This window comes from Pholcus phalangioides, unplaced genomic scaffold (genome assembly GCF_987345545.1).
Source record: "Pholcus phalangioides strain wild (caught in Gottingen) unplaced genomic scaffold, Ppha-v1.0 ptg000024l_1, whole genome shotgun sequence".
NCBI lineage: Eukaryota > Metazoa > Arthropoda > Arachnida > Araneae > Pholcidae > Pholcus > Pholcus phalangioides.
This window is the reverse complement of record NW_028301616.1, coordinates 19,658,592-19,766,167: the sequence shown is the minus strand read 5'-3', so window position 1 is coordinate 19,766,167 and position 107,576 is coordinate 19,658,592. Positions and strand designations below refer to the sequence as shown.

At 36.2% G+C, this 107,576-nt stretch overlaps 6 protein-coding genes across 8 annotated transcripts; 2 read left to right on the top strand and 4 right to left on the bottom strand.

Annotated features, from left to right (window-relative positions):
- Window positions 1-4,077: 4,077 nt before the first annotated feature.
- On the bottom strand, window positions 4,078-11,359 carry Cda9 (Chitin deacetylase-like 9). The gene is made up of 3 exons (XM_089250839.1): window positions 10,703-11,359; window positions 4,992-5,260; window positions 4,078-4,898 (listed from the first exon to the last, which is right to left on the bottom strand). The coding sequence occupies exons 1-3, from the start codon at window positions 11,119-11,121 to the stop codon at window positions 4,360-4,362; spliced, it is 1,227 nt and encodes a 408-aa protein (XP_089106965.1). The 5' UTR covers window positions 11,122-11,359; the 3' UTR covers window positions 4,078-4,359.
- A 2,204-nt stretch (window positions 11,360-13,563) lies between these two features.
- Window positions 13,564-35,941, bottom strand: LOC149068930 (uncharacterized). Of its 2 annotated transcripts, none has more exons than XM_089251176.1 (8): window positions 35,853-35,941; window positions 29,690-29,919; window positions 26,797-27,031; window positions 19,577-19,675; window positions 18,219-18,292; window positions 15,722-15,871; window positions 15,417-15,522; window positions 13,564-14,061 (listed from the first exon to the last, which is right to left on the bottom strand). In XM_089251176.1, exons 2-8 carry the CDS (start codon window positions 29,900-29,902, stop codon window positions 13,877-13,879), a joined length of 1,062 nt encoding a protein of 353 aa, XP_089107302.1. In that variant the 5' UTR covers window positions 29,903-29,919; window positions 35,853-35,941; the 3' UTR covers window positions 13,564-13,876. The 2 variants fall into 2 exon arrangements, with proteins under 2 accessions (XP_089107302.1, XP_089107303.1); XM_089251177.1 differs by having other exon boundaries at window positions 35,849-35,923.
- Window positions 35,942-42,022: 6,081 nt separating this feature from the next.
- Mulk (acylglycerol kinase-like protein Mulk) lies at window positions 42,023-60,322 on the bottom strand. Its single transcript, XM_089250914.1, has 15 exons — window positions 60,160-60,322; window positions 57,582-57,621; window positions 57,404-57,483; window positions 56,360-56,435; window positions 54,980-55,072; window positions 54,783-54,818; window positions 53,965-54,065; window positions 52,581-52,650; window positions 47,934-48,013; window positions 47,626-47,683; window positions 46,900-47,053; window positions 45,866-45,990; window positions 43,509-43,576; window positions 42,950-43,043; window positions 42,023-42,193 (listed from the first exon to the last, which is right to left on the bottom strand). Exons 1-15 carry the CDS (start codon window positions 60,267-60,269, stop codon window positions 42,098-42,100), a joined length of 1,281 nt encoding a protein of 426 aa, XP_089107040.1. The 5' UTR covers window positions 60,270-60,322; the 3' UTR covers window positions 42,023-42,097.
- Window positions 60,323-60,600: 278 nt separating this feature from the next.
- LOC149068928 (uncharacterized protein C16orf52 homolog A) lies at window positions 60,601-61,484 on the top strand. The gene has a single exon (XM_089251119.1). The coding sequence runs from the start codon at window positions 60,722-60,724 to the stop codon at window positions 61,223-61,225; it is 504 nt and encodes a 167-aa protein (XP_089107245.1). The 5' UTR covers window positions 60,601-60,721; the 3' UTR covers window positions 61,226-61,484.
- A 3,102-nt stretch (window positions 61,485-64,586) lies between these two features.
- On the bottom strand, window positions 64,587-76,757 carry Vps28 (vacuolar protein sorting 28). The gene is made up of 8 exons (XM_089251288.1): window positions 76,465-76,757; window positions 74,655-74,718; window positions 73,619-73,708; window positions 72,919-73,024; window positions 72,646-72,747; window positions 69,632-69,685; window positions 68,508-68,599; window positions 64,587-66,929 (listed from the first exon to the last, which is right to left on the bottom strand). The coding sequence occupies exons 1-8, from the start codon at window positions 76,475-76,477 to the stop codon at window positions 66,809-66,811; spliced, it is 642 nt and encodes a 213-aa protein (XP_089107414.1). The 5' UTR covers window positions 76,478-76,757; the 3' UTR covers window positions 64,587-66,808.
- A 50-nt stretch (window positions 76,758-76,807) lies between these two features.
- On the top strand, window positions 76,808-102,913 carry LOC149068926 (dystrobrevin beta-like). Of its 2 annotated transcripts, none has more exons than XM_089251286.1 (17): window positions 76,808-76,984; window positions 79,359-79,458; window positions 80,275-80,355; window positions 82,414-82,627; window positions 83,257-83,342; window positions 83,866-84,017; window positions 84,503-84,611; window positions 85,462-85,628; window positions 85,915-86,045; window positions 87,606-87,686; window positions 88,246-88,348; window positions 88,917-88,999; window positions 89,101-89,308; window positions 90,970-91,243; window positions 95,881-95,928; window positions 96,086-96,237; window positions 98,876-102,913. In XM_089251286.1, the coding sequence occupies exons 2-17, from the start codon at window positions 79,368-79,370 to the stop codon at window positions 98,990-98,992; spliced, it is 2,097 nt and encodes a 698-aa protein (XP_089107412.1). In that variant the 5' UTR covers window positions 76,808-76,984; window positions 79,359-79,367; the 3' UTR covers window positions 98,993-102,913. The 2 variants fall into 2 exon arrangements, with proteins under 2 accessions (XP_089107412.1, XP_089107413.1); XM_089251287.1 differs by lacking the exon at window positions 98,876-102,913 and adding an exon at window positions 98,714-98,769 and having other exon boundaries at window positions 76,900-76,984.
- The last annotated feature ends 4,663 nt before the right edge of the window (window positions 102,914-107,576 follow it).

Below are 107,576 nucleotides of genomic sequence, written 5' to 3'. Positions count from 1 at the left end.
TCCTCTCCCCCTTGGTGCGTCACGTGACCGTCCTCTTCATCACTTGTCCTAATGTTCTTGAGGGAAATTCCATAACATTATTAGCTGATCTTGCAAAGTTCAAGTACCAGCATTCCTTTGCATTTAAAAAGTCCGCGTGACCCCCCCCCCCCCCCCCAATAAACAGAAGTCCCTTGCTTCACTACTGAAACCTAACCGTCTGTTAAAATCAGAGGTGCCCTCATGGGGTGTTGTGCGACAGGCGCGGTCGCACCGTGCCCCGAGCTGTGTGAGGGCCCCGAATTCACCGTAAGTTATAATTTAGAACTAACTAAAGAAATAATTCCAGAATTGATTTTGGAATCAATTTTGAAACTAAAGCCTCCAATAATTATTGAAGGCTTTCGACAATTTTTAAATTATTTCCTGCAATAATTCTGAATTTTCATCAACTGCAAATTTATTAATTTCATTAACTCATAATATTCACCAATTATGGAGTTATTTCTTTCATTAATTTTGGAATTATTTCTTTAATCGATTCTAGAATTATTTCTTGCATTGGTTCTGAGTTTTCATTAGTGTTCTGGAATTACTTCTTCCATTAATTCTGGATCTTTATTAAGTCTAGAATTATTTTTTTAACGATTCTGGAATTATTTCTTTCATCAATTCGGAAAATTTTCATTAATCCTGGAAATATTTCTTTCAATTATTTTTATCGTCTAAAATTTTCATCACTTCTGGGAAAAGTGTTTCTCTCTTTAGTTTGAAATTACCTTCAGTGCTGCATTGACTTTTCATCGATTCTCGGGTAAGCTTACATTCAATTGTGTGTGCGACGCGCACTGTGTGAAGCAACAGAAGAGCTACAACGCAACAAATTGCGGCGCAATACAACTCGGGATGACCGCAAAGCATATCCATACGCTCTACATGAAAAAATGAATTGGTTTTAATAGCTCGCGACCAACAAGAGCTCCTTCGATTTTGCTGCAAAACCAAAACCGAAGAAAATGGCTTTTGTGGGCTAGAGAAAGCCGAAATTGGACACTAGATGAATGGAAGAAGGTTGTCTGCTCTGACTAGTCAAGATTTCTTCTCCATGACGTTTATGGCAGGATCAGTATGTGGGGCAAGCAGCACGAAGCCATGGATCTGGCATGCCTCATGACAACTGTTCAAACGAGTTCAGGAGGAATCACGGTCTGGGGAACATTTTCTTGGTATATATACTATACGCTTGGGCCCTTATTTAAATTGGAAACATGCTTCAATGCCAGCGCCTACCTCCACATCGTGTTCCTGACCACATGCACCCTTTATAGCCATAATGTTTCCTGATGATGATGGCTATTTCCAGCAAGACAATTCCTCCCACGGGGATGGGATTACATCAGATTGGTTTGAGGAACATGATTCAGAGAGAGTTTCGATTGCTTTAATGGCCTCTTTTAGTCACCCGATCTCAACCCCCCTTGAGCGTTTGTGGGACGAGGTTGAAAGGTCTGTTAAAAGCTCTGAAGCACCACCTTCTAATGTCTAATCTGAGGGAATGAAGAGCTGCCATTTCGTTAGCATGGGCCCCAATTCCTCCTCAACGGCTTCAGCAACTTGTAGAATCCAGGTCTAGAAGAATATCTGCTGTCATCAAAGCCACAGAGGAGATCCCACACGATATTAGTGGTGAGTAGCAAGATGTTCTTAATTTCTTGGCCACTAAGTGTACTTCTTTCATTAATTCTGAATTTTCATCAGTTTGTTCCGGAACTATTTCTTCCATTTATTCCAAAATTATTTCTATCATTCATACTAGATATATTTCTTCCATTTATTCTAGAGTTGTTTCGTTCATTAATTCCGAAACTCTATTTCCTTCATTATAATTCTAGAATAATAATTTTTCAATGTTTTCAATTATTTTGTGAAAATGTTCGACAGGCTACGACAAAAAGCTCCAAGGGCCAAATGTGGCCCCAAGACCCTGCCCTAAATACATGAAATTTGGTGCTGGCCTCCCCAAACTCAGTAATACCACTCTCCGAGTTCAATCCCGTTCTTGGAGGAATGACTACACACGCGCGAAAGGTAAATCCACGTATTTTTTTTTTGGAACGGAATCCGTCGGCGTATTGATCTGTTGAAGTTAAAAGAGTCACGAGAGAGAAGTTTCATGTGTTTTTACGCAATTATATAAGAATTACAGCTGTTTTTGTTGGAGATAAACCCTGATAAGATTGGAAGAACCATTTGGAATAATTCTAGAACGTTCTGTAAGAAGCCGTAAAAAAAAAAGAAAAGAAACCACTCGAGTGCATTGAACTTGCATAACATCGCGAAAGTTCGATTTCCATCTGTTTTTATTAGTCTATAAAAGATTTAATAACCTTGGTAAACAATATTGAGATCTGTTGATGAGGATTCGAGGATGTTATCTATTCTTCCAGGTCGGTATCCCCGGTTGGTTCGGGATCATCGGCTAATTTGTTGCAACAATTTCAGTAATGAGTTGAGCCGGTGAACGTTTCAGTAGCGTCAGCCTAAAAAGAAGAAGAGGGTTCACAGATGTGTCAGTCGATGCCTCATAAAAAAAAGTGTAATCGGGCGTTTGGGCATCACTTGACTTGTGAAAGAACACGTGTCACTCAATCCGGTCTGCCGAAGTTTGTTTTCAACTTCGAGTCGCAAAGTCTCGCCATACAGTTGAGCACCGAACCCACAACACATATATACTATACTATACATTCATATACACTCACATGGCAATATGAAAGACTGAAACACGCATATATCGCTACATACACAATGATGTGTAGTTACTCCAAAAATAATTCCGACAGAACGCATCTTTTCCGGTTGAAAATGCAGTAAATTACCTCAAAGACGATAGACCGGGATTGTGGATGGTTTGAAAGAAAGAAGAGTCGGTGCTACCGCCGCTGTGCAATCGTATGGTTACTGTCATGAGCTCTTATCGCTAGGATCAGGCTCGAAACCCCCCCCCCCCAACCTCCAGAAACGGCACAGTGTTGGTCGGCTAAAGTTACTGTAAAAGGCTTATATCCCGGGAGGGACAGAGCCTGGGTCGTGACTGGTCGGCTAAAGTTGGTTTTCTGCGGGCTGGATGGAGCCCCTTAGCCAAATGTGTTCTGGTTGAAAAGTATCAATACATATAATACGATAAATACCTAGGCTGACCGCATTTCCTTCATAAAAGTACGTAGAAACCGGGATCCATTCGGGATATTGCCAATGTCACGCCAGTTCATCGCTATGCGATAGCACTCAACTGTCCTCGCTGAATTGTCAGTGCTGAATCGTCGGCACTGAATTGTCGTAGATTCATATTCCCAATTACGACCCAAGAAAATGTCAAATACTAGTAAAGGTGCCAGTCATGAGCCAAAAATACTCAAAGGCAAGTAAAGTTGCCAATTGCAGTCGGGAAAAAGTGTCAGAGACAAGTAAAGTTTTCAACTATTGCTAAAATTACTGAAAAATCGTCAATCGCGCAAAAATGATGGGTACTGCTAATCTCAAAATGTAAATAGCCAAAAATACGTAAATGTTTGACAAAATATGTGAGATTAATATATTTATATGACTATAATTAATCATGATACGCCCATAATTATCAAAATATAATGTAAGTCATGTGAAAATAATCTTAATTCTTGATCTCAAAAATTCAACTAAACCTTACTGAAAATAGGGGGGAAAAAACGGGGCATTTTCTTTACAAAAAAGTTGGGGCATCCAAAATTACGAGAACGTCCCGTAAAAATAATGGGTCATATGGTCACTCTTTATATTCAGTTTTCTGACCCCGCTTGCCAAAAAGGTTGTGCACTCCTGGTATAATGTGAAGGGATCAAGTGCTGCCACCTATCTTGCACCCCGATAACAAGAAGCTAAATTATTATTTTATCCGTGATTTTTTTAAATGTGGGTCTGATTGCTTTTCTTTAAAGGGGGGGGGGGGTTCGTTTTTTGGAAGTGGCAGGCAGGCTGACAGAAATCAGACCTCCCCCGACCAGGGGGAGGTGGGGGGAAGAAATGCAATGGTTTGCTAGAAAGAAAAAGAAGAGAAAACACACATTTTTATATTGAACTATATTTATTCATTCACAAATGACAATATTCAAAACAAGTCTAATAATTTACAACAGTGGGTAGACCAACGGGGTCAGGAGCCCCGTCAAACATACACTACATATCATTGGATAAGTTTAGTCTAATTTTATTTTTTAATTTTTACTTTCATATCTTCTTTATTCTTTCTTCGATCAATATATTACCGCTGAAAGATATTTCTTAAATTAGTCTGAAAAATGGGCCCCAAAATTTTTTTTAAGAAGGCCCCGATCTTCCGTAACTCCTTTATACCTTTATCCCCAAAGGGTTCTCTAACCAAGGGTATCTCCTCGGGCAGTTTGCGCAACTTTTCATGTGACGGTTCCTCTTCGGGAAGTTGCAGTTTCTCGGCACCGAGCATTCCCCGGCCGACGGCCTGGACTGGTCGAAACAACCGGTCCTGTTCTTGTACTCTTCCAACGTGACCGGCTTCCTCATGTAGTCGAGGACCTCCTGGATAGTGACTAGGAAGACGTCGTCCCTCTGGAGGACGTCGTCGATGAAGGCAAGGTAACCTTCCAACCTCTTGTCGTCTTTCAGCCAGGCCTCGTGGAGGAATACCGGAAATGGTGCCTTGTTGGTGCCGTAATGCCTGTCGAAGTTGTCCATCAGGTACCGTTTCGTTTCGTCGGCGGTCAACGGGTACGGCGTACACGCGTCAGCCATCGAGCAGTGGAAAGTCGAGGTTTGCCCTTTCTCGTTGGTGACGACCCTTTTATACTGTACCATCGGGACGACCCAGACGCCTGGGAAGGATCCTTTTGGACACGGTCGGATCTGACAATCTGTGGGATGGACGACAAAAGATTAATTCTCGTTACTCATCGCGGCCAGTTAAAACGAATGGTATATGAATTCAATGGTATATATATACAAACCTTGAGAGTACCCGTGGTCCAAAGTGTAAGGCCATATTGGCGGCTTCATGTAATCCAGCGTTGGCATCGAGGCATCGTATAGGAAATCGTTCTGGGCGAGCATCCCGAAGGTGTTGTTCCCAGCCGTTTGAAGGAACGGGGCCCTGTGTCCTCTGACTGCCGATTTCGGGATCTGGCCGAAATGCTGTAGGATCTTCCTCATGCCGACCATCTCGTTCGTCCAACGGTCCATATTGCTGAATTTCCACATTTCGGTGTCGCTCTCGTGCCTGTTGCAAAAAATGGCGGGATCTGAGCACGTTGATCAACACTGAAATTCTTAAAAATATCTAAAGGGCACTTCGAGCAGGGTATTTTCCTTTTTGAAATGATATGATCTTGGAGCAGACTAACTACTAATACCCGGCGCTGCCCGCGGGTTTCCTTCAATTACTGGGAAGATTCAAAGAGTGTGACAAACCATTATAAAGGAATAAATTATTATATACATAATACTGGCAGCATTAAAGAAGTGACAAACAATTATAAAAGCATACTCATGTCTTAAACGCATTGGTAGGGAACCACGGTAACTAAAGTAAAGTGATTGCTGAGACCCAGGAACAGGGCCGCAACTTGCTTGGTCAGCCCGGGCCAGCCCGCATTTTGGCTCCCCCTCATAATGTTGAAGGAGAGGTTAAAGAGTGAAATTTGCGCCCCCTCTAGTCCGGGGCACCAGACCCGCCTGCACCCCCTAGTTGCGGCCCTGCCCAGGAACCATTGTTGAACAACAGTTTTTCACCCATTTCGGGCATTTCCCAGCTCTGACAAACTTATAAACTAGCCTGTCGTTCAAGTCGGGCCCCGTTTAGTATATCTATATGCAAAAATTAGCGACGACCAGTCTAAAATTTGTATAGAGAACATACACACACAGACAACACAGGCAGAAAATCAATTTTATATATGTTACTAGCCCGAAATTGGCAAATTCACGAAGTGGCCAGCCGCAGCCGGAACTATATATATATAGAGATCGGCGAAAGCCCGATTTTTTTGGACATTCGTCGGGTTAACTGAGCTGGCCACTTCGCGAAGAAGGCCAACTTTGGACTTTGGCAGTAACATATACATATAGATATACTCGTATTATCCTTCATACCTCCTCTAAGGATATGACTTGAAATTTCTGTATGGAATGATATGGCAAGGAAACATAGGCGTACGCAGAATTTTCTCAAGAAGGGGGGGGGGGGAGGGGGGGGGTGTCAGTTTTTTTTCTTCTCGGGGGGGGGGGAGGGATCCTATAAAATAACACTATAATCTCGGTTTGAGGGGGATTGGAATTGTAGTTTTTTGCATTGTTCCTATGTAAACCTATCTGGAGGATTAGAAAAGTGTTCGTTAAAACGAGATTTTTATTCACTATAACGGTGTTCGTTAAAACGGGATTCGACTGTAATTTATCTCAATTAAAACACAACCGCCATGTATGTAACGGAAATTTGATAAATCTGGTGATTATGCATAATCGCCGGCTATTATGTATGGTTACCAACCATTGTTGCAAGTTTAATAAATTTCGTTTCTCACATTTACCAGTGATTATGTACAATCCCCCCAGCTCCCGTATTGATAAATATGATAAATATTTAAATCGTCAATATAAATTATTTAAATTTACCGGAAATTTTGCACGAATTTCAATCTAGAATGATGGATTCGATCCGTGATGCTGCTTATATTCAGAAATGTTGATAAATGTGAAGAAAGCTAACAATGCTGATGATAATTTATAGATTTCTTTTATTCTCATAACCTTGACTTTTGACGACGGTGGGGGAGGGGGGGGATTCGAAGGTTGCTTACGTCATCAACCACCCTTTTTGAAGATATGAAATATTCTAAGCTGCTGACGAAATTTTGCTGACAAGGGGAGGGGGGGGGGGGGGTTCAAAAATGACTGAAAATCGGCTTACGTAATACTTGAATGGCCCCTAAGTGGTCAGTGCAATCTGTATTCATATAATTTTTTGAATCCTACTCCATTGTCAAAAAATTTTAAAAATGAAAAAATATCCTGAAAATGCCAAAAAAAAAAATGCCCCCAAAACTCAAAAAATGTCCAAACAGTGAAAAAGAAGCAGAAAATGCAAAAGAGGCAAAAAATTCAAATAACCATCAACATCCGGGCCCCTGTTCATAACATTTATTTTCATTTACCGTATTTTAATGCGTATAAGTAACCCATTTTGCCAAAAATTAGGTCCTAAAAATATTATGTTCCTTATATATATATATATATATTTACATGGATATATACTATTATATACGAACATATTTTTAAAACTTGTTTCCAAATTTTAGGCCAAAAATATTGGAGGTTCGTTATAAACACGTTGAAATACGGTAATTTAGTTTTCATGGCCAAATATGTGCGCTGCAACCATCACGTACGGGAGGAAACTGATAAGTGGTTGGATTTGAGATATTTTCGCATGATTTTTCTCCTGTATTTTATTTCTCCAGTATTTCTCCTTTATTTTATTTCTCCAGTATTTCTCCTTTATTTCTCCTGTATTTATTTTCTCCTGTATTCCATACTTACCAACTTACAATCAGGAGTTATGCATAATTACCGGCAAATGTGACAAATGTAGAAAAATGTATCAAACTTACCGAAACGATTGGTGGTTATGTATATAACTGAGCTTATTTATTGTTACCGTCCATTGGTTAATTTGTTTCCCGCTTCAGAATTCCAGACCAGGCGGAAAGGGCGAGTAGACCAAAAATCTTCACAATAGTCTTGAACTTGAAACGTCTCGACATTTTGACGTATATGTCTAGCACAGACATTATGAGTTGGAGAAAATGAGAAAAATAAAATAACGGTAAGTGTCCCATTTCTTTCACTGAATTGCGCCCACCTCCTAGTCAGTTTTATTACTTCGCCTGGAGCAAGGAGGGGTTTCCTTCTATACCCGCAGAAGTTTTATTTATTTATTTTGGGAGTGTTGGTGGTTTTTTTTTGCCAGAGGAATCAGTATTGAGTGTTTGCGTTCTATTTTCTTTATTTCTGAATGGAATAAATACCCCCCCCCCCTCCCCATTTCAGTACACGGAATCTGCTGTTAATGGTATTCTCAAAATGGATATCGCGGTTTTCTTCTTGTTCCAGAGCTGTTTTTCCCTACTGTCTTTTTCCTGTTATCTTGGGACAAGCTGGGCCATTATCAGCATAGCATTTATCCTGCTTGGATGCAACTTGGATTCGTCCGCGAATTTCGAGGCCGTTGCTCGAAGCGTGTAAAAATGTGTGAGAAAAAAAAACGCATACACGGCAAATACTCATGCCAATGAAGATATATAGTTATGTTCCAGTGTGAAAAAAAAGTTCCCTTGAAGAAAAACCAGGAAATCCGGAAATCTGAAAAGGAGGACGAAAGGACGAGTTTTCTAAAACGTCGGAGGACGCTTGAAATGACAAAAAGAAAGAGGACGTACCCTCCTGTAGGAGGATGGATGGTAACACTAGTCAAATCATACTGCGATGGATTCGAAATTGTTGCCTTCTCTGGCAAAGACATGACAAAAGTGAATAGTGGAGCTTAAAGCCATTTTCCCGGCCACAGACAAAGCAATTGATGCGCAATGCGCATGAACTATTCAGATGAACTATTCAAGCTGATGCAGCGTTTGAGGACTCTTCACTGTAAACACTGATCGCCAAATTAATGGTCCTCAAAGAAAGAAATAATGAAATAAAACCACTGTATGCCAAAATCTCTCTGTCAAAATCGCATCTAATGAACAGTCATATTCCTCATTTATTCAGACATAATAGAGATATGGATAAGAAACCGACATGTCAGTTTGGTGAGGGAAGCCGAGAAGAGAAATTTGTGAAGAGAGGGTCTTGAGTAGGGTTACCAACCGTCCTCCTTTTTGATGTCATTTCAAGAGTCCTCCTACGTTTCGAAAAATTCCTTTTTCGTGTTTCCGACATTATTTTTCATTTCTTCTGGGAAGTTTTTTTTTTTCTACATTTTGAAACACATATTTCTTCATTTCTATGAGTGATTTTGTAACACAATTTTTTCTGTTACTGCTTTTTTTAGCGTTTCTGTTTTAAGAGCTGGAAAAAATTATTGTTGTGGCTGGTTTTATATTGGTAGCAATAGCGGCGCCATCTATTGGGGAAATTTTGATAAGTGACGTCACGAAGGAATGGGCGGAGATGTGTGGGAGTGTGTCTCTTCCCCCCCCCCACCCCCAGTGTCAGAGGTGGAGTCGACTGATCTCAGTATTTATGTATATATTAATTGACGTCATCATCGTCTTCCAAGTCTATCACCGCCTATGCACGAAGGGTGAGTAATCTAATCTTGAGAAAAGAATCTGTGAAGAAAAAAGAAAGGGTTAAAGAGCAGCGTATAAATTATTTCCATCGTGGGTTAGATTGCGGGTGAATGATTGCTGAACTGAAAAGAGCAGGGTGATCAAAATTTTCATAACCACTGCCTCAACCGATAACATCAGATCGTGATGATTCATGCTGCTATCTGTTGGCAAAAAACGATAATTTCAGTTATGGATTCGTAAATTTTTATATCTCTTCGTTGAGACAGAACCGCGGGCCATGTTCTAGTTAGGAGGAGGATTCATAATTTCAGTATCATTATTGTTTTTCCTGGTGTTATTCTTATGATTACTCTGAATTTTACACAAATTTCGAAGAAAACATTCCAAAGTTCCACCCACCCCACGCCAGGGTGTGCGCGAGATATTTCAGCTAAAAATAAAATTATTCAGTGGAACATCCCATTAACGAACTCCTATGGAGCTCGTGGAACCGGGCTCTAATGCATTTCGCTGTATATCAAGTGACGGAGTTCTCCCATGTAGAGGACAAAAATTTCGGTCCCGTGGATGTTCGTTATCGAGAGGTTACACTGTATTGAACGTCTTGATAAAGCTGTTTCGCAGGGGGGGGGGGGGTTGAATGGTGTCTCGAAATCTTGTCTGTACAGACAATACTGTCTTAGAGCGTTCCAGGGCCTCAAGTCATTACCTCCTAGAGGTACTTCTAGGAGGTAATGCTCAAAGGCAGATATAGCAAGAGGCTGATTGAAATTTCCGAGAGTAAGCATGTCAGTCGGAAGGCAAGCACCAGGTAGGGGGGTCCTCCGAAAAATCCTTTTTCTCGGGAGCCCATGATGCTCTTGAAATGGCCTTGTGTATAGATTGTGTTAACTTACGTCAGAAGGTTCTTAACCTTTTTCAGCATGACGATCAGCTTGCGATCATCATCTCGGTCCATGCATAGCCCTCTAAACAATTGTGAATGTCTAGTCGGCCGTGGTCCATGGGACACTGGGTTTTTTGGAAATTAGTGAAGCCAGGGGCGCAATGAATCTATCTATAACCAGGGCCGTCTTAAGAACATCATAGGCCTCCAGGACAAGTGATGTTTCTGAGGTCCTACCTGGAAATTTCTCGTAAAATTCAACTATTTCTCGTTTTTCTGAGGTCCCCGGGTGTGCCCATACGTTAAGACGGTCCCTGTCTATAACACCATTGTAAGTGGATTCGTACGACTCATCTCGGAAGCCCCAACGAATCAAGTTCGGGTCGTGACCCATAGCTCAAGAGCCACTGGCTGTCAGTGGATTTATAAGACCCATCTCGGAAGCCCTTTCGACCCATAGGTTAAGAACGAAATGACTTACGTGATTGAATGAACCCCGATCTCGTTGCCTTTCTTGTACAGCTCGTTGGTGATCTGGTAGTCGTTGTACTCGTGGCAAACGAAGAAAGTCATGGTTATCGGACATCCATTCGCTTTGTTCTTCCTCTTGGCCAAGATCCGGCGATAGGTCACCGCGTTGACCACGTTGATGGCGTCGTCGAAGGTCAATATGACGAACTGCGGGATCTCTTTGGCGTTCAGGCCGTCCGGGGTCGACGTCGTGAAACAGGAGCAGTTCGGCCTGAGGCATCGATCCGAATCGCAAGACTTCAGTATCACGTTACCGCCATCTTCGTCGCTGTCGTAGTCGTCGAATTCGTCAGTCCGTCGGACTGCGGTGCTCGTTATTAGGACGACGCACGAAGCGAAAAGGATGACCAGACGGTTTAATCGATACATCGTTGTGGAAAGAGGGTGAGAGCCGTTTCCAAATATTTATATCGAAGGAGAAATCGTCGTTATCATCCGACATGTCGTTCCCATTGTCGAATTTCTTTATCAACATTCATTTATATACAAGATATAAAACTGACATGTAAATTTGACTATTTCGAAAGGTGATTGGTAAAGCGAAAATGTCGGATTTTTCCTTGTCCCGTTATCAAAGGATTTCTCCTCTGACTGACAATGAAAGACTGATAATAGCTGTCTTTGTGTTTCTTCTACACGTAACACATCTTCGATATCCTAGTATTGTTTGAAGTTTTTCTGAGAATCGCTAAGATTCTTCAGGAAAACTTCAGATGTATCGGCGTGTTCTAGACTAGAGGAATTGACGCAGACGTACTGTGATGGGTAGTCATAGTGATGAACTCGCATCGCGAGGACCCGGGTTCGAACCCCACCGGTGCCACAGTCGGAAAAAACAAAATGGATTGGTGGCGAACATTATTGGGAGGGAGGGGATGGGGTACGCTTTCTCGTACCGATAGTTTTTGTACGGAAGAGCATATAAAGCACATAAATATCAAATATTGTATGATCACCGGGACCTCTGCTGCTACCTGTTGGATAAAAACAAAGCAATCTGTTAGACTTCTCAAATTAAAATATTTGTTGGGTTTAAACCGATGTGTGAAGCATAAAAATGAATAAAATATGGTATGAAACTATTATAATTCTTTTTTTACGTTTATGCTGCAAACCAGTGTAAATTTTATGCGTCAAAATATCGGTTACTATGTATTTATATGTTTGTGTATGTGTTGTTTTTACTATATGTATGAATAGGCTGAACATATTGCTCGAGAAAAATACGTGAAATTGGACTTCGAATACGGGACATCGCCAATTATCGCCAAAAATGATGCTAAAAAGTAAGCAAAGTCGCCAACTCGTGCTAAAATCACAGAAAAGTCTCCAATAGAAGGAAATGAAGTGCCACTTCATATTGCAGTGAATTAAAAAAAAAATATGACAAATATTCTAATTCGTAGTCGTAATTACCGTAATGTAATTTCCGAATTGGGAAGAACATTTTAATCGTTAATTTGAAGAATGAAAGGATATTTATTCTATGTATTAAGTTGTTATAAACTTTAAAATGTAGTGGGGTGGATATTATGGCGCTTAGAATTTATACCGGTATGCAGCATAAAAAATGAAAAATTATAGTTTCACACCACATGTTAGTTGTTCATTTTCACGCAGCACATCAATTTAAAACCATTTGTTTTGAAATTATACCTTCAAAATACTTGGCTTAACTTGATGCCTTGAATATGTATGAAATAGTATCTTTTTCCTCTTTGAAACTGATTATTTCGGCAATGCCAAGTGATAGCGATTTCTGTGAAGCTTTTTTTTTTTTTTCGCGAAGAAGGTTTTCTTAAAAACACCTGAAGCTAAAGGTGCTCTTCCAAAGATTTTTTCGAGGCTTTTTTTCGCAAGCAGGCTTTGCATCCCCCCCCCCCTTCCCCCTTCTTTCTTCCAAACCGAACACGGCCAACACATAGCCCACTAAACAATTATTGAATGTCTAGTCGGCCGTGGCCAACACCCCCCCCCCCCCTATAGATAAGATCTGATATAGATCAGATAAGGGCGTAACATTTTACAGCAATTTACACTTACTTTTTCTCCAAGAAGTATTTGTAAACAATACGTAATTGGCAGTTTACAGGTAACAATTGGTAACATTTTTGGCGAGAAATTTCCCGTATTTATGATCCTAATTTTCCCCCCATTTTTCTCAGTAAAATGTAGTCACTATGAGGAGCAAATTGCTTCATTTTGTTCATTTTGTTGTATTTGATAGCATCTGATTATATTTTTCATACTTAATAGGTCTTGAAAACGTCAACCACGGCCAATATACCTACTCATGGTCATATGGTAACCCTACGTATTCATATAAAACACTTGTGGTTGTGTTTGCCTCCAAAATACTAATAATTTGTTTTAACACTCAGAATGCTCCCATCTCATCCTTGTAATCGATTAGAGAGCTCGATCATCCTGCGATGATGTGAATTTTATTTTATTTTCAACATGAAGTTCTTAAAACGACGTATAGATGGTGTACGCATAAATTCTCTAGTTTTTGTTATTATTATTTCCCTTCTTTTCCAACCCCCCTCCCTCTCTCTCACATACACACAAAAAGCATTAATCAGTGAAGGAACTAAAGACAGGTTTCCGTCTAATACAGTGTTCGTCTTAGATAGGTTTCACTATATTTGCAACGTATGAGTTTGAGAGTGCCATCTATCTTTCATAAAAGACAACTGAAAAAAAGAGGAAATATTTTTACTCTGCCGTTTTGAGAAGCAATTCTCCGACTATATCAGTAGCATAAGGCTTAAAGCTACTATTCCATGGCAAGAATCAAACATCGAAACGTAATAAACAAGCGAAACGAATCTACTTTATTTTCCATGATGATGAATGACACACAACAAAAATGAACATGAATTTACAATAAAACCTGTCTATAGCCTTGAGCACCTACGGATCCGTTAAAGTTCGTGAAAAACTAGAAATTTATCCAGTTTTCACAATATTGTGGACATCTAATGCAGAAATTAACTACACGGTTGTCCAAACACACTACGGCAATGTGTCCGGGACAATGAGGTCTCCAATTAGGCAGGTTTTAGTGTACAATATGTGATTGGGCTATATACAGGTAGATGACACACACATACAAGAGTCGCTATCTCGACGCCTGCTGGACGAACAGCGCACTTTGGTATACGTCCACGGACCTCGCAGCCACGGCCAAGTCCATCGAAGAAGTGCTGCTGCTGCTGCTGCTAGTTGACGCTGATCCTTCCCCGGATCCCGATAAGATTGCCCAAACGGCAAACAGCAGAAACACGAACCCTCCTATTATGGTCACTGCGGATTGAAAATAAAAGCGACATTCATGTTTCATTATGTTTGAAATAACACTGTATAAAGGGTAATCTCTTGAACTCTAAAAGACAAAATAAGATAAGGGTGCTCAGACATTGGATAGAGTTGGCGTCACGATCTGAGGTTTCCAACATTTTTTCCTTCCCGCACCTCCATAGCAATGTGACTTACCTTCCCTCACCCCCTCGGATAATACATTTTTATCTGTTAGAAAATTCGGGAATATTTGTGTAATTGATTACATTAACTATCTAATAATTAATTTCCATGAATTGTTTTACTTATTGTTTAATGATTGATATTAATTACAGCCAAAGAATAAATTAATTCTTCTTTGACACTTGACTGAGTAACTAAGTCTAGAATTCTGCGAAGATTTTAACAACTGGTTGATGCGAAGATAAGTTCAGGAAAGAAAATTCAACTGCCTCTATGGGGGGAATCGAACCAACGCCCTCTCATATGCCGAGTGAACGCGCTAGACTACTGCGCTATAGAAGCAACGGACTTTTTTTTTTAAACAGAGCACAACTCAGGTCTATCGCCATGGGCAATTTACTATCTAAGTGAGTTGTGCCGGAAATGTAAGTGTGTGTACCTAATAGTCTGAGTGCGTATCTAGTGTTGAGTTTGATTTTTCAGTGCTGCCATCATCAGAAGCGAAGTGAGTGAAGTGAAATGACTGAATACTTGTACTGTTTGCAGGCCTGTTGCTCTCTACGACGAGACTTTTTAATGAAGAGATAGGCTCGCATTTGAGCCTCGAAAAGTTGGGAACCACAGAAAATCAAATCACCACTTTGGTGACGGTGGGTTTCGAACGCGGGTCCCCCCGATGCGAGTCCGTCACTATGAGCACTCGACCACCACAGGGCTCCTTAGAGCTTGTATGCACCGAACGGGACCGTACATAGACAATCAGACCTAACTCAACCCCAACAGTTCACATACACTAATATTTGTCACCAGATGACAGCTTATCTGAAAATGTCACTCTCCACTATTCATACGAAGGTTTTAACAACTGTCTGATGCGAATTCAGGCGAAGCTGGAGAGTCAGTTAGTGAGCTGTTGCTGAGTGAGGTATGACTATATCCATGTGCGGTCCCGTTCAGTGCATACAAGCTCTAAGGAAAGAAGTTCGTTGCTTCTATAGCGTAGTGGTCTAGCGCGCTTACCTGGCATGCGAGAGCAGGTGGGTTCGATTTCCCGTAGAGGGAATTGGATTTTCTTTCTTGAATTCACCTTCGCATCTGCCGGTCATTAAAACTTTCGAATGAATAGCGGAGAGTCATCTTCAAATACAATTCTAGATAAAATGGAATTTTAAACGTACCGGCTTTGATTGATATCCGCTCTGCGACCATCCGGCCTCCGATAACAGCTATTAATGTACAGATGGCGTGGCCAACCACCGCACCGAATATTACCCCCGACATGTTCTGCAATTTCGAGAGAAAACATCAGTTTTAGAAAATGTCCAAACAAAATCACTGCAAACTTACAAGTTGTTGGTGGTTTTATAAGCACACGATTGGGGTGGAAGACCCACGGTTCAATCCGCTAAACGAGATGAATCAATCGCTTTTAAATGGATTTCGATTATCGATTATGATAATCGATTACTATTATTATTATTACCTCTCGAGCTGCAAGAACGATGGTCGTGATTTGCGACCTGTCACCCCATTCGGCAAGGAACGTCATGGCAAACGATTCGGCGAATATCCACAGCAATCCAACTTTGAGCAACTTTTTCTTATAACTGGCCTCGCCATCTTCTTCGTACACCTACAGAAAAGCCACAATCATCCATTCAGATCAAAAGATTCATATATCCGTAGATATTGAGTCTTAACGGGACCCGGGCCTAGTGCTTACAACCTGGGTCCCATTAAGACTTTTATTGGTTCTGAATTTCTCTCTAAACTCTGAAATTATTTCTTTCAATAATTCTGAGATTTCCCGTTAATTTTTAGCGAGATAAAATTTATCGAGGTGCTCATATTTTTGTGCAGGTTGTTTTCCCCATCATTCAAGCACATTCGGAAATTGCGTATGCATTTTTGGGGACTCCCCGCCCCCAAGTATATGAAATGAAAGCTGAAGAGGGCGGAGTGTTTATGTTGTGGAGTCCCCGAAAACATTAAGATTACCCCCCCCCCGTACATATAGTATACGAGTCATAGGGATCAACTTTGACGTAAGTGGGCCTGGGGAAAGCAGGAAACTATGGTCAAAGATGTTTTGTTAGCAAGTGACTATATGTTGTTCAAGTTTTTGGGCCCCTAAAAACCACGGGACCTTGAGAAAATTCTATCACTCTCCCATGCAGAAATCATGCTCTGCGTAAACACACACACACAAGGAACACATTAAATAACTTGGGTGTTAAAAAACGAAAACTATGTTATTTACATAACGGTACTTTCTTCCTTTCAAACCGAGCACAATCAGTGCCGTAACTATTGCCAACTTCAAGGCGCAAATGCGAACCGATCTCCCCGTTAAAAAGTGTCCCCCCAGAGAGTAACAGGCCTACAAAATGCTACACAAACCGTGCAAAATTAATTTTTATTACTATTTGCGTTGCATAAAAATTCCACATTTCACGTTGAGTAGTGCTCAATGAGCACTCTTTCATCCGCACATGTAGCCCGAGATAGAAAGGGTGCTCATATTGAGATGCGGTAGTTTTATGTAAGGGAAATCTTGATAAACATTAATTATGCACTGTTTGTGTCGCTGTTTAAGCGTTACGTCGAGTTTTTGGTGATGCAGTGTCATCTGTGAGTGAAAACAATCCCCTGCAAATCTATCATTATATTGAGATTGTCGTTATACGCCCTACTCTTTATAACGGACTTTAATGGCCGTATTCACCGACAGAAGTTAAACTACATACTATCGCAGGTTAAAGAATTAGAAATCGACACGGATTGTGGTTAAAATCCTGAATTTAACCAATCTGTTTCGATCTTCAATCCTTTCACCCGCGATTACGGTTTAAACTCCGTCGGTGAATACGGCCCTTACTGTAGTTATTTCTCACGTCGGGGAAAGGGGGTGATACAGGGAAAAATTAGTTCTAATTTTTATCGACAGAGAAGGCGTCATGAAAGTCTGACCAAAGTGATCGGACCCCCGAACCTTTCTTTAGCCTCTTCGTGTCCGAAATATTCGTAAAGCTTCAACCGGCCAATCGTGGCTGAGGTAAGACTTGGCCAGCATGCTTTATCAACCATTATCAACATCACAATGAAAACCTTATGTACGCCCCAAGAAGTGGAAAATTCAGTGAAATGAGCTGTTAATTGCAAACCCTGCATTTTTTTTTTCATAGAGTTGTGATTTGTATATTTCTATTGGTTTGCTTTCATGGGGGCCATCCATCGACAGGAATTTAAGAACTAAATTGATTTTTTATTAGTTTTCAAGATGTATCCAGCCAAGATATACAGAAAAGAGGCTGTTATCTAGAGATGATTTTTGGAAAAAAAATTCACTTCTACCTTTAGGGGCCATTCAAGTATTACGTAAGCAGATTTTCAGCCCTTTTTCACCCCCCACCCCCCCCCTTGTCAGCAAAACGCTGACGCCCCCCCCCCCTCTCCCGTCAGCGAAATTTCGTCAGCAGCTTAGAATATTTCATATCTTCAAAAAGGGGTGGGTGATGACGTAAGCAACCTTCAAACCCCCCCCCCCTTGTCATCAAAAGTCAGCAAATCCGAAACCCCCCCCCTCGATGCTGACGTAATACTTGAATGGCCCCTTATGGGCACACGAACCCACCCCCACACATGCCGAACGAATGCTCTACCACTACACTATAGAAGCAGATAGACTGTGCCTTCCTTGGAGAGATAATTTTTTTTTCTAAACAGACAGTTTTCTGTACATCTTGTATTAACAAGTGGGGAGGACATCTTTCTCTACATATGTGTCCAAGACGTTTCGCCCACCCTGTACTCTTATGTAGGTTGCTCTTCTGGCTCTCAAGTTACTTTTAGGCCGAAAGCGCTTCACTATATGTAGCGTGTATAGTGTATGTTCAGTGTTGTCAATATTATGCAAGCAGATAGGACGGCGTGTCATCGTAAAAACAAAATGACTCATCGACATTTTGAATCAATCTTACTTTCGAGTGTCTCGTTTCGATCGTTTTCTGGACGTCGTCGTATTCGCTGAGGTCGTTGTTGGCCATTGAGCAACCTGTAAACACGTTTTACATAATTAGCACCTGCTTATACTAGTTGAAATTCAATTCATCTCAGTGAAACCCCTCAGAGCCGCCCTTGAGAGTGAGTGATAGGTGAGGTCGCACAGGGCCCCGCACTCTAAGTAAATTATTGGAGGCTTCTCACCAATTATTAAATCATTTCTTTCAATAATTTAATTCTGAATTTTCATCAGTTCTGGAATTTTTTTGTAGCATTAATTCTGAATTTTCGTGAATTGCAGAATTTCATGAATATTAATTATCTTAATTGTACCTTAATTTTCAGTTCTGGAATTTTCATAAATTCTGGAATCATTTCTTTCATCGATTTCGGAATTATTTCTTTCATTGATTTTGGAATTATTTCTTTCATCGATTATAGATTAATTTCTTTCATCGATTCTCGAATTGCTTCTTTCAGCAATTCTGGAATTGCTTCTTTCCCATCGATTCTCGAATTGGTTTTTTTTTTCAACGATTCTGGAATTATTTCAATCATCGATTCTAGAATTATTTCCCCCATTGATTCTGGAATTGTTTCTTCCGCCGATTCTGGAATCATTTCTTTCATCGATTCTTGAATTGTTTCTTTCAGTGATTCTAGTATTATTTCTTTCATCGATTCTTGGATTGTTTCTTTCATCGATTCTAGTATTATTTCTTTCATCGATTCTTGGATTGTTTCTTTCATCGATTCTGGGATTGTTTCTTTTAGCGATTCTGAAATTATTTTTTTTCATTGCTCCTGAATTTTCACCACTTCTGGAATTATATATATATATATATATATATATTTATGTATTTAATTCACCAATTCTGGAATTATTTCTTACGTTAATTCCGAATTTTTATTAATTCTGGAAAAAAATTCATTTCGTTAATTCTGTGGTAACATTCCCTCTCTTATTTGTTTCACTAGAGTTCTGAATTTTCATCAACTCTGGAATTATTTTTTCATTCCGAATTTTTATTGATGCTGGAATAATTTCTTTCAATTATTTTTTTGATTCATTGTCTGAAATTTTCATTGGTTTTGGGAATCGTGTTTATGTAATTACTTTAAAATCACCTTCAGTGCTGAATTTTCATCAATTTCTGTGTTTGTTTACATCCAATCATCTGTTTAAAATTTTTTATTGTGGAATTTTCTCAATATTCCTCTATATTCTGAAGTGATTCCTTTCGCTACACAGAATATATAAAATTGTGGAGACGCAATTGGTAACGCGTCTGGCAAGGGCGGCCCTGAGTACCCTTCAATTGTACAGTAAACATACCGTCTTTGATCATCTTCAGGCCAAAGATGACGAATAATCCGATCGACACGTAATGGACGTATATCCTCGGGATCACGTTCGAGATCTGTCCGAGGCATGCTGCGGATAAAAAAAATCGATATCAATCTCTTACAATTCATATAATTCTCATTTCATCAAAAATAGGTGTTACTAGCTACATAATACCTGGCGCTTCCCGGGGTTTTCTTCCATTTGTGGGAGGATTGAAAAAGTTGCAAACCATTATAAAGGCATAAACTATACATAATAATGGCAGCATTAAATAAGTGAAAAACCATTGTAAAGGCATATACACGTCCCGAAACGCATTGCTGGGGAAACCACGATAACCAAAGTAAACATTCCGAAAGTGATTATTGAGGCTCAGGAACCATTGTTGCCCGACAGTTTTTTTGCCCATTTCGGGCATTTGCCAAGCTCTGACAAACTTTTAAAGTCTATCGTTCAAGAGTCGGGTCCCGTTTGGTATATATGCAAAATTTGACGACGATCGATCTAAAATTGTAGATTTCTCACAAAACCAATTTTACATACAGTCGATACCGCTTATAACGTTTTTCAAAAACCACAACTAAAAACGTTATAAGCAGTTTTTCACCGACCATAGCTTTTTTATGTCATTTTTAATTTATTAACAAACATTAAGGTACATATAGTGATTTAATAAGAAGCAATTATTTGTTATAACCAGTCACACTATAACAGTTTTCTTTTATAACAATCAAGTTTCCGTAAAAGATTGATGACATCACATGGCACATTTTCTTGCCTTTAAACTAAATATCAGGAAAGTTTCCGGCCCTTTAACTGCTTCTGCAAACGTTACAACTGGTGTCCACTGTGGTTATCATCTACAAATTTAAGTATTTATTTTTTCTTTTAAACTTAAGAGCTCTTTTTAACTTGCTCTGAAACACTTTGACTCGAACTGTGCTCGGCAAAATCTGACGCTTTTACTTCTTCATTTTCCGAAATTTAAAAGGTCACAAAGGCATAATATTGGCCGTTCTGTGAAGAATCGAATTCCAAGAAAGTAAAGTTGGGAAATCCGATTTTCCCTATCTGAAAAAAGCCGCTTTTAAATGACACTTGATGTTGGCGAAAATCTGTCAACTTATGTATGTTTTCTGTCACTAATTATGTATGTTTTGATATGTTATTGATTTGTATGTTATAATCACCATTTTCGTTTCTTTATATGAAAAAAATGTGAAAGAAAAGTACGCTGCTTTAAAGGAAGGAAAAACCCCGATGTGTTAATTTTCCGAACGTTGTAAGCGGGAATAGCAAAAAATTTAAACGTTGTATCCGGGAAAAGTTAACATTATCAATACAGGAAAAAATTTAAATTCACGAAAATAAGTCGCACTAAGCGAGAACGTTATAAGCGGGTTCGACTGTATATAGATTATTTACTGAAACTGAGGGAAGGTATGGGGCAAGGGTCTTCAACCTTTCAGACACGGCGGGCCAAATTGAAACTTCCCACGCGTAATTTAGTGACATCTTAATAGAAGGGGCCAATTAACCTACCGAGTAAAAATAATTATAAACTTTTATTTATTCTTAAATTACTTCTTTTATTAATTATCAATTTCCATTAGTTCTGAAATAATTTTTTTTTCACTTATTCTGTAAACGTTTTTGATTAATTACTGATTAAATTAATTCTGATTTTAATCTGAAATCACTTTAAATGATTCTTTAATCACTTATTTTGGCAATTCTGAAATCATTTTCTTTCTCAATGTATCTTGAAATCATTTCTTCCACTAATTATGCGATTATCCTTTTATTGATTGTGAAATAATTTCTATCAGGAATTACGGAATTATTTCCCATTGATTTATAAATTACATTTTTCATTAATTGTGAATTCTCATCAATATTTCGGAATTATTTTTTCCATTTTTATTCTGGAATTATTTCTTCCATTAATTTCGAAATGATTTCTTTCGTTAATTCAAGGATTAATTGTTTTTAAAAGTTTCCAACCATTTTCTGAAAATGATCTCCAGGCCACGACAAAAAGCTTCGAGAGCCAAATGTGGCCCGCGGGCATGCGTTGAAGATCCCTGGTATAGCGCAAGAGTAAGGGTGCTCAACCTTTATTTAGGTTGAGTGCGGGCTATTTCATTGGTTTAAGAAATCGTCGCGGGCCACTTAAGTGATTTATAAATGTGCCGTGAATCACTTGAATGATCATGATTGAATGATCTGAATGATTTTTCATGATTGAATGATATCTGAATGATCTTTCATGATTGAATGATATCTGAATGATCTTTCATGATTGAATGATATCCGAATGATCTTTCATGATTGAATGATTGAATGATTGAATGATATCTGAATGATCTTTCATGATTGAATGATTGAATGATCTTTCATGATTGAATGATTGAATGATCTTTCATGATTGAATGATCTTTCATGATTGAATGATCTTTCATGATTGAATGATATCTGAATGATCTTTCATGATTGAATGATTGAATGATCTTTCATGATTGAATGATTGAATGATCTTTCATGATTGAATGATATCTGAATGATCTTTCATGATTGAATGATATCTGAATGATCTTTCATGATTGAATGATATCTGAATGATCTTTCATGATTGAATGATATCTGAATGATCTTTCATGATTGAATGATATCTGAATGATCTTTCATGATTGAATGATATCTGAATGATATCTGAATGATCTTTCATGATTGAATGATATCTGAATGATCTTTCATGATTGAATGATATCTGAATGATCTTTCATGATTGAATGATATCTGAATGATATCTGAATGATTGAATGATATCTGAATGATCTTTCATGATTGAATGATATCTGAATGATCTTTCATGATTGAATGATTGAATGATCTTTCATGATTGAATGATATCTGAATGATCTTTCATGATTGAATGATATCTGAATGATCTTTCATGATTGAATGATTGAATGATCTTTCATGATTGAATGATATCTGAATAATCTTTCATGATTGAATGATCTTTCATGATTGAATGATATCTGAATGATCTTTCATGATTGAATGATATCTGAATGAAATTTCATGATTGAATGATATCTGAATGATCTTTCATGATTGAATGATATCTGAATGATCTTTCATGATTGAATGATATCTGAATGATCTTTCATGATTGAATGATATCTGAATGATCTTTCATGATTGAATGGTATCTGAATGATCTTTCATGATTGAATGATCTTTCATGATTGAATGATATCTGAATGATCTTTCATGATTGAATGATATCTGAATGATCTTTCATGATTGAATGATATCTGAATGATCTTTCATGATTGAATGATATCTGAATGATCTTTCATGATTGAATGATTGAATGATCTTTCATGATTGAATGATTGAATGATCTTTCATGATTGAATGATATCTGAATGATCTTTCATGATTGAATGATCTTTCATGATTGAATGATATCTGAATGATCTTTCATGATTGAATGATATCTGAATGATCTTTCATGATTGAATGATATCTGAATGATCTTTCATGATTGAATGATTGAATGATCTTTCATGATTGAATGATTGAATGATCTTTCATGATTGAATGATATCTGAATGATCTTTCATGATTGAATGATCTTTCATGATTGAATGATCTTTCATGATTGAATGATATCTGAATGATCTTTCATGATTGAATGATATCTGAATGATCTTTCATGATTGAATGATTGAATGATCTTTCATGATTGAATGATATCTGAATGATCTTTCATGATTGAATGATCTTTCATGATTGAATGATATCTGAATGATCTTTCATGATTGAATGATATCTGAATGATCTTTCATGATTGAATGATATCTGAATGATCTTTCATGATTGAATGATTGAATGATCTTTCATGATTGAATGATTGAATGATCTTTCATGATTGAATGATATCTGAATGATCTTTCATGATTGAATGATCTTTCATGATTGAATGATCTTTCATGATTGAATGATATCTGAATGATCTTTCATGATTGAATGATATCTGAATGATCTTTCATGATTGAATGATTGAATGATCTTTCATGATTGAATGATATCTGAATGATCTTTCATGATTGAATGATATCTGAATGATCTTTCATGATTGAATGATATCTGAATGATCTTTCATGATTGAATGGTATCTGAATGATCTTTCATGATTGAATGATCTTTCATGATTGAATGATATCTGAATGATCTTTCATGATTGAATGATATCTGAATGATCTTTCATGATTGAATGATTGAATGATCTTTCATGATTGAATGATTGAATGATCTTTCATGATTGAATGATATCTGAATGATCTTTCATGATTGAATGATTGAATGATCTTTCATGATTGAATGATTGAATGATCTTTCATGATTGAATGATCTTTCATGATTGAATGATATCTGAATGATCTTTCATGATTGAATGATTGAATGATCTTTCATGATTGAATGATTGAATGATCTTTCATGATTGAATGATATCTGAATGATCTTTCATGATTGAATGATATCTGAATGATCTTTCATGATTGAATGATATCTGAATGATCTTTCATGATTGAATGATATCTGAATGATCTTTCATGATTGAATGATATCTGAATGATCTTTCATGATTGAATGATATCTGAATGATATCTGAATGATCTTTCATGATTGAATGATATCTGAATGATCTTTCATGATTGAATGATATCTGAATGATCTTTCATGATTGAATGATATCTGAATGATATCTGAATGATTGAATGATATCTGAATGATCTTTCATGATTGAATGATATCTGAATGATCTTTCATGATTGAATGATTGAATGATCTTTCATGATTGAATGATATCTGAATGATCTTTCATGATTGAATGATATCTGAATGATCTTTCATGATTGAATGATTGAATGATCTTTCATGATTGAATGATATCTGAATAATCTTTCATGATTGAATGATCTTTCATGATTGAATGATATCTGAATGATCTTTCATGATTGAATGATATCTGAATGAAATTTCATGATTGAATGATATCTGAATGATCTTTCATGATTGAATGATATCTGAATGATCTTTCATGATTGAATGATATCTGAATGATCTTTCATGATTGAATGATATCTGAATGATCTTTCATGATTGAATGGTATCTGAATGATCTTTCATGATTGAATGATCTTTCATGATTGAATGATATCTGAATGATCTTTCATGATTGAATGATATCTGAATGATCTTTCATGATTGAATGATATCTGAATGATCTTTCATGATTGAATGATATCTGAATGATCTTTCATGATTGAATGATTGAATGATCTTTCATGATTGAATGATTGAATGATCTTTCATGATTGAATGATATCTGAATGATCTTTCATGATTGAATGATCTTTCATGATTGAATGATCTTTCATGATTGAATGATATCTGAATGATCTTTCATGATTGAATGATATCTGAATGATCTTTCATGATTGAATGATATCTGAATGATCTTTCATGATTGAATGATTGAATGATCTTTCATGATTGAATGATATCTGAATGATCTTTCATGATTGAATGATATCTGAATGATCTTTCATGATTGAATGATATCTGAATGATCTTTCATGATTGAATGGTATCTGAATGATCTTTCATGATTGAATGATCTTTCATGATTGAATGATATCTGAATGATCTTTCATGATTGAATGATATCTGAATGATCTTTCATGATTGAATGATTGAATGATCTTTCATGATTGAATGATTGAATGATCTTTCATGATTGAATGATATCTGAATGATCTTTCATGATTGAATGATTGAATGATCTTTCATGATTGAATGATATCTGAATGATCTTTCATGATTGAATGATATCTGAATGATCTTTCATGATTGAATGATATCTGAATGATCTTTCATGATTGAATGATATCTGAATGATCTTTCATGATTGAATGATATCTGAATGATCTTTCATGATTGAATGATCTTTCATGATTGAATGATCTTTCATGATTGAATGATATCTGAATGATCTTTCATGATTGAATGATATCTGAATGATCTTTCATGATTGAATGATCTTTCATGATTGAATGATCTTTCATGATTGAATGATCTTTCATGATTGAATGATCTTTCATGATTGAATGATATCTGAATGATCTTTCATGATTGAATGATATCTTAATGATCTTTCATGATTGAATGATATCTGAATGATCTTTCATGATTGAATGATATCTGAATGATCTTTCATGATTGAATGATATCTGAATGATCTTTCATGATTGAATGATATCTGAATGATCTTTCATGATTGAATGATCTTTCATGATTGAATGATCTTTCATGATTGAATGATCTTTCATGATTGAATGATCTTTCATGATTGAATGATTGAATGATATCTTAATGATCTTTCATGATTGAATGATATCTGAATGATCTTTCATGATTGAATGATATCTGAATGATCTTTCATGATTGAATGATATCTGAATGATCTTTCATGATTGAATGATATCTGAATGATCTTTCATGATTGAATGATATCTGAATGATCTTTCATGATTGAATGGTATCTGAACGATCTTTCATCTGCATAATCTTTTCGCGAGTCGCTGGAGTGATCTAGAACTGCGTCACAGGTATAGTCCTCCTACCACGAGATGAGATTTGGCTACGGCACGTCACGTCAAACGATTCTATTTTATCCTAGAAGGACATGCCAATCGTGAAAGCTCAGTCACCGATGAACTTTACTCGATGTGCAATCGTTTTACCAGAAGAAAATTGAATCATCCGACGTGACGTGACTTGACGCAGCGAAAATTCATCTCGTGGTCGGAGGACTATAACTTAAGTGATGTGAAACTACACTTCGGCCCGCTTTGATGCTCTGTAAATATACCGCATGTTACTTAAGTGATCTGTGAATGAGTCACATGTCACTTAAGTGATCTGTAAATGTGCCCCGGCTGCTTGAGTGATCTGGAACTGTGTCGCGGTTAAAGTAATCTATGAATATGTCGTGGATCCTTTTTAAGTCAGAGGTCTTCAGAGGCTTGAAGTACTTCGTACAACAGCGCAGGAAGCCCCCCCCCCCCCCCACTCATGTTAAAGCCGGGTGTAGATCCACTACGTCGTGTTTCGATTCAATCACAACCTACCTGAAAGAGCTGTCATGAGTACGAGGGCCGCCAAGGCCCCCGAGAAGACGGCCAGTCTCGAGTGCCTCATCGCCAGGACCACGGCTATGAAGAACGTCTTGTCACCAAGTTCTGAGACGAGTATGACGGACAGCGACGACACAGTGGCGTGGAAGAAGCCCTCCGCCGGAGACAAGTACGACGCCAGCATCTCGAGTTCTGTCAGTGGCGAGTTGTCGCTACCGTTCGTCGACAGCTGTTAAAGAGTCAGACAACGGGACACATTAACATCGTCTAGAATTATTCCTAGTATAGACGTAAACACTCTCTGAAGAACCCAAGTTCACAAAGCACCTCCTAGAGATAGAAGGCCTCTGCACTGTTTGCCACAAACGTCATTCAGACTACCTAGCAAGGTTGCCCCGGAGCAAGGAGCCAATTTGAAGCGTAGCATCCTATTTCGTTTCTTCTTATTTTGGCGTAGAATCTTCCTGGTTGGCTCACAAATACCGCATAGTGATTGGATGAGCAGAGAATTTTTTTCCCTGAATATTCTGAGGGAAAACGGACTACTTACTGACGTCACAAGCAAACTGCGGAGGTCTTCTATCTCTAGGAGGTGCTGGTTCACACCGGAAAGGGTTGTGGTAGTGAACTCTAATAATACAGTATATAAGTGTATGAAATCACTCTAATAGCGTTTCTCTGGATATCATTCCGAGGTGAACTTTTGGAAAAGTATCGTTTTCTCCACCGGGAATTGAATCCAGGACCTCTTGCATACCGGGCAAGCACACTGACCATTATATCACAGAGAGAGACAATCCTTTTGTCCCCCCTTGATACAGTAGCGTGACTTGCAGAGTGGAGACACACCCGTAGTGGAGAGAACGACACTTTTTTTTCCAGTTCACCTCGGCATAATATCCAGATAGCCTATTGATTTCAAGAACCTGGGCCGAGCAAAGATCATCACCCTTCTCTGCTGACGCCACCTGGAGGCCATTAACTGAAGTTAAGAGAGAGTCTGCAATGTTATCTCTCTACTCAGCAAGTCAACTTCTGTGCGTGTTTTAAGGAAAATAGGATCCCTCTCTCTACGGTATAATGGTTAATTCGTGACCAAGCAAGTGACTCTTCCGGTCAATTACGTGACCGGAGACATTCTTGGTCATTCTTTTTGCCGGTCGCTGACCTGGACCACACTCTCTTTAGGTCACGTTTTTGGTAATTCACTGCACATTATCTAGGTCATACTCATGCAGCACACACACACACACACTCTAGGTTACTCCTTTGGTTTCTCACTTTCTAAGTCACTTTTTTTAGTCACTCATATGCTTGCACACTGTTTTGGTCAGTAACATGCTTACAAACTATCTAACTCTTTTAATCGCGCATCGACTCGCTTGTTTAGATCACCTTTTTGGTCATTCAAAAATCTGATGACTTGGCATCTAGGCCATCAATCTTTTGATCGCTCACATGCTTAGACACTGTTATGGTCACTCACCGACCTGTTTTTTTGCTCTTAAGATCAGTCACATGCTTCCAAATTCACTAGATCACTCTTTTGGTCACACAACTGACCTGGTTCATCAAGGTGACTCATATGCTTGCAAACAATCTGGTCACTCTTTTGACGCTCACCGACTTGGTCCTAAGTTCTATAGGTCACTCACATGATTGGACATTGTTTTTGCTACTCACCGACGTAGTCCCATTGCTCCGTAGCTCACTCACATGCTTGCAAATCCTCTAGGTCACTCTCTTGGTGATACACTAACTTGGTCACTTGCTCTCTACGTCACTTCTTGTCACTCACATGCTTGCACATTGTTTTGGTCACTCACAGGCTTGACAACTATGTAGATTACTCGGTTGGCCACTCACATGCCTGTAAACTCTGTAGGTCACTCTTTCGTTTACCCACCGACCTTGTCCGTCGTTCTCTAGGCAGAGGCAGTGTTATGGTTTTACGAATTTCCCCACCCTTCTCCAATTTTGCTAATTTTCTCGTCACTCATTAATCGAATTAGCGCCACTCATCAACGTCAAACTTGCCACCCAGGACTATAGCCCCTCCCACTCAGCCATTTCTGTATTTACGCCTCTGGCCATGTCACATGGGTGCTCGTGAATCCAGGGCCGTCTTAAGAGCATCATGGGCTCCCGGGCCAAGTGATTTTCCTGAGGCCCTACCAGGCAAATTCTAGAAAATTTCAACCAAATCTCATTTTTGTGAGGCCCCTCTTCCCTTGAGGCCCCCGGGTCGTGCCCGGGTTGGCCCGTGCGTTAAGACGGCACTGCGTGAACCCTCGTATGTGAACGTATCGGTTCAGAGCAATTATAATACAACTAGCTATAATTCCCGGCGCTGCCCGGGTTTTCTTCAATAAGGCTGTTTGGATCACTTGATATCTCCCTCTTTCATTGAGGGACATGCAAACCGTGTCAACTTAGACACGGTTTGCATGTCCATCAGCGATGCTGATGATGATTATGACGTCTATTCAAAACGCCTCATTACTGGGAGTATTGAAAATGTGGCCAACCATTATAAAGGCATAAACTATTATACATATACATATGCTAACAGGATTAGAGAAATGACAAACCATTGTAAAGGCATAAAACACGTCTGAAACGCATTGCCAGAGAATCACGGCAACCAAAGTAAACGTTCGGAAAGTGATTGTTGAGGCCCAAAAACCATTGTTGTCCGACAGTTTTTTGCCCATTTGGGGCATTTGCTATGCTCTGACGAAATTTTAAAGTAGGCTATCGTTCAAGTCGGGTCCCATTTGGTATATATCAAAAATTTGATGACGATCGATCTAAAATTGTAGATTTGTATAGAGAACACACAGAAAATTAATTTTATATGTATAAGATGTGCGAAAAATGGTCTCACCTGCAGGATTTCTTCGTCTGTGCCATTCAGGAACACAAGTTCCGCGTCAGTTCCATTGTTGGCGGTAACCGATGTAAAAGATGACGATGACTGATGACCGATCTTCCAAGGCGATTTGCCGACTGGCAAAATGACGAACTCTTCCGAATGACCGAACAGATGAAACAATGCCAGAGCAGCGTAAAATGATAAAGAGAAATGTCGAGTCGTCATCGTGATTACGATGATGCCTGAAAAAGATGGAGATAAGATATCCTCTCTTAAAGCAATGAGTATTGTGAATAAATATCAGCACAGCACAATTATTCAGCTGGGGAGGGGGAAAGGTGCATGCAAAAGGCTCCCGCTGTCACTGATACACAGTTGCTGCAGTCAGCAGTCTAATCTGTTGTGAACCTGTGTCGTTTGTTCATGGAGATAAGCATGGTCGCCCGTCGATAAAGTTCATTTGCGGCACTGAATGTTGTTCACGTTTGACTTAGGTGAAAGTGCCAGTGAAGAACGTGAGGTGATACGTGTCTCCAGGTTCATGTAGACAGAGGACATGCCTACTTTTTAAATGGGTAGTAAATTCATCCATTTTTCTAGACCAATCGATAAGATGCTTGCATTGCCTACCCATAGAGTTCCAAAAAGGGCATATGTACCCCTTTAAAATACGTAGATCAAGGGTGTTCAACTTTTCGGAAAGTGCTCGCAATTTCACAGGTATTGAAAACGTTCCGCGGGACACTTAAGTGATCTGGAACAATCACGCCACTGGTCACTGAAATGGTCTGAAAATGTACCGCGATATACTCAAGTGATCTGGTAATGTGTTGCTTAGTTCATTTTTACGAAATTAGGTTTTGAGGCCACGGGTTAAGAATGTATGGCTTAGATGGCTTATGTATCTCTAGGAAGCATGTACCTTCTTGGAAGGAGTATCACTACAAATGCGTTAAGATAGAAGCGTTAAGATCTCCTAGGATTACGTACAAGTTGCGTAAGACGCATGCTCATACCTTTATACACAGACTTGACTTGAGCGCATAGGGCTCGTGTGTTATTAAAGAAATTCGTAGGGCGGTCGTATTGCGGGCACGTAGCGTTTCCATAGAAAACGTACGTATCTTGCCCCTTTCCCCAGAAATCGCAGAGGGCTTACGTATCTTCAGAAATGTGTGGAAAACCTGCACGCACCCCTCCCCTCTTAAAAGGCGTAAGGGAGAGGGAGCCTTTCGTATAGGGGGGGCCCTAGGAATACGGAAGAGGGTAAGTGCTACGTTTTCCTAGTGCAGACGTTATATGTTATGGGTACGAAGCGGACCTAATTCTCTCGAGCATAGCCTAAGAGTCTTGAATTACTAGGGAAATGCGTAAGATGATTGGATTTGGAAGACCGTAAAGTTGCATAGAAGGTGTGCATATTTCCAGAAGCATAGGTGGACAGCAAACGGGGGGGGGGTGTTAGAGGGCGATCGCCCCCTAACGTTCAGAGGGAAATTTTTTTATTACAGGCATTGGCAGAACAAAAAGTTTGGGAGACTATGCTCTAACCTCATGGTCTCCCAAACTTTTTGTTCCATCGCCCCCTCAGAAATTTTTTCCTCTCCTCGCCCCCAACTCAAGTAAACCCATAGGATCCTATGTTAAATCAGTAGGTCCTATCGCCCCCTTGGACCATTCCATAGCCCTGGTGGGCGATGGAATGGTCCATCGGTCCCAATGGTCCAGAATCTTTTTTTCTTTTTTTGCACACTCTTGAAATGTTTTTGGGGCGCTTTTTACGGGCATTGTAACTTCAACGATGTCGAACTCACAAACTCACCATTAGTCCTATTCCTGTAACGAGCTGAGTATAATTCTTCCTTTGTTCGTTGACATCAAACTAGTGAAAATGACCATGAGACCGTGAAATAAGCCTCGCAACAAGGAAAGAATCCGAAGGGCGATTCGATCTATTGGCTGTTATTTGAATGCTATGAGAAGGAGAGTTAACGATATTTGACACAGTATGTGACTGTTGACGAGGCCGTCTTGAACGACTTCAATCGGCGATCAAGCGTTTGTGTGAGATTCCTTCGCGACATGACGATTATTGTTGTTGGAATACCGCCAGCTTGGATTTATTTCAGCAATGACTCAATGGGAAATGTCCATCCGGTGTTGACCCGTTAACGTAGACGAAATCGTCGCACGCACGAGCATTAAACCAGGAAACCCGTGAGTAATGATGACTAACTTGAACCTTAGTCATTGAAGTCCTCTATCGATCCACCGAACATTGAAAGAAATAATGCATCATGGCACCATTCAATCCGATTCATTTATTCAGGTTAAATATACAGGGGTGACCATAGGATGCCTAACCTTTTGATGAGCACGGGCCATTTAAATTATTCTTTGCAACGGAAGAGGGCTGCTTGAGTGATTTGATAACTGATCGTTGGCTGTGATAAAATAGTGTATTCCGACACCCTTCTCCTCACGTATTTCTAGAAATGTGCAAGCCCCTCACACATTCCTAGGGAGAGGTATCACATGTTTCCTAAGCATTCTCACAAATACACACGTTCTGTTCATTTCTAGGAGTATGAACACCTCACATGCATGTCCGAAGAAAAGCAAACCTACACGCATTTTTAGAAATGTGTGTGTGTGTGTGTGTGTGAGCTTTTCTACCTTTCCCCTCTTCCGCATTTCTACAAATACACGCAATTCTTATGAATTTGATATGCGTACCTCACACATGCATTTCTAGAGATAAGCCTCCTAAGTATTTCTAAGCATACATTACACATGTCTCTTACGCATTCCTGCAAATACATACAAATCCTATGCATTCCATGTGGGGGGGGGGAGAGGCATGCACACCCCCCACATGCATGTCTAGAGATAAACTTGTCCCCACGCATTTCTAGAGATGATCCAGTTCCCCTCCCCAAGTATTTTTGGGATTACACGCACGTCTTACGACTCGCCTTCCTATAAACACACACAAGTCCTATGCATTACAAGAGATACGCACATATCACATGCATGCCTAGTGATAAGCAAGCCCTTTACGCCGTTTACGTATTACTAAGGATAAGGAAGCCCTCTAGGAATTCGTGCATGCGTGCATTCCTAGCCTACGCATTCATACAAATACACATATCTTCTACGCATTCCTCTGGGTACGCACATCCCACATGCATTTCTAGAGATAAGCAAGCCCCCTGCGCATTTCTAGAAATACACGTGCCTGTGCATTCTTAGGGCCCTTTCACACGGAGCGGATGCGGGTCCGGAAGAAGTTTTAACAATTGGAATATACTGCGCCTTTCAGACGAGCCGAAAAATCTCCGCACCTAGGAAATGTTCATGCGGGTCCGGACGTCGTCCGCATGTGTCAAAACCTAAGTGCGGGCTCCGCATCCGCACATAGAAGTTTTGACAATAGGTTTATTCGGAGCTATTCACACGATGCGGATGCGGAGCGAATTCGTCCGCATCTTTGGCTACTTTTTGAAGGTGATTTTTCACGGAATTTTTTTAATTATTTGCCATAAATACCCTTAAAAACACCATATGATGGTCCCTGCTCATTAATATAATGTACCTACATACGTGTATCCCTTCGTTTCCTTCTGAGATTGAGATATAGCAACTTTAACTGCCTTTTGTCCATATTTCACAATTTTATATAATAAAACCTGCCAACAACGGCCACTGACGGGACCAAAACTATAAGCCGTTCTGTTCATTACGAATATTTAATTGACTACATAATTTGATAACTTTTTAAATTTAATTTAAAAATTTTAATTTTTTTCTTTTTAAAATTTTAAAATTATTTAAAAATATGAATATCTGAAATATTATTTTAAATATTTGTTATTTTTTTAAATTTTTAATGTTAATTTTTTAAACTTTAAAAAAAATACTTTTATTAAACAACGTTATCCACGTACGGTGTTCACCCAGGGCCGGATTAAGTCGTTTGAAGACCCTAGCACTTGAATATTTTTGGGGGTTCCCCCGATACCTACAAGTTAATTTTACACGATATTCAGTCTATAAACTTGAAAAAATGAAATTTTATATTTCAGAAGTGAGACTAATGTAAAGATGGGATTTCACGCTAAAAGGTTTATGAAAGTTATTTTATAAAACTTGAAAAATGTAACCAATAAACACATCTGTTACATTCGAGAAAACTTAACTGATCCGCCTATTGGTTGCATTTTTCAAGTTTTATAAACGAACTTTTATAGTGTAATCCCGGCCTAAGACAGAATTGTGTTGTGAATATTTCTAAGCACAGGCATTTTGAAAGTCTCTACCCCTTCCCTTTTTTACTACTTGAAAATTCTTTGATATCTCCTGAATTTTTTTTTTCTTTTTTTTGGAACATCGAAAGTTTTGGATGTTTTTGGATTTGATTTTTCGAACATTGGATGTTTTTTTGTTTTCTTCCATATTTTTCCGAAAAGACGGATTTTTTTTTTCAAAATATTTTGAAAATATTTGAAGACATTTTCTCCCATCGACTACTTGTGAGGATCGGAATGAAGACATCTTTATTCCCATATTCTATACGGCTCTAGATTAAACCACCAAAGAATGCCTCTAGGCTGCCTATGGTCACTGAATCAGGGGTGAAGGAGAAAAATAATTACAAAAATTGCGAAAAAACAGTTTATATGCACGAATTTCGAACTAAAGATGCGGGCGATTCGTCCGCATCTTCAGCGCTCGTTTGAAAGGGTATGCGGACCCGCATCCGCATCCGCTCCGTGTGAAAGGGGCCTTAGAAATACACGCAACCGCTACGCATTCTTAGAAATACACACAACTGCTACGCATTGTTACAAATACGTACAACTAGGGTTACCAGATTCGAAAATCGAGAAAGGAGGAATCTTGCGCTCATCCTTCGTGGCACCGCTTTTCCCAATTTCCACAACAAATGGCGCCACTATATTGATAAAAAAAAACCGTCTCAACAATATATATTTTCCCCAACTATAAAACAGAACCTCTAAAAAATCAAAAAAAAAAGACCAAATAACGATTGATCTCTCCTTGCTTTTTAATGAACTGTTCACACAGTCTGGTCAGTTTTACTGCTTTGTCTGCAGCAAGGCGCGACAGGTTTTCTTTCTCTACCCTTAGAAGGGTTTTTTTTTTTACCATCAGAGGTGATTTCGCCACAGTAATCCGCATTAAGTGTTCTTTTCAGAAAATAGGATGAAAAGTTTTCTTTATTTCTGAATGGAAAAGGTAACAGCCCCCCCCCCCCCTCAATGGAACATACGGCATTAGCTGTTGGTGAGCGAGCAATGGTAATCTCGAAATGGATGCTGCGGCTTTGTTCTTCCAGAGCTTCATATTATCATATTATCCTGGAGCAAGCTGGGCAGTGATTAGAATAGCATCTGCCATGCTTGGAGACGTGTGTTCTGGGAATTTCGACGGCGATTGGTCAGAGTGTAAAGGTTTCGGGTGGGGAAACGACAAGGGATATGTTTAAGAGTTAACAAAAATTCCCCAGGAAAAAAAAGGAAAAATAATTTCGGAAACCTGAAAGGGGGGGGGGGGGTGGAAACAAAATGGCTAATTTTCTGAAACGTAGAGGACGCTTGAAATGACATCAAAAAGTAGAACGTCTGGTAACCCTACACACAACTTCTACACATTCTTACAAATACACACAACTGCTACGCACTCCAAGGGTACGCAAAACCCACATACGTGTCTAGAAACAAGCCAAGCTCAACACATTTTTAAAAGTGCAATAGCCTCCTGCTATTGCATTTGCTATGCATTGCGAGAAATACATTTTAACTCACTTGGTATGTGTAAATAGTAGTAAACCGGCTTCCTACGCATTTCTAGGAATACGCACACCTAACACGCACTTCCAGTGGTGTGTAACCCTTGCGTGCATGCCTCCAGCGCACTTCCAGGGCGTACTTAAAGCATGAATGTTTGGTGACCTCTACCACACTATAAATTAACTTTAGAAAGACTCGTGGAAAAACTCTGACCTGACTCCAAGATGTAGAGGGTCCTGGAGCCAAGTCAGGACCTGGTATCTTTTCTCATCGCATTTTGTTCGCATATTATAGTTGAAATTTCAAATAAGGACCCCGAATCAGAAGTCACTATATAGTAATTAATCAAGTCACTCACTCACTTTTGAATTGGATTGGGTCCCCTTAAAGATGAATTTCGCACCAAAATGTAGAACTTATTTTGGATCCAGGGATTTCTCCTCGGCATCGACGGAAACAAAAAATGACGAGCACGAGATCTAGAAACTGTTTTAAATACCGGAAAATGCATGAATGTAATCATGTGGGGAGCCCTTCTGGTAAGCTGATTATCTCACTTGACATAAAACTGATGTAACATGTGCGACCTGGAAGCATATCTAATTTTTGGGTCAGTCGAGTGTTTAATTAAATTGTGGAAGCCATTTTTGAAAGTTCTCAGTTTCATCTTCTTATCTCAGGAAATTTTGGATGCAACAAATATTGGTCAGCGGAGCGATTCGACGGCCAGATAAGAGCGTGTCGGACTCTCATTTCGGTCAAGTTCAGTGGGCCGCCATCGTGTTTACTGGTCTATAGTCCTTTTTATTCCTATATCTTAGGGGACGAAAAAAAAATTGTTTTATGGTAGGCTATATATATTAGGCTTTATTCATAAAGGTTAGGTTGGTTCAAAGAGAATGGTGCCAAATTTCAAGAAGTTCTAGGACAGGAAGCCTCCGGCGAATTTCTAGTAGTACGCAAGAGCAGAGCCGCGACGAGGAGGGGGCAGGCGGGTCTGGTGCCCCGGGTGCCGCAGCAGAGAGGGAACTAATTTCACCCTTCAACTGTTGAAGTGTAACCTCTCTTTCAACATTACCGGGCCGACAAAATTCGTGCTTACTTTGGCTGACCAAGCATCTAGTTACGGCCCTGTACACAAGGCCCCTAAGCCTTCCAAGGGGGGTGAGCATGCTTTCTTCTTACAGTTCTGGAAATATGCATGCCTCCTATGCAACTTCGTCCCCTAAAGGCTATTGTGAATGATAGTCACATGTATGCGTAAAACTTCTCTTGCGCATACACGCAACTTAAGTCTCGTGGTTGCTGGTTTACCGCGAACGAGCGGTTGAAGTTAAGAGATTTCCCAGACCCACCTCCTCGGGAACTCAATCGAAAGCATGGGATAATGAAAATGAAGATAGCGATTCAATATGAATAAAATGCCGACGTCAGAATTTTCAATCACGCGGCCTGAAACATTGATGGATGAGTAAGAATTCTGCTTGCTTTTCCGTTCCGATATTTTTTTTTATAGAAGGGAAATGGCGCACAGACATTACTCAAGATAACAGAAACTTTGCGCTGGGACTCCCTGTTGCTACCTATGAAATAAGAACAAAACTATTTGTTATAAATACTCCCAAGTAAAATTGACTGTTGGTTTTACAGCGGTACGCAGCTTGAAAATAAATAGTACATGGTATGATACCATACATTGTTTATTTCATGCTGCATACCGATGCAAATTTTATGCGCCGTACAACACTGGCTGCTATATTTTAATTAAATTAAGTTTTTAATTTGCCACAATTTAATTTATTTATGGAGCATAAAATGTACACCATATGTGGCTTGAAAATAAAAAATACATGGTATCCTACCCAAATGTACTGTTTATTTTCATGCTGCGCATACCGGTTTAAGACCAAAATTTTACTTGAAGAATTATAGCAATCAGTTTGTTTTTAATTTCATAGATGGCAGCAGATGTCCCAGCGTGTGTTGCTTTTTTTTTTTGCACGAAAGTATATAAACCGTTATTGTGACTCGTAAAATTTACACTGGTGTGCATCATGAAAATAAAAAAATATATGTTGCATACCATATACACTATTCATTTTCATACTGCACTACGGTTTAAAATCAACAACCAATTTTTCTTGAGAGATAATTACACCAGTTTTGTGTGTTGTGGTTGGCTCAGTTCAACGATGTTTCTCACGCGATAAAATATAATAAATTAGAAGGTTAAAAAGGGAATTTCCCGCCTAAGGTTAATTACACTGGCCTCTGCAGTGCTCTCATAAATTGGTCACATGGCGATCGAGGTCCCAAGGCAATTATCAACAGAGCACGTGATTCGTCGGTAAAAAGAATCGGTGCAGCCAAAATTGATCGAACGGCCATCAAGCAGCATCAAATGTAAATTATTGCGGCATAAAACATTAAAAATTTACTATAAATTAAAAAAACTCACCCATTGCACGCTATCTTCACGAAACAGCATACAAAACAGATATAAATTTGAATGGTTTGCGGTAGATCTCGTTGAATGTCCTTTAACGAATGTTTAACGGGCCTTGAAGTGGATTGCAATGATTAGTTCCGCGCCATTGGAAGGCTGAAGTTTATGTTTCTTTAATCGAACGGGAGGGCACACAATACCTTTTGATCCTATCAAACGTCGATAGCAGTGTTCACCAATATGCATCTAGATGCGTGATATAAACATGACTTAAGCATCACAATTCAATTTTCTTCCACCAAATTTCATTGAGGAGTGAAAATGCTCCTTCAAATTTTGAGTAATTTTTTTTAGTAGAGTTATTTCTTACTGATAAAAAAAACCCACCCCTTAAAATTTTGGAGGAGTGAGATTACTCTTAAAGATTATATTTTCTGATAACACTGGTCGATAGATGCCTCAAACCAAGGTCGCAACTATAACCAAAATTTACTCTTCGCCCGGAACTAGTAGGTATCCATTTTGGCACCTCCCCGCCATAATTTTGAACGAAAAAAGAGTAAACTCAGCAATCGGGGCGCTAGAACCACCCCCACCCTTCCCCAGTTGCGGTCTTGGATGAAATATGAAATTAGTCATGATGAAATTCTACCCGATGCAAAACCAGTACGGGCTCGATCGTGCGTTAATACATTACGCAAGTAACCTTGAGATTTATTTTAGGTGTTTTTGCCAAGTGGCACACCTTTGTCAAAGCATGTCCACGTTAGGGCCGAAATTACCCAAATTTTTCAGTTCGCTGCAACTAAGCCCATGGCTAGGCTGGGGAAACCGAGGCACTGCCCCAGGGTCTAAAGGGAGAAATGGGCCCCCCCCCCCTACAAAAATTTACACTTTTTTGCCTAATACTGTAATAACCTATCGAGAGGGGGCACCTCCAAGAAGGCACGCTACGGCCCTGGCTACAACCTTAATGGAATAAGGTTATATCGCAGCAATTTTTCTCTCCTCATCCAGGGCGTCTTAAAGCATAAGCATAATGGGAGCCTCAGGATACTGAGATCCCCCCCCCCAAAGCTAGACTTTTCACGGGCCCCCATATATAGTAAATTTATAGTGTTGAAAAGACAAAATGTCATCAGAATCGTCTCGGCCTGAAGCCCTCTCAGCTCCACCATTGTGGGGGGCATGTTGAGATATTTACTATTGTGTTTTCTAGAATGAATGTAAATTGCTGGGAAGGGCATCAAAATATCATTTTGATACTGTTGAGAAGAGTACTGGCCCCTATCTTGTGATATTTGGATGTTATTCCTAAAGAGCTGTGCTAGAAAAACAGCTCTGAAACTACTTTCAATAAAATTTTAGCTGGAAATATGGTGCACCCATTTTATAGCTGCGACGTAACTCGGAAGATGGAAAAACGGACTAGAATAGCGTTCTTCAATCTTTTATTACTTGCGGACCGGTGAAATTAGGTGAACAATTTAGCGGACCGACATTAATGGGAGAAATAATTTGCGAACCCAAAAAAAAAAGAACAGGAAGGAAATTTCCTAACCTTCTGACATGTACATTTGTAAAGGGTGTACATAATTAAAAGACACTATTTTAAAGTAGCCTTCAGGCGAAACCAGTCATCAGAAAATTGTGAAATTTTGTGGAGGACTTCATGAAGTGGGGGGATGGAAATTTGTTTCGGGGGGGAAATTAGTTGCACATGTCTTCCCCAGAGGGCGTTTTATTAAGAAATGACAAATTTAGGCAAACGTTTACAATTTAACGATTGTTAAACACTTTTACAATTGTTACTGCAACAAAACATGTTCCACATGATGGTCATTATTTTCAGATACCATATGAAATCGCAAGATGGCACGTTCCACAACTGACCGAAGTGTGTATGGGAAAATGTTCAGCACGTGGCATGAAATGCTGCCTTTAAGGTCAGGTAAAGTTCTTGGATTGCCACGACTTACCAGACGTTTGAAATGCCCCCAAAGCCAAAAATCACATGGATTAAGGTCTGGGGATCGGGGAGCCCATGGATTAAGAAAGTGCCCGCTGATGACACGTTCTTCTGTATCAAATGTGTTTTAAGAATATTCTTAACACACCCTGCAAAGTGTGGAGAAGCTCCGTCTTGCATAAAGATTGTGTCTGCAAGGCAGTGACGTGCTTGCAGAGCCGGAACAACTTCGTTCTGTAACAGCAATGCATATCGCTTCCCATTGATCGAACATGTCACTGGAACTGTAGAACGTAACTCATCGTAGAAGTAGGGGCTGAGAATAAATGATGCAGTAAATCCACACCACACCGTCACTTTTGGTGAATACAACGGGACCTCTAAGATAGCGTGCGGATTTTCTGGTTCCCTAATTCGGCAGTTATAAGTATTATATGACTGCACCATCCAAGTGAAAATGCGCTTCGTCTGTCCAGAGGATATTCCAAGGCCATTCAGAATCGACCTCAACGCGAGCTAGGAACTGCAGTAAGAACCGTAGTCGAGCGTCATGATAATGTGGAAACAACCGCTGTACAAGTGAAAGTTCGTACGGATAATATCGGAGGATATTCCGCATGATCTTATGGACAGTTGAACGTGGTCTATCCAACGCCTGTGCTACACAGCCTGACACTAGTGCTGCCACGAGAATTTGAAGTTCTGCCCTCTTCCATCTGTAGTGAAACCTCGTCTATAGAGAAAAGGGTTTTCTTCCTCTTCCAGGACGAACAGCCAACGATCCTGTGGTTTCAAATTTCGTTATCATATACTCCGAAGGTTTTTAACATTCATTGGACCTTTTCTCGAATCCTCTTCCAAGTCCGATATTTCCGTAGAGCAGTTACTGCGAAATTGCTGTTTTGGTAAAACAATTTGACCAAGAACGCGCGATCTCGTAAACTTATCGTCATTGTGAGCAGCAAACACATTGAGAAACAAGATCTCCGCGAATGTTTCTAGGTTTTATAACATTTGCTGCGTGACATTACATAAATTTACATGTTTACTACAGGTATTCAAAGTGAAACGCCCTCTGGTGGAGACATGTGCAACTAGTTTTTTCCGCTGAAACAAATTCTCATCACTTCATGGAGTCGTCCACAAAATTTCGCACTTTTCTGATGACTGGTTTCGCCTGTAGGCTACTTTAAAATAGGGTCTTTTAATTATGGACACCCTGTACATACTCTTCTCATACTGTGCATTCAAGAACCAAATTTGAGTTGAGAATTGTGCTTCTACCTACCGAATAAAAACAAGATTATCTGTTATAGTTCTAGAAGTGAAATCGGTCATTGATTCAAAATCGGAATGCATCATCAAAATATATAGTTTGATGGTAAATACTTTTTATTTTTATGCTGCATATTGGTGTAAATTTTATGTGCCATAATACCAGTTGGTATGTTATGTTTGCTGCAGAATCTCAGCTGTTATTTTATTGTTATATTCTGTATTATATATATTATTAAATTAAATAATTATTATAAACTTTTTGGTGTATCAAATACAAATATCTTTGAAGCGAATGAAAAGTAGGATATTTTGTGATGTATATATATTTTTTATGTCTCACAGATGTCATCAGCTGTGATGCCGGAGAGGCAAGGCACTCGTCTTCTACTATGAAGGTTATCATCATGTTCCACGGGTTCAAGTCTGGGTAAGAAAACATCAGAAACAAGTTCTTTACCTACCGAGTATGGGGCGACCACTGATAGATGGCGCCTTTGTTCTGCCCCCCAACTCCACTGGTTGGAAATTGCTGCATGGCGATATATTACTGGAGTTGGTATGTGGTAAAGTAGCAGCGGTTGAAGAGTAACAATAATATGATCTACTATTTTTAACCAAAGAAGAAGCATCAGACTTCTGCTGCCACCATCAAAATATAGGCAGGTTTATCGCTATAGGCAATATTGTTATACACAGGTTTTACTGTACATGAAAATAAAAATTATTACACATTTAAAAAAATCTATAACTAATTAAGTCATGTAGTTTGAGGGTTAAAATCATCCCATTGTACCCGAATCATACTAAGCAGTACCAAACATTTAAAATTGCACAAAAAATTTAAGTGATAAATTAAATGTATTTTTTTATTTACATTTTAGAGATATATATGTACAAGAGCACCACAGACATAATCAGGCATATACAGTCAAATGCTTTGGCATCAACTTCACGCATGTTTTCTGGACTTCGTGTTTCTCACCGTCAACATAACATGAATGGGATTTTGGCTGGAAGAATAACAAAATAAAGAAAATACATGCATTCATATGCAAAAAAAAAAAAAAAAACTAGATCTAATCAGATAAACTAGATTCTCAGTGACAACAGTTATGGCACTTTGTTGTGTTTTGAGATCAGGCATAGGTGAGAGATATTCAAAATTCAAATCTCATTGTCTTAAAGTTAATTTACTCACTGTACACAACCTCTGTGTTGTCATTGGGCGATTTAATACTTTAAAAAGGGGGGGGGGTGGCTGTGTATGAACTGTATTTTGGTGTAATCTAACTGTGCATGTAATGTGTCATACATGTAATGTCTTCATATGTTGCTGAGATTGTATCATTTCATGACTTTCATTTATTCATGACTTTATAATTAAATTGTATTTCATGAAATCAAAACATTAACAAACAAGAAATTAACATTTTATTTTACAACTTAAGAACACAATTGTGTGTCTGTGTAAGAACTACTGAATAATTATAAAACTTATTTAAAATGTATACATGAATATAGCAAGAAAACGAGAGAGTGAGATTCTATAGGACAACAACAATTTACACAGAGAAGGCACACAATCTGAAATTCATATTATGTCACCATGCTGCCAACTATCTGAAATGAAAAACTAGGCAAGTGTGGAATTAAGGAGCTGATTTAACATACAAAGAAAAGCTACCATTGTACAAAATAAATTCACATATGATCTGCAGGCAGTTTTCTTAGTAAACTTACAAAATATTGATAACAAAAATCCTTACTTCTAAAGTTTCATCAGGTTTTAAAATAATCTCTCGAGCAGGAAAGCCATCATCTAGCATTTTCTCAATCGGCTCCTTACCATGATATGCCAAGCTAAAGATTACAATATGAATAAGCATTATCAGTATCTGAAAAACCACTTTTTTCCCTTCTAATCACTTAATGAAAACTGCATTTGAATAGTATAAATTTTTGTGAATGTTACTCATTAAATGGTGACTTAACTAATTCAATAATAGTAATAATAAAGAAATTACAATAAAAGTAAATTGAATTAATTAGGGCAATTCAATTTACATTAACATTGTAAAATTTAAATGTACAGTCACTGATAAGAAGTTGAAGTTTTGTGTGACCATAAAACTCAGTATGGTAATGTTTGAAAAGTTACAGAATGATCAAAAAATTATTCATATGTTCATGAAATATTATGTAAGCATAATCGGCTGAATGCTAGTTACACTATGATGAGGGCTGTGTTATGGTTGTACGAATGGTGGAACTCTGAAATATGCATTCCAGAAGATGAGAAATTTAAAGGCCTTTAAAATTACTCACCCTGACTTCATGAACTCCTTTATTGGAATGTCATTGCGCTGCCAATTCAGCCATAAAGCTTTGGATGACTGCAAGTAAGGTATTAAATAGAAAAGTTAAGAAAAATATAGTTATAACATATTTAGAACATATATCTAAGACAGTGGTTTCCAAGCTTTTTAAACCTATGGCTTCCTTGACAACACCATGTTTATAAAAGCTCCGCCTAAATACAGTGGAATTCAGACTATCAGGTCTAATGTGGCAGAAGGGCAGGCCGGATAACATTAAAAAAAAGGCAGAGTTCTATAAATACTGACTTCTCTTTCCTATCCTCTACCATACCACCAAAACCACCATTTTAATACAGAAAACTGCACCTAATCATATTTTGTGAGCTCTTGGTACAGGTCAGTACTTTACACATAAACGTAATGTACTTTATACATAAATGTATACATAATGTGAATGTTTGTCATGTACTGTACATTTTAAAAATGTATTACAGAAAAAGGAAGTCCAAGAATATAAATGTTATGAAAATTATGTAAATAGTTCTTATTTATCACTTATCATGTGATCTTTTGCCTATAAATAACCATTATTTTATGTAAAAATGAAAATTAACACATTCCTCTGTTATTGCCAAATTGACAACAAACTTAGCGAAGTTTGGCAACAGCTCTGATGATTTGGCGATGTCATGGTGCCAAGAGACTAGGCCGGATAGCCCAGATTCTACTGTAGTCTAAAAAAAACACCTCAAAGCACTGAAAATGTCCACATTAATACTGTCACCTAATCATATTCTGTGATGCCTCTGAAAAAAAGGTGCTGATGCCCTTAGGATCCACGATGCACACTTTGAAAACAGTTGATCTAAAAAAATGTGATATTTAAATATGTGTGATTAAAATACTCATACAGGATACAGGAACTCATCGATATTTTTGTTGGCTAATATTAAAAGTATAACTTAATCTTCAGCCCAGAAATTCTAAGCAAATTTATATATCTTTCTAATATTTGGTTACATTGAAGTGCCACCTTCAATCTTTAAAAATCGTGGTGAGCCTTTAACTAGCACCGCAGAATGAAACATCCATACAAAGAAGTTTAATAGCTACAAAATCAGACAACCACTATTAGCATCATCAATAATTGTCCTGAACAATTTTTAAAAGAATATTTCATTTCACCATTTTTATCATACCACAGTTATCTTTCACACATTAAGATAATTAGAACAGGCCTATAGCTTATTGGCGATTCAGAGCCACAGTATTTGAATTTAATATATACAGTCGAGTCTCCATTCAATGAACTTCCATTTAACAAAATTTTCTATTCAATCACAGACTAATTTATTTTTTAAATTTCCATTTTTTGGCAATGTTTCGCAACTTTTCATTTGTTTAAGTTCCAAAAAAGAAATCAACCATAAAGTCACAGAGAAGGAGTGAATAACCAGCTAACCTATTCACGGAAAGCTGAGAGAGAGAAAGCAATTCTTAAAGTCGTCTTTCCAGCAAAGTTTTGTGTTATACAGAGAAAAATGTTTAAAAATGTTGTAAAATTTGCTGTCTAGCAATAAGAGATAAATAAAGTAGGATTACAGACTTTTTTACTGTTTAGAATGTGTGTCAAAGTCAATGAAGTGGATAGGTAAGTTTTAGTCTTTGTTTTTGTCATGTTTCTATAACTTAATTTGCAAATTTTTATTTAACGAATTTTCTAAATGGAAACATGGGACTTTGTTAAATAGAGGCTCCCAACTGTATATCTGTCTCTCTGAGAGGTTGCTGCACTAACCCCTGGGAGGTGGGGGGACTTTCTGTGGTAGCAAGATGTTCTACCATCATCTAATTACCATTTCTGTTGTAACTACGTATCAGAAAAGATTCCAACAAGGACAAATTAGGTATAAAATATGCTGCACATCTAATCATACTTTGTTACCGTAAGCGAGTATCATATTGACTTGGGGGGTTACTGCCCATATTTCATTAAAATAGTTATGTAGCTTTGACTAGGTACATTTATATTTTGAAATTCTTTTTTTCCTCTTTTAAAATTAGGCACGTGGGAACACTTTCATACAAGTTAAATTTTTAAAATAGGCGTGATTGATATATGTGCTTATATTAACAACAAAGTTATTTTTGTTCATGCTCTACACATGCAAAAAAATTAGAATACAGTAAAACCCCTCTTAAGGGACATCCCTCAGAATGCTGTCATCCCTCTTTTAAGGAGGAATTTTTTTTATCCCACCGGTGTCAGCAAAAAAGAGGTTTTACTGTACTTTCAACATGATAGCAAATGACAATGACTCTTGGAGACATGAATTTACATAATCATAACAGCAAATGACCCACAGGTATGATGCCAAAGTATCTTGATCCTGATGTGATGAAAAAATTCAAAAATGACGACTTCACAGAATGCCAAACACCACAATCTTCATTGATAACATTACTGTAGTCTTTTACAGGTATGGCATCTGGAAAGAAAAATATGAAGTAAGTATATGAGATAATCAATCACTATTGAATTTGGGTGTGTGTTCCATACTTCTCAGTAGAATTTTTTCACAGACAGGTCAAGGTGGGTAGGAAGAAACATCTGGGTAGGACCTTGTACATTGAGAATGATAACACCAAATCTTTTCCAGATAGCCTGAATTGGCTCTAAGAAGAACACTGTATTCATTTGAAACACTTGAGAACTCAAACATACCCAGCTCACCATTTTAAAAAGTCTGTGTAAATACTGAACAAAATTTTCAACCTATTTTTAATCAAACATTATCATTTTTTCATTCAGCACCTTTTTATCTCACCTACAAATCTCAGCGGCAGATATCTTGTTACAATACAAAGATACAATTGATAATTCCTTCTTTTTTTCACCCAGAAGGCATCCAAAGCAATTTTAAATTTGTATTTTGGATGCAAGTTTTTCCATTAGCTCCATGATCTCTTTACTTTTCCCAAGCAAATATAATTTTGCTAGCAGAGAACCTTGCTATACATAATGGATTAGGGTTTTTCCCTAAGAACACATTTGATACTCAGATACTTGTGTTACTTACAAGCTATACAATTAGTTCATATTACAAAACATGAAGTATCAAAGGAATGACTTTTAAATGTATTAAAGTGTGATAGGATATGATATTGTATAAAATTTTATTTCACATAATTAAATTGAATTTTGTTTTCCCTCATTTTCCATTTCTACTTGATTGAGAAGAAGGCTCAAATTACTGAGGTATAGGAATGACAACATTCTTGTAATAAATATCTTTGCATTTCTCTTCAACCTTGCTGTAAGTGGATCTGACAGTAATACTGATCAAATTAATATCATGTTGAAAATATTTGAAGAAATGAAAAAATTTGATACTAACTATCAAAATTTGACCTGGGAAGAAAACTGCCCCACCATCTCTTTTGTTTCATTACATTATTGTTCCTCGCAGCAAGTGATTGCATGTAACAACGTGAACATCCATCACACGCAGCAATATACTCAATGGAGATGTCCTCTATATAAAGACTTTTCTGTGGAAAAAAAAATTTACATGTGATACTTATGCACTAGTATTGCAATAACATACTAAATTTAGTTGCATATTCGAAACACATTATACTCTTTACAAATCATCTTGGTTGTTTAAACATGTGGTCCCCTCCCCTAACGTGTATCTGCCAGAAGATGGGGGCATTTAGTGTATAAGGAGTTAGGTGAACTCTTAAGTGTTCTGTGATGTGAAAATTTTGAGAACCACTGGTTTGAGCACATTAAACATTTCTTTAGTTAACAGAATTCACAGAACAAAAATTGTAAACCTTCAACAAAAAAAAAATTGCTAAAATTTTTTTAAACGATTTATTTTCCATGATTTATCAAGATCCAATTTTTTTTATTAAGATCCAAAAAACATGAAATTAATTTGCTTCTATTGTCGCAAACTAACAGTGCAATACTCATACACTTATTTTCACTGTGCCTGGAAACCTTTGAGTCTAGCTTCCACACAAACAATGTCAATACATTTTAAAAATAAATATGTAATGGAAATGATGCGCAAATAAAATTAAAAAAAAAAAATCAATAACATTTATTTATTTACCTTCAAAGACCGCAATAAATAAGCAAATCTAGCTTTCAATGGTCCCAGATACCAATACCTGCATAAAACAATAATAATTTGTAATAAACTTAAAAACTTAATCGTTAACACTGAATTTGATTTTTTTTTTCCCCTTTAACAACTGATGTTCATACAAAGTGGAAAATTTCATTTTGTAGTAACTGTAATTTTTTTAGGGTTTTTTTCCCATTCTCCATCAATTGTTTACCTATGCATTCAATATACTACATCACATTAAAATATTCAGAAAAGAAATTCTGATAAAATATAAAAAAATTTATTCATACTTGCTCAGATCAATTTCAATATCAGGAAATGCACCAAGCTCAAAACTACTTAAGGCAAAGAATGGCTTTTCTTCACCGATCTAAAAATAAAAAAAATCTTTAGGAAATGAACCAAAAATGCAAAATTCCACCCAATGAACATACACCAGGGCTTGACAAATCAAAAAAAAATTAGGTGCCAGCCAAATTTCTTTGGAAAGCTATACATGGTTTTTCTTTAAGACAAGCAGTCGTTAGTAATGCTTTTTTTTTTTAACTTTTCTAGGGCTTAATGACCTTTTAAATGCTGAAAGAGAAGTCATAAAACTTTGTGTCATCCCTGGACTCCTTTTTTTTTTGCAGAAAATTTTTTTATTTTTTAGTTGTTGTGGCAACTGGAGTTTGTCAATCCACATGCATTTTTTTTTCAAGAAATTAAAACATCCCGGGAACTTGTGAGCCCAATATGAATAACACTTAAGTCAGAAAGTCCAATTTTATAGCACTGCTGCAATTTACATTTTCATTTCCCAAAAAGTTCTTCTTGAACACTCTCCTATTGACCCCTTAGCTGTGGAATGTTTCAGAAAAATGCACAAAAAAAATGGAAGTCTTTTTTCCACCTGTTTAATTTTGTGCATTGTATCAATAAAAAAGATACTCAATTTTGCCTTTAAGGTGAAAACAAAACAAGTTTTTCTCATCACAAAAAAAATTGTCTAATCACAAATATTGCACTTATCAGTTGCCCGAACCCAGGTAAGAGGTTAAAAACTTTGACAAAAGAGGATTAAATGCCTCTTCAAATGTCTAAATAATTCTTCTCTGTTGAAAATTCCATTTTGACAACTCCAAAAAAAAAGTTCTTCGGCTGCCGGAATCAGAAAGAATAGACCAATACATCAGAAGACTTCACTGGATGTGAGTGTACATTGCTCCCTACTTTTATCAAAATTGAAGCCCAGTTTGGAGATAGTGATGTCTTATGCACTAAAGATTTTTTCTATGTTAATTGTGTTGATGCAGCTTTGTGGACAGTGAGTGAAATCTTGATAGAAAACTGAATTGCTATTTCAAAACTGTATTTCTGGAATTATAAAGGCCTGATTATAAAAGTAATTTGATGTATTGGTCTCTCCTCTCTGATTCCAGTGGTTGGAAAACAATTTGGAGATGTTTACAGAGTTTGTATCAGAAATTTGATTATGCCCATGGAACGTAAAAATTAAATTCAGTAAAACTCTCAACTGAAGAATGCAAATTTCTAGAGATCACAAAAAACCCCCAATTAGGTATTTGTTCACAAATGTTTATAAATTTTAACATCTAATTTGCTAATTAAATTTTATAATTAAATTATTTACATCCTGTATTAAATCCGAGACATAAATTCTAATGGACTCTTCACACCTGCAACATGTAGCTAAGAGAAGATTGCATATTTGAAAAATGTAGAAGGCTTATTTCTAGAGTAAGAGCCGATTGGCTAAAAAAAAGTGAAAAAAAAAAACTGTATTAATTGTTTACATTAATATATTTTCTCTTTTTCTCTCTCCCTATATGCAGTCATCATTTTTTCTCTCACACTTTAGATATTTTTTAAAGCTATGCATAAAATCTTCAGCCAATTCAACTGTAGTTCTGAGCAGTTTCAAAGTAGACTTATGATATTGGGGAGGGGGGTTGTCCCCCCAAGAGCCACCCTTTCAATTTGCTTGAACTTTGTCTTTTTGAATTGACAGAGTTCCAAGCAAAAAAAAAAAAACTGCTCAATCATTTCCCTAATTAAAACTCTGGAAGAAATATAATTCAAAATTCATTCACCTTTCAAATTTCAAATTGTTTTTCGAGTTTAAAGTTTTTTTTCTTCACAGAAATTTAATTTTTCTTGACTTTTATGAAATATTTGGAAATTTCCCTGATTTCTGCCAAATATTTTACATTTTCTTTGACCATTTTTCATTTCCCTGACTTTCTAAGTTGCTGGGAACCCTGATTGACAAACATACTTCTCAACCAGCAGAATTTTACACTCATCATTAGGAACTGTTGCAAAAAGTAAATGGTGATTATGCTGTTGAAATTTTGTATTTAAATTCCCAAAGAACAAGCAAAAGTTAATGTGCATCCATTAAATTTATCAAATTATAATTGTTTTTTTTAAAAGCCAAATGGCTCTTACTTATAAAATGCACTTAAAACAAATACAAATACAAATACAAATACAAATACAACGCCACAATAGGCAAAATGCCCAACGAGGTGGCTGATAAAAAGATGCCCATAAAAATATGGATGTCATATGTTTCAAAAATACAGCAACCCAATTAAAAATGCAATTAACACAAATTACAAACAATATATACACATGATAAAATATTATACAATGCCCATAAAGAATACTTATGGTTGTCTTATTCTAAGAATGGATAGCTTCTCGATTTACCCCAACATGTTTATCGTATTTCTTTTTAAACGTGTCAATTGTGTTACAACTTACTACCTCCGGGGGTAAGCTATTCCATTTATTAACAACCCTATTGGAGAAAAATTCCCTACGACACCATAATCTTGCATTGTCCCTCACCAATCGATACTGGTGTCCCCTTGTAAAAGCAGTCGATTGGCGGTGTACTAAAAGTTCATGGTCCATCCTATCCATCCCATTGAAAATTTTGAACACTTCGATCATATCTCCTCGACACCTGCGTTCATCCAATGTAAACATATTCAAAAAATGAAGTCTTTCTTCATAACTCAATCCCTGTGTGCCAATAAGGACACGCGTAGCTCTTCTCTGCACCCCTTCAACCAAGTCTATGTCCCTCTGTAGGTATGGTCTCCAAAACCTTACAGCATACTCCAGTCCAGGACGAACTAAGCCTCGAAAAAGCGGAAGAATGACTTTAGGAGAACGCGAAGAGACCTTTTTGAAAATGAGACCAAGCATTCTATTCGCTTTTTTGACAACCGCTGAACAATGTTCAGAAAACTTAAGTCGCTCGTCAATGAGAATTCCCAAATCGGTGACTCTAGTTGCATCCGGGATAGTGACACCATTCAACTCGTAAGAGAACCGTGGGTTGTTCGAACCAAAATGAGCGACCATGCACTTATCTACGCTAAACGTCATGCTCCATTCATTTGCCCATGCTGCAATCTTGTTTAAGTTGGTCTGGAACAACTCCCTATCGCTTTCATTTCCGATTACCCGAATTAGCTTCACATCATCTGCGAATTTGCTAGTAATTCCATCGATACCCTGATCGAGTTTGTCGATAAAAAGTGAAAAAAGTATGGGGCCAAGGACACTTCCCTGAGGAACTCCACTTGTGACGTCTGTCCAACCAGAGAATTCCCCGTTCACCATAACTCGTTGCGACCTATCTCTTAACCACGATTCTATCCAATTCAGCAAGTTGCCCCCTATTCCAATCTCGTGTAAACGCTTCAAGAGTTTGCCATGTTGGACCCGATCGAATGCCTTCTGGAAATCAAGGTAAACAACGTCGACATTTTTGCTCTTACCCAAAGCCTTAGTCACGTAATCATAGAAGCAAAGGAGGTTAGTTACACATGACTTCCCCTTCCTGAACCCATGCTGATTATCCGACAATACATTATTCTCGTCTATCCACTTCACAAACTGCCTTTTGATGATAATTTCCAAAATTTTCGAGAGGGAGCTCGTCAAACTCACTGGACGATAATTAGACACCACTTCTCTACTACCCTTCTTAAATATCGGAACAACGTTAGCCAGTTTCCAATCTCTCGGGACGATACCCTCAGCAACACTACTCCTGTATATCTGTGCGACTGGCCCCAACAATTCATTAGCACCTTCCCTGAGAACCCTGGGATAGATATCATCTGGTCCTGGTGCTTTGCTTGCACATACATTTCTTAGAAGATTTAGGACCTCCACGTCTTCCACTTGAATATCGTTGAGCGTTTTATTACCCCATGCAACACCCGTATATCGAATATCATTATCTCCATTAAAAACCGACGCGAAAAAGTCATTGAAAGCACTACACATGCCTACATTGCTCTCTACTTTTGAGCCTCCTATCGAGAGGGGGCCAACTGTCTCCTTACATCCATTATTGACGTATCGAAAAAATGATTTTGGGTCAGAGCCAATGTTATCTGCCAACCTAGATTCAGCTTGCTTTTTACTATCCCTTATCGCTTTCTTCAACAGTCTTCTTTTATCAGTAAACAATGATAGGTCACCTCGTCCACTTTTATACTCTCTGAATGCTCTTTTCTTTTCAAGATAAAGGTTCCGCACGCTATCCGTGAACCATAGAGGGTGTGATGTACAAACACGCTTTTTTCGAACAAAGGGTATGACGTCGTGCAAAACAGAGGATAGCTTCGTACTAAATTCTTCCCATTGACTTACCACCCCTACTGATTCCAACCGGTCTTTGAAAACTTCCGCTAACCTTCTTCGCAAAACATCAAAGTTAGTTCTCCGAAAACAAGGAACCAGTCTTTTGTTATCAACCTTACCCGAGGAAAAGTTACAGTGAAATCTGACGATACGATGATCACTGGAAGAAAACTCTTCCCCCACCGAAACATGTTCAACTAGATCCTCAGAACTAGTAAGAACATAACAATATATTCTTCACAAAACTACAATATTAACAGCTTTACTTCAATCCGCATGACATCTAGTAATACAGTGGATTCTCTGATTACGGCCATTGCTGCTTCTGCCAGCCACCTGCAAAAAGGAAATATGAATTAGCAATAATACTGGAAAGTTAATTAAGCTCCAGAAAAATCCATAAGTGGTTTTATTTATTGTGGAAATATGTTATTGAGAGATAACATGGAAAAAATATGTATCATAAACTGACCACTTATCCCCTTCCCCCATATAACGAAATTATAACCCTTGTAGCTTTCCGGGGATCAAAAACATGAATATTATGTTTTATCTTTTTTTTGATGTAAAAGTAACAGCAACATTTATAAGGATAATATGGCAAGTAAACTTTTAGATTTCATATTTTCATGAATTTGAATATTGGTTGGTTGTAAAGACATTTACAAAATTTACCTAAAATTTAATGGTTTTAGATAAATGGGGTTCATTGATAGAGAATTAACAAAATTTGCAAATAAGAGAGATTCCTCTGGGACACCAGTATCATTTAATAAGGGACAACTCCGGGTTGTAGTGTGTGTGTGTCGCAGGGAGTTGTTTTCTAATAAGGCTGTGAATAAATGTAATATTTTACCTCTGGGAGTGGTGGATTTCTAGCGCAATTGACATGTTTAAAAAAGATATGATGCTTATAATGAGAGGAATCAAAAAGCTACCCATACTTAGATACGATATGACCATAATTTATGGGCAGTGTATTTTTATATTAATTTTTTTCACATGATATATGCTCTTATTTTGGGTTGCTGTATTTTAATTACATTTGATGTCCATATAGTTGTGGCCTTAGTATTAGTTCTTACGGCTGCAAATGCCATCCTGAGTTTGAGTACATTCTCAACATTTCTCCAACACTGGTAGATGCCATCTTCAAGGGGTCTTATAAAATTGAGCAGACCAAAATCAATTAATTCTGAAATCTAAAATGGCCTAGCAAAAAAAATGTCTTTCAATTTGCTTACAAACCACCCTAACCGGCTGTCAAAATTAAAAATTTGAGAGATCATGGATTATATTTAATTGCTTGGTCTGACTTGGCAGGAACTATCGTGCTTTGGTTAGTTGTTGGCTGCAGGTTGTATTCTATTCACCTATTGAAATTGCCAATGATGATGAAAAGAATGATGGATTGGCATGAAATTTTGAGAATGGATTTGAACTCACAATAGTCCTAGATCCCAGATGAGCTATCTTTCAATTGTCGATGACTATAAAAGCTTAATAAGCTGCACATCATAAATCTAAATATTTGTGGGCTATCATATTCTAACCAGTTGAAAAATGTGAATGAGAATTTATGTGTGTGGCTCTGATTATTAATAAATTGGTAGATGATATATTCAAATAATAATCATAATGAAAACTCACTGAGCATCATTTTCAGTTTTTGAACTAAATAGCGCTCTAGCAACTGAATTGGTGAATCCAACCGGAATGATCCCAATGGGAATATTTGAGGTGTTATTAGTCTGTAAAACAATAATTGTCAAAAATTAAAAACACAACAGCATGAATATTGATAAACAATATGATTACACAACTTGTACATTGATACACACATCTAGAGCATGTACAGAGCACTCATAAAATTCTTAAATCCTGCGTCATATGAATTACATACAGATATTACAGAGAAAAAAGCTTCTACAGTGATACTTTAACAATAAGCACTGAGATTCAGTGTGCTGTTTTAATGCATACGCCCACCAGAGCACGACCCAGGGGGCCTCAAGAGAAGAGGGAGCCTTACAAAAATCAGAAATGGTTGAAATTCTCGAGAATTTTCCAGGTAGAGCCTTAAAACATCTCTTAGCCCGGGGCCCGTGATGCTTTACCGTGATGACGCCCTACTGAGGTTTCCTGTAGAAGTTCCAAGATTTCCATCATTTTCTCCAAAACTATTCAACGACACATTTTTCTTTTTTTTCCCCAATAGCCTTAATGAAAATACAACATGGGGGGGGGGGGGGAGTTGCATGAGGTTTTTGAGGCTACTGGAAAAAGTTTAAACACCACTATTTTACTGTGTTAGAGTATTTCATATTTATCAATGTGGTAAAAAAAACCATCAGTAACTTTGTATTAAGCTTTTCCTGTGATTCTCAATAGCTACCATTATAGCATGATACATATTAATCCAAATACATCAATCAATTAGCACTGTATAATAACTATGAATGCCTCACCTCATACTCTGGTCGCCTTAACAGGCCAGTAACAGCCTGAAAAAGAGAAAGAAACAAAACTTCTATAATCACGCCTTTCATGAAAGAAAAATCAATAAATTGAAATTATTATTTTATTTGATCAAATTTACAAATGAAATATAGATGTACGTCATTTAGTGTAATTAGCTACACATAATATGATCAAAATAAATAACCTCATGCAAAGTTCCATTGCCTCCAGCGATGATGACTGCATCAGTATTACTCATTATCTCCATCAAATCGACTGCTTGGCCTTCATTTTCTGTCTGAAATTAATACTGACCCATCTATAAACTTATAAACTAAATTTCAAACAAGGATTTAATATTAGAAAATCAAGTATATTCACAATGAGTTATGCGATTTAGCTGACTTTCATTCACTCCGAAAAAAACACAAAAAAAATGCACAGGCTTGCATATCAACAACACCTTATAAAATTAAATAAGTAGAACTTCTATTATCCAGAACCGTCTATTAACTGCTATGTTTTTTCTTTAGGGACCATTCAAGTATTACGTAAGTAGATTTTTAACCATTTTTGACCCCCGTCCCCCCCGTCAGCAAAAGTCAGCAAAACACTGACACCCCCCCCCCTCCTCCCCTTGTCAGCAGCTTAGAATATTTCACATCTTGAAAAAGGGTGGTTGATGACATAAGCAACCTTCGAACTCCCCCTCGCCATCAAAAGTCAGCAAATCTGAAACCCTACCCCCCTCTCGATGCTGATGTAATACTTGAATGACCCCTTAGATAAGGAAATTATCACCAAAAGTCTGAAATGCTTTTGCAGATGAGCATGAAGATGTCATCAGAGACAAAGAGAATTTGCAAATTTGAGTATTTGTTAAAAAAAATTGTTTGGTTGCAGCAGCAAAAAACATTTAATTCATCAGCAATTTATTGTTGTCAAAAAAACTTCTTCACGTACATGAAGAGCAAAGGGTGACCAAACTATCATAGCTTATTGACAAAGACTGGCCCAATTGTATTATCAAGATCTACTGTACCTTACTAAGAGAGGCCTCTATCTCATCCGATTTCAGAAAACTGGGCCTTGAGAGAGGCTGTTTCTTTATATAACTGAAGCAATGCAATGTTCTGCTAAAAGTTATTTCACTGGACCCAGAGGGGTATGCAGGAAGGGGCACCGGGAGTCCATGCCCGCTAAAACCATTAAAAATTTAAAATATTTTTATATACCTTTGTAAAATAATTTTAAATTAAAATAATAAACTATTGAGGTAAAATAACACTACCTTAATCAATTTCTGTTAATTTAAAAGTTTTTTGAAGGTTAACTGAAAATTCTCTGTAAGAAATTGGTTGTGTGTGTTTCTTCCCCCCCCCCCCCACAAACCCCAACGTGTCCTCCTTCAAAGGTCAATCCCACGTATATCCTTGAATGGTCAAACCAAAATATCTCTTGCAATGCTATTTTCATGAAAATAGATTCTTTGTTTTTGACTTGTCAGACATCTTCAAATACAACAAATGCAAAGCTTTGAATCTAACAATGCATTCTGGATGCTTAGATGCCAAATAATTCTCACCTGAAAGATGCTGACTTTCAGTCCAGCAAGATGCAATAATGGAGCTGCATATTTTTCATACATGGACTTGGATTTTCTAGACAGAAGAAAGATATTGATTTTCAATATATTAAATTATCAGAAAAAAAAACTGAAGAAGCGTACCAATGTTTTTTCAGGAGAAAATAAATTTACATAGAGGCTTTGACAGAAAATGTGCAAGAGGAAAAAAACTGCAGTAGCTCTCCCCCCCCCCCCACCTCCCCCCACCTCGCATTAGCCAGGAATGGCAGCACATTAGTATCCCACAAGGATGGGAAGCAGTAAGGGAGATCAGAATGGCAGGAATATCCAAATTTTCAAAAATGCTGAGAAATTAGAGTCATAGATTATAGAAAATTTTTCCCTGCATCTGGAATCCTTTCTGTTTTACAAACTGCTTTCAGGTAATTCTAGCATTACTTTTGCTTTTGCTAACAAATCTTCATTTGTTAAAAATGTTCGTTACTAGGCATATTTGTTCACATATGTCTGTATACTATATGGATTAAATACATTTTATGAATAGGCTAGGAAGCATTTTTGTATTTCATCTTGATCATGTGTGTAAGAGTCGGATGAGCAGAGTGAAAAATTTAAGAATTGCATTGCAAAATAAAATTTAATCCAAAAAGCAACAGTGTATTTCTTTAATCTCTGAACATGTGGAAGAATTCACAGAATACAGTACATCTGTAGTTTCTATTAGGTTGATGTTTTAAGTTAGAGCATCATTATCAAATTATCACATGAAATGCATTTTTTCAATTTTTATATTCAGTATTGAATGTTCTCTGTGATGTTTATTGAACCTTGCCTTTCCCAGCATGCCGGGAATTGACCAGACACAAACGTTCAAAGAGCTGGTGTCTCCCCGATTTATAATGGCATGCTGATTAAATTATATGCAATTACTAACATAATTCATCGAAATTACAAGTTATAGGAGAATGAGATAAGACAGAACTTTGGTATTATGAGAAATACAATGCTTCATGCATGAGCATTGCTACTTATTTATATTACCTATCATGAGCAACTGGATTGAGAATAACTGTTACATGACGAGGCTTTTGCAGCTGAGGTTGAAACATATCTCCATATTTCTAAAAAGCAAAAAAAAAAGTATGAGAAATTAAATTATACTGTAAGCATGTGCAATATACAATTTCTTTCATTTACTTGACTGCAATTTTCATCTCACCTTTGCTTCTTCGCAATATGCTCTCATCATTTGGAATGTCCTAAAACAATGGAAAAACTAAAATGAACATATTTCATATAACATTAAACTGACAATAAATTTGTAGAATTAGGGATATTATATGGGTGATTCTCACGAAAATACAAATACAAGGCCACAACAGGCAAAATGCCCACCCAACGAGGTGGCTGAAATGACCTAAATTGTGTCCCCAGCAATTTAAATTAAACACAGGCCTTTTTCTGTTTTCATCACTTTCAATTTATATTCCAGTTTCTGAAAAGTCGCTACTCTGTTTTTAATATTTTCATCAATATATTTTTAAAATTTACTTGAACAAATTTTCATTTGTTAAGGAGAAATGTCCTCCTGGCTCTCCCAGCCTATTTTTAAAATTTTAAAATTATAACTTTCTATCCTACAGTAAAAATATATTCTTTTTTTAAAATAATATATATTTGTAAGACCAGTTTTACTTTACTATTTTAACTTTTTCATAATTTTAAATATTTTTTATTGATAATTTATAACGAAAATGAAAATTTTCCGCAGTTTTTTCCCCCCATTCAGAAAACATTGGTTCAAGTCCTACAATACCAGTTGCCACCTATCAAATTTTGTATTGAGATGGTTATGTAGACGAATGTAGCAATCACTTGAACCTCATTTTAAATCAATTTATAAATTAGGTTTATTCAGAGAAAAAGAGGTGAGTGTCTTTATTAAATGTCCTTCTCTTGGCTACTTTTTGAAAATAATGGAACCAAAATAAATGGAACATGTTGCGCTTGTCAAGCATAAAATTAAGTGCCGAAACAAACAAAATGTCACGTCTGATTTGCCCATCTCTTAACATGGTTTAATTTGAATTAAATTTTTTCACCATGAATTTCTAACAAACTTCATTGCTGGCCATATTTCATTTGTTAGCAGGTAAAGAAGTGTCCCTAAGAATGTTCTTGGTTAATTTTTTTTTTTGTAACATATATTTTTATTTTCAGTCCAATTTCATGAGAATGTCCTATATCTATATAAAATTGATTTTCTGTGTGTGTGTGTCTGTCTGTGTCTATGTTCTATACAAATATACAATTTTAGATTTATTGTCACCAAATTTATCAAATGGGACTTGAACGATGCAGGCTACTTTAAAAGTTCATCAGAGCTGGGCAAATGCCCAAAATGGACGAAAAACTGTTTGGCAACAATAATTTCTCGGCAACAATAATTTCTCGGCCACAACAATCACTTTCGGAATGTTTACTTTGGTTACCATGGTTCCCTAGCAATGCATTTCTGACATGCATATGCCTTTACAATTGTTTGTCACTTCTTTAATGCTGCAAAGTATTATGTATATAATAGTTTATTCCTTTATAATGTTTGTCACTTTTTCAATCCTCTCAGTAATTGAAGAAAACCCGGGCAACGCTAGGTATTATACCTAATATATTATATAACTATTATATCAATGCTTGACAAATCAAAAAGATATTTAGGAAACAGCTAAATTTCTTAGGAGCCGATTCCTTAGTTAACAGATGAACCGAGCATAACTCTGGTCTATCGCCATGGGCAATTTACTACTGATTGGGGTTGTGCCGGAAGTGTGAGTATGTGTACCTAACAGTCTGAGTGTGTATATAGTGTTGTGTGTAAATTTTTTAGTGGTGCCATCCATATTACAAATTCTGAGCAAAGTGCAATGTTTGAATATTTGTACTCTTGTAGGTCTGTTGCTTTCTGTGGCGAGACTTTTTAACGGGGAGACAGGCTCAAATTCGTGCCTGAAAGTTGGGAACCACAGAAAATGAACTTCAGCAGACTACCACTGTGGTGGCAGTGGAGTTTTAATCCAAGTCCTTGCAATGCGAATCTGTTACTCAATCACCACAGTAGCAACCAATGTACTGCAACTACTTCACCAAACACCAACTCTGAACATATTGCTACATTGCTATTCACTGCCATTAATGAGTTGGGTTGTAAATGAAGGTGCCATCTGTCTGTGGTCGTGTGAAGCTTGTTAGGGAAAATATCCTTTCCCCCCCCCCCCCCAGTTGAACCTAGGGACATGGGGGCAACCTTCATGGTGGTAGATAAAGCAACCAATGTACTGTAAATTGACTACGAATCTTAACTCACGTGTATTAGCAAATATACATGGAGATGGGTCCCCTAGCATGGCTCCTCCATATTGCACCAGGGCCCTTGATGGCATTCTTCACAGGTCCCACTATAGCTAATTTAAAGTTTAAGAAACAAGAAAATGGGAAACCAGGCTAGAGACGTGTCAGTCCCACCCCTTATATCAAGGGTTTGTGACGGACCCGAAGGTCAAAACCAGTCGGTGCCTTTCGTTGTACAACAGTAAATACAAAGCAAAAATAAAGTAACTAAAATGAAGGCCAATCTGGGCCTCTGGGTTAGAGCCCGGTCAGCTTATGACTGAGTATGTGTGCATAGAGTACACAGATATTGCAGCAGGCCATAAAACGGGCTTTCCACACTGGGCTTCCCCACAAAGCTTATAAAAAGCCCGGCCCTTCATCATCATTATAAACAGTCCGGAACTCACTTGTATCTATCCACACCATAGGAAACGCCATAAGCGAGAACCGAAAAACCGAATATCGATTTCTTCCAGTTTCTACGAATAGCCTTAGCAAACTTAATAATCTTAGACATTTCTAACTGTTTTCAACACATGCGAAACAATGTAAACACAACGTTCAAGTAAAACGAATCTGGGAGCAGGCCAGAAAGTATTTTAAACTTTTGAAACAATATAATAATTTTAAAAGTCTTGCGTATATTTAAAAAGTAAATTAAAAATTTTTGCGCTGAAAGTTTTATAGAAATTTGATCATTTTGAAATTTCATCAAAAATTGTTGTCTTGTCTCAAAAGAAACTGGATGTATGGTCATGACTAAAATCCCGGGACTCAATTTCCTGTATTTTTCTTCGGATATTTTTGATAAGCTCAGATGCAACGTACGCCACGTTAAGATGCTCCTACGTCAAAATTGACGATCTTGAACAGAATGTTGTTACCGTCGTAGTAAACAAAGCTATGATTTACGCACATAAATCGTGAAAAAAATCTTCATCGCAAGCGATCAAGAGCTCGAGAAAAGCGATGGATAGGTTAACTGTCATATCCGGAGCACTGTTTCTAGCCGCGGATGTGTTCGTGATCATAAGCCTGAGCCTCCCCGACTGGATCGTGTCCGATGTCGGTGGCAATACAAGGTTGGGACTGTTGAGGACTTGCATGACCATATACGGCCGTCCACAGATATGCTTCTCGCCGACTCTGCAGCCCGAGTGGTTGCTCTCCCTGATATGCATCGTCATAGGCAGCTTCTGCGTGACCTTCACCATCGGGCTCCTCATGCTTTCGCACTGGAACACTCACGTCGTGCCATACGCCAGGTGGGTCGGCTTCTCGGCCATGGTACTGTTTTGCCTCGCTGCTGTAATATTCCCCATGGGTTTCACGATGGAGGAAATAGGCGGCGAACCGTATCAGTTGCCCAGTAGTCATCAAGTTGGGCTCTCATACATTTTCTTCGTCCTGGCGCTTTGGATTACTGTGATTTCGGAGCTTTTCGCTGGCAAAGTGTGCATGCCCCATTTTTGAATTCATATTTTACATAATGTGTGTGTACATGTGACCGGTGGATATCTCTAGTGTTGGAGATGAATCAATTGCCGGATAGAAGCGATGGGATAGATTAACTGTCATTGTTTCTAGCCGCAGATGAGTTTGTGATCGTAATCCTGAGCCTCCCCGACTGGATCGTGTGCATGGTTAGCGCTGTTGAGGACTTTATTTGTTTTGTTTTCAGGATTGTATGAATCTCAAAATAAATTTCACGTAATACGTGAATGTCAGTTTATCCCAGAATATTCCGTTGCTATGTAAAAAAAATTTATAGTTGTGTAAAATCGTGAATTATATGCTCTGAAAGGGGAAAAAACTGCCATTTAATTTAAAAAAAAGGTGAATGTAGGAAAAGCAATTTAACATTTGTTAAATATAGTTATGTATATTAGAATCTTGATTATCTAACCTTCTTTTATCCAGAACCTTGTTAACTCTCGGAACAGCTTCGGTATAAGGGGCAGCTTGGCTATTTTCGGCGACTTTTTAGATTCTAGATTAAATAAGGAATCAATATTAAAAATATAACATCCTAGACCTCCTGTTTCTAACCAGATCATGGCCCGCCACTCTGTCTCAATAAAGAGATTTTAGCAGTGTGGTCAAGGAAAACCTGGAACATGCTGGAAACTGTGCATGTAGATAGATAGAACTACTTACAATCAGGGACTGATGCAAAGCAACTTACTTTCATTACCTCAAAAGATGCAGGGCTGTGTCGAAAAAGTTAGCAAAGATTTATAATAGTGCCCCGCCCTGTGCTTGCAGGTATCAAATCACTCTCTTCGTTCTCCCCATGAAGACAGCTATCAACTCCATTTAATGTACAAGCCATTGACAACCCAATAACTAGGGAGAAAAATTGCACGTGCATCCAGTGGCACATAAGGGGCCGGAGGCCGCAGCCTGGGATTTCAAAAGAAGTGTGGAAAAGACGGGGGACAAGTAAAAAGAAAAAGAAGTTTGCATGTTGAAGTGGGAGGGATTTGAGAATGGTCTAAATCACAGTGTATACAAAATATATACAGCGCCTCCACTGTGACAGGAAGCAAGGCCTCTGTCCACAGTGCTGGGCAGTTTTGCTTCCCTTTCTTTTTACGGAATATGCAATATACAAGCTTTGCATGTACGTCATGAACCTAATATGAAATCTGTTTCCGAAAGTGATGCTTGTTATGTAGTGCTGCCATCAGTTTTTCTAACTATGAGTAAAGTGTAATGTATTTTTGTAGGCCTGTTGCTCTCTGTGGTGAGACTTAAACAGGGAGATTCACGCCTCAAAGTTGGGATTCACAGAAACAGCCAACCACTATTGTGGCAATGGTGTGATTCAAGCCCGGATCCTTGCAACATAAATCTGTCACTAGTCACTCAACCACCACTGTGGTTAACATCCTAGACCAGATATGGAAATGAAAACAATAAAAAGCCTGGACTCTGTTTTAGATAATACAACAGTCAGGGCAAGTAAAGCTCTTTGGGTTCAATAAAAATGATTGTAGGATTAAAGTTAGAGTTATAATGAATAGTATGAAAAAAATTAATTGAAATATGAAACGTGTAAAACCCCCACAGAATCTGTATGTAATCCTAAGAAATTCCAAGTGAAATATTCTAACGACAAAAAAAAAACTGAATGTATCCTAATGAAAAAACAGTATGTATGATACAACATTATAACAAACAAAAACAAAACCTCATAAATGTGCGTATAGGGAGCTAACAGACTTGATCAATTTAAATGTCACACTAAATCCTACAACGTCACCTTCAGACGATAACCAAGAGCAAAATGTAAACAACAAACCAGAAGCTGAAGGAATAATAATAGCCAGCAAGGGGAAAAAGCCAACGAATAAAAATTGTAGACTAGAAAGAAGTGACAACAGGCTAGAAAGGAAATTGCCAAAAATGTCACCAAAGAAAAAATGATTACCATATTTTAACGTGTATAAGAAAACCCCTTTTTGCCAAAAATTGGGTCCCAATAACAGGGAGTACCTTATACACATTAAAATACTGTATACACTATAGCTGTTCCGTTTTGACTTCTTTTTTTCCCTCTTGTGGAACTTGTCTTTCCTTTTCCTGCCTCTATCAAGATAAAAGCTCTCAAGCTTTTATTTTATTTCCTGCTGTTCACAAAATCCTCTGAAATATACCCAAACTTCCTATCTGGCTGATAAAGAGTTAATACAGGGTGGTTTTAAATAAACTGACATTACTCATAGGTAGCTCCCATTCTGATAGAGGTATTTTGGTGAAACTTGGTATATAGGATCATGGGGGGAAAAATAAAGATTCAATATATAAAAAAATAGTTCAATTTTTTACCTCCAAGTGAAAAAGTGGAGCTTTTTTGTCACACTTATCTTTTCCCACGATCCAAATAACGTAGGCCTATATCCCAAGTTTCAATGAACTACGTCCTTCACAACGGGAGCTACATATGTCGGAGTAATGTCATATAATTCAATTGACACGTACTCTGACCTGTGTAGCACCCATTCTGGTAGACGTACTTCATTGAAACTTGGTATGTATGTTATTTGGAGCATGGGAAAAAGATAACTATGATAAAAAAACTCTTTTTGCCTGGTGGACAAAAAATTGAACCATATTTTTATATTGAATCTATTTTTCCCATGGTCCATATATCCTATATACAAAGTTTCATCAAAATACCTCTATCAGAATGGGAGCTACCTACATCTGAGTAGTGTCAGTTTATTTATAAACACCCTGTACAGTGGATCCCGCTTATAACGCTACTCAAAAAACATCACAAAGGGGCCGTTCAAGTATTACGTCATCAATGGGGAGGGGGGTTTCTGATTTGCTGACTTTTGGTGACAAGGGGGGGTTTGGATAATGCTTACATCATCAACCACCCTTAATGAAAATATGAATTGGATTCAGAGGGGCATGGTTTGTCAGCATTTTGCTGACGGGGGGAGAGGGGGTCAAAAATGGCAAAAAATTTGCTTACGTAATACTTGAACAGCCCCAAAGATATTTTTTAAGCAGAAAAATATTATTGGGAAATCTTAGTGAGAATTAATTGTTGAGATTGCTGCATCCCCCCCCCCTCAACCCCACAAGATGATCAGAAAATTGTGAGAGAAAAAAAATTAAAATATTTGAAAAAGAAATCTTTTAAATGCTGTTTTGAGAGAAGGTTAGGTTGAAAACTCAAAATTCATTATTGGAGAATTTTGTTTACTCCGAGATAATTTTATCATCGAATATGAAGTTTTATCGAAAGTAAATTTCTGATATTTCTTAATTGAGGTTTTTTTCTTCCAATCATTTCTATAAATTCCGTAACAATGTAAGCCAAAGTGGTTCAAGATCTTTATTCATCTTTGATGTAAGCTTTCTAATCGGCGGCGGGCCACATGTGGCACATAATTCATTTGTGGAGGAACCATGACAAAAAGCTTGGAAGAACAGTTGAAGGATAAAAAAAAAATCATAAAATAATTATTTCAACCCATAACAAAAAATAGCAAATGAAGTTTTGAAACACACAGAAGAGAACAGAAATGGGTAACATAGAAAAAAAAGTTATTTAATGTAAAGAACCACAATGAAACATTCTCAAATTTCACCTGAAAAAAAAACATTACCTCCTTAAAAATCATATTTGGCGCCCCCCCCCCCATTAAGAACCAGTGGGATTTTTACCGCCATCTATCGACGGGATTAAAAACATCACAAAAATGAAACAGCTGCAGCCTGATACATATGGTATTTATAAAAAAAAAAAAAAAAATTCACATCTAGTGTCATCCCTCAAAACTAGATGGCAGTAACTCAGGGAAATATTTTTCTTACTATGAAATTGTACAAGTCAGAGTCCTGCTTTAAGAAGGAACTACAGTACATATTTACATCAGTAATGCATCAAGTTGGATGTTTTGGTTAAAAGTAGACTGGAGTGAAAACTGGTTGCACACCGCAAGACATCTTTAAGCCTGGTTTTCCTAGGAGTAGAATTTCTGTGCTGTGCGCAGCATGAAAATGCTAATTGGTTAAAAACCTGAAATTCGGGTTTTTTTGACCAATCAGCATTTTCACACTGTATGCTCTGTAGAAACCTGCTCTTAGGAAAACCCAGCTTCAATACGAGGTAATGTTTCAATCTGTCTCACACAGGTGTGTGTTGCACAATACAAATCAATGTGAACAATGAAAGCTTATCTAAAGCTGTCTTGTCGTACGCTTAGTTTTAGAGCACTGAGCTTTTCTTACAACTCAGTGCCTCAGAGGTATAGAATTCTTTTATTTCTCCTCTAAAACTACCTGGCTGCAAATGAATGGAAGAAAGCAAGTTAACCCTCTGACTGCTCAATTTGTGGACCGAAATTGCTTCAAAAATTGTCTCTTCAAATGCCGCAATTTAGTGGGCAACTAATGACATCTGTTGGCCAAAACATAAATGAAACGTCTAATACTGTATATAATTTATTTCAGTGGTTAAACGGAGAAAAAAACGGGATGCGCTCCCCAATAAAGGAAGAAAAACACATACCCGAGGAAATCGCGGGATGGGCAGATTTTGTTACATTTGAGTTGCCCGTGGAAATCTGTATCTCTGCCCATGGTTAACCCTCTTGTCAAAAAGTAATGAATACATTTTTTTAAATACCTTTTTATGGGAATGAATTGTGGAGGGTTAATGTTGAGTCTTTTGATCAAGAAATGTGGTATCGGGACAGAAAAACCAAGCAACAGAACGTTGGGTGTATTGTTACATGCCATAACCTTCTAGAACCAGTGTTTTTTAAATGGTCCATCTTCACAAACCAAAGGACAAAACTGTTCAATTATATGCAAAAAATCCCAGGTCACCACTGCAAATAGAAAATTAGCATTGGTGCCTGAAATTTAAATTCTATTTACACACAATAGTGTAATGGCTCGTCTCAGTTAAAACAAAAAGTCTTCTACCCTATACTCCTCAGGCACAGTTTGAAATCCAATCCTAATGTATTTTAAAAAGACGAGATGGGCTGTGATGGTTGTGGTGTGGATGGATGGGCTGTGATAGACCTTTAAGCAGCCCTCTTTCAAGAACACCTTAGCTCTATTCCAGTTGAAGACCAGTCAGTTTTTCTTTGAGAGTTTGTCTTGGTGTTAATATCCAGAAAGTCTCAGACGTTGTGCGGGCTGAGAAAAATCATCTTTCTCTAGAAAAAAGTTTTTTTTTTTTGTCATCTTCAGAATTAAAGAATTAATATACACTTGATGAGTGTCAATTCAGTGTGCGTAATCTTCATGCAGATTGAAAACAAAACCCTTCTCAAGCAGACCAAAAGTAGATAGCGCTATAAATAACATTTGCTTGAAAGATACATTTTTGTCTAGTATCTTTTTACTAGAAGATTAAAAAATTACAGGTAATACATATATTTTTTGTGTATTATATGACCAGATATTTATAAAAACATTTACAACAAACAAAACATATGCTTGGAAGTATAACCATAATAATACAGTTCCAAAGATAGATAATGATCAATATTTGTTGCCCAATTCAAATCGTTCTTTTTTGAATCAGCCTTCATGAAGAAGTCTGTTGAATGCGCTGTACGCAGATTCCAGATCAAAGATGAACTGTCTCACTTGGCTTTCTGTCAATTCATCTGATGCAGCCATCGACGACATGGTTTGCAACCTGAAGCGAGTGCCAAAACAAATTATAAATACATTTGAAAATCTTAAAAATGTATAACAGCTGAGAGAAATACAGTGAAACCTGTGTATAACAATACTGTCAATGAGGGCTGAACAAATGTAAAAAAAAATTTGCATGCCAGGTCGGGAGTGTGACTTGAAATAATACTTGTCAAATCAATATTTTACATGCCCGAAAGATATTGATAAATATTATTATTGGATTTATTTCTTTCATTATGAAAATAATTTTTCATTGTTAAAAAGATTACATGAAATAGCTTCGTGTAATAGCTATTCACAGTTATCTTCAAAAAAAAATTCCCATTATAGGTTTTTGATGTAAATCATCATCTCAATCTACTTTATCACTAATGTTGTTGAAATGATAAAAAACCACCAGTCTTTCTCAATCTTATTTATCTTACCCTCCTTGTCAGAATGTATTTTGTCCTCTCATCCCCTGCCCCCACCTTGTTTAAGACATCCCATTAGATTCGGTGTCAAATTTATCTATTATCTATTTTCGTATTATTGATGCTGGTCCTCGTAAAGTTATTGTGGTCACTAATTGAAAATCTTAGATCAGCCAATTATAATTTTCAGCCTGTTGGTGTCTGAAAAGAAGTCTGTTATTTTTCACTTCGCTTATGGAATCATAGCTGATTTAAATTTCAGGACCAGACTTGGGCAGGTGTGAGAGATGCAGCAGCACCAGGCCAGAAATTATTAAAGGCAGTAAAAATAAAATAGATTAAAATGCACTGACTATATAATTCATCACAACCACCTAATAAAGTTCTAGTTGGAAGATAGATAATAATTAATTGCTCCTAAGTTCTTATTACTCCTAAATTCTTATTCAGAAGCTACCATAAACAAACCTTACTATACAGCGTGCCCAGGAAATCCTTACCCAAGCCTTTTGCTGCTTAAAAATTCTTCAATTGGAAAAAGGCATCAAAATAACATTCTCATTTTACATGTCACTTATTTTACTGGGAATCCCCTAGTAAACTTCCTGGACAGGCTGTATTATATATCATGAAAACGCATACTTGCCTTATTGCGAACCCATACAGTTGTTGTGGTGAGTCGTTAAATCACTGATACCAATCTTGTGGTAATTTCAGCAACATAAAAAAATTAGTCTTCATTTCAGATGTCACAATGAAAGGATGCTTGAGAAATTTACATCTCTGCCAATATAATTATAATAAAATTTTTAAAGTTTTTGGGGTTTTTTTTATGTGCCCACGTCAGGCACGTGGTTGAAAAAAATATATGCCCCGTAAGAAGTTTTACATGCCCTGGGCATGTCTGGCAATAAATTTGTCCAGCCCTGCTGTCTATAACGATAAACCTGCCTATAACAATATTTTCTTTGGACTCAACAGAATTCCTATTCGACAGGAAAATGCAAGAAATGCTCAAGCTGTCAATAAGAATAATCTGTCTACAACAATATTTTTTCTATGTCTCTACAGAATTGTTATAAACAGGTTTCACTGTATTATCGTTAAATTTTGGGTGCACACATATTTCATAGTTTGATATGATGAAAGAGAAAATTTAGTACCAGTCGTTGACTTTCACTTTTCCTTCAAAATCTGATGGAATGAGGCTCAGCCTATTCATTGTTTCATTCAGCTCTCTCAAATCTGGTTGTAACTAGTAATTAGATGTAATTAAAATCATTACAAATACTTTATGACACGCTTTCAATGAATAGTACTTCTTAGAGAATAAAGTGCACAATTTTTTTTTATCAACACATTTATTTATTGATAATTTCATATTTAATTTACCCATACAGTCAAACCTCGATATCTGAGGATGATGTCACTCTCCGCTATCCATACAAAGGTTTTAACAGCTGACTGATGCAGAGATATATTAGGAAATATAGGAATATTATATATTAGGAAAAAGAGAAAATTCAACTGCTTTTGCTGAGAATCAAACCCATGTCCTTTCACTTTCCGGGTGAACACCCTAGACCACTAGACTACAAAAGCAATGAATATCTCAATCTTTCCTTGGAGCCTGTGTGCACTGAATGGGACCGTACATGGACAGTCGGACCTAACTCAGGCCAAATCTCACAATTGCTGACACTGCCACCAGATGGCAACTTATCCTAGAATGATGTCACTCTCTGCTATCCATTCGAAGGTTTTTAACAGCTGGCTGATGTGAAGATATATTGATGCTATATAGATATATAGAAGGAGAGTAACATCATCCTCGGATAAGTCCTCCCTCTGGCAGCAGTGTCAGCAATTGTGAGCTTTGGCCTGACTTAGGTCCAACCATCTATGTACATTCCCATTCGGTGCACACAAGCTCCAAAGAAAGATTAAGATATTCGTTGTCTTTGTAGTCTAGTGGTTTAGGGCGTTCACCCAGAAAGTGAAAGGATGTGGGTTCGATTCCCCACATAAGCAGTTGCATTTTCTTTCTTTCCTAAATATATCTTAGCATCAGCCAGCTGTTAAAAACCTTCGTAAACCTCAATATCTCAAACCCTTTCATCTCAAAAACCTTTATAAATTGACATGAATAAAAACTGCATGTTTTCTCCTGGAAAGCTCCATTCAAATGTCGTTGTTTCACATTCATTATTTTTCCTTATTGATGAGGAAAATAAACATAAAAACAATTTAACTGAACTTGAAGGAAAAAAAAAAAAAACATGCTCACCTCATCCATGGATTTGATTTCAAGTCTCAGCTTATCAAGAATCGTGATGAACAACTAAATAAGAGGGAATAAAAACTTTATGAGGGTTTATCTCTCTCCGTGATTTCAAATTATCTCACAATAACTCAGCTAAAAATATAAAATCATAATTTACAGGTAAAAATTAAGTTACACACATATCACCATTAAAGAACCATCATTTTTGCACCAATACTGGAAGTAGGTCTCCTCTAAACTCTTCCATTTTCCTCTGTCAGTCTACAGAGAGCATAAGTTGGAGTGATAGAAAGACAGATTCTAAGTCCTAGTACTATTTAACCGTACATGCATCTCATGCACATTCCTCAGCAGAATTTCTAACGAATTGGTTAGATGCTGAAGCATGTGTTATGAGTGTATGAGTGGCCCCTAACGTACTCATGTTGTCAAACTTGTGCTTGTGTTCTTGCTGGTGCTGCCATCTGTCTTCCACATTTTCAAGCAAAGATAGTTAATGCTTGAATTGTCATTGTGAATATTATGTAGGTTCGCCTGCTTTCTGAGGGGAGACTTTTTCAAATAAAAGACAGGCTCACATTTTTGTCTGAAAGCAATTCAAGTAGACCTTTTTGAAGGTAATTATACCCAGCAAATACAAACAGCTCTTACAAATAGATCTTGCAAAGTGACACAGCAGTTAGGGATCTTAACTTCCTGCGTATAAATCTGCATATTTAAATGCAATTTACTACCTTAAGAAATGGAAGGAATCACATGTTTTCGTAGGAAAAAACTTCTTCCACTCCAATCTGAATGCCATCTATTATTTAAAAAATGAATAAATTATTTTATGAATTATTGTTTTAAATTAATTTATATTTATTTTTATTCTAACTTCTCAATGGCTGCAGATAATATGCAGCGGTCTATAATCAGCAATTAGAAGTTCAGATCTTTTGAAGTACATATAATCAACAGATGCCCACAGGCAATTATGATAGGTAACAAAAATCTACATTTTTTCTCTCAGCAGATTCCACACAAATATTTCCCAAGTTTGAATTTTAGAGTTGACTAGCTATAATACCCGGCACTGACCGGGTTTTCTTCAATGAGGCTTTTTTGGATCACGTGATATCTCCCTCTTTTTTTCTTGAGGGACATACAAAACCGTGTCCAAGTTAACCAATATGGCGACCTGCGCGATTCATGAAATAAACAAATCTAGATTTATACAGAAACGTAGAAATGAATATATATTTTTCTTTTTTTAAGGGGCGCTAGGTATTTCGATCCCCCCCCCCCCCACCCCAGAACTTCAAGTTATCCATCTGTCTGTTCCAGCTTCCAAAAATCCTTAGTTAAAGCTGTGGAATTTTTTCGATGCACTTTTCACGGGCTCATAACTAATTTTAAAATATCCTAACCCACATGAATTTATGCAAATAAATATCAAAAGAGACAATATGGAGACATTAATTTTCATACTTGAGAAGATATAAATGAAATCAATGTTATTGCATGGATATCCAACTCAAAAGTATAGGTTTGGCAAATTACTTCATATTTAATCTCCTGGGCTTCGTATATCTCTAAGCGAACTGAATATTTAAAAAATCGAGAATTCAATACAATTTTTAAAATTATTGATGGGGCGGAAAATCCCACTAATTTCCGCATTTCTACAGTAAAATCGACAATTTTAGCACTGATTTCTATGAGGATCACCCTTTTCCTGACTCTCAAAGCGATGCTGATTATGACGTCTATTCAAAAAGCCTCATTACTGAGAGTATATTGAAAATGTGGCAAACCATTATAAAGGCATAAACTATTATACATATACTAACAGGATTAAAGAAGTGACAAACCGTTGTAAAGGCATATACACGTCTGAAACGCATTGCTAGGGAACCACGGTAACCAAAGTAAACGTTCGGAAAGTGATTGTTGAGGCCCAAAAACCATTGTTGCCGGACAGTTTTTTGCCCAATTTGGGGCATTTGCCCTGGGCTGACGAAATTTTAAAGTAGCCTATCGTTCAAGTCAGGTCCCATTTGGTATATATGCAAAATTTGGCGACGATCGATCTAAAATTGTAGATTTGTATAGAGAACATACACACACAGACAGACAGAAAATCAATTTTATATATATATAGATTTTATTGACCCTAGAATACTAACTAAAAGAAAAAGCTGATAAAAACTGCATGTTAATTACTTATACCTCTATGCCTCTGAGACATAGTTAATATTCTAGGAGGGTTAATCATTATATGCTTAATAGGACAACACAGGAATGAGCTGGCATTTGTTATATACACAGTCTATTTTCTCTCATTCTAATAAATTCTAAACTGATCTACACAACCCACTACTACTACTCAATCATACATGCGCCTATTCATGCATATTCTTTTGCAAAATATGTAACAAATTTGTTCATGAGCAGGAACAAGTTGGCCGTGAAATATGTCGTGAGAGTTACAGGCAATGATGGAAAAGATATATGTATACAGTGAAACCTGTTTATAACGATACTAGTCTATAACAATATTTTCTTTGGTCCTGGTGGAATTCCCATTCAATAGGAAATAGCACAAATGCTCAAAATGTCTACAACGATAACCTGTTTCTACCAATATGGACAACTAGGTCCCTACAGTATCATTATAGATAGGTTTTACTGTATATAAAGTGAAAATCCTAAACAACAATACCCTCTATAACGACAATCGCCTGTATACCAATATTATTCCCTGGTCCCTTAAGTATCATTTTATAGGTATTTCCCTGTGTTGGTTTATAGGGGAAAAAAAATTCAAAATCTCCATTCTTATTAAAAACTGTATACAACAAAAATTTTCCATTTCCTTTGTATCAAAAATAATTTAAATTCAAATTAACTATTGAATGGATTTAAATAACTAAGTTGTGCAGCAACGAAAGAAAAAATTAGACACTCAAACACTACATTTAATTCACATAAAAAATTTTTAGAAATAACAGATATTTCTCTATTCGATTACTTACAGAAACAATATCTGCTATGCATTTGCTTGTATTGCCTTTATCATCTCTAATCGTTATTGGACGATCTTCTCGTATACGCTCCATAGCAGCAGGGCAATCAAGCTAAAAAGAAAAATTTTTTTTTACGGTTATAAATAGCTTTTAATAAAATTTATAGGCCAAAATTGTTGTAATGAGCCACAGATGCAAGTAAACCTTTTCTTGTTCGAAGCACTGAAATGGTAATTCAAATTGATTATGACAGGCAATATATTGATTATGACACACACATACCCTAAATTTCTTGGTGAATGCCTCAACAGTGGGGAACTCATCACCCTGTACTTGTTTGAAAGCAGCCTTATACTGAACCAGTAATTTCGAGCATGCAGCTGTGTATCTGATAAAATGAAAAGTAAAGAATTACCTTCATGGAAAAAACTAATAATTCAGAGTGTTAATAAGAAACTTGACAGGGAAAAAAAGACAGCAAATTAAAAAAATCTATAGAGCTTCTTGCAAGTGTTTTTTGGTCTTATATGAATGTGATGCACTATTACTAAAAGCATCATTGAAATACAGTAGACTCTCAACTATCCAGCTTGTGAATATCCTGCCTAGCTAAAAATTAATTCATATAATTGTGATTTCAAAAATGCATGAAAACTGATTTTGGGCTATGCAAAATCGACCATTAAAATATCCAGCACTGTGCTAGCCACACTTTAAAACCGGACCTGTTTTTGTGCAGCTTAGAGTGTAAATTAAGGGGCATTGCGTTTCATGTTAAATGTTTTGTTTATTTAAAAGCATACAGTATGTGATCACACTGTACAGTGTATGTGGTTTTATGTTTTACAAAACTATTTACAAAAAACTCATATGACCTTCCTATCTAACTTTGAAGGTAAAAGTGCAAAATAATGTTGATTCAGCAGATTTTGAGTTATCGTATGAGACATATTTTAAATAAATAAATAAAATGGAAACATACTCTTTAGGGGTCACACAATCTTTAATGTATGCTTTTTCTAAGCACTGTAATGTGTTTATTACAGCATACAAATCTGCCATGTTGTCATACCTGAAATAAAAAAAGCACACACAATCATATTACAAATAGGAACACAACCAGTTGTCAGATAAATGCTGTTTTTCACAGAGTAATCCATTCGTAATACAAAAAACTGCCAATCTGTGATCATTTGGCAACTCTAATTTGACTTACTCGTCATCCTGCAAAGCACATGCCAAAAATGACATATGCACAGTTATCGCTCGTAATTTTTCTGCCAAAATCAAGAAAAAATTTTTTGGCAAAAATCGGGAGAAATTTCTAAAATGCCCAGAGAATGGGAGGAAGAGTAAAAAATCCGGAGTCTTCCACTTTTGATAGGATATCCGAGGGAGTTCATAAAAGTTTGAATTAACCAAGTTTAACTATAATTTAATTTTTTCCAAAGATGACTTTTTGAGTTTTAGATTGAGAACATCATATCTCATCTACTACAGCTTTTTGAAAAAAAATCGGCAACAATCTGCTTTCTATAAAGAAGAAATGAGCCTCATTTGTGTGTTATTCAATGGGATGTCAGATCAATTTTTTGCTCTTCCGGTAAAGTTGGGAATTTTTTATGTACAAGGTTTCATTATAAAGTAACGACTGTACAGGATTTTTTTTTTGGGGGTGGGGGGAATCAACTTTTTCTCTCCCAAGGGGATTTTTTTTTTGTTTCTCAGTCTGAAAATACACCACATTCTCAGATGAGGAGGGGGATAATCCAGAACCCTACCCCCTCCCGCATGCACCAATGCACCCTATCCTCCTTCCCATGTATCTATCAACGATGCAACATTTCATAGCACAAGATCTTTATTAGCTTGAATGATTGTAACCCTAACACACATTTATTGAATTTTAACATAAACCAAAAAAAAAAAATGGTAGTAGAACAAAATGATTTAAAAAAAAAATTAAATATGCAGCAGATATAGAAATTGGAAGAAATATGAGAAGCAAAAAAAATTACTTTTCTCTTTCCCTTGCAGTCCTATATAGCTTTACTTCCTCGTACAATTCTGGCCTGTTTTCAGCTACAAAAATTAAAAATGGATAATTAATTAACTCACATAAATTTCCAATGTTTTCTGTTGGCATATCATACACAAAAAAAAAATTCCAATCTCTCCATAAATTAATATAGGCTATATATTTTCTGAGACATTTCCTGTACTGCAACTCGATCTAATAACTAGAATGGCACCAAACTTGGGAGGGAGACTAATGAGGACATGGGAAGAAAGATTTCACATGAAAAAAAACTGCTGTTCCAAATGTTACCGATAGGGGAAAAAAGTTACACTGTGCAGTGTCAAAAAAAATTATACCGACCAAGTAAATGAATTATAAAGAAAAAATTGTGTGTGTGTGCTGAGGTGTCATGATGCATCACATTTACCTCCCCAACGAGGACATTGGCCACTTTTGATATGTATGTGGCATTCTTGTGGACCACATTTAGCATCCTCTGCACAATACCCTGGCCGCTGCTAGCACTCATAATGGTTCCCGTGTGCTGTAGATGACTGCAGTCTAAACATCTGTGTAATTGTCTGTTCTCATGCCAGTTTCCAACCTCTACCAGGCTGAGCTCTGTGATATAAACGTGTCTGTTTCTTCAAGCTTCTGTATCGCACATTTCGAAACATTGGGCATTTACGTAGATCTATGGTGGTTTCTGAACTCATGAGGAGTGGCTGATGTGTTGCACAGGTGAAAGTAAAACAATTTCACAAGTAACACATGCTGTAGTAATGTGAGACACATGCTGAGCTGAGTTGGCCCTCAAGATATATTTTGGACCTTTACTCATGTCTTTATAACCCGAACTGTCACCTTCGTTGGTGAAAATTTGCATTTTTAATTCTTATCTGCACTTTATGCAAATTCTCAGCAATGTAGACTACAACAGCACCAAATTTTCCCAATTAGCAGGCAGAAATATCGGCACCCCTTCCCCCAATATAAAAAATGTGTAAAGGTGACACACACACGTGTATTTTGTATATACAGTACGTATTTTGATGTTTGATTTAATGTGTTCACCCCTCTACACATTTTAATATGTATATATATATATATATATATATATATATATATATAATACACATACATGTGTGTGTATTGACATCATTGTGCCCCCTCCACACATTCAAGTCTATCTCCCCCATCTAAGTCAGCAACATTTGGAACTAAAAAAAACTTTATTTCACTTAATTTTTTCCCCATGTTGTCATTAGTTCCCTCTTAGTAGCTCAAAAACCCATGGCCGCAAGTGGATTCCTACAACTTTCTAGAGATCTCTTGCAAATCAAGTTTGGATCGTGACCCACAGCTCAAGAATCATTGGCTATAAGTGGATTCAGGTGACCCTCAACAGCCCTTGGCTGTCAGTGGATTCAGGTGACCCTCAACAGCCCTTGGCTGTCAGTGGATTTGAACGACCAACCTCTGAAGCTCCTGCGACCCAAGTTTGGGTCACGACCTGGTTATACATAAAGAACCCCAACTTTAACAAATCCACATCGCAAACCCAGAATTAATTTCTCTGTTTTTCGGGAAAAAACATAGCAATACTACTAAAAAAACCTCAATTCACTGTGTTTCACGCAGAATATTTTTTATATATAATGAAATCTTAATTTAAATTCCTCATCTTGAAGCACATGAAAAATGAGAGGAAATAAATTTATATCCCCAAGATTTAGAAAAATTATGAAAATCATTTCATTATAACTGAGGACCAATTAATGAATTAATCATTTCATGATCATAAATACCTTGAGGATTCATTCCCGTAAGGAAAAACAAAATGGAAGTTTTCTACACGATGTAAACAAAACTGATTTCCAAACAAATGAGCGATAGTTCAAGTTCGGTAGACATGGGAGAAAGGTGGCGACGGGAATGAGTGATGCATGATTCAATATTATCCCATGATTCATACGAAAATGATATTGATTCTTTTCTTTGTCTTCAGTGGATGATTTTCTTTACACATGTTTTTTTAATGATCTCAAAACCTTGATCTTCTGCTCATTTTCGTCCAGTGACTGGAACCTGACGGATCCATGTTTTCCTTGTCAGAAATCATGAAGATGTTGGACATTCCGCTCCCTGTCATTTACAGCTGATTTTTTTTTTTATTGTTTTTTATATTAAAAATGAAGTTTCATTCATTGTATTAATTTCATTTTCATCTCATGATAAATGAAGGAAAATGTGTGGACCATTTTTTATAGCACTTGATAATATCGCTTAGATTTTATTTAGCTCGAAGCTACTTTCGTTTTTCATGAGGTAAGTATTTCAGTAATTTTGTTATTGTTTATGGATAAGGGTTGAGAGAGAAACATCTAATTCTCATCACATTTATTGGTGAATATGATAAATTGGTTTCAGTGCATAATCACCAATCGTCTCGGTAAGTGTGATATAAGCCATCACCTTTACCGGTGATTATAGCTTGCCTTGTTGGGGCTCCCGGGGCAGAATTTTCTGAGGGGGGGGGGGCTTAAAATTACTATTATGCCAGATGAGGGGAAATTTTTGTGTGGGGGGGGGGCTCCATTCGGTTCGGGGCTCCGGTTGCCTCCAGCCTAGTTGCGGGCGTTATATCATGCATAACACCCAAACATCATTGTCGAATATAATAAGTGAACTAAAAAAATTGTCACTTTACCGGTGGTTATACATAATACCCTAGTGCAATTGGTGAATTTGATAAATACTTGAAATTTAATCGTTTTACCGGTGATTATGCATAGCACTCTGGTGTAATTGGTAAATTGGAAAAATTTCAAAAAAATTCACAAATGACTCTGTAGTATGTTTGAATAGTCGGACCTCAGTGTGACAGGCTCCTATTTAATGAATTTCATGGTTTAATATCCCCCCCCCTCAAACCCTGTGCCCTATGCGAATCTGTTGAATAAGACCTTGTAAAAATTTGATGAATCAAAAAATTTGTTAAACAGAACTTTGCTTTATCGAGGTCACATTGTCGAGTTCATCAAATTGGAGTCCATTGTAGCAGGTTTGGTCGTATAATTCAGTGAATAGGAATTTGTTATGTTGGGAAGGGGGGGGGGGAGGGTAGCTGATTGCATATGCGTTAAAATTTGTTAAATCAGAGTTTATTGAATAAAAATCCATTATATCAGGGTACGATTGTCAAATTTTTTAAATAATACTCTACTATATCAGGGTATGATCTAGAAATTTGATAAATGAGAGATCATTATATCGGGATGCAATCATTAAATGTGTTAAATGAGTGTTTTTTATATCAAGGTATGATAGTAAAATTTGTTAAATGGGGGATGTTATATCATGGTATGATTTTAGAATTTGTCAAACAGGAGTTATAAGGGTTATTTCAAGGAATGTTCAGGAAAGTTCATTGAATCATAAGTCATTATATCCACACAGTTCAGACTCTTGTTCACAAGTACAGTCATCTAAATCAGGGCTAACAAATCAGAAATGTATCCAGGCACCAGCCTGATTTCTTAGGAATCAAGCCTAACTCAAGAAAAATAGGCTTTAATGATGTTTTCTTTTGCCTTATGTTAAAAACTGTGGCATAATGAAATCAGAGAATTTTGTGACACCCTTAGACTCCAATTTAGAATTCACTCCAATCTAGCAACCACATTTAGAAAATTTAGGCTAGGCTCTAATACCGATTTTCTAGTCCCCCATGTCAATCTGGGGCTTGTCCAGCCATGATCCAAATAATAAATCTTATCAGGGTAATGGAACTGATTTATCTTATTTACCAGTGCAAAATGATGATTATGCATAATAACCAGCAAATGTGACAAATTTTTAATGATTTACCATGTTTACCAATGACGCATGGAACTGTACAAAATTGCCAGTAAAAGTGATAATTTTTTTTTAATTTATTTAATTTACCAATGACTCTTGTGTATTATGCATAATCACTGGTGAACGTGATAAATTTAGGAAAACTTACCAATGGTTGGTTTTATTAAATTTACCAAAATGGTTGGCAATTATGCATAATAACTGGATTTGTTACATTTTTCATAACATATATAGGTTATTTTATTGCATTTTAGCATATGTAGCTTATTAGAATTCTATCTAATGCACAACATTGATCCTAAACAAATGCAATTCATTGCTTTATATATCATATATGGATACATGAGTGATATTCATGCTTTTACACGTTACTACATTAGGATGAAATTCTATCCCTCTTTGTTGTTATTCATACAAATTTATCTCTTGCCTTAAAGGTCTCTTTTTTCAGCATAGACATGCCATAGTACTTTGTAAAGCTTTTCGTTAGGTAGGAGCAAAATTATAATTTTTTGTTAGATAGAAGGAGTTTCAAAGTAGAGAGGTAGGCCACAACATCCCAATAAAAATCCTAGTTACAGTCATGGTTTCTATTTAACACAAAACCGGCATGATTTGCTTTGAAACTACTTAAAATTTGTATTCATACTTATATATGAAGTATGATCATTTGACTTGGAATGAAATAAGTCTTATTTTTATTGGGATTTTTAATATATCATTGAAACAAATAATTACTGTGAAATTTAACAATAGCCTATTGATAGCTGTTCACATTTGGTGGAAATAAATGTGCTGTATTTTTAAATTGAAGTGTATAATTGCTTTTTATTTCTTTAAGCTTTGCAGGATGGATAGGAAGCATCATTACAGTGATAAAAGCACAATGTCCCAAGGACAGGGAGCCAGATCAGATTACCATTATCTGATGGCTGAAATGAGTAAGTGAACTTTCAAGTGTAAATAGTTCAATTTTAATTTCAAATGTTGAGTTTATTAAAAGACAAAATCTGCTCCAGAAAGAGTTGATATGATTATCAAATTATCATTTTTAATCGCATTAACTGTGCAATGCATGATTTTTTTATTTTGAGCTCATAATTTTTCCATAATCAATGAAGCCTATAGTAAGCAGGGAAAAATATTTTTAAAAATCTATTCCGAACTGCACTCCTTATTAAAGAGGACGTAAAATAGCATATAAAATAGATGTATTGAAGTATTATTACTTTCCAAATACTTAACTACCTTTTTTGTGATTCAAACTACAGAAAGAAAAAAATTTGGGTTGCAAATGTCAATGTAAAAAAAAAGAAATGCAAATAAATCATTTCGACCCTATAATGAAGGATTTTCTTTTTTGACCGGTTACATAATATTTGCATTTCTTTTTCTAATTGATGAGTTTTACTGCCATCTATCAATGGCTTTCGAAAGGAAATGAAAATTGCGAATAATGAATGTTTCAAACATGAAGTTGCCAATTGGCAACGGGAAAAGAAACATTTTTAAAGTAGATGTTGTCGATTGGCAACAGTATGCACAAAAAGGCATACATTGAAAAGGCATTTCAATGACATTTATGTCTTTTAATGAGTATAATAAATTTTATCATGCTCGTTTACTGATATTAAAATTATGCATGTTATATTATTTGTAATGCTTTCAAATAATTAGTATTATTTTCAGCATGCATATGTTTTAGTTTTTTATCCATGATTTACAATTAATCAATGCTGCTTTTTTTTTAATGACAGAATCCCAAAACTTTGATGTCATTCGATTTGCTACATATAGAACTGCATCAAAACTGAGATTTATTCAAAAGAAAACAAACTGTAAGTTATGATTTTTTTTTTTGTTTTTGAACAACTCTTATTAATTTCTTTATTTTAACACATTTTTCATTGTCATAAATTGAATAAAACTAATATTTAAAATTCACAGCAATATACATTTTTGGACATAAATATTTAATATAAAAAAAACATTTATCATAAATCATTTTTGAAATAAGTAGAATAAAATTTCCCCCCCCCCCTAAAGTTTGTCTTTATAAATCACTTGCTTAACTTATAGTGTGTATTCATGCCCCAGTATGATTCGAAGGCTTAGAAATTTTGTGCTATAATTGCTCAAACCAACACTAATCCTTTATGCAAATATGTGCTTGTGCAACAAACTATTTATACAGTATAACCACAGGAATAATTTTTTCTTTCTCCTCAGATATATGAAGAAAACATTTGTGTGTTTCATTTATCTTGTATAAGTCTCTCTAATTCAGTTCATGAAATCTACTCTCTGCCATTGCTGGAATCAATTATCTATAGATAAGACAGCTCTGCCATGTATATATATTTTGTCAATAAATACCCAATGTTTCAAAAACAGTTTTCAAAAAACTGCCTCCCTCTAAATTGCATCATAACTTATACATGTTTTTAATAAATATGGTGCCTGTGCTTGGCTTTTTTAAAAATATAATTTTTTTTTTTCTTGTGTCAAGCATTACAGTTTTTCTAAGATTCTTCTGGTGTTGGTTTGGGGAGAGGGCATGAAAAGTAAGGCTGTGATAGGGAAACAGTCCTTTCTAAAAGAGGGAATTTTCTATTTTTATCAACTTATCTTTCAAGTCCTAGTAGAAATAAACAAGACTGGAGTTATTGTAAACAGTTACTAGACAAAAAAAAGTACTGAAAAGAATCAGACAAGAGTGGAAGGAAGGGAATCAGCTCATCCTCCTCTTCTTTTCATAATGTGTGCCAGTGATTCTAAAAATAAACAGAAGTCTTATGTACCAGGTGGACATAAAATAAATTGGCCTATTCAGAACACATTCTACAGATTTGACCTATAGCTAGATTGACACTGAAATTTTCCCACATAATATTCAAATGATGTGCCTAATAATGATTCTGCTATAAAAATAGTTGCAAAATCACCTGATAGAAAGTCTTTTGTGGGATTAAAATCAACATTTATCCAGTTAACATTTTTTTTTTAAGAAATTTACCATCAGTGGTTTTCAGACACATATTTGTAACTGCAGCTATATATTCTGAAAGACACAAAAATTTGCTACTATTTCAACTGCAGCAAAAACATTTTTTCAATTCTGCCCCTTTTATGTAGGAGGATGGGGCTTCTCCTTTTAATGGAAAATTCTTTTATTAATCGTTTTGTATGTAATGGTATATTGTCAACAGTTTCTTTTATAAATAGTCATACAGAGTAGAGTGCATAGCCAAGTCCCCTTGAATTCAAAAGTTGTAGAGAATGTGGGAAAACGCAGCGTTTAAACTAACAAACAATGCTTCTTCCATCTCATAGCGCTTCTTTCCAATGATTTCTCCAATATTTGAATTTGAATATCTCAGCAAATATTGCACCTGGGAACATGAAACTGTTTTTGTTGGCCTTGGGAAAGACAAGGCACACTTCTAGTTGGGATTTTATATAAGACGGTGTCCATATAAAAAGTTAATTTTTTTTATTTCATTAACTATAACTTGTAATATGAATGGCATATCTGAGGTCTACACATTATTTGCATACTTTTCTAATTGAAGGTATGCTTTTAGGGTCAGTGGTTTGCCAGCAATTTGCTACAAGAGGATTTAGCTATGCAGCCTGTATGTCTTTTGCATTGTCTTACTAGTTTTGTTCCTTATTAAATCGCTTAGTTTATTATAAATTGGGGCCACCAAGACCCTTGTAAACTAAAAAATTACTCATATCCATGGGAAAATATTATTATATAGGGCTTTTTGCAGCTTTAAACTTTTTTTTCCATCTGGATTCATGGTCTAATCATAATGGTGTATGGTTTAAATTTTTAACTTTACGTTGAACAACCGAAATATTTATTAATGAATGATTGAATATGTTTATAGTACAACTTGTGGATGTATGGAATATCATAGAAGCTTTCCGAGAAAATGGCCTCAACACTCTTGATTTTAGAATTGAAATTATAGTACCTCGTCTGGAAACCTTAATTTCATCCATTTACTACCAGTTGAATAAAAGACTACCTCTGCAACAGCAGATCGATGTTGAGCATTGTAGTGCGCTGTTGATGAATTGGCTGTTAGCTACATATGACCCGTAAGTTTTTCCAAGTTGAACATTTTTTATACACGAGCTTCTGTTTTCTTTTCTTCATCTTCTATTTTAAATTGTTTATACTGGCCTATTATAAGCCTCTATGCAAATATATTGGAATTGAGTAACAGGATATGTCTTCTAGCATTCTTGTCATGACATATTGTGAATGGTTTTAGCGATAACTTTCAAGATTCAGTTTAAAAATATAGCTGCCTGGTGCCCGCATACCAACCTTCTATTCAAAGGATCTAAGCCAGTGAACTTACTGGCACAGTATAGTGCATAAATACCTACATTTTTAGAAAATGATGTGTAAAACTTTAATTTGCACATTGCACTCAGTATATCTTTTTACTCTGAAAGAACCCTAAAATTTTAGCTACTTTAGGTTCTGAAGACTTAAGTGAGTTGGAATACAGTGACATTACTAGTCTAGGTTCAACTCCAGGAAGTGGAATGGAAGTGTAGAGATTCAGAATTTGAATTTGGCTTCAAATTGTAGGCCTTGGTCTGAACTTTGTCACAACAAAAGTGATCAAATGATTATATTTAGGCATATTGGTAAAACTGCCATTTGTGAAATTAATATTTTTTTACCCATTGTTGGTTGTTTCTATCTCTTTTCCAAGTGAAGACACTGGGAAAGTTAGAGTCTTTTCTATGAAGATAGCTCTGGCTACAATCTGTGCTGGGAAAATCACAGACAAACTGAGATGTAAGTATGCTTTTCCCCCCTGACAAATGTAGTAAACAATAAATTTTAGATATCCAATAAAGTGGGTATAGGAATCTAAAAAGTTTTTGGTAGTGAGCTGAACTTTCAGTTTTTTTCCTAAAACTACTTTTAACATTCTTTTCTTTAATGTTTGTATACATACGTTTTTAATGAAAAAATCAAAATTTTCTGATAATTTTTAAATATTTGGTAAATTTTGCTATTATTTGTGTTGTTATATTTCAGTAAATGCTTGTTATAATAAATTAAAGACTTGGTTTATATAAGTAAAACTTTGTTTTAATCGAACTGTTATTTTGCATATTTTTGATAATTAGAAGTTTGGCTTTCTCTACAAGGATATGGAATTTTGATTATAAATACAGTCATGTATTTATTTGAATTAGGTATCACTCAATTATCAATGATCTCTTGAATGTGTGTGTATGCATTCTTACATTAAAAAATACTTATTAAAAAAAAGGTTTTCAAAAAATTATACTTGTTTTTCTTTTATCTATAGATATGTTTTCTTTGATATCTGATGTAAGTGGTCATCTGGTCTTTGGAAAATTTGCAGATTTTCTTAAAGAAGCTATGGCACTACCTTGTTCTGTGTATGAATCCCCATCTTTTTATTTTACAGACAGCCTTCCGAGGACTATATTCGACGGGGCAAGTACACCAGTTCACCTTTTTTTTTTAAAATATTTTTTATTAATAATAATATTATAAATATTATTAATATTGAAATAATTATAAATTAATTTATTTTTATACCAGTCGTTTACACGGGAGCAACAAAGTTTTGCTTGTGTCATTTTGCCTTTGAAAAAAATAAAATAAATTTCAAACAAAATAAAAGTAGATAAAGTCAGTTTACATTTTTTTTTCTAAATTGTTTGTTTCTTGTTGCTGAAAGCAATTTTGCGTGCCACTGTTTTGTTTTTGAAAATTTAATTTTTACATATCATGTGTCAATTGGTAGAAGAACAAGCTTAATGGTCATTGCACAGTGTAAGGGTTAAAAATGGAATCAAGTACTTTTTTTTCATAATCAGAAAGATGTGACATTTCAAAAAGTTTTAACCATCTGAAATTGTGAATCTGTTCTAAGTTGTTCACTATAAGAATTTTTTCTCCTCTTTTGATACTTGCAGCAGTCCACAGTTACTATAAATGACTTTTTAGATACAGTGCTGTCAGATCCAGGCCCACAATGTCTCATGTGGTTTCCACTCACACACCGTATGGCAAGTGTAGAAAATGGTATGTCTATCTCGAATATATATATAAATGATGTGTTTAAAAAAAGGAAGTCTTTTTTTTTTTTTTTACCTTGTTTGGTTACATCTAATATAGTAATTAAAAGAAAAACAAGTGTATGTATTTAAATTTTACCAAGTTTTTTACATTTCTACAATAATAGAGACTTCTGACTCGAAAAATTACTAAATTTTAAACTTTTTTTGGCATTTTCAAATAAATATGCCAATAAAAATAGCTTGTTTGCATATTATTTAAAAAAAAATTATATTATTTGCACGTTTGCTGAAAGTGAAAATAGTAGTGGGACTTCAATACAAATTTTTTTAATTCTGTAAGCTGATCTTTTTTATTTGAAAGAAGCCTTGAAAGTAATTTCATTTGTAAATAAATTTTTAACTTTTCATTTAAGGATACATTGCTGTTACATTTTTTCTAAAACCAATTCTTCCAATGAGTGTTGGTATAATGTTACTATGAAAATCGCTATTTCATGATAGAAAAGTCATAAAAGTTTATTCACATTCATCTCCAAATAAAACTCTCTATTGTGAATACATATTTCATATTATCAGTGTTCTGTATCAATCCAATTAGTTATTAAATTTTGAGGAGTATGAAGCAGTCTTTAATGCATGGTAAATATAATAGTGTTAATAATAGTTAAATTTAATAAATTTAACTATTATTTTTTCTGCATAAATGTGAATTTTCAGATGATTTGTTTTCTTCTTAGTAGCTGACTTAGAATTGACTTTTTTAAGAATCACTTTTTCTAACAGAACTGTAGAAATTTTGTAGTGTGGTTACTACTCTTTCTTTCTTTTTCCAATTAATCTTGTTTGCTCTTCAGTTCTGCATGCAGTACAGTGTGAAGGGTGCAACAAGGAGTCATTTCTTGGGTTCCGTTATAAATGTCAGCGATGTTACAATTACCATTTGTGCCAGGATTGTTTCTGGCGGGGACGAGTCTCTGGTAACCATACTAATCAGCATGAGATGAAGGAATATACTAGCTATGTATGTATTTTTGCTTGCATCTATGTTCTATTTCAAAAGTAATAAGATATACAAAAGTGTTAAAAATTGATATAATGTGATTAAAGTTTTTTTTTTCTTAAGTTTTGCAAAGCAATGTTTCTCATTGCCTTGAAAATCCAATAAAAATTCTTCTTTCTTATATTCAGGATACTTATGCCAGAATGACTGATTTTTTATACAGATTTTCAACATATGCAAATATTAACTATATTTTTTATATAGTTTTATATTTGCGTATTTTTTATATATTTTTATAACATTTCAGAAAACTCCAAGTAAGCAGCTTAGTCATTCATTGAAGAAATCTTTTCGGTGTGGTCCAGAGAAGCAGCCTGTTGATTCGATTCCTCGATATCCTGCTGAGCCAGAAAGGCCATTAAATCTCTCTCATATAGTGTATGTGTTTCATTTCCATGTTACTTAAAGTTCTAAAAGCTGTTGGTTCCCCCCCCCCCCTTAAGTACAGTTTCCCCCACCCCGTATTCGTTATTTTTCCCTTTTATTGGAATTTTTTTAACACTCAGCAATCGTTATTCAAGTATTTAGGATGGTGCATTCTTTTAGTGCTACTGATAATACTTTGAAAAGACAAAAAAAGTGAAAACTTTACAAGAAAAATTGGATATATTGACTATGCTTGGCGAAAGTAAGTCAATACCTGCTGGCTATAGTCGGCCATTATGGAATCAATGAATCTATGGTGAGATATATCAAGAAAAAGGAATCTGAAATTCGTTCAGCTGTGGCTGTAGCTGCACCCGTGGCAGTGACATAGGCAGAGATAGAGCTGGAAGTCTGGGGCACGTTCATTATTGCTGGGGGGCACGATGATGATGTCACTTCATATATACATTAGATCAGTCGACTCCACCTTTGATGATGCTGGGGGAGGGCCCCACACCCTCCCGTATCTCCGCCCGTGGGCAGTAAAAAATCACCGGTGATCAAGCTCCTGCCGATCAGGAGGCAGCTACAAAATTTCCAAAGACTTCGTAGAAAATTATTGAAGAGTAAGGTTATGCATCTCAGCAGGTGTTTAACACTGAGGAAACTATACTAATTTGGAAGAAAATGCCGCAAAGAAGTTAAGCAAGAGAAGAAAAGTAAGCCCCTGGTTTTAAGGCAAGTAAAGATAGACTTACTGCGTTGTTTTGTGCAAATGCATATGGGTACATGATAAAATTCACCATCATTTTCAAATCAGTGAATCTATGAGCATTGAAGGGAAGGATAAGCCAATGCTCCCAGTATTTTGGACAAACAATAAAAAAGCTTGGACTACGAAAACACTTTACCTAAATTAGTTTAAACTGTTTCATTACAGAAGTCAGGGGGTACCTTGAGAGTGAATACATGCCATTCAAAGTTCTTTTGATATTGGATTGATCAAGGAGAAATTAATGCAGCTGAGTGGTCCTGAAACTGAAGCGGTACCAGATGAAGAAGATCAAGATAAAGAAGTAGAAGACAAGTTCACCACAGGTGACATAGCGGAAGGGCTTCGCAAGTTCAAATCAGCAATAGATTATTTTCCTGACATAGATATCTCTATGGTACGTTCTTCACATGTAGAAAAATTAATAGAGGAAGCCTTGTCAACATACTTCACCATACTTGATGATATGAAGAAGAAATGCCAAACAGAAATAACAATGTCTCTTCAGAAAACATCCCCAACAATCGCTGCACCCTCTTTTACATTCCCTTCTACCTCTGCATCACCCTGCTCTTTCTCATGATGTTCAATAAATGAGATATGCAAAAAAAAGCCTATGGTTTCGGTTATTCGCGGATTTCCTGTATTCCCGGAACGTAACCCCCACAAATATGGGGGAGGGGGAGCAGACTGTATAAAACTTAAAAAAATATTTTTTCCCACTATATTTACCATTAGTTTATGGTCGTTTTTTTATTCAAAAGCTGTTTTTCATACATCTATATAATTATGTTCTTTAGGCCACCTACCCCTGCTCTTCCTCGTAATGGAATTCTAGATCCTTACAATACTTTACAATATGAAGGACAATCTAGGCAAAAGTAAGTAGTGGTAAGGTTTTTGTATTTCTATTTGTGCTTTTAATAATTTTCTTGTTGTCTTCTCTTTTTTTTTTAAGCTGCTAATATTGAGCATCAATATTCCTTTAAGCTGTGCACTGTAAAAATACTTTTGTTCACACAAAAAGTTTATATACATTATTGGTATATATGTTAACATTTCAGTGCTGTAGAAAGAAAAACAATTGAAAAAAAAAAAAGTGAAAGGGAACTTTTGCCCACTTCCTTAATTTTTTTGTCAGATTGTCAATCTTTTAATCAAGCAGAATCAAGACTTTCGAATGAAATTTTATGGTGATATATGTAGTGCTTATGGTGTTCATGTTGTTTCAGCTTAAGTTAAAATATTGCTTCTTTGCACAAGGGGTAAAGTTTTACGAAGTTGTTCCTTCAGTAAGTTTTTTTTTTTTTTTTTTTTTTTTTTTTGTGTGATCAATCTATACTAAAATCACTAATAATTGTAAATCTCCTATGTAAATTTTTTTGTAAATATTTTAGGTCGAAATAAAACTAAATTAAACATTTTTTTTCTTCTTTTTAGTTCTCATCATGCATCAACATACGATTTTTATCCTGGTGATGAAGAGCACAGACTAATAAGTCGTTATACTAATCACCTAGCTGACAATAATGGAGAGATGCAGGTAAAAAAATTTTTTATGGCATTTTAATGTATTTTTTGCAATCAACATATTTATTTACATACTCTTTCAGTCAGTTTCTCCACCTTTTAGTACTCTGGATCCAACTTTCCATTTGAATCCCCTTCCTCTAGGTGATTTCTTGTGAAATGGCAGGTTGAAAGTTTACCTCCCCAGAGGTTTTTCACTGTGTGTCTTCCCTTTCAATTGTAGCAATACTATTGTATAGCAACCAATAGTCCAGCAGATTGCGTTAGTCATCCATGATTGCCTCTGTGAATGCTGCGAGTGTATACTTATATATGTATATGTGTACTACGAACAGAGAGAGAGTTGAGACTTCTCAATGTCCGGATGTGTTGTTCTCGACTGTGATGCAAATAGTTAAGTTTAACCAACAGTAATATTAATAGTTATAAATTTATATAATAAAGTATATTAAATCAACATGTACAATGTAGTGAATTCTTACACTATATTTATGGTGACTTCAATCTAAGTGTGCTTCATTTGTAGAAAAACATGAATGCAACTATAGTACTTATTGTATGGTTATCATGTGCTCTTCCAGTCTAGAAGTCCCTCAGAAGCAAGTATAGTGTATGACACTAACAAACAGAGGGAATTAATAGCCAAGCTGGAAGCTCAGAACAGGTAATTTATTTGCCTGTGCCATATATTGTGATTTTTTGTTTTTGGTGGAAAGTATGATGGAAACTATCCTTCCTATAACTATTACATATCATTTTTCACAGAGCAATTATGCGGGAAATCATGAGGCTGCGAAAGCAACAGGAAGAGGAAGATACTATGATTTTGTCTGATCGGAAAAATCCAACTTTGTTGGCTGAACTTCGAGCACTTAGACAACACAAGGATGAATTGGAAAGTCATCTAAACAACTTGCAAGAAAGTCGAAGAGAATTAGTGTTACAGCTTGAAGTTCTTATGAGAATGTTGAAGGTATAATATGTATTCAGTATCATTTTTTTCAAGTACCGTCATTTCATACTCTGATTTGGTCAATCAATTTTTTTTTTGTGATGTGTAAACATCATCTAAGTAGTGTGAATTTCAATAATTTAATGTTCATAATGAAAATTTAGCATTTTGTGCCTTCATACTTATTTAAGTGTTATAATTGACATTTATGGAACATGTGACAATTTTAATTACCGTATATACTTGTGTATAAGCCGACCCCCCCCCCCACTTCAGGACCACCAAAACCGCAATAAATTGAAAACTCGTGTATAAGCTGACTCCAAAAAAATCTGCGCATTTTAGAGAAAGAAAATCTTATATTTTCATGCAAAATGAATAGCTAGCGGAAATTTACAATAAAAAATGATTCAAACTTTTTAATCCATTTTTTCTGAGTCTCCAATCGTAATCTATCATAGGGGGTACGGCATCTTCGTTTTTATCCTCATCTGAGCTGTCACCGCTATTGTCACTTTCAAAGAGGATATCATCTTCAGTTCCGTCCATAGCATTGCTGATGCAACACTTTTTGAAGGATCGAATGATAATTTCGGTGGAAACAGAATTCCACGCCTCATGTACCCATTGACATACTAGGCCAACGTCAGGTTTCTTCAAGGCACCACTTTTTGTAGTTTCTTTAACATCGAAACCAGGGCCGCAACTAGGGGGATGCAGGCGGGTCTGTTGCCTCAGGCGCAGGACTAGAGGGGGCGCAAATTTCACTCTTTAATCTTCCCTTCAACATTATGAGGGGGCGCCAAAATGCGTGCTTGCCCCGGCTGACCAAACATCTAGTTGCGGCCCTGATCGGAACTCATCCATTGGATCCACAAATTCTTCAGGTAGATTTGATTCAATCCTTGATCACTCAAATTTCTGATTGCGCCTTTTGCGATACGATTTTTATACAACTTTCCATGACTATTTATTATCCGTGCCCGTTGCACTTTACTTTAACTTGATTAATTTGATTCTTCGATTTACATAATTTTTGATTTCCTTTCACTATATGTAATCTTTGACGAATCAATAAATTTTGGTTTTACCGGAGATGCCCTGTTTCCCCCCCCCTCGGGGGGGGGGGGCAAAGTGCTTGCGTTGCTTCTTGCGACAGAGCCTGGGTGTCTCGCGGTTTCTCCAGTTCTCCAGGTAGTCTTTGAGAGGCTTGTTGATGCTCACATCTAAAAGCTGTACATTGACGTTAGCCCACCTGGTATCAAAGCCAATGATGTTTTCGATTTCTTTGCCATTTTTGGAGGTTTGAACATATCCCATAACAATAATGCCGGTTTCTCGAACACTGTAACATAAATGACTACTGATTGCGGGAGTCGATATTTTTTCACCAAAAACTGACCCGAGTATAAGCCGACCCCCCCACTTGAGGAACAAATTTTTCCACAAAAAAACTCGGCTTATACAGGAGTATATACAGTATTCATTTAAATCATGTTTGTTAACAGTCTTCATTATTGTTTATTTTAACCAATTGATGTTGGCGTTATTTAATTTGGTTTAATTGAATAATCACATGTATATATGAACCATTCTAAAACATACTCTTCTTATACTGATGGAAACTTTGACATATTTTTGCGCTCTCTTCTAAGGACACACTTTTTTTTCTTAATATAAAGGGACATTCTCCACGCTCAAGTCCAAACAGCTCACCATTTTCTCTGCTGTCCAGATCTCCTCCTGGGGCATTATCTTATCCTTGGTCTTCCGCAAGTGCCCCACCTTCTCCTGGACACAGTGCATTGATGCGAGACCATCTTGTTGGATTTGGTGGCGATGTCCCACTTTCGTATGGACAGTCCAAGATGTCTAGAAGCCTTCAGAATGACCTACTGGTTGCTGCAGATTCAGTCACAAATGCTATGTCATCTCTAGTCAAAGAACTCAACTATGGCAAGTTTTTTTTTTTTAACTAAACAAAATCAGTGTTGCTTTTGCAGGGCATAGACATTTTAACATAGTTTTTGTGTGCATATAAACCATGGGGGTGTTCCTGGAAGCTTGGTCAATTATGGTTTTACTGTAGATCTACAGGACGCCCATAATTAAAAGACCCTGTTCTAAAGTAGCCTACAGGTGAAACCAGTCATCAAAATTGTGAAATTTTGTGGAGGGCTTCATGAACTGATGGGAATTTGTTTCAGGATGGGGAGATTAGTTGCACATGTTGCCACCAGAGGGCGTTTTATTAAGAAATGACACATTTAGGTAAACGTTTACAATTTTCACAATTGTTAAACACTTTTACAATTGTTACTGCAACAAAACATGTTCCACATGATGGCCATCATTTTCAAGTATCGTGTGAAATCGCAAAATGGCATGATGGCATTAAATGCTGCCTTTAAGGCCAGGTAAAGTTCTTCGATTGTCATGACTTACCAGATGTTTCAAATGCCCCCAAAGCCAAAAATCGTATGGATTAAGGTCCGGGAATCGGGGAGGCTGTAGATTAGGGAAGTGCCAGCTGATGACACGTTCTTCTGTAAAATGTATTTTATGAACATTCTTAACACACATTGCAATGTGTGGAGGAGCTCCGTCTTGCATAAGGATTGTGTCTGCAAGGCAGTGACGTGCTTGCAGAGCTGGAACAATTTTTTTCTGTAACAGCAATGCATATCGCTTCCCGGTGATCGAACATGTCACTGGACCAGTAGAACATAATTCCTCGTAGAAGTAGGGACCAAGAATAAATGATGCAATAAATCCACACCATACTGTCAGTTTTGGTGAATGCAACTGAACCTGTAAGATAGCATGCTGATTTTCTGGTTCCCAAATTCGGCAGTTGTGAATAGTGATTGCACCACCCAAGTGAAAATTGTGCTTCGTCTGTCCAGAGGATATTGCAAGGCCATTCTGAATCAACCTGAAAGCGAGCTAGAAACTGCAGTGAGAACCGAAGTCAGGTATCGTAATCATGTGGAAGCAACTGCTACACAAGTGGAAGTTTGTACGGATAATATCAGAGAATATTCTGCGTGATCTTTTAGACAGTTGAATGTGGCCTATCCAGTGCCTTTGCTACACGCCTGACACAAGAATTTGAAGCTCTGTCCTCTTCGATCTGAAGCAAAACCTCCTGTACTGCGTTTATAAAAACGGGTTTTTTTCCTCTTCCAGGAGGAACAGCCAACGATCCTGTGGTTTCAAATTTTGCTATCATACTCCAAAGGTTTTTAACACTCATTGGACCTTTTCGAAACCTTTTCCAAGTCAGATATTTCCGTAGAGCAGTTGCTGCGGCATTGCTGTTTTTGTAAAATAATTTAACCAAGAAAACAAGATGTCATAAACTTATCGTCATTATGAGCAGCTAACACATTGAAAAAGATCTCCATGAATGTTTCTAGGTTTTATAACAGCTGCTGCATGCCATCACATAAATTTACATGTTTACTACAGGTATTCAAAGTGGAACGCCCTCTGGTGGGCGGCAATGTGCAACTAATTCCGCCCCCCCCTCCTTAAACACACACACAAATTCTCATCACTTCATGAAGTCCTCCACAAAATTTCACACTTTTCTGATGACTGGTTTTGTCTGTAGGCTACTTTAAAATAGGGTTTTTAACTGTGGACGCCCTGTATTTTCACATAGAGGATCCAGGTTCAAACAATGTTTACGGCACAGTGATGCTCAGCTGAAGTTGGCTTTCTGCAGTTTCCCAACTTCCAGGATGAATGTGAGCCCCAGTGTTTCATTTAAAAAAGTCTCCACAGAGAGCAGGCAGACTTTAAACACTGTACTTACATAACATTAAAATCCAGGCATTTGTTGTTGCACTAAAAAATGTGGAAGGCAGACCACAGTATCAGCATAGTACGATCACGCATAGCTCTGACAACATAAACACGTTAGGGCCATACATATACACGCATACTATGTTTTTGCATGTACTGATTTGTTAGAAATTCCACAGAGGAATATTTACAAGGTGCATGTACGATTAAGTAATAGTAGTAAATGCATTCACATGAGACATTCATAGATGAGTCTCTAAACACAGCTTACTTCTAATTTCTTTTATGTTGCCTTTATTCAGTCAGTAATTTATTTTTTCATAACAAAATGCAACATAAATTTTGTCGCCTAAAGAAAGCTAGTTCTTGTGCTAGAGAGGAACAACTGAATTATATTTTGATAACAATATAAAAATGCCTGAGTAGCCTTTTGAACTTTTTTAAAGGCGTGTTTACATGCACATTATATATTGTCCTTGAGTGGCTTGCTGAGATTTCCCTTCCATGTCTACGACTACCACGATATACTTTTATCACGTGCCAAGCAATATACTACTTCACGAAACACCAACTCCTGCCATATCGCTATATTGAATATTACTGCCATTAATGAAATGGGTTGGAAATGAAGGCGCTGTCTATCGGTGGTCGCCTCAAGTTCGTTAGGGAAAATATCTTATCTATATCCTCCCTCGGATTTGAACCCAGGACCGTGACTGCAACTTTCACGTGGTGAAGGTCGCTCCAGGCAATATACTGTAGACAAACATCAAAAACTTGGGGTGAAGTCTGTGTACTGCTTCAATCAAAATCAGGTGTGCATGGAGGTGGGGGGGGGGGACATGGCCCCCACATCCTGAAGCTGGGATCTTTTATTGGCCCCCGAGGAGACTTTCACGGGCTCCTTTATGATGAATTTATAGCGTGAAAAAAAAAATGAAAATAATCTCGGGTCCCAGGCTGGAGCCTTGTCAGCCTACCCCTTGTGAGAGGCCATGGGGGAGGGGAAAAGAGAGGAAAAACAAAAGTGTGGTAAACAAAATAAAGGCCCGTTTACACGAGGCAAGTACTTTAGTTGGTTAGTACGATATAATGTATGCAGACGATAAGGGTCGTTTACACGGCTTTAGTTGGCAAGTGCGCAAGTGATTTAGTTGGTAAGTGAGATAAGAATGGTTCTATTTTTCCCAGTTAAGTAGACCTATGCGCATGCGCCAGTGGGCGTGACCTGCCGCTCTGGAGGGGTCTTTTTGCTCTCTCACGGAGGGGTTTATTTTGATCTCAAGGGTGAACCTGTTCATACTTCGTCATCTCCTGAAGTTTCGCTAGAATTCCGCCGAAATATTGGATGGTGAGGTGGCCAGAGGACACAATCTTCAAGTTTATTGAAAAATATATTCGCTATGAATGTTTGTTGAACTATAGAAATGGAAATTACCTTAACAAACAAGCTGAAAATTATTCGATGTTGGAAAAAGCTATGGAATATTCTGTCGACGTGATGTCAGGAGTTTAAAAAAATTGAAGATTCAAAAATATATATTAGGTGGGGAGGATTTATATATTAAAAACTGGAGGAGGGGGTTTCGAATATTTCTCTCGTCCAGAACGAATTTGCTGCCATCTGTTGTAAAAATACATGATCAAATACTGTATTTAACATAAAGATATCATCTCTATAGATTAAATTAAAAAATAATAATGATTTCGAAAATTTGGAAATAATTTTTGTTTAATGAATTTTTATTATTTAATTTTTAACCCTTAGAATTTCCTACGAATACCAAGAATCTTCTCCCGTATTTTCGGCTTACATAATTCATAATTTATCTCCTCTTTAACATCGATTAAAATATCATATAATCGGTATTTACAACTTAGACGAGAAATAGAGAAATCTTATATTTCTTCTCGACGACTTACTTAAGTTTATAATATGTTGTGTGTCTTTTTTCCCCTGTGGCGTCATCTCTTGCCCCTTGCGTGGGTGGCAGAGGCAAAAAAAGGGGACAAGCAAACTGTTTCCCTTGCGTGACCTACTTCTTGCTCAGTGTGTTGCTCTCGCGCAAGTGAGAAAAACGTTTCTCCTTTTTTATTATGTGGAATTAATATTGTTAACCTATGTAAATAGTTTTTTAAAATTAAATGAACTTAAATATTATCAACCATTTCTTCAATTGGAGTCAGAATATACATCGTCCTCAATGTGTACCACATAACTATACCCCTCTTGAGTAAGTGAAAGTGAATAAATTTATATTCTTTAAAAAATATATATAATGTGGCTCTGATCACAGTATTCTCAAGTTCTACCTGCTCATCTTCATCCATCGTTACGAAAGCTATGAGCTTTAAAAAAAGCACCTCTCTGAATGCCAGATAAAAAATTATTACTATTATTCTCCCGCGCTTTGCGTCTGTCTCTCTCCGTGGATTTGAGTAGACTGAAGCGCGCATATGCTAACTGCGCTCACCTCCGTAAAAATTATCCAATGAGCGCCTACTTACCACTTATCGTGTGGACACTTTCAAGAAGAATCGGTAAGTTAGAATTAAGTTACCAACTAAAACACTTGCCTCGTGTAAACAGGCCTTACGTCAAAGTGAGTAAGAATATGCAGATGCACCTTTAGAAAAGACAACTTTTCTTTGACGTTATCTAAAGAAGTACAAAAAATTCACACAATCTCTCTCTCACATATTTTCTTTTACTTCGAACTGTCACTATCATATTTATATAGCATTAACATTTGTGTTTATAAATAAATATTTTTCTAAATCAGATGAATATGATGATGATTTGATAAAAAGGAGTTTGGTGTATCCAAGAGGTATGTGACATCTTGTTTTTATTCTTTTTTTTCAACACTTGTGAAGATATGAAACTGTCATTATTATGAGGTCACATTTTCTTTGATTGCTTTGAGATGTTTTAGATTTCTTATGGATTGTTACTTCATTCACTATATTTTTATGGTTATTTTGCAGATTTCTATCCTGACGAAGCCATTGCCGGTCTGGAAGAAACACTCTGGCCTGATGAAATTCAGAGATTGCGTAGCTCAGAGTTTGATGCAGATCTGGCCGAAGAAGCTATCAGAAGCGAGGTTGATGACAGGCAGCTGGATCTCTATAACCCGGTAAGCCCAACAGAATGAGTTGTAATTTTTAAATCTTTCATTTTTCTTTACTTATTTTTTCACGAAATTGTTATTCACGATCATAATTGTCTACAGAATTAATTATCAACACAGAAGTTCACAAATGATGAACAAATTCAGTGTTTTCTTAGATTGTGTTTCGATATTCTTCCTTGGCTTTTACATACCTTTAGAGTAGGTAATGAAGTTCTTCACAGTTTGTTTTAAAACAAATTTTAGGGTTTAAAAAATATTGCAATTCAGTAAAAGTACATTAAAAATTTTTGATCTTGATTACATTGATAAAGGATAGCTGATGCTCGTTATAAGAACCATGCATTATAGCGACTGTTCCATTATAAAAACTCATATGATAACTCCCAAATGTTTCATAGAATGAATATCCTGCATGTTTTCCTTTCAATATACTTGTAACAACCACCTGATATAACATCCATCTTCGATGGAATGGTTGGGATCACTATAAAATATAAATGTAGCATATAAATGTTGTCCAACTGAAATACAGACTTGTGTCTAGAACTTTACACTTAACATGTAGGAAAACATACCCTAGCACTCAATGACAGCATAATGATGACAGTTTCAGAGAGAGTATTGATAATCTCCCCAACCCTGTTCAAGCAACTGCCTGTCTCAAAGCAGAACGATTTCTCTGTACCCTCTGCAAAGAAAGGACTAATTGAACCACTATTCCACAGCAAGCTGGTTTACCGAAGGTGAAACAATTAACTTTAGGGCTCCTACTTTAACATTCTATTGGCCAAAGATGACTAGATTAGGAGGTAATGGCTTGTCTCTAGAGCAGTGTTTCCCAAACTTTTTGACATGGGAAACCGCCTGTAGTGAAGGTAAATGGTCTGTGGCCCCCTTGAAGTAAAGAGCAATGCTCTGCTGACCCCCGATAGCGTCAGATGATATAATTTGTCATCACCCTCCCATAAAATCCAAAATATATTGGTTTTTTCTAATTTGCGTACCATAAAAATTAAACAAATTACAATTTCACAGCACAGAATGTGTCATTCATCGCAATGGTAGTAAATTATAACGATCCCACGGACCCCTTACAAAGCACTCATAGACCCCCAGTTTAGCAAACACTGGTCTAGAGGTTCTTGTCAGAGGTCTACTCACTCTTGTAGTTTACATTTGAATGTATCATAGATCTCATTGCTGAATGTTAAAGAGTTGACAGACAAAGACCTGAATGTCTCAAAAAAGAGATACTGATTCCTTAACTATTACTACTTTGCGAAACCCGACTCTGGCCATATTGCTATATTGCAATTTACTGCCATAACGAGTTGGGTTGGAAATGAAGGTGCCATCTCTCTGTGGTTGCCTCAAGATCGTTAGGGAAAATATCTTATCTATATTTTCCCCCCGGTTCGAACCTGAGACCTGATGGCAATCTTCACGGTGGGTAGACGAGCATCTTATCACCATGCCACTTGAGCAACTCATTTCTTAACTTACTTTCTTTCAAACCGAGCACAACTCAGGTCTATCGCCATGGGCAATTTATTGCTTAGTGAGTTGTGCCAGAAGTGTAAGTGTGTGTACCTAACACTCAGAGTGCGTATCAAGTGTTGTGTCTGATTTTTCAGTGATCCATCTATATTTTAGAAGTGAATGAAGTGTAGTGATTGAATATTTGTACCATTTGTGGTCCTGTTGCTCTCTGTGGCTAGACTTTTTAAAGGGGAGATAGACTTGCATTCACGCCTCAAAGTTGGGAACCACAGAAAACCAACTTCAGCTGACCACCACTGTGGCGATGGTGGGATTCGAACCCGGGACCTTACGATGCCAGTCCGCCACTATGGCCACCACAGCTGCTGATTTCTTAACTGTACGTGTACCTCATACACATTTCTCTACGGAATTTCTAATTAATTGGTACATTTTGAACATGTTGTATGTGTATATACATGGCTGTGACATATTTATGTTGGCAGAGCCATGCTTGTTTCATGTTCTTGCTTCAGAACAACATAAAAAAAATCTGTAAGCCCAGGCGTTTGTTAGCAGAGGTATCATGTTGAAGATCTGCCTGCTCTTTGCAGAGAGACTTTTTCAAAACTAGGACAGATGAGAGATACTGACCTACAAAGTAGAAAATTTTCATCCAGTTAAAGTGTAGAAAAATGATATATATTTGATTGATTGAATTATGTTTTCCTTAATTTTTAAGTTTGGGCGAGGCATATTAATTATCAATACCAATTAATAATGTTTTGTGTAAATTATAAATTTTTTTGGAATGTTTATTTTCTTTTCTGTGTCTTGTATCTTTTATTTTTTCAATTATTTTTATTCAGAAATTTCTGTTTGTTTATTTTTGTATATATATTTTTTATTTTATTCCTGAAATTATTTCTTGTTTTTTATTTTATTCCTAAAATTATTTCTTGTTTTTATTCAAAATTATTTTGTTCTGATTATTTTCTAGGATGTCTCTGTCGCAGACAATTAGGAGAACTCTTTTTTTTTTTTTTTTTTTTTTTTCTTTACCCTTGTTTCTAATCACGTTTTTGTTGAGTTTCCTTAGAGTAGACTTCTTATCATTGTGTGTTTTCATTGCCCTTTTTTATGCCGCTTACAAATATTTCAGGAGCAGGACTTGTATAACATGTCACTAGCTACAGATGATGAAAGCTATGTCAGAACTGATGAAGAAGACATCACCACCGACTGGGAGGATAACATGAGACGGTGGAATATATTATAGTTGATAACTCTTTTTTTTTCTAATAGAGTTATTGATGCCATCTGTTTTTTCCCAGGATATAAGTCATCAGTTATCTGTTGGATTTTAATGTTATTATTTGTATTGTAAATGTTTTGTGTGTATGGTTTGGAATCTATATGTAACATTGTCTGAATCCCAATGGAATTGGAAAGGATTTTGTGCCTGAAGAAAATGCATGTTTTGATGTTTCAAGTTTATATACATACTCATATTTGTGATGTTTTTTTAAATTCAACATCATTTTTTACATATGCGGGAGGGGGAGGGTACAGACAAATAATGTCTAATGTTTTAAAAATTGCTTACACAATTCTGAAATCAATATTTATCTTATATCAAAATTTATAACACTGCACACGATTCAAAAAAATCAATTGCAATAGAAAGATTGCTCAATGTCTTTATATTCTTTGGAAATTCTTACTGTAATTCGCCTGATGTGTTGGTGTAAATGCTCAACCTATCAAGCATTAAATCACTCATAATTTAAAATTTAATGCACATCAAATTACTATCTACCAACATAAATGTTGAATTGTATATCTTTGCCCAAAGAGTGGAAAATTTATGTGTTGCTATCTCTGAAGCAGTGAAGTCACTCTATTCTAACCTGCCTGGAATTCAAGGTTAGTAAAACCTATGATTAAAAGTATTCCATATAGAGTGAGTGAATTAAGATTTTATGCTTCATTTTCCAAAATTTTATGTCACTGATGTTCCAATGACCTTCAGTAGTGAAATTGTGTTCAATGTATTGCCATTTACTCCTTAATTTTCTGTTTCCATTGCCTATCAGCGATTGTTGAATCAGCCTGTGTTCTTACAGGATTCCTAGCAAAATCAGCTTGATCATTTCCCTCACCAGAGCTTAAAAATTACCTTCACTTTTCCTGGCCAAAACTGTGGGAGAAAGAAATATAATTCAAAATCTTAACCTTCCAAATTTGAAATTTTTGCCCTCTTCACCGAACTGTTTTCTGACTTTTATCAAATATTTACATATTTCTCTGACTTTTATCAAATATTTCACAATTTTCCTAACCATTTTTCATTTCCCTGATGTTCCAAGTTGCTAGGAACCCTGTCCTGTTATAAACGATTAGCTGAATCGAAACTTGGGGAAATGTTTCAATCCTAGTACACAACTCACAGATTTCAGTCTAAAATAAAAAGGGGAGGAATTAACTTTAAATTGCAGCATAACTTGACATATTTTAAAACAGGAATAATCAACCTTTTTTCAAGTCGTGCCATTATTAAGCCCATATAAGATGCATGTGTATGTCTCTCTCCAAACTTTTATGTGAAGGCTGTATACCGTTTTGTCTTTGTAAGGAAGGTAAAGGTCTTTCAAAAATTGAAAAGAATTCCTTCAATTACTTAAAGAAAGACTATGTGGCACTTAGCCACCACTGTCTTAGAAGAAAATTTATTTTGAAATGTCTGCGGGGGAAAAAAAGATAAGCTTGGAGAGAAAACACAGTGATTCAAAAACTTTTTCCACACTTCTTTGGTTGAGTGCAATAAATTTTCTTCCATCGGTTTGAATTTTTACATGTTATACAATAATGTGTAAAAAGGTTTTAGCAAATTTTTCTATTCCAAAGAGTTGAGATATGATAGACAACTCAATGTACAAAAGTTGGTGTATTAATTCAAGATAGGTTGAGCATCATCTTTTGTTGGGGGGAGGGATTATTTTGATACGTTTTTAATAGGGTAAAAAACATTTCAAAATTTATGTTGCTCTCTACAAAACTACCATTGTTTGGCATATGATAATTACGATTAAGCTGCATTTTTTTTCCTTTCAACAAATACATAGTTTTGTTTTCAAAGTATGTTAATGTCATCTCTGTAAACTATTTTTAATTATCTCTTATTGCAACTCGATGGTATTGTGAAATAGTTTATGAAGGAAATGATGAATCATAATGCCCAATTGTTCAGTCCATGAATAATTGGTAATTATACTATACCTTATAGTTCCTTGTTTGTTGAAGGTACCTCTTGTGTGTATCTATGTCTGTGCTAACTACCTCATTCTTATGTTTCAGTATTTAGAACTTTTAGCTGATGCTTTTGTTTTTTCTTCATAAAGCTATTTATATCATTTTTTAAAATGTTGGTCTCTGAAAATAGTTATTTTCTCTAATATTTCCTGCATGTAATAGGTATTTAAGCAATTTTTTTAAACCTAGAAATTTATTGAATAATACTTTGTAATAAGTCAATGACAAAACTTTTTTTGCCGCAAACTGCTAGTTTATTTACAAGACCACCTTAAATTTTCAAGAAAGAAAGTTTTGTGCATAAAAAATGCAGCATCAATATTTATTGGGGTATGTTTAAATGTTATTAGATGTTGGTTTTGTTTTTGCTTTATTAGAAGCATTGTGTTGCATGCTCATGAACATGGGCAGAGATACAAGATGGGAGTGGGGGACTATCTTCCCAGCATCAATCGCTGATGCTTACTGATCTAATACACAGAGTGATGCACAAATAAGTATACAGTTTCTGTATAACAGTAACAGTTAAAGACATGGACCAAAACTGTGATCAATTTAGGTAGATGTAATAATAAAGTTTGTCTTACTACTGAGGAAAGGTATGTGAACGATAACATGCATGTCACATAACTAGTGTCATGGCAGGGTCTGCAGAGAAGGCATTTTGCATTATTGAATTGAAAAAAAAAACGGAATCTGTAAGTGATGTCCTATGACATTTTCAATCAAATTGGAGAATTAAGTTGTCACACGTTGTCTTCCCCTGCAACTGTGGCATCAACCAAAGACGTAACATATTCAGAAAAGAGCCTCCTGTCACAGTGTTCTCGTGAAAAACAGACTTGAAAAGCGAAATGTCATCTCTACTGCAGATGCTGCCATTTTTACTGACTATTCATGTGACACACATACTATTGCCTACATCACTTCCATCAGTATGTCTACTCAATGGATCACACTTCTGGTCCATGTCTTCAACACCTGGAAACTGTACACTTCTTTATGAATCACCCTGTATTTATGTGCTGACAACATCATTGTGCTTGCTCCTCCATCCTTTCAAGTCTACCTCCACTTATGATTATAAATCAAATGACTGTTTCAAGAAAAACCAAGTGTAACAGACACTTTTGATATCTGCTGTAAAACTTGTTTTAAGTATTGTTATTTATTACTATTTTTTAAATATTTATTTGTGAATTCTGTTTAGTGTTGGTCATTTAAAAATTTTTAGTTTTGTATGGCTTCTAGTCAGATCTCTTTTCGGAAGGACAATTCAGAAAAGGGTATAATCTCTTTCTAAATTTCTTCTTGAGACTTTTTTAATGTTTTTCAACTGATCGATAGTCATTTTTGTTGTCAAAATAACCATCATCAATGATTCCGTCTTGAAAGCTATTGTCTGTTATGCATTATGTAATTTTTAATTTTAAGGCTATTTATTTTTTTTAAATCGACCAATTTCTTGTTATTGAAGAGTTTTTGATCTTAGTAGTGGTAATGTATATAATCTTGTGTTATATAGGTATGCTGGATAAAAGGTTAACCTGGGGTTATGTGGCCATAGATTTTTTTAAAATCCAAATTATCGAGTGTATGAATGCTCACAAAAATTTAAACAAACTGTTAATTACACTAATCTTTCAAACTGTATATGAAGCATCCATGATGCTTATCTCGTAACACATATCGAGAAATAAGGCATGCAAATATAATGTTTAGTTCATTTTTTAAGCTGACTAGCAAACGTTTTACTCAAAATAAACCATAATTATAAGGCAGTTACTGTGAACGAAGTAAAAAACGTAAAAAGTTGTAAGGTTTTTCTTGCATTTACTTTTCTTTTTGTCAAGGTTTGCTTTTTATTTTCTCATTAAATCTGAGCTACAGAAAAAAAAAAAAAAAAACCCCTGAAAAAAGTGCTTTTGGTAAAAAACGGAAACCAAAGTGATAAAACAATAGATTCGGCCGTCATTTCCTCACATTTCTGGGGGAACCAGACCCCTAAGTCTTCCTTGGGCCTTGACATAACAAAAAAATGAATTAATTTGCTCATTAAATTAACTCTCGCTAAAAGTGTGCTCATTATAAGCAGGTCTAACTGTATGAAACAACGTTATATACATTTATGCCACTGTTTCTTCAACACACGTTCAAACAAATCTTTTAGTTGACCATCTAACTTATAACTACTGTGTATTCATATATTAAAATCTACCCATTATTAAAAACATGAGAATAGTTGGTCATCTAACCCTGATTTACACTAATTCAACAAATCATATGGAACTGATATTTTTGAGAATTATTTGGTTGAGAAATGAGCATAAATTCACAACCAGGGATTTTTGAAAAAAAAAAAAAAGAGTGATATCAGAGGGTTTCTAAATAGAAGGACACAGTAGCCACCAAATTTTTAGTTTCGAAGGAAAGGTGCACAAACTTTGAAATCTGTGAAATTAAAGTCAATAAAAAAATTTGTTCAGGCACTAAATTGATTTTTTTTAGATATAGCATGGGGAAATTTTGAAACCTCTGGGGAACCACTACAGCAAAAAAAAAAAAAAAAGTTGAAAAACCTCTGCTTTAGAAAATATTGAACAGAATCAATATGAGATTGAACCACACTGAGGGTGTTATTCACCTACATGGTTTACACTAAGTCACAATTTTTGGATACAAGATCAACACGGATTGGTTAAAAACCTGAATTTAACCAATCTGTGTCGATCTCCTATCTAAAAATTGTGACTAATTTAAACCATGTCAGTAAATACCACACATTAAGAGACATCAATGAAAATATTTCATCATATACTACAGACATGAGTCGCAATCAAATTTAAAAAAGTGATTTTCACTGTTATAGAAAGAGATCTGCGTGTTTTATATAATTTGGCAAACGAATATAGAATTGGAAATATTAAAACTATCTTAATGCTAGTCTAGCTCGTAGAATAATTATACTATCATTGGAAAAATAAATTTGATTCATATTTTGTATCTAACGATGAATATTTAAAAATCAATCTTTTTAGAATGTGCCCAAAAAAAATTGCAAATTTGGCAGTTTTTCTATATTTCTTTTTACTTCATGGTGATTTTTTCCAAACCATGGTTTTCATAATTACTAAAATTATCCATAAAAATGTGTGTGTGCATGTACTTTCAACTTACTTCGATGTGGATCAATTTTTTTTATTTCAAAGATATAATGCGACCACTAATGTAACAGGAAAAAAAATGACAGCATAGAATTTTTTTTAATTCATTGCTATGGAAGTTTTGTCCCTAATTGTAACTTTTCTTTCCTGTGTGTTTTTAAAAATTACGGGAAGTTCTGGAATCTTGTTATGGAATGAAGTTTGTAAGCATTTTATCTTTCGCTGGATTGCATGTAAATAGGAAAAAAATGTATATTGAATTTCATCATATCATATATGTATGAAGTAGCGTAATTATATATACATAAATTATACTAGTATAAACAGTGAAATATTACAATGAGTTGTTGTGATCTGCGAATAAATTATAGAAAATATGTGTAAGAAATATTAAGGAATATATAACTGATATTATAAAGCTTCGCTTTACGAAAATCAAAATTTTTTGCTAATATTTTTCTTCATCTTCTTTGAAGATTTCAAAATCTGATGATCACCAGCTATTTGTATGGTTGAGTATGAATATGTAGGTATTCATTTTTGAGCATTTTTTCCAAATTCTGGTAAAAACTTTCAGTAAAACTTTCTATGCAATTGAAAAATGATAGATGAGAAATATTTTTCACAATTTTGTTTTTTAATGCAAAATAGCTTCCCTCTTTTTTTTTTGATAGCATTTAAAACTAGTAGATTTCTATGTATTGAGTGTCCTTGATCAGAGATCTTTACTCTTTCAGATGTGGATGATGTGATTTACATTGTGGGTTAAATCCGAACTTCCCATGAAGCCTGCGGGCCATGGCCCCTCTCCACAAGGGTGGAGCTGACAGGGCTCCAGTCCGGGATAATTTTTTTTCTCACACAAAAATTCACTAGAGAGGGGCCCTTGAAGTCTGTTTTTTTTTTTGGGGGGGGGGGAGACTGAAAAAATACTGCTATTATTTCTCACACTGATTCTAAAATTATTTATGTACTTTTTTCTTCTGCGATAATGAAATTAATGTCCCAAAAAAGTGTTCATTCCCCCCTTCTTGTAAAGACTGCCCTGGTAATGTACCAGATGCAGCCTTCATCAGTTTTATTTTTCAAATTTTTTCAGCTACTTCCTAAATATCATCTGTGAGCCACAGTGAAGAGCTCCAAGGGCCACACGTTAAAGCCCCCTCTTTCCTAGATAATGTTCTTACATTGCCAACTTTTGGGAACTGCAAATTACCCGGAACTGAATTATAACTATGGCACTGTGATTAGTGGTATTGATTTATTACCATTTACCACTAATGTATTTTGATTTTAGTGCCATAGAATTCTAAGGGAATTTAAATGGCCCATTTTGCAAGCAACAAAATAAAAACATTGCATTAGACTTACATGCAAAACCTCAGCTTCATTCTGACCACAATACACACATTTGACTTGAACAAATATATTTTTTCCACTGAGCAACTGGGAGTTAAGATTTGTTAACCAGCCTAAAATGGGATCTCAGCCTTATATTATTTTTATCCTCTCAAGACAGCACCCATGGTGTGTTGAAATGCATTTAAAATTTCATATTTTCCATATATTTACCTTTTTTGTTGTTCTTTTGTGGGAGGTCCATCTATCACGCAAAATGATTATTCTTCCACATTTACATTGGTTCAACTTAGATTCTTGGACACTAAACAATGTCTGGCATTATTTTGGAGGATTCTACACCTCATTCAAAAGCTGAAATAACTCCCAAAATATTATATCATTCATTAGGGGAATCTTAAATGGTGAAAGCATACGCTCAGTGATTACTGATCAGTCTTTATGCTGCTTGAAGATTTTTCAAATGGCTGTAATAGCCAAGAACAGAGTTTGACAAATAAAAAAAAAAAATTAAACACCAGCCAAATTTCTCAGGAGCCAAGCTTGCTCTTCTCCCCTTTCCGGAAAAACACTCCAAAAAAATTTTTTTTCAGACTTTTCTGTGATCCTTCTCCACATTGGGGGAGACAATTCCAAAAAAAAATTATGTTGTTCTTGGATTCCCATTTAATAATCACACATGGAAAAATGTAAGCACCAATATCAACTTTTTTAGTTGCCCTGGTGACTGGGATTTGTCAAGCCTTGGCTTAGGGCAATCACAATTGTGTAAATTCTTCTTTCTTAAGGTGGTATTCACAGACATGGTTTGAACTATAGTCATGATTTTTGGATAAGAGATAGACATGGATTGGTTAAAAACCTGAATTTAACTAATATTAGTGTAGATCTCCTATGTGACTAGTCTAAACTATGTCTGTGAATGCCACCCTTATAATTTTAATGCTCCTTAATGATTGTCCTTCAAATTTTTTGTGTGTTTAATTTACACGGACCCGAAAAAGTTGAGCATGGGATCAAATCTGTATACAGCTATGATATTAATTGGATGAAATTTTGTTGAAACATTTATAGCAATATGTTAATATCAAATGCAAACGATATACTGTGCAAAAACTATGCAAATCATGCTTCTATCTAAATTACAGTTTAGCTTGTACCTTCTTCATAAACACACAACTTTTGCTAGATTTATTGATATTAGCTCTCTGTGTCAAATGTTTGAAGTGAAATCACTTTTTATATGGGGGGGGGGAGAGCGAAAACCTGTCTTACCTTTCCAGTATACAGTGATACCTGACTCGGCTGACAATAATTTGTTCTAGAATAATGTTCATTAGCCAAAATCTTTGTTAACCGCAACACGATTTCCTATAAGTTTCTGTGGAAAATCTTAATTTTTTCCAGGTACTGTCTAAAATATAAAGATAAGTTTTTTTTAGAACAACAAGAAGTGCTATAAAAAAGACAAAAACTGACCGATGGCTAAAATGAACAGCTTCAAAATTGGATAAATGAGAATTTAAAGGAAAATAAGAGATGCGAAGATCTTTTTAATTTTACATTATGTACACAACACCATTGTTGGTCTGTTACAGATGGTGTTGACACAACCCAGTTCGTAGGTGTCCCCATCCATTTCTGATTTGGTCAGCTCATTTCCGAGTCTTGTACATGCAAATGGGGGAAAAAAAAGAATGTCCAGTTTGATGCTCAGTTTTGCACTGAAATAACACCATGTTCTGAAAACATAACCTTTTTTTTCCCCAATGCATTTTCTATTGCATAAATGTTTCATGTTACACAAAATGATTCAAAAACTTCCAGAAAGAGAAATAAAGGTACATCTAGAAAAAGATTCAGAGGTGGACATGAGTTAATCAGGCTCAAGTGACAGTTAATTCTGATTGGCACTATAATTCAGCTCATGATGCTGTTTTATATTAGCACATGCATCCATATAAATGAAAATGTTTGTTAGCTGAGCAGAAAAAACCATGACAAGAAAAATTTATAAGCTGTGGTATC

Coding starts and splice junctions, on each gene's coding strand:
- Cda9 (XM_089250839.1), bottom strand. CDS start 11,121: ATGTATCGATTAAACCGTCTGGTCATCCTTTTCGCTTCGTGCGTCGTC. Junction 5,261..10,702: donor ATCGGGGTTCATTCAATCAC/GTAAGTCATTTC, acceptor TTTTTGCAACAG/GCACGAGAGCGACACCGAAA. Junction 4,899..4,991: donor GGACCACGGGTACTCTCAAG/GTTTGTATATAT, acceptor TCCATCCCACAG/ATTGTCAGATCCGACCGTGT.
- LOC149068930 (XM_089251176.1), bottom strand. CDS start 29,902: ATGACGACTCGACATTTCTCTTTATCATTTTACGCTGCTCTGGCATTG. Junction 19,676..26,796: donor ACTCATGACAGCTCTTTCAG/GTAGGTTGTGAT, acceptor TTTTATCCGCAG/CATGCCTCGGACAGATCTCG. Junction 15,872..18,218: donor TCGAAACGAGACACTCGAAA/GTAAGATTGATT, acceptor GCTTTTCTGTAG/GTGTACGAAGAAGATGGCGA.
- Mulk (XM_089250914.1), bottom strand. CDS start 60,269: ATGTCTAAGATTATTAAGTTTGCTAAGGCTATTCGTAGAAACTGGAAG. Junction 57,484..57,581: donor CATATTGCGAAGAAGCAAAG/GTGAGATGAAAA, acceptor TTTGCTTTTTAG/AAATATGGAGATATGTTTCA. Junction 43,577..45,865: donor GATACTTTGGCATCATACCT/GTGGGTCATTTG, acceptor CCTTACTTGCAG/TCATCCAAAGCTTTATGGCT.
- LOC149068928 (XM_089251119.1), top strand. CDS start 60,722: ATGGATAGGTTAACTGTCATATCCGGAGCACTGTTTCTAGCCGCGGAT.
- Vps28 (XM_089251288.1), bottom strand. Junction 69,686..72,645: donor GCATAGCAGATATTGTTTCT/GTAAGTAATCGA, acceptor CCTCTTATTTAG/TTGTTCATCACGATTCTTGA. Junction 68,600..69,631: donor AAATCAAATCCATGGATGAG/GTGAGCATGTTT, acceptor TCTAATTACTAG/TTACAACCAGATTTGAGAGA.
- LOC149068926 (XM_089251286.1), top strand. CDS start 79,368: ATGGATAGGAAGCATCATTACAGTGATAAAAGCACAATGTCCCAAGGA. Junction 79,459..80,274: donor TTATCTGATGGCTGAAATGA/GTAAGTGAACTT, acceptor TTTTAATGACAG/AATCCCAAAACTTTGATGTC. Junction 84,612..85,461: donor TATGGCAAGTGTAGAAAATG/GTATGTCTATCT, acceptor TTTGCTCTTCAG/TTCTGCATGCAGTACAGTGT.